General features: G+C 44.1%; 2 protein-coding genes across 3 annotated transcripts; one reads left to right on the plus strand and one right to left on the minus strand.

Annotated features, from left to right (window-relative positions):
• Positions 1-21749: 21749 nt before the first annotated feature.
• DRAXIN (dorsal inhibitory axon guidance protein) lies at positions 21750-89196 on the minus strand. Of its 2 annotated transcripts, none has more exons than XM_044278326.1 (7): positions 89175-89196; positions 50303-50725; positions 32649-32839; positions 29195-29303; positions 28180-28257; positions 26244-26333; positions 21750-23005 (listed from the first exon to the last, which is right to left on the minus strand). In XM_044278326.1, exons 2-7 carry the CDS (start codon positions 50706-50708, stop codon positions 22893-22895), a joined length of 987 nt encoding a protein of 328 aa, XP_044134261.1. In that variant the 5' UTR covers positions 50709-50725; positions 89175-89196; the 3' UTR covers positions 21750-22892. The 2 variants fall into 2 exon arrangements, with proteins under 2 accessions (XP_044134261.1, XP_044134258.1); XM_044278323.1 differs by lacking the exon at positions 89175-89196 and adding an exon at positions 70889-70996.
• A 62-nt stretch (positions 89197-89258) lies between these two features.
• On the plus strand, positions 89259-99734 carry MAD2L2 (mitotic arrest deficient 2 like 2). Its single transcript, XM_044282087.1, has 9 exons — positions 89259-89395; positions 89537-89584; positions 90976-91094; positions 93937-94008; positions 94126-94226; positions 95600-95694; positions 95861-95934; positions 98220-98312; positions 99409-99734. Exons 2-9 carry the CDS (start codon positions 89545-89547, stop codon positions 99448-99450), a joined length of 636 nt encoding a protein of 211 aa, XP_044138022.1. The 5' UTR covers positions 89259-89395; positions 89537-89544; the 3' UTR covers positions 99451-99734.
• Positions 99735-109596: the final 9862 nt, after the last annotated feature.

Consider the following 109596-nt stretch of genomic DNA (forward strand, 5'->3'; position numbering starts at 1 on the left):
TCACAAAGTACAAAAAAGTGTTAAAGGGGATACAATCTCCCTTTTTTTTTCCAAACAAAAAGTCTCTACAAACATGGACCTTTTTATCACTAATGGCCAACAAACAAAGTTCCTGGTCCTTGAAGGCACCTGTAAGCTTCACAGTGCCGTCCTCCTGATATGAGATGCTGGCATGTACTTTTGCAAGCAAGTCTGTACCCAGGAGGTAACAAGGGGCGTTATCGCTGACAGCCAACGGCAAGCACTTCTCGGTGAAGGGCAAATCTAATACGGAAGGGTTTTGTTAAAAAAGGGGAGTGTACTACTTTCCCATCCACTTCTACCCGAAGACTGGTGTCTTTGGAGATTAAGTCAGGGGAGGACATGTTTGCTGTGCACAACTGTCTTGGCTGCTCCAGTATCAATCAAAAAAGGTACTACTTCTGTATCACCCAGAGTGAGGGTTATCATTGGGGCCAGACTTGAAGCTGCTAAAATGTTTAAAAGCACAACCGATACTGGATTGTCTGTTTCTTAATCTTGGTCTAACTTTTTCCCCCTTACCTGTCTTTGTGTCGTCCTCATGACAAAAACATGGGTGTCTGTGGGGACATACTGTGACCGGGCATGGTCATCACAGAATGCAATCCTCCTGTGGACGAGGAGTACCACACACAGCACAACTCTCTCTCTCTTCTGGGTTCTGGGTCCCGCAGACTCTGCAGGTCCATCTCCCAGGACCATTATAGGGTGGCAAACTTACTTTTTCCTCTCTTCAATGAGCCGTTTGGCATCAGGGCTGGGGCAATGCTGAGGAACACTACCGGTGGTTGGCACCACTGAACCACCAATGCTGTTTGATGTTACTCTACATTTTGGTTTACATAAGTACCCAGCTTTCGCTAATGTTGAATTTAATAGACTGAAACAAAGGACTTCTCATCTTTCATGGGGGTGTCTTGTAACTAGGGGATGGGCACAAGGGCTGTCGTTGTCTGTGACGTCCACCCTGTCCTTCTCCCTCCCCTCTAAGTCCACCCCATCCAGTCAGACGGTGTGATCCTCCCTCTTTCAGTCAGTCTATTTTCAGATGTTCATGAGGACAGATCTGATGTCAGCAGAATATTTAACATATAACACATAACTACAAACATCGAAACGAACAGATCCGACAATACAGACACGAACACAAGAATGGCGCAAAAGAAACATTTCATTGACTTCAATTTAAAAAAATGTAGAGCTCAATCAACACTTTTGGCACCAATAAAAACACTGAATCTTCAAGAAAAATAAAATAAAAATCCCCAATGCGCATATTATATAAAAACAAATATCGTACTCCATACACATTTACATTTTCATTTGTGCATTTCTTGCTGCAGCCATCATCCATTCATTTTCACAAACAGCTCATAACCACGCCCTTATGTGAAGTATGAATTGCACACACAGCTCTGCTAAGCATCCATCAGAGTTTACACATATTCAGCTCAACTACAACTCAAAGCCAAACCCTCTCACATTCCACTGAATCATTTATGGCTTCCATCCCAGCCACACAGTTTTCTTTGTTTCATCATAAAACTTGCAGCACAAACAAACACAGCTTTCCTGGAAACAGATATACACACCACCCCCAGAATAGCTGATGATCTCTGTTGTTGTTCTGCCTTGTTTTCCGCCTTCTGGTCTTCACTCTGTGATTAATCAAAATCTTCTAACAAGACAGCATACAAGTTACAATCATACAATAATTTTTGTTAAATCCAAATTATCTTATATGCCATGTGGTCTTAATTGGTTTTGCACATATATTACATTTTTTGTTAAAAGCTGGAGGTCAGCTGCTTGGGAAAGAAGAAAAAAAATTATTAAGCAATCTTCGCCTTTCTTCGTCTTGCAAAAGGTTATTAAACACATTACATTACTTACTCTGTGCAGCATATTCCCTCCCCCATTCCAAGTCATTTTTTTTTTCTTTTCATTGCCTGCATCTTTTATCTAAGGAAAGTTTGCCTAGCATACTATGTGCTTCTCTGTTAAATCTGGGGGATGAAAATTAGCCCCCCTCCTCCGTGACTCTTATCTCTCAAGGAGCCATCCAACTTTCCTTAGACTTCGAGATTTTGTTTGTCTGCAGACACTACAGATTGGGGGAGGGCACTTATCAATGGGGGGCTGTGAAACCTTTTGTTTATTAAGCGCCATTTTTGGGTGGTGGCTTATCTTGTCCCACAGTACACACGTATATCTTTTTTCCTTCATCACTCAATTTCCCCATTATCTCTGTAACATTCTTTTCCACATTTTAACTTTCAATTCTCCATTAATATCACATCCTGTAATCTTCATCAACTTCTTATAGTTTTTCACATATCTATTTCCCTCTTTCCTGGCTACTAGCTGGGGGGCTGTATAAATGTATATTCTCCTCCTTCATGAGACTGGCCCATTTCAACAGCAATGTTTCAGGCTGACACACACAAAACAGAGGAGTGAACAGGTTAACTCTTTCCTCCACAGACAAAGGATTTACCCTCCCTCTGATTGGCTCAAATCTGACTATCAATCACGTCCGACTAGTCAGCCAGGGACTTCCCCCGCACCTCAGGTCAGGCGGACCAATCGTCCACCCCTGATCAGGCCAGCCGGAATTTTGTCCCACACCTCGGCACTACAATGCCCTATAGTCCAAACCAGGAGGTCACTTTTCCCCTTCCTTTGCCTGTGGTCTTAACCGTCCGTGCTCAATTCACTGTCACGGCCATGGTTATGGTCGTGACTCCTGAACCGCATGCGGTTGTCAGCGGTCTTTGGTTTGGTTGTCAATCACAGGTGAGGGCTGTGGTATTTGCCTCACCTGTGGTTGCCGCTGGCAACAGTATGTATGTGGCAGCATAGCAGTCTGAGCTGTGTCATCGCAGCTTGCTATATTGTGCATGCGGTTGTGTGTGTTATTGTGTGCACTTCCCCTTTAAGTGGTGTTTTCCCTTCCCTGGTGGTGGAAGGATTAACTCCCTTTCTGTTTGTGTGTGAGACACTGGGTGTGTCTGTGTGGGTGTGGACACTTAGGCCTATAAAGCCTCTGTGTTTGGCATGTCTCAGTGGGTTGCTTCAGCCATGCTTAGCTCAAGCAGCCTCCTGTGAACTCAATCTGCCAGTGGGGCCACCCTTGTGGTCATAATTTAACTGTGACTCTTAAGTTTATGTTAATGTCCATTTGATGTTTTCCTTTGGTATGTTATGCTCCTATGGATCTGGGTTCCTGTGTGTTTGTGTGTGTGCTGTGTCCATTTGTGTTTGGGTGTGGACACTTGCTGTCTTGCACGGGATCCAGTCTGAGTGTCTGTGGCAGGTAGGCGTGGAAGTGCTTTTCAGCCTCCTGCCATATCCATAGGCTGTTTATGTTCCTTTCCCTGCAGCTTGGCCAGTGAGACCCCTGTTCCTCTGTGTCCAGAAGGAACAGGCCGTCTTACCCTGCTCCTTGTTCCAGGGCAATCCTGAGGGCTAGTAGGGACCCCAAGGCATCCGGTGTATGAGTCCTCTCACCTTCAGGGTTGACTCATATGGATAGGAGTCAGGGTCAGTTTCGGGACGCGATAGGAGGTGACCTGCTTCCTAATACTGTCGTCCTGGTCAAGCAGCGCGTAACATCTTCTGGCATCGCACGGCTGAGGGTTTTCCCCATCCTCAGCCGTGACATTCACTCCTCAGATAATCACATGTACACATAAACACACCAGAGTGATCAATTAAGACTATGGGTCTATAGGCCTCAGACTTTCAGCATTCCAGCCGACTACTACAAGGGCTTCACTATACAGCAGACTAAACCAAATGACGTGACGAACTGAATAGCAGAAAGGCAGGTAAGATAAATGGGTTTTCTTACCTTTTCTACTAAAACCGCGGTCATCTCCTTTCTGCTGTTCGTCAGGTTCTGTGGGCCCCTATGTGTTGACTGTTGATGCTCCCTTCATATGGGGCCCTACGTTTGGCGCCAACTGTTGAAGATGCTTTAATTAAAGCATTTAAGATACACTCTAGTGCTCCAAATCAAGGTACCCTCAAGGGGTAAATATCCACGCGTGGAAAGACACACGCTGACACAAAGCTGGTCAATGCAATCACTATGTTTATTACAATAAGTAAGGCAGTTATACACCTTCAGGGAGGCGGTCCTTCCTGAGGCACATGCCATGATTTATAGGAAAAGGAGATAAGATAACACTTGGCTTCTGCGCAGTATGCACTAGCTCATAAACTTTGGAATGTAAACATCTATGGGTCTGCACCATGTTGTAATGACGGTCTTCCTAACCTCAATACTACATACATCATATGTGACACTTCAAGGAGGTGCTTTCCTATACGTAGTGAGTATACATGTGTATTATCAAGTTCAATAATTGGCTTAACCATTCTTTCACAGTGTATACATCTATAACCAGAGGAGAAGTCAGCCCAGCTGTGTGCACCCCCGCCCTCTCCTCAGTGTTGACTGAACTAAGGGAGGAGGAGAGGCTCCTTGAGACAAAGGAAGAAATAGTTTGTAACAGCTTCAGAAAAGTTAACTAGTTACAGTCCTAGAGATACCAAATATAGAATAAAATTCACACATCTCTATCACCTCCACACCGCAAAAAAATAGAACATGTTCAAATTGAATGGGTCTCGATCGGTCCCGGCCGCCGCACGGACGTTGCCCTTGCATTGGGGAACGCAAATTGCGGTCCCTAAAGTACGGAACGGCAGCACAACGGTTGTGTGCATGAGGCCTTAAAGGGACATGTCTCCTTTAAATGTGCAGAATCCTATTAGGCTGTCCTATTTATGATATTAGTGACCTTGTACATGGTCACGGTTTACCAGCTACGATGAAAGACAAACCCTGTAGTATTTGCAGAAAATTCTATAGAATGATGAATACAATGGTTAATACAATGGCCGCTTTAGAGGACTTTAATAATCTGGATTTGATTTCCCTTCCTTGGACTAAAAAATGAAATTGTCCTGAGAGCACAGAATCAGCGAAGCGCAAAATGAGCAAATCCCGCTGAAAATCATCTGCTCACATCATAATCCCAGTGCCCAGGGGTCTTCAGTCTGACACGTGTGTCTGACCTTAGTCTATACATTAGGAAGCTGCACATTATCAGCCCCTGGAAGGTAAAGATGAGCAAATCGACGTCGGATGAAACATCCAAAGTCGATTCACATTAAACTTCATTTGAATACTTGGTTAGAATGTATTGGTTCCTATGAGCCAAAGTTATTAGGTATCACTTGGAATCTAACCTGAGTTCGGAAAATGTTTTTTTTTACAGTAGAAATCAATTTATGAAGTTATTACCCTAAGTCTCGCGAGACTTCACAAAGTTATAACTTCGGCTCATAGGAGCCAATACATTCTAATACTGTACTGAGCGCTCACTCCGTATAGTATTCAAGCGAATCCGAAATCTATTTGCTCATCCATACTGGAAGGTGTCATGAAAAATTGGCACCACTTATCTGTATTAGGGCTCATGCACACAAACGTATTTTCTTTCTGTGTCCGTTCCGTTTTTTGGGGCAGAGCCATTGAAGTGAATGGATTCTCATACGGTCCGCATTCGTGTGCATTCCGTTTCCGTATGTCAGTATTTCCATTCCACAAAAAAAAATAGAACATGTCCTAGAACAGACAAATATAGGAGTGTTCTATTAGGGGCCAGCTGTTCCGTTCCCTAAAACACAGAATGCACACAGTCGTCATCTGTATTTTTTGCGTGAGAAATGCAGCATGTTCTATATTCTGCGTTTTTCACGCAGCCCTGGCCCCAAAGAAGTGAATGGGGCTTCAGTTAAAAAAAGGCATTGCATCCACATGTAATCCGGATGCAGTCCGGGTGCAATGCATTTTTCACTGAACTTGCTTGTGAAATGGTGCGAGTTTTACTGAACGCATCCGGAGCCAATCCATATCTTTCGTGTGAAAGATGCCTAAGGTTCCTTTTACACGAGCGAGTATTCCGTGCGGGTGCAATGCGTGATGCAAACGCATTGCGCCCGCACTGAATCCGGACCCATTCATTTCAATGGGTCTGTGTACATGAGCGTTGTTTTTCACGCATCACTTGTGCGTTGCGTGAAAATCGCTGCATGTTCTACATTCTGCGTTTTTCACGCAACGCTGGACCCATAGGAGTGAATGGGGCTGCGTGGAAATCGCATAGCATCCGCAAGAAAGTGCAGATGCGATGCGTTTTTCACGGATGGTTGCTAAGAGATGTTGTTTGTAACCTTCAGTTTTTTATCACGCACATGAAAAATGCATCAATGCGCATTTCACCCGCGCGATAAAAACTGAACAACTGAACTCAATCACAGGCAAAACTTAATGAACTTGCTTGCGAAATAGCGCATTTTTAACTTAACGCATCTGGAAAGTATCCGGACATAATCTGTATCGCTCGTCTGCAAGGGGCCAAAGTGTATTCTCCAATAATGGGAGAGGGGTCCACAGCTGGAAACACAAGGGCACTGCTGTGTAGTGCAACTAGCGGTAGGATCCCTGCTGTGGTTCCCTTAACATCCCTGCAATTTGTGACCAGAGTAGCTGCAATAACCTCATAACAAATTTAGTAGTACTTGGATATGTAGTTTTAGCATATCAAAAGGCATTTTTAAGACTTTTTTTTTTTTCAACAGGTTTTCCTGAAAAAATGCTATTGCCTTAACATTTGCTATGAAAAAAAGCCATGTAAACCCCATGCATTTGAACAGTTTTTTTTTTATCTGCTTTTTGCTTAAAAAAGACATAGATACAAACCATGCCACCAAATAAAAAAAATATAGTGTGCAAGAAAGGGTGGTCATAACCATGGAAACTTTTTTCTGCATAATAAAAGCTATTAGCGGAAGTGGCAAAACACCTTTTAAATATTATTTACATAGGATTGGTAGGATTGGACAAACCTATTTTAGGCCTCTTTCACACTTGCATTGTCCGGATCCGGCGTGTACTCCACTTGCCGGAATTACACGCCGGATCCGGAAAAACACAAGTGAAGTAAAAGCATTTGAAGACTGATCCGTCTTCAAAATGCGTTCAGTGTTACTATGGCAGCCAGGACGCTATTAAAGTCCTGGTTGCCATAGTAGGAGCAGGGGAGCGGTATACTTACAGTCCGTGCGGCTCCCGGGGCGCTCCAGAATGACGTCAGAGCGCCCCATGCGCATGGATGACGTGCGATCACGTGATCCATGCGCTTGGGGTGCCCTGACGTCACTCTGGAGCTCCGCGGGAGCCGCACGGACGGTAAGTATGCTGCTCCCCCGCTCCCCACTACACTTTACCATGGCTGCCAGGACTTTAGCGTCCCGGCAGCCATGGTAACCATTCAGAAAAAGCTAAACGCCGGATCCAGATCAATGCCTTTCAATGGGCATTAATTCCGGATCCGGCCTTGCGGCAAGTGTTCAGGATTTTTGGCCGGAGCAAAAAGCGCAGCATGCTGCAGTATTTTCTCCGGCCAAAAAACGTTCCGTTCCGGAACTGAAGACATCCTGATGCATCCTGAACGGATTTCTCTCCATTCAGAATGCATTAGGATAAAACTGATCAGGATTCTTCTGGCATAGAGCCCCAACTACGGAACTCTATGCTGGAAGAAAAGAACAACGCAAGTGTGAAAGAGCCCTTAGGGTACTTTCACACTTGCGTTTTTCTTTTCTGGCATAAAGTTCCGTCACAGGGGCTCTATACCGGAAAAGAACTGATCAGTTTTATCCCCATGCATTCTGAATGGAGAGTAATCCGTTCAGAATACCGGAATGCCGGATCCATCCTTCCGGTTTGCGCATGCGCAGACTGAAAAAAAGGTGAAAAAAATAAATGCCGGATTCGTTTTGCCGGACGACACCGGCATTTTTTAAGACTGATCAGGATCCTGATCAGTCTTACTAATGCCATCAGTTTGCATACGTTTTGCCTGATCCGGCAGGCGACGGAACTGCTTGCCGGATCTCTCTGCCGCAAGTGTGAAAGTACCCTTAGGCTGTGTTTACGTCTACGGCAGTAGATCCGGCAGGCTCTTCCAGCATTGCCGGATTCTATAGTTCACCGCCAGATCCCTACTGACTGTAATGAGGTCCGAAGGTGATGTCGTATGCAATGGCCTAAACACGCAGCATTTGTAACAGATCAGCTTGCCACAGATGTGAACACGACCTCACATTAATCCATCCAGACACTATTCACAACAATACATCTGTCTATAGCAGCTTGCTGACTGTTTCCAGGTTCTGGAATTCTGACCACAGAGGCAGTACTGTCGGTGATGGTTCACTGCTAAATATTTTTCACCAATAAATATACAAAACACAGCAGGGCACAGTTAACCTTTACTGCTGTGTACTCTGCATATGAGGAAGTCATCTGATGTCTTCACCCCCAGCCTAACACAACCCATGACTGATGGGAAGAAAGCTGCCTTTTGTTCATTAACTAACCACAATCACAACAAATGTGCATCACTGTGTCAGAGCCGTGTAACTGCTGTTAAAGGCACATAAGCTCTGCAGTCTGACTTGGAGGATGAGTGCCTTCTATTGTCTTCTGTTATCCGCCATTCATGGTGAGGATCGGCTGAGGGTAGTGTTCTTCAGTGAGGTCTAGAAAACCCCTGATCCCATGGTCTTTACTTCATGTCACACATCCCAGTGCTAACAACCTCTGGAAACAATAGGGGTCATTTATCAAAGACCGGCTTTTTATTCTGATCTTTGACAGTCCCTGCACTGCCGGAGGAAGCCCCTAATTTCTGACTAGGCGCAGGCATCATCATAAATAGGGCGCATCCTCCAGCAGTCCGTGGAGTGAAAACTAGGCAAGCCCCTACTGGAGTCATTTTCACTCCTCTTTTATACCTGTTTCTAGGTGTAAATGTTAGGCTCCTTTCACACCTGCGTTCAGGTGTCCGCTCGTGAGCTCCGTTTGAAGGGGCTCACAAGCGGCCCTGAACGCAGCCGTCTGGCCCTAATGCATTCTCAGTGGAGGCGGATCCACTGAGAATGCATCCGTCTGCCAGCGCTCAGCCTCCGCTCCGCTCAGTGAGCGGACACCTGAACGCTGCAAGCAGCGTTCGGGTGTCCGCCTGGCCGTGCGGAGGCGAGCGGATCCGTTCCGACTTATAATGGAAGTCAATGGGGACGGATCCGCTTGAAGATGACACCATATGGCTCAATCTTCAAGCGGATCTGTCCCCCATTGACTTTCAATGTAAAGTCTGAACGGATCCGCTCAGGCTACTTTCACACTTAGAAACTTTTCTAAGTTATAATGCAGACGGATCCGTTCTGAACGGAGCCACCGTCTGCATTAATATGAGCGGATCCGATCGAACGCTAGTGTGAAAGTAGCCTTAGTTAGGCCTCTTGCACACAAAAGTTTTTACCCGTTTACGTTCCGTTTTTTGGGTTCCGTATATGGACCTTATACAGAACCATTAATTTCGATGGATCCGCAAAAAAAACGGAAGGCACTCCGTATGCATTCCGTTTCCGTATTTTTGTTCTTCCGTTCCCTTCAAAGATAGAACATGTCCTATTATTGTCCGCATAACGGACGAGGATAGTACTGTTCTATCAGGGACCAGCTGTTCCGTTCCGCAAAAAAAAGGAATGCACACAGACGTCATCTGTATTTTTTGCAGACCCGTTTTTTTGCGGACCGCAAAATACTGAAAAAGCCATACGGTCGTGTGCAAGAGGCCTAAGTTTGCCAGGGCCGATGTCCTAGCCCAACCCCCACAACTCCCAAGGGTGTAGACAGCTTAAAAACGGCCATGCTACAAAATATTGTCACACTGATGTTTAAAAAGTCGCAAAAAGGGATGTTGCTACTTTTCTTTTTATAATTTGGAGCCACAGTTCATACAATCAGTGATTGGTCAGTGATTTTCATTCATGACTGTGATCCGAAACCAGGAATGGAAACTACACAGAGATAAGTTGTAATGGAAAATTTGATCCTGTTCTGGGTATTTGCAGTTGGTTTAGGCTCACTGATAGAAATCACTGATCAAACACTGACCAAACACTGTGTGAACTGGGCCTAAGTGTCGTCAGCCAGCTTTCCCAGTTTCCTAAGGGTGCATTCACACGACAATGCCATGTTTTGCAGTCTGCAAATTGTGGATCCGCAAAACACGGATACCAGCCACGTGCGTTCCATAGTTTCTGCATTACGCACAGGGCCGGCGCTATATAGAAAATGTCTATTCTTGTCTGCTATAGTGGATAAGAATAGGACATGCTCTATATTTTTTGCAGGGCCGCGGAATGGAACAACGGATGCGGACAACACGAGGTTTACTGTTCGCATATATTGTGGCCCCATTGAAATTAATGGGTCCGCACCCATTCCGCAAAATTGCAGAACGGATGCGGACCCATTAATGCGGTCGTGTGAATGAGCCCTAAATCTGCATCCATTGGGGAGAGAGATATAGGGGGAGATTTATCAAGACCGACACTTTCTGCTCTAGTTGTGATATCCCTAATTTATGACAAGGTGCACGCCTTGTCATATATTAAACACATCCTCCTGCAGTCCGTGTGTAACACCCCAGAGTTGTGTTACTACATGCCTCTACCCGCTACTATCTGTTAAGAGCCTGTATATTGTCATCTGATGTAATTTAGGCTAGTTTCACACTAGCGTTCGTCGGTCCGCTCGTGAGCTCCGTTTGAAGGGGCTCACGAGCGGACTCGAGCGCTTCCGTCCAGCCCTGATGCAGTCTGAATGGATGCGGATCCGCTCAGACTGCATCAGTCTGGCGGCGTTCAGCCTCCGCTCCGCTCAGCAGGCGGACACCTGAACGCTGCTTGCAGCGTTCGGGTGTCCGCCTGGCCGTGCGGAGGAGTGCGGATCCGTCCAGACTTACAATGTAAGTCAATGGGGACGGATCCGTTTGAAGATGCCACAATATGGCTCAATCTTCAAACGGATCCGTCCCCCATTGACTTTCAATGTAAAAGTCTGGACGGATCCGCTCAGGCTAATTTCACACTTAGCTTTTTTTTGCCAATATAATGCAGATGGATCCGTTCTGAACGGAGCCTCCGTCTGCATTATTATGATCGGATCCGTTCAGAACGGATCCGATTGAACGCTAGTGTGAAAGTAGCCTTATATTATGTCTTCACAAATGTGCATCTCATGTTAAATTCCATTGTTTCCTGTAATTTTCCAGGTTTACCAGCAGGTGACAGTCCAAGTTTAGTATATCTAAGCTGGAATGGACTATTCCAGCTTAGCTCCACCTCTGTGGAGGTGTGGACTGTTCCCACATCCTGCAGCAGGGGTGGAGAAGGAAGTTAGAGTCAGTGTAGCCCACCCCCTGCTAGGGGTATTGTGTGTGTGTGTGTGAGGAGATCCCCCTGCATAGGGAAGACAGCAAGGATCTTGTCTCGGCTGAGACCTGATCATATACCCAGGCTGAGCACCTGCAGCCTCAGCTGGATGAAAAGAAGCAGAGAACCACAGACAATCTCCAGAGTTCCAGGAAGAAAGCATCCCCTGAGAATCTATCTGTGAGATAAGTCCAGAGACCTAGGAGAAGCCATTCCTCCTCAGCTAGTCTGTCCCCACAAAGCAGAAGGTACAGTGTAGAAGATTAATTCCTGCCACAGCTATAGAGCTACCAAACAGACGTCCTATCCTGCAAGCTCCCCAGATATAAAGCAGAAGCATTTATTCCTGCCAATGATCGCCAAAACCTGCTGGGACCATAGACCAAAGCTGCATACGACTTGGATGAAAGTTATCTTCAGTAAAGAAATGTTTGAACTTCATCTAAAGGTCTGGACATCGTTTATTCTGCAAAATTCCTCTATTGCTCCTACTATTACTACATTCAAATTTATTGCAAGTGAGCCAGGAGTCCAGCCGTACCCAGGTAGGAGACACCGTTGACACAATTATCACCGCCCTTTAGAGAGATTATAGGCCATTACACTACTCTGGCATTCCTAATCTGGGACATGCGTTATAACACCTTGGAAGGGCCCTGTGATAGTATCCTGCGCACGCTGAAATTGGCATCACAAACAAATACAGAACTTTAAATACCCATATCCTGGCCCACTGCATAAGTGGCATCAGCGTTACACGTATCTTGGTCACTGCATCTTTTGGCGTCACTAGAACAGGATCAAATTGTGTGCCTAACAGGATCGAATTGTGTGTCTAACATTACTCCAAGGCCTAAGAATTGTGTTAAAAACCATGAAAATTGACTTAATTACTTTTGTTGCGGGACCAGAAAAGGCTGCAGTGTGCGCATCAGCACTCCAAGGGTTAATCCGCCATTTTTCCCTAATGGCACAACGTCTTCATGGCTCTCAAGAGTGCGAAAATGACTACACCCTCCTAGAAGCGGGAAAACTAAAGACTGTCCACCAAGAACTCTGTAATGTGAGCCAAGGGAGTAAAGACTCCTCCCCATGGGCTCCTCCCTCACTTCCTGCACTCATCCTGACTGAGCAGCCAAAGAAGATGGCCCTCCCACGACCCAAGTGGGGAGAAATGACTGTCAACGGGGAACCGGTCTTTGACAAGTACCCACTGGAGATCTGGGTTTCCCAATTGGTCCAGAGGAGCAGCCCCTCAATGCTTGCCACGATCCCGGAGGCAGTGGATCCCTCCGCGTCTGCCGAGCCAGCGACCCAGACATCCTCAAAGACGGCCGCCGATGTCAAGCCTGCTCCTGCGGAAACCACCGCCACTCAAGTCGTCCAGACATTGGAAGTGTCTGCACCGCCAAGTGCCCCATCGCCAACGACCGACGTCCCGGCCCAGGAACAAGCCGCGTCCTCTAAGGAGTCGAACGCAGTTTCGAAGACAGCCGCGACCGTCAACGATGATCTGGAGGAGGCATCGGAACAGGCCACCCGGCCGCAACATCAGGTAGAAGCAGTCCCGCTCCCTGAGGCCCCGGTCCAGCCCGTAGCTGCCCCTGCACCGCGCCCGGTGGTCCCCGACACTACTACTAGGCCCAGCGAGGCCCCGCTCCGCACGCCCCCTGGCGCAGCGGAGGCGGCCGGAGCTTCCACTCCGCTGCCCAGTCATACTGAACCCAGGCCCAGTCACCTCAATCCCGAGGTCCCATTTGAAATCACCTGTCACGCCCAGAGCCAGTGGGAGTACAGGACAGTGGTTGAGGAATGAGAGAAACAAGTCCTGGATGACCCCCAGCCCGGCGACGCTAAATTTGCCCGGCGCGAGGAGTGGGCTTCCTCCAAGATAATTACTCAGGAGCCGAGGTATTTGTGGGCCACCGCTCTGTCAAGCGCACTTACTTGCCTCAGGACCGGCACAATCTGTATGTGGGGGACCAGGTTAAATATACTTCTATGCGGTCATTTCAAGGCCCCTTTGCCGCAGGAGTGATCCTCCGGGCCTCATTTTTCTCTACCCCCAAATACTATCCTGAAGAAAAATGAGTCCCCCCCAAAGTAATAGTACTCCTCATAGTCCCACCAATAGTAATTCCCTTCTAGAATGCCCTCATTAGTAATACTGCCTCCTACAGTGCCCCCCAATAGTGATAGTGCTCCCCAAGAGTGCCCCCATTAGTAGTATACCTCTGGTATTAATAATGTCCTTACAGAGCCACTAGTAGAAATAAGGCACCCCTATTGTTATCCCAGTGGATAAATAAAGCTCTCAATATACCCCTCAGTAGTAATAAGGCCCCCCATAATGCTCTTAATAGAAAGAATGTGGATCTATATGTCCCTCTTATAGAGCTCCCAGTAGCAATAAGAACACTTAATGTCCCCTGAATTTAAAATGTCCCCACAGTGCTCCCAGTATTTATAATACCCCCCATTGTTATAATGCTCACGCTGAAGTGCCCCAGTATTTATATCGCCCCCTACTGTTATAATGCCCGCACAGTGCCCCCAGTATTTATATTGCCCCCTACTGTTATAATGCTCACCTTGAAGCGCCCCAGTATTCATAATGCCCCCTGCAGTGCCCACTGTAGTTATATTCCTCAGTTTACTGTCCTCAGAAATTATAATTCCTCAGCCCCTCCACCATACAGTCCCATGTAAATAATATTATTTCCCTCCTCCCCCATAGAGTCCCATGTAAATACCATCCCATCATCTCTCCAGCCCCCTCCAATATACAGTCCCATGTAAATAACATCCCTCTCTATCTACAGCCCCCTCCAAAATACAGTCCCACGTAAATAACATCACTCCCTCCCCAGCCACCTTCAACATACAGTCCCATGTAAATAACTTCACCCCTCAATATTCAGTCCTATGTAAATAGCATCACTCCACCCCACTGTCCCACGTAAATAACTTCAGCCCTAACATACAGTCCCAGTTAAATAACTACAACTCCCAACATTGCTCTGCCTCTCACACTGAGTAATCTACCCCTTCACTTACCTCTCCTCATGTAGCAGACCTCACCACAGCTTCTTCCCAGGACTTCTCTTCAGCCATCCTCTCCTGCACTGGTCACATGATGTTGAGATCATCGCAGGGCCTTTTCAGCTACTGCATTTAGAACTGATCACATGGACTGTGATGTCATCACAGGTCCTTCAGTTCTTGCAAGGCATTAGATTCAATTGCATTGTCATCCTGAGGATGGCAATACAGTTGGATCTATCTGGCAGGCAGTACATTCGGGGTTTGGGACAAAAGATCAGGGGCCCAGGCTCCGAATGTTTTAACCTAGCAACGCCCTTATCCAGAGGTAGTGGCAGAAAAACTTAACAAAGAGGTCATGCTAGGTAGGATGTCGGGGCCCGTTTTTGGAACCGCAGCTAGCGAATTTGCGGGTATCGCCACTGGAGATGGTCCCAAAAAAGGAGGTGAATAAGTTTTGACTTATTCATCACCTGTCTTATCCAAAGGGATCGTCGGTCAATGACGGTATTGACCCTGCGTGGTGGGTGATCAGTTGTGGCAGAATTAAAGGGTGCCATTTAGTTGTGCTTCTGAGCTGGCGGGCAACGGCTGGGGGCAAGATGGCTCACCCCGGTGGGGTAACTCAGTTATTTGAGGCTTCAAGGACCTCCCCCGTAAGTATTTGTCATTGTTATGATTATGTTGATGTTTTGCTAAGAAAGAGGTTTATGGATATATAATTTATGTTAATAAATGGCTGCTGTGGCCAATTTAATCCATCCTGGTGTCCGAGTTTTATTAAGGTTTGATGGGGTATAGAATATTGGGTTGGAGATTTATTGGAGCGAGGGGGTTAGACAAGGGGCAGGTAAGTATGAGAGGGGGCAAACGAAAAGTAACCAATACCCCCGTCATGTACTTCAATGGTGTCACTATGGGACATGCCACATACGGTATTGCGACTGCAACACGACAGTCACAGAAAAATGCAATGATGGATGGATTTTTTGAGACTGTTGCATCGCAGGCACAGCATGTCTCATAGCAATTGCATTGACATTCATTACATGAAATGTCACACAACTTTCCTGTGTAGTCGGGCCCTTATTCTTCAGTTTTTCTTCATGTTTATGAAAATGCATAAAACTGATGACATCAATAAGAAAAAATCTTCTCAGAAAACACAGAAAGCTTCATATCGCTTGTCTCAAAGAGGCCTAATAGGCAGAATTGCCATTGAGGAGTCTGAAAAGGTGAGGTCTCCACCAATGCATCTTGTAATGGTGGCTTCATTGGTTGACATGCAGATTCCGCAAGAACAAATATAACTAGGAAGGGTTGATTAGAATTTGAAGGGGGCACCCTATATTTAGTATGAGTGGGGTAATTTGATTTATTCCAGGTCTCACTATGTCATCTGTTATATATGATTTCCGCTGCGGCGCCTTCTTTACCAGCTCTTTGTGCTGTGACCCAGGATTCAGTGGTGTCACTATAACTAATTGTCTCCCAGAACGCATCCTGCACACACAGCTGACGGCGTCCCCTCATATGGTCGGGGTACTTTAGGTCTGTGAAGCACAGCAGATTCCCCCTGCCTCGGGTATCAGATCGTTCATATGTAGTGGAATTATCCCAACTCCTCTATCATCAGGTCACTTCTTTGAGACATGAAGTGCTGGACTCTTAGATTTGGAAGCTCAATGCCTAATACTAAGGGCTCATGCACACAAACGTGGTTTGGTTCTGCATTGCGGAACAGGTGTAACACTATTCACCTCAATGGGGCCGCAAAAGATGTGGACAGCACTCTGTGTGCTGCCCGCATCTGTTGCTCCGTTCCTGGGGCTGCAAAAAAAAAATATATAGAACATGTCCTATTCTTGTCCGTTTTTCAGGCAAGAATAGGCATTTCTATTATGGGTGGCCCGTTCCATTCCGCAAATTGCAGAAAGAATGCACACGGGCGGCATCTGTGTTTTGCGGATCTGCAATATGCGGCCCACAAAACACATCGCGGTCGTGTGCATGAGCCCTTAGTGAGCAATTTCTGCTGAGCTCAGCCACTAAGAATGCGTTCTGAGCTTTCTTAGGTTTATCTGTTTCAGGGAAAGCTGGGAAGAAGGGATGCAAATGAGCTTTCAGCAAGCTCTGCCTCTTATGCCACCAGATGTAAGGCGACTATCCTATAAGTCAATGTTCGACCCTTTAAATAGGCCTTGAGACATGAACAGAGGTGCATGTATGGCCTATAAGTCTCCTCATGCTGATTAAGGCACTCTCTGTAAGGAGAAGGGAGGGGAGAAGAGAGAGGGCAGCGCCAAATGTGTAGTACAGTATAGGATGCTGAAATAATGCAAAAAGTAGTGCGCTTACCAGAATGTGTTGTGAAGAGTCACAACATCTTTGACGAGCCTGGCTGGTAGATGGACCCGACCAGCAACCGGGGAGTGCCTTGCTGCAGCCTTCGTTCCAGGGCGCATTTAGCGATTAAATGCGGAAGCAAAGTAAGATAAACCAAAAAAGAGAAAAAACTGGAACTGCTTATAGCTATTGCCTTTGGGCGCTGCTCAGCTAGATGTATCACACAAATGGTGAGTTAAAAAGGTATTTATTAGTCTACGCGTTTTGAGGGAATTGGACCCTCTTCTTCAGGACAATCAGTAATACAATACAAAACAGTTTGAATTTATTTATACACTTATTTTTGGCGCCTTTCCGCAATTGTACGGGGCGTGGCTATGGGCGGAGTTAGTATAAGTAGACATAAATTAAAATGATCAAAATTCTATCGGTCTTTGGTAAAAACAGGATTGGGCACACTTAACCAAGGTGTCCGGTGATCACTGAGGAAGAAAATATACACCAGTAGTAATTATGAGCCGAAGACGGCGAAGAGCGGTCATATTCCAGGGCGGGTTACTATGTCCCGCCCACCTTTATGACGTGACGCTGGAGGGGTGGCTATGTTTCGTTCGGTAAATGGGGCGCTGGGAAGCGCTAGGCTGAACAAACTGGTAGGACACGCCCCCATCCGCCCCCTTCCCCTGACACGTAGGCTAGTGGGGCGGGCCACAGGGATGCTGTTTGGTCCTGTATGATAGTAAAGGAGGCGCTGAGAAGAGCTACGCTGTCCGGAGTGGTGAGGGAGATTATCTCACCTCCTGACATGTAAGTTAGTGGGACGGGCTAAAAGGATGCTTGCTGAGTACTATATGACGATGAAGAGATAGCTCAAACTCACCATTTGTGTGATACATCTAGCTGAGCAGCGCCCAAAGGCAATAGCTATAAGCAGTTCCAGTTTTTTCTCTTTTTTGGTTTATCTTACTCTCTGTAAGGAGGGATAGTACCCCCCAAATCCTAGGCCTCTCACCCAGTCAAGTCAGTACACTCTGTTCTCCACTGTTGAGGGGTAATCACCCCGAAGCAGCTGTCTGCGGATGAGGTGCTGGTTTATTTATTATCGGAGTCATGTCTTAAGGCCTTTTTAAAGAGCTGAACATTGACTTATAGGATAGCCGCCTTGCATCTGCTGGCATAAGAGGCAGAGCTTGCTAAAATCTCATTTGCATCCCTTTCTTTGTAGTATTCCAAAGGAGCATTTATAGTCTATAAGTCACCTCATGAAGGTGCTCTCCGCAAGGAGAGATAGTACCCCCCAAATGGGAAAGCTTGGTGACATCTAAAATAGCCAGCAGGGCCGGACGGGGACTGAAATTTAAGGGATTCTGCAGTTTGTTTAGGCTACTTTCACACTAGCGTTGTTTGAATCTGGCGTTCAATTCCGACACCGGAACTGCCCGCCGGATCCGGAAAAACGTGTGAAAACTGATTACATTTGAATCCTGATCAGGCTTTCGATCACAATGGAAAAATGCATTGGAAAAACGGATCCGCCATTTATGGACTTTACTTTTTTTCCCTATTTTTCGGGTTTAACATGCAAAAGCCGGATCCGTTTTGACTGAACACACGGCGCCGGATTCGGCGTTAATGCAAGTCAATGGGAAAAAGGCCGGATCCGGCGTTCAGTCAAAGTGTTCAGGATTTTTGGCCGGAGGTAAAAATACTGCATGATACGTTTTTCTGAAAAGACTGAACAGAAGACATCCTGATGCATCCTGAGGGAAGGACTCTCCATTCAGAATGCATAGGGATAAAACTCATCAGTTCTTTTCCGGATTTGAGCCCCTAGGACGGAACTCAGCGCCGGAAAAGAAAAACGCTAGTGTGAAAGTACCCTTAAACTGATGATCTATCCTCTGGATAGATCATCAGCATCTGACACCCGACATCCAGGACCCACGCCGATCAGCTGTTTCAGAGGCAGCTGCGCAGCTAGAATTTTTTTTTTTTCAATTGACCTTTATTAAATATATTGAGCTGTTCTGTCACAAATAGTTAATTGTTTGTCTTGCTGAATGACTGGTACTTTTACTTTCACTTTGTGGCATCTATTGACCCTTATCTCTAAACTACTAAGAGGTCATAAACACTTATTCAACTGGCCATCACTGATAATGAGTGCTTATAAGGTCAGAGAGCAGAGATAAGGAGTCCGTTTGCTCCTGGTCTGACAGAAAAGACAGAAAATCGAAAGGGTGCTACTAGTGCATGTCAGCTCTGTACAGAAAAAAAAACTATGCCATATTTTTAATAAAGACCAATTTAGAAATTATTTTTAGCTCAAAATTAGTACAATGCAGTAATTGCCCCCAAAGGTGTACATAGCCTTTAAAATAGACAAGCCTAATTGCTGTATGGTGAATGTGAAATAGGTTTGTGCGCTTTCCCTCCCCCAGACCATCTTCCTGCCCCTGCTCCAATGCTAATAGCATATTTGGATGGACATTACATTCAGTACTACCAAACGTACAGGAGTATACAGCACCACATACCTCATATATCCAGTGATGTCTCTTCAACTTATGCAAGTTCTCTTTCCTCATCTTCTCTAATTGTCCAGATTGCCATGACGACTTCTTTTAGCCTTGTCTAGTCTCTGCACAGTTTGCCACACATACATCTTAGATACCTCACGTTTCTATCATCCTGCCCCTCCTGGTACAATGTTATCCTGTATCTACCCCCAATACTGTGCCTGCTGTGTTCCCCAATGCCCCCATATACTATACTGGAGATATAACAGTAAAATACAGATAGTGCCCCCATACTAATAATGCTCCAACAAGGTTCACCAATTGTAGTTTTTTCAAAGAATGCCCTCATTACTATAGTGATAATGCTCCCCATTAGTGCCCCTGTTAGTAGGAGTGTCCTCCATATTGTGCCCAATAGTAATGCCCCCCACAGTATCCCCAGTAGTAATAATACCCCATAGTACTGTGTCCTACTGTGTGTGGGGGGGGGGGGGGGGGAGAGGGGGGGGAATCAGTAGGCATAACTACCCCCTGTGGGGGTACTAAGGGAGCATAAATATTGTGTGGGGGCATAATTACTGTGTGGGGGTACTAAGGGGACATAACTACTGTATGGGGGGAACTAAGGAGACATAATTATTATGTGGGAGCACGAAGCAGACTGTACAGGATTGGGTGTGTATAATAGGCATTGGGCAGAGTGACTTAGTGTAAAAAAATTAAGAAATTAGCTGTACTTACCTAGTGGATCCAGCTCTGATTCTCCTGGATGGGCTCTGTTTAACCTGCTGCATTAATTACGTCACGTCGACAACATGTGACTGTTGGCGTCAATCACTGGGCTCTTTGGTGCACCGCTGAGGCCAGTTATTGGCTGCAGTCATCACGTTATTGGTGTGACATCACCACAGCAACTGGGTAAAAAGAGCCTGGCCAAGAAAACCAGAGAGGATCTGAGTGGATCAGTACTGCTTTGTTCTTTGTTGCAGCCTATACCCCATTGTTGTCCACTTTCAGTACAAAAGGGCTGAGAGGTTATCTCAGAATGACAAACGAGGGACATGCTACTCTGATTTGTTATACAGGTTTCTAGGAAAGTTGGGTGACAAGCAATAGGCCTTAGGTAACAACCCTGTCAGTTGTTACCCAATGTTCCTAGTGTCTGGAAAGCAATTTTCAGTGATTCATCCCCCCACTCCTGTAACTGTTACATGCCATAATCAGGCAGATTCGTAAAGATGGGTGACAACTCCTGTAGTAGCCGTTGTGGTAGCCATAGAACCATGTGAATTTCACGTCACGCAAACAAAACTGACAACAGTCTAGTAAATGATTGTAGTTTATTTACATAGAAAAGTCACATCAAGAAGCTTTGGACCGCCACATTGACTCTTTATTTTGCAGCCCGGTCTACATTACCATCTGTGGGTTCCTATTGTTTCCATCTACATTTCTTACACAAATGTAACACACAGCGCAGACTTTTATTGGGGGGGGGGGGGGGGGGGCGTGTACGAATTATTCACTTTACAAAAATCTGAGCTCTAAGTCACAAAATATAAGGATCGCTCACACAAGCCCCTCGAGCAGGACGATATGTACACAAATGGGCCCTCATAGACAGCTCATTCCTGAAGGTTAGGGACGGATTATGGTTGGTGGAGGCCCCTATAACTACTCTGGGATCCATACCCCATCTGACCTCCTTGTCGTAAGCACATAAAAATTGGTTATATTATGGAGACATCAGTGGACACTTGTTTTCTGGAGTTTCAGACATGAGGGTGCTTCCAGACCTACAAAGTGAAACACAGAGCAGGGAGACAAAATTTGTCTAGCAGCCAACTGGTTGGATGAGGAGAACAGGCCTGGGAGGGACGATGGGTGGTGTTGGCCACCAGGTGCCCAAAATGACACTGGCCCCTGGACACTTGCCTCACATGTCTTCCCTGTAATCTAGGACTGAATTGACTATAGGTCCCGAGACCCTACAGCGGTGTGAATGTGTTCGAATTGCATTATTCCATTGATATTGGTTCCTTGTCACTTGGAGATCTCCACTGAAAATCAGCAAATTATTATCTTTAAAGGTCAGCAGAATTGTACCTATCGAACTGGCTGACCTGTTGCATGGGCGCTTGGCAGCTGAAGGCATCTGTGTTTGTCCTATGATCATATGTGCCCGCATTGCTGAGAAAAAAGATGTGTTAACATATGCAAATGAGCCTCTAGGAGCAACAGGGGCGTTGCCATTACACCTAGAGGCTCTGCTTTCTCTGTAACTGCCACGCTCTATGCACTTTGAATGACAGGGCCAAGCAGCATAAATGTGATCAACCTGGTTTTAACAATCAAAGTGGAGATGGCGCAACAGTTGCAGAGAAAACTGAGCCTCTAGGTGTAATGACAACACCCCCATTGCTCCTAGAGGCTCATTTGCATATATTTAAAAATATTTTTTCTCAGCAATGCGGATACCTTCAGCTGCCAAGAGCACATGTAACAGGTGAGACAGTTTCATAGGTGCAATCTGCTGACAGATGCCCTTTAAGTCATCGTCTTTATCCAGATGTTTCTTGGTGACGTGTTTCTGGTAAAGTTGGGTGACAACCAATATTGCTTCCATTAGAGGGTTTGCTATGTAGCTGTCCCAGTCTTTTACATCTGTCAACTTAGACAGGATATAGAACAGAGGATGTATCATGTAGGAAGACTAGCAGGTAAGCTGGGTAGCTGTAATGGCAGCCATATATGTTGTCACCAAATTGTTCTAGAACAGAATGGCAAATCATAGGCATCTGTCTCGCTGTATAACTGGACACAGTTGCTGTTCAGGACTTTAGGAAACCTGGATAACAAACCCTGTGGCTTTTATAGCCATCCAGGGTCCTGAACAAGTGGAGTCACAGTAACTTTGTTTTTCTCCTAGAAACATGAGAACAAATTAATAGTGATTTAACAGCTTCACAGGTCAGAAAAACATAACAAAATTGTATGTGACAGTGGGAGAAAAGGTACACTTTTTTTTCTCCTCTAGAAACAGTGACACTCATATCCACTGGTCATATCTGGTATTGCATCATTCAAGTCAATGGAACCGAGCTGCACTACCAAACACAGCCTATGTACAATAGTGATGCTGTTTCTGGAAGACATAAGAGGATCATTTTTATGGTGAATTTTTAAGTTCTTTGGGTGTAGTACCCATCAGATCCTGTAGTTGTCACTATATCTTGTTACTCTTTTGCTAGTAATTCTTAGTGATTACTGAAAGGCCTGTATACAGCATCAGAGCTATATGAAGGTTTCTTCATAAAACTGCAGCAAAATCATTGATTTTCACAGACCACATTGCATTTTCTCCGCCATTAAAGCAACTAGTTAGCACCTGATTGAGAATACCAAGTGCAGTCCCATTATAAATGTGCACAGAAATATTTGCAACAGAGGCGCTGTCATTTTTGTCCCAGTAACTCACATTTTAGTGTACAAATTTGTCCTTGTCATTACAAAGAATGACAGTAAAGGACAAGAGCTACAAATATTCATGGCCAGAGGCGTATGTCATTGTCTCCTCTACACTCCAGATCGCACATATACAATTCAGACAGAAATAAAGGATCCCTGATCTTTGTTAATGGACTCTGGATCAACACATCTTCCTTTCCTCCTGGTTACTCTCTGATTGCGATGGAATTTAGCATAGCAGCGGAGCCCTAGACAGGACAAAAGATATGGAAAGACGTCAGAACTCATACACAACCAGTTTACAGCTCCATACACGCTCCAAGTATAAAAACATAATATAGTAACTATTAACTGAATTATTACATGGTGCCCTTTGACGTTAATGGAAATGCCCCTGTGGTCTAAAGCAGTGGTTTTAAAGGAAGAGATGTTAGTGGCTAGAGCAGTGAAGGAAGTTACTTTTCACAAATACCGTAGGAGCCAGAAGAGAGCAGTGTGGAGATGCATGTCATAGAAATACACAGAAGATTCTGCATACAGCACACACAGAAAGTACAATTAGTATGAGACGGGAAAAGAGGTGTATGGATTAACCTACTATATCACTGCAATCCTGATTCGTTTGTTTGGGCAAAAATGCTTTCTGGTCATGGACGTACACTACTACAAAAACTTAGAGATATTTGGCTTTCGGGTGAAATTTTTGGAAACAGAAAAAAGATCACGCTACAGTGATAGTATATCATGACAGTAGGGCATTTAAGTAGAAGCATACGATGGTGACTTCCTAATCTCAAACAATTTACTGAAACAAAAGCCAACAACAGTGGTGGGTGTACCCCCACAATAACTTGTTATGCGGCCTTGAGCATCAATTACAGCTTGTCATCGACGTCTCATGCTGTTCACAAGTCGACTTATTGTCTGCTGAGACATGGCATCTCACTCTTCTTGAAGTGTGGACCTCAGGTCATTGAGGTTCTGGGGTACAGAGTTACGAACCTCTAAACAGCGACTCAGCTGATCTCATAGATTTTAAATGGGATTCAGGTCTGGAGAAAGTGCAGGCCACTCCATTTGAAGTACCCCAGTCTCCAGCAGCCATTCCGTAATGATGCAACCTCGATGAGCTGGCACATTGTCGTTCATGAAAAACTAGGCCTATGTTGTTCATACAGAGGCACAATGACTGGATTAATGATTTTATTCAAGTAGTATGGGCTTGTTACTGTACCATTCACAAAGTGTAGGGCAGTTCTGTATTCACTAGACACACCTGCCCACACTGTAAAACCACTATCGCCAAAGGCAAACAGTGGCTGATGTATAGCGCTCTCCTTGACGTCTCGAAAATAGTTGGCGGCCATCATTTCTGCTCAGCGTGAATAGACTTTCATCAGTGAACAGCACTGAGGCCCACTGGTCCCTCGTCCAGCGTAGATGCTCCCTGGCCCATGCAAGAGAATGACGCCTGTGGTAATGTACTCTTGCAGGTCGTCTAGCACGCAGACCACACTGATATAAATGGTTTTGAATGGTCTGACCTTACACTTGGGTGCCTGGAGTTGTGTGGCATTCATCATCTGGTTCCACAGGGCATTGTTCACCCTGAAGCGGTCATCAGTGTGGGATGTGGCCAAAGGAAGTCCACTTAGATACCTCTCTGTATCTCTGTTGCAACCTGCTGATGACACTCTGTGACACTCTAAGCTCAGTGGCCACTTCTGTTTAAGAACATCCTACTTGAAGCCTCGCAATGGCATTGTTGATTAATTGTTAGGTGTTGTCTTGGTCTCATGATGTCAAAGTGTGAGCAGCATAATGAGGAGGACTGTTTAAATACCAATTGTAATTGAACCAGGGAATGTATTGGGTGATTCATGGATATAACACCTGTTGTGAATTTTTCTGCTAAGCTCCTTGTTAGAGAACAGCAAGTTGTGCAAAATGTATTTAAACATTGAACAGTTGGACATGTGCATTCAAAAGTTTAGAGAAGGTCACATTAAGTTCACCTTTAAAGGTTAGTGTGTATTTTAGGTTCATCCTAAAATTTCACCCAGAAACCAAATATCCCAAACTTTTTGTGAGTAGTGTACATAAAGAAGAAGAAGGGGGGGGGGGGGGAGTTCTGAGGGCTGCTACCAGATTATGCTGTAGTTCTGTAGTCAGGGCCATATTTTCAACAAGGCACATGAGGGCATGTGCCTATGGCATCAGGAAGGAGGGTGGTCATATCCATGGAAACAAGCAGTGTATAATATGATGGAAAAATAAATACAGTCAGCAAAGAAAGCAATATGGACAATCACAATACATTAGTAAGTTCCTTGTATTAACTTTGTCTACGTGATAAATTGCTGAATTGAGACAACCAACCCCTTTAAATCCTCTGACTTGGTGCTGCAGTTAACACAAGTAAGTGATAAGGAGACATCAAAGTAGTCAGATGAGGAGAAAGGTGAGGCCAGTATAAGACCCATACATATATTGGCAACTAGCAGAGAGGATTCCTCTGCCTGTCACACTGCAAACCATTCCATAATCCACACAAACACCAAAGTAGTAAAGCTCCTCAGTATAAACCTGTATTGACTGCAAGGCCAATAACCTCATCACAAAACCACACAATCATGGTAAAACCAAGTGCTTTTACAACATGTTCAAAATCATTTTATGTAGCTAGTGTATACCCTCAGGTCAATAAGCAGCTTTAGCATTAGATGTGTCTAGGGCAGCAAAAACTCTAAATACAGCCCTGCCTGTAGTTCACAGGAAGTCAGCTACACAGGGGAGAGCGGCAATCAGATGCACAGGACTGGTATTCATACTGGTGTTCACATGACTCGGCTGCCCATAGTAAAATGATACAGAATGCACAGATGCAACTGAGCAGCGATGAAACAAATTACACGGCTAGAATATTGCTGATCAGTTAACATTATATGTCCAGAAAAAAAAATCCTGAAGTGCCCCTGGTTGTCTAAGACAGTCAACATTATATGCTCCACTGTTAGGCTGATCCTGGAATTCTTCTCCTTGGGGACCCCATAGTAAATGGAGGCTCTGGGCAGTTTGTCATCTGCTGGATTGGAAAAGAGCTGCTGTTTGTAAGACTTCTCCATTGTGGCCAAGTAAGGAAACCTGCCTCCATAAACGCCATGTGTGAAGAGGGTTGTCTACATTGAACACTGTATGTCCAATCAGTTGGTTACACAGAAGAGGAGGGCCATAGAGCATAGATCAAAATGGGTCTAGTTTGGTTCCCTATAGAAGCCTTGGGCCAATTCTGCATCCTGTTATTAGCTAATAATTCAGTTGCTCTATTAAGGGGAGTCCTGCATATAGCAAAGGATTGGGCTCCTTCTGCCCATAGAGGCCTCATGGGGTCCCTGTGCAACACGCTCTCATTACTCCTGTTTCCACAAGGTTGCACTGACTTTACTGGTGCATTCATTAAGTGTGTGACAGGCGAGCTCTACTGACCTTCAGTGCACATGCAGTCATCGTAACACTTGTTATTAAGCCCTCGGTTGTGCGGTTTGCAGAGATGTTCCCGTAAATCACAGCACGACCCTGGGAACAGAAGATTCACAACACAATAAATACTCAGCAATAAAAGTAGAACCTAAGGAAACACTGGCTAAGTGCTCTTGTGAAATCAAAGGAAATCAAAGGAGAAATACTGTTTCATCATATCAAAACAACAGAGACCTACCAGAAGAAAGGCATCTCTGGTGTGCACTGCAAATGTGAAAACCTTCCTTGTCTGGGACTTTGATATTGATGGGTCAGGATAGGTCATCAATATCAGACGTTAAATGGGGCTGAGCTGCATGACATAGTCGTGGTGTCACTGGCCTGCAGAAGGTGCAAGAAGGCCGCCGCGCTACAACAAGTGCTGCGATCACAAACAGCTGATGGGCAGGGGTCTTGGGTGTCGGACCCCTGCCAATCAGATGCTGATGACCTATCCAAAGGATAGATCATCAGTAAGAAAAAGTTAAATGACCCCTTTAAGTAAAACCATGTTATTTATATGGTATGGTATGTTAACTCATTGCTTTGTTATAATCTCCCTTTGTTATAATCTCCCGGGGTGGGCCAAGCTCCCTTGGTCTCTTGTCAGTCAGTGTAGAGTGTGGTGCTGGAGTTTCAGTGGAGTCCTGTGTGGAATACAGACAAGAGATTGGGGTCTGAAAGAAACTTCCTGCAACCCATCCACAGTGAGTCTACAGAAAGCAACTCTATTGAAGGTTAGGCAGCCATATTGGTTGGTTTGAGGACTATTGCCTATGAAGTTAATGTACGTATTTTATTTTGGCTTATGGACTTCACAGCATTTTGACTAGGTGTAAAAGCTTCAGGTCCCTAGTCATATAAGAAAGAGACACATTTGTAAAAGGTCTACACCCCAGATTGGGCACTGTAGAACCTTAATTTGGGAAAATATTGCACCATCAGGCTGGATTATCATGAAACATAGTGATATTTAAAGAATGCTTCTGGATGTGGCACGTGGAGTTGATTCTCTTTGCTTTGCCAAAAGTTTATTCAAACTATTAACAAGAACTTGCTTACATTTACCAGTGAATGTCTGTGGATACTGGAGAAATGTCCAGTAAAGTACTGGTTAATGGATCAAGTTAGCAGCTGCTGTGTACCTTTATCTGTCTCTGTGCACACCCACACCACTATCTTGGATCCCTGCCCTACAACTTATCACAACCCCAACACCATGGGCACCCCACCTTCGGGCAGGAGACCCCTCTTACTAAGGGTGTGCTCTGGGGAAAACGGTGTGCCCCCTCCTCATGGGGCACGGACCCTAGGGAAGTGCAGGAGCAGGGTTATTTCCACTGTTTGGACCACCACTCCCATCCTCGTGTCCTTCCCATGCCAGGCCTGACACTGCAGACCCAAATCACTGCCTTACATCAATATCTACGTATTGATGTGTGTATATTTTATTGATTTGGATGGTGATTTGAATCCACACATGGGGGATCATTTCCTACGATCAGCGTTTCACATGCCTGTCTTAGTATAAACCCACCTGGAGGAAAATCCAACCAATTTATTAAGAGGCACATTATTGCATCTTCTGCTGTCTGTGCACCAGAACCGGAAACATACCCCAGCCAGGGGCTGGAGAGGATTTTAGATATAATTTACGGCAGTTTTCTGGCATAAGTTATAGTAAATATACTAGTCTGTGGTTCCCCGCTCCTTTCCATTAAACACCACCAACTTTTTGTGTCGAGAGCATCAGAAAACACACCCCCCAAAAAAAATTCTGCAAAAAGTTTTTTTTTTTTACTTTTTAGGCTTAATACCTTGCGTAAAACGTTGATACATGACCCCCATAGTCTCCATGACAAAAGTTAATATACACGTCAAACAATATGACAGCTTCTCCTACCTGGCAGACAATCGAGATGATGATCACATGGCTCCGCTTCACCCAGTGAAGTCGTATTAAGGTTTTCTCGCTGTTTACCTGTCATAACAAGTAGATACCTTAGGAGTTATATGTATTTTTTTTATCTACATAAATGACGCCATTTTTTTTTTCTACAAGTGGCACACATGCGATTGTAAGTGTATTGCAAGTGCTACATATTGTTGTACACTTGCTAACAATCAATCAATGAGGAATAGGAGATAATGAAATAAAGGGCTGCAATCACATACAACGACTCAGATCGACGTTCCGTCAAGTACAAATATCTAAGGTTAGATTCACATTTGTAGCAGAGATTTAGTTAGGGGCCTAAGTCACAGATTCCGACAAAATAAAGGACAAAATACATCTGCAGGTAGCTGTAGTTCGGTCATGGCCCACCTGGAACATTTTAACCCTTTACAGAGTTGACATTAGGCATAACTCTGTGCCTTTAAGAGTATGTGGCATACCTGGTGAAGATTTAAACCTGTGTTAGGGTACTTCACACTAGCGTTTAAGTTTTCCGGTATTGAGTTCCGTCATAGGGGCTCAATACTGTAAAAAAAAAAAAAACGCTTCCGTTTTGTCCCCATTCATTGTCAATGGGGACAAAACTGAACTGAACAGAACGGAATGCTCCAAAATGCATTCTGTTCCGTTTAGTTGCGTTCCCAGACCGGAGAACAAACCGCAACATGTTGTAGTTTGTTTTCCTTCCTGGGATGCAGAGCAATACGGAGCCGGCATTACCCCCAATGCAAGTCAATAGGGACGGATCAGTTTTCTCTGCCACAATAGAAAATGGATTCGTCCCCCATTGACTTTCAATGGAGTTAATGACGGATCCGTCTTGGCAATGTTAAAGATATGGTAATGATAATACAACCGGATCCGTTCATAACGGAAGCGTTTTTGCTGGAACCTGCTGGATCCAGCAAAAACGCTAGTGTGAAAGTAGCCTTAGGCGTCTTCTATGTGCCCCTTTAATTACCTTTCTTTGGTGATGGCCATGTGTCAGGTTTCATATCTTCATAATCTGTCCAATCAAACATGGTCATGTCTAATGTAGGCATCACATCCCCTCCCTTTTTTCCATGGGACTGGAAAACATAACAGTAAGTCAGTATGAATAACATACATATGCTACTTACAGAATTAGACTCACACTTAAAGGGGAACTCCCACCCAGAGGTGTACTTCAGATCTTCCGGAAACGTTCTTTGGGGGAGATTTATTAAGACTGTCTATGAAAAACTGTTGATCCACTGGCAGCCAGGCCCCCTCCTGCTAAAGCCTACCCAATTTCTCTATTTTTTTAAAGCAATGAGAAAAATGTGGCATACAGCCATTAATAAATGTGCCCCTTTGGCCTATTGCACACGGCGGTTTTTTTTACCGTTTACTGGCCGTTTTTTTTTGCGTTCCGTATACGGTCCGTATACGGAACCATTCATTTCAATGGTTCCGCAAAAAAACGGAATGTACTCCGTATGCATTCCGTTTCCGTATTTCCGTTTTTCCGTTCCGTTTTAACATAGAACATGTCCTAATATTGCCCGCAAATCACAGTCCGTGGCTCCATTCAAGTCAATGGATCCGCAAAAAAAACGGAACACATACGGAAATGCATCCGTATGTCTTCCGTTTCCGTTCTTTCCTGAACCATCTATTGAAAATGTTATGGCCAACCCAATTTTATCTATGTAATTACTGTATACTGTATATGCCATACGGAAAAACGGAACGGAAAAACGGAACAGAAACGGAAACACAACGGAAACAAAAAACGGAACAGCGGATCCATGAAAAACGGACAGCAAAACACTGAAAAAGCCAAACGGTCGTGTGCAATAGGCCTTTGTGTTTGTTCCTCTAACAGAGGATGTCACACAAACAATATTCTACATTTTTAAAACCAGCACCTGGATCTGAATACTGTTGTAATGGCATTTAATAAAAAATATTAGTATAGCCAGTGAGTTATTCAATAAAATGTCTTTGCATAGCCCCGCCTGCTGTTTGTTTTCCCCTTGTTTCTCTGTCCACCACACTGGAGGTGGGCGCACATGCTCAGTTCCCTCTTTCAACTACCACCAGCGATATATACTGTTTGAAGCTGTGGCAGTTACAGAGAGAGCGCTATAGAAGAACGGGCACGTCCCTGAGAAAGGACACATCCCTTGAGAAGCTGACTTGAAATAAATCTAGCAGAGTAATTGGAGCAATGAATAGGGAGCTGTCTGGATCCATGTGAGGTACAGGCTGGTTCAAGCCTAGTCATGTACTATACGATGTCTCATTTTCATTTTTTGCATTGATCATGGGATAATTCCGTTAAGTAAAGCTCTATACTGCCTGTTATCTAGAAAAGGCTCTGCTCCCAGGGCCACACCTGTCTATGAGCTTGTATTGCACCTCAATCCCATTCAAGTGAATGAGAGTGAATTGCATACCAGACATAACCTATGGACAGTCACAGGAGTCATGGTGTATTTGGGGGGAAAAAATCCCTTTTACTAATCTTGGACAATCCCTGTACCTGTAAGGTACAGGGGTTGCCGAGTGCTTGTATTTGACTATTTTTGGCAGCCATAGAGAGTTGAATGGAGTGTCTGTGCACATGCATGTCCGTCACACCATTAAAATGGGGGAACACTGATCCCTATTCTGGTGATCAGTGGTGGCCCCAGTGATTTTACCCTGGCTAATCAAACACCTATCTTGTAGGTTAACCCCAAAGGGGTGATCCCTTTACTATTAGGGAAATGCAAATATTAATAGTAGTAATATCTCACACACATTGTCCCTCAACGTTCCCAAAATCCTGACTGACAGACCTAATCAGGTAGTGACATGGAGCAGCACAGCATAACGAGACAGCTTTAAAATTCAAGGGGCTGTACAGGATTAGACAAATATGGCTGCTCTCTTCCAAAGCAGAACCCCTCCTGTGCACAGGTTGTGTCAGAGTCAGACTGGGGTTCCTTGGGCCCACCAGAGGAAATTGTTCTCAGTGCCCAATTCCCATACTATCATCGATAATGTCTAATAGGGTCTATTTCTGTGAATCAAAACCTATCAGCAATTTATTGTCTCCAAAGGCAGCTTCTTTCTCTGGACCTTTGGGTCTCACTATGGTATCAGAGCATGGGCCCACCGGAGGATCCTCTGGTACTCTGGTGTGCCAGTCTGACGATGGGTTGTGTGTGGTATTGCAGCTCAGTTCCATTCACTTCTGTGAATGAAACACCATGGACAACCCATGGACATGTATGGCGCTGTTTTTGTAAGAAAGCAGCCATGGTTTTAATCCTGGACAAAAAGGAGCTGTGAGGGTGGCCATAGTAACTGTCACTCAGGTCCAAAAATTTTAACAATTTGACATAACAGCATATATATTTTGTGATATTCCTACCCTTAAAGGGGCTGTGCCATAAACTACTGTTCACTCTAAGGGTCCATTCACACGTCCGTTGAATGGGTCCGGATCCGTTCCGCAATTATGTGGAACGGGTGCGGACCCATTCATTTTCAATGGGGCCGGAAAAGATGCGGACAGCACACAGTGCACACAGCGTACTTCAGGGCCGCGGCTCCGGAAAAAAAATAGAGCATGTCCTATTCTTGTCGAATGATCTATTAAGTGTCGGCGATGTGCGGCATCAGTGTTTTGGGGTCCGCGACCGCAAAACACTACGGACGTCTGAATGGACCCTAAAGTGTATTTTCATCAATTACCCTAGCTCCCATTCCTCCCTAGATAGTTTTTTGTGTCAAATTTACCTCATTTGCAGTTTTCTCTTATCCCCCATGCTTGAATCCTACTTCCTGGTTTGTCAAGTGACTCCTGCCCCATCACGCCTTATGTGTTCTGACATAAGCAGGACACGTGACACTAACCACGCCCCTTTTTCCTACCAGTGACGCTTCCTACGTCCTACTTTACAAGGCTCCAATGCCGGACGCAATGGTAGGCTAATAACTTTAGAATAAGGCAGTTTTGACCAATGGTGGTATTTGGGGAAAGTGATTTAACAGCCATATCTGTTTGCTGGGATACATTGCTGCTATTCTCTTTTTCTACGGTTTAATAAGTTGTGCTGAATCGGAAGAGTATTACGTAGAGAGCGGAGCAGCAGCAGCTCCAGAGCGTTGTGAATGGAGCAGACAGATGGAATGATCAGAGGTTGCATGCTGCGTGTTGGGCTTCAGCCTCATCCGCCAAGAACAAAGGACTTTATGTTTTTTGAAAGACATCAGCCCCCATCCTGCTAACGCCTGGAGAAAACTTTTTCAATATTAATCTAGCAGCTTATCATCTCCTCTCAAGTATCATTAATTGGCCCAGGGCAGACCCGAGGAGGCACACGCTGTCTGACATGATAAAAATATATTTCCAGGCATGTTCTGTGATATGATGGCCACTGGGGTCTACTGACTTCTACCTTGGTGCGGCGTTGTGTCTCCACCGCTGCTGTGGGATGCTGCTCGTTAATATACATCGGCTTTGTGATGGTTAATGGTGGACCGGTGGCTGACACACCAGGTGATGTCTCAGCGTGAATGAGCTGGGTGGGATCTCGGAGGCTTAAATCTTCTTTCAAAAGACCACTGGGCTCGGCTTCAAAGCCTCTGCCTGCAAATACAGAAGGACGGAGGATTAGAAAGCAAATTGGCGCTTGTTAATATACCCGCGAAGAGAGTCCGGACCACTTTATATTATGTCTGTGTATTCTGGTGCCATCCACCTGAGGACAATAGAGCAGCATGATTTTGCAGATAGGAAGAAAATGCATGGAGAATAAAGTGAAGTCATTCTTTTAGGCAAGTGCATAGCTAGCAATCGCATAATGTAATGATATATCAGTATATAATACCTCTTCAGGGTTACAGGGAATTTGTGGTGTTAAAACATTTTCGCCTAGATTTACTAATCCTATAGATGGGGTAAGCTGAGACCTGCTGCCTAGACCTGCACCATTTATCACAGGGGCTCAGGATGGATGATGAATTTGCTGCAGGGATAGACACTTTTCTCTGACCGTATACCAACTATTGGTTGGCTTAAGTTTGAGACAGAATTTTACACCAGAATTATTGGGCAATTTTGGCGCTAAATGGCACATCTTTGGCCATGCCCACTTTTCTGATAAGAGAAAGGTGCAAAAGAATTCTCAAGAATTAGATGTGCCAAATTTGAGCCAATTTGCACCAAATTTTGGCGCAGTTTATGTCAGTGCCTAGATGCACTTGTAACATACCAAACCACAGGGGAAACACGTGAGGCTCACGTTGGACCGATGGGTGTAATAGTTCATGTACTCACGGTTAGCAGATGCCTCCCTGGTCTGATGTACAGTGGATGGGAAGACAGCACGAAATCCTCTGGGGAGCTCTCTGTTGCAGGGAACACCAGACAGATGTTGGTTCAGGTGCCCTTGATGGTAATTGGTGTTTAAGGTGCTTTGGTGGCTGGGCCCCAGGTTCGTGATGCCAGCACCGTAAGGTGCAAATGTTGAGTTTAGTAGCAGAAATGATGAGGAGTCAGTTGTTATAGAACAAGTCCAATGTTTACTTGAATCAATAGTCTTAAGGCAGATGTTACAGTCCATATGCCAAAGTGCATAAGTGATGACTCAGAAAAAGGTACAATTGTATTCCATTTATCAGTTTTAGGCAATTGTCTATTAAGAAGTTGTCTCTTTAGACACTTCACAGGAAAAGCTTCTTGTGATAGTCCTAAATTCAATCTATAGCACCCTGGTATTAAATATGCTGATATCTGTTCACTTTGAGCTATCCTATAAGGGCGATCTCCCTCGTGGCAGGCAAACACTTCTGCTTCATTATTTGCAGGATGCTCCACTAAAAAGGTTTAGGGTTTTCCACTATATCCAGGAAGGCTTCTAGTAAATAAGGACAATTCTGCGCACTAATTATCCATACGTGTCCTGGCACTTGGAAAGTTACTCTCAGGCACTGGTGCTGATGCGGTCCATAAGCTAGGTTCAGCTTTAACCCTCACTAGGCTCTCTGCATCTTTGTACATAAACTCACTGTCTGGTGCTTGGTTGCTGTGGTTGTCTTCTCCAGGCTTGATTAGGGCCCAGAGGAAAGGAAAATAGCTACATGGTGACTTTAGCCTGTTTCTCTCCTTCATGTCACACATTATGGCCGTATCACAGCCAGATCCCCCATAACAGTGTGCCATCCACAGGTCCCCCATAACAGTGTGTCCTCCACAGGTTCCCCATAACAGTGTGTCCTCCACAGATCCCCCATAACAGTGTATCCTCCACAGGTCCCCCATAACAGTGTATCCTCCACAGGTCCCCCATAACAGTGTGTCATCCACAGGTCCCCCATAACAGTGTGTCATCCACAGGTCCCCCATAACAGTGTGTCATCCACAGATCCCCCATAACAGTGTGTCATCCACAGGTCCCCCATAACAGTGTGTCATCCACAGATCCCCCATAACAGTGTGTCATCCACAGATCCCCCCATAACAGTGTGAAATCCACAGATCCCCCATAACAGTGTGTCCTCCACAGATCCACCATAACAGTGTGTCATTCACAGGTCCCCCATAACAGTGCGACATCCACAGATCCCCCATAAAAGTGTGTCATCCACAGATCCCCCATAACAGTGCATCATCCACAGATATCCCATAACAGTGCGTCATCCACAGATCCCCCCATAACTGTGCGGCATCCACAGATCCCCCCATAACTGTGCGGCATCCACAGATCCCCATAACAGTGTGCATGCACAGCATTATCTCCATTCACTGCTATGGAATTTTGAAAAATAAGAGCCAGTGATCAGCTATTATCAGAACACTCATAGCATAATGGAGGATGACCGTGCCTGCGCGTTGTGCTCTCCCTTCACTTCAGGGGCCCGGATGGGACAACCCCTTTTTTTCAGATTGTGGTGTTATAAACTGCACCATGGATAAACAGCATTTATAACGAACGGTCCATGTCCAGAATTCCCATTGAAAATGTGAAGGAATAAAAATCCACGCCAAAACTGCATCAAAAGTGTTTTATAAAATTAGTCAGAAAAAGAACATCCCCAAAAAATCTGATGCGGATTCTGCATTCGTTTTTTTTAAACACAGAAAATACTCTGTGTGAATATACCTAAAGAGGCTGCAGGATCAGCAGCTTACAGTGGAAAGGCTAAAGAGATACAATATGGCATTCTACACTCAGCTGCTGTGGTTGCAACCGCTGTCCGTGCCTACAAAGTTCTGTCAAACTGCTAGTCCAATATTTCAGGATTTGGGGCCCCACTTTCAATTTTGCCCAGGGTCACACTTTGTCTAAAACCGGCCCTGTGTGAGGGGCACATGTGTGCATAACTACTGTGAAGGGGGCACATGTGGGCATAACTACTGTAAAGGGGCAGAATGTGGACAAAATTACTGTAAGTGGCACAATGTGGGCATAACTACTGTGAAGGGGCACAATGTGGGCATAACTACTGTGAAGGGGCACAATGTGGGCATAACTACTGTGAAGGGGCACAATGTGGGCATAACTACTGTGAAGGGGCACAATGTGGACAAAATTACTGTAAGTGGCACAATGTCGGCATAACTACTGTGAAGGGGGAAAATGTGGGCATAACTACTGTGAAGGGGAACAATGTGGGCATAACTACTGTGAAGGGGGCACAAGGTGGACATTACTACTGTGATGGAGGCACAGTGTGGGCATTACTACTGTGTGCTGGCACAAAGGCGGAATAATTACTATGTTGGTGTATTAAAGGGGTTTTCTGGGATTTTAATATTAATGATCTATCCACAGGATAGGTAATCAAAATCCAATTGGCGAGGTTCCGACACCCGGCACCCAATCAGCTGGTTGAAGAGAAGGTCCAATCTGTGTGAGCGCAGCCTTCCCTTATTGTTTACCTGCTCGCAATGAAGTTATATCATCAATATTAAAATCCCGGAAAACCTCTTTAAAGGGACTAGGTCTATATAGTTTTGTTTTGGGAGGCGTTAGAATTGTGGCTCTGCTCGCCGCAGCACATGTTGTCCTTCTTTCTGTTTTTCAAAGTTTGGGGGGTGTGCCACAGCAATCAGCCAAAAGATCCCCGTAACCATGACAGCCTCGGAGCTGTCATAATAGAGCCAACCACTGTGCCCCCATAAATGAGCTAACAATAGTGCCCCCATAACAGAGCCAACCAAAGTGCTTTGATAATAAAGTCAGTCACAGTATCCCCATAACAGAGATAGCTGCAGTGCCTGGGACAATAATCAGGCAGATTTAATAAAAAATGATGACAGAAAAGTGGAAAAGGATGAAAGTGAACCAGAAGACCTCTTGTATTTTATAAACAGAATTATAAAGCGCCATCCTGCAACCTTAACCGGCATGTGATATCTGGCCTGCAGCATAGAATGTGCATGGGTGAGGATGAGGAACCTCCATGTACTCCTCCTGTACAGGCGTTAGTAATGCACGTCTCTACACACATACAGTATAGATACACTGTATAACAATGCCCTGTTAGTTTAACACAAATTGTAAACATTATTTTACTCCCCCCCCCCCCCCCCCCCCCTCCGCCTCCATCTCCCTTAGAACACCCCCCAGGAGGCACTCTGCCCTTTCCTTCCCAAGAAATACAGACCAATGGGACAATTAACCATAAGCTAAATGATCTATATGGATAAGGAGGAGGCAGCGCATAACAGTTAAACTCACGCGTTTCAACCCATGGTATATTTCTTTAATTATAACCCTATGTTGCACCGGTCTCTGGTGGTGTCTACACTGGGTTATCAGCAATTACAGCCTAGCTGTTAGGATGTGTGTAATTGCATTCATTTGTCTAAATTAAGGCTCCCCACTGACTGCTTGTGTTCATGAATTCACAGACTACGATCATCCCAGGAACTGAAAACACGTCTCGTAAGCAAACCCATCCAGACAGAAAAGATGTCTCCAGTGGTGACGATTAGCGCTCTGCTGCTGACTATTCCCATAATGATTTCCAAGTTCTTGTTAGAATCAAGTAAGCAAATCTTGGTTAATAAAGTCTTCTACGTGGCCGGCGCGCTCGCCAAAGTGCTGCGCATTAATCTAGTCGCTCCATTATTGCAATTAAGGGAAACAGAAGATAGATATTTTATTGCTCAATATTATTTGATGTTAGATCCTAAAAGTGGGCAGAGAGCTGTAGACTAATCCACAGTAAGGAGAGGTCTGGCAACAGGGATAATCTCACTCTAGGGGTCCATAAACCTCTCTTTGATGTCTTCGGCTGACATTAAAAACATCTACGGGAAATCTTTATCTATGGGATTAAATTCTTTGCAGCGGTGAAAATCATTCTTCCCAATCAAATTGAGAATGAGGGTCAACAATTGATCATGGTGATGGAGCACTGCATATCGGGCAGGTAAACTCATGGTGTCCATAGAGGACAATAGGAAGTGGAGCATTTTTGAAATTTGCAAGTAAAAAGCTCTAGTGATTTCTAATGTAGATTGTTTGCCTTCCAGGAATAGAAGTCACATAAAACACATCAATCGCTATCTACTGTCCTGACCATGGTACTGTATATGCATTCCTTCACATCCTCTTACGAGAGTCCGTAGTTATAGGCGATATAAAGGTAGCAGGGGCAACCAGAGCCCTGTTCCTAAAGGTCCCAACAGCTCTTCTGCCCCATAAGAAGCCACCAGAATTATACATGGCACAAGGTAGGTAGGTGTCCTGGTACAGTCTGCATTAGGGCCCAGGAGATTCAAGTTGTGTCTCTGCTTTTAGAGGTTTGTCAGCAGTTGGGATTAGTAGAGCATGTTCTAGTCTAGTAATCCAGCATATGCTCTACTGCACACTGGACCAGGGTTAGGGCAGATCAAACCGGGGAACTGCCAGGGTCCCAATTCTAAGGCGCTCCTAGGGGAAGGAACCCATGAGAGCAACTGAAGACCACCCAATATTAAGTAGCAGGGGGTGTTGTTATACTAATTGGAGCTCTTGACTCTCTCTACTGAACTCTTCTCCAACCGCTCCCCTGAGTGATGGGTCTAGCAGTCTTCTGATTGGACGAAACAGCCATCACTCACAGCCAGGGGGAGGGGCTGGAAAAATGTTCAGTACAGATAGCTGGGCACTGAACAAGATTGTATTTTTGTATTTTTTGGTCACTCAATCCACATGACTACATCCTCAGGTATGAAAAACTCACTGTGATGCTTTGTGTAGAGCTTGTGATCCTGCAGAATGGCAGATTATATTGGGACCTGTATTGGAATGGTGCCCTCAGTACTCACTAAACCAGGCTGCAGCTTTTCACTGTGAATGTTGGGTAAGAGAAGCAAAATACATTTCTATTGCCATCTCTGCCATTTCGAGCAAAGGCTGCTCCTTGAAGAAAATGTTCCGTATTTCAGCCTTTTTTACGTCCTATGATTTTATGTATTTAAATGTCACTGCTAGGTCCCAATCCCGAAATTAAAACGTTACTGTAACTGTGTGCTGTCATCTAATCAGAGGAGAGGAAGGCACAAGAGTGGGTGACATTTTGTGGGGTATTTGGAGAACAGTATAGAAAAATTATGGATAATACAATAAACAACAGTCGGAGTGTAAAGAATTTGAGGTAAGGATTTAATCCAAAATGAGAATTGTAAAAAGTAAATAACAGATGAAAAGAAGCTCCTCAAAAAAAAAAATGAATATATATTATATATATATATATACACACATATATATATATATATATACAGTACAGACCACAAGTTTGGACACACCTTCTCATTCAAAGAGTTTTCTTTTTTTTCATGACTATGAAAATTGTAGATTCACACTGAAGGCATCAAAACTATGAATTAACACATGTGGAATTATATACATAACAAAAAAGTGTGAAACAACTGAAAATATGTCATATTCTAGGTTCTTCAAAGTAGCCACCTTTTGCTTTGATTACTGCTTTGCACACTCTTGGCATTCTCTGAAATGGTCTTCCAACAGTCTTGAAGGAGTTCCCAGAGATGCTTAGCACTTGTTGGCCCTTTACCCTTCACTCTGCGGTCCAGCTCACCTCAAACCATCTCGATTGGGTTCAGGTCCAGTGACTGTAGAGGCCAGGTCATCTGGCGCAGCAACCCATCACTCTCCTTCATGGTCAAATAGCCCTTACACAGCCTGGAGGTGTGTTTGGGGTCATTGTCCTGTTGAAAAATAAATGATGGTCCAACTAAACGCAAACCGGATGGAATAGCATGCCGTTGCAAGATGCTGTGGTAGCCATGCTGGTTCAGTATGCCTTCAATTTTGAATAAATCCCCAACAGTATCACCAGCAAAGCACCCCAACACCATCACACCTCCTCCTCCATGCTTCACGGTGGGAACCAGGCATGTAGAGTCCATCCGTTCACCTTTTCTGCGTCGCACAAAAACACGGTGGTTGGAACCAAAGATCTCAAATTCAGACCAAAGCACAGATTTCCACTGGTCTAATGTCCATTCCTTGTGTTCTTTAGCCCAAACAAGTCTCTTCTGCTTGTTGCCTGTCCTTAGCAGTGGTTTCCTAGCAGATATTCTACCATGAAGACCTGATTCACACAGTCTCCTCTTAACAGTTGTTCTAGAGATGTGTCTGCTGCTAGAACTCTGTGTGGCATTGACCTGGTCTCTAATCTGAGCTGCTGTTAACCTGCGATTTCTAAGGCTGGTGACTCGGATGAACTTATCCTCCGCAGCAGAGGTGACTCTTGGTCTTCCTTTCCTGGGGCGGTCCGCATGTGAGCCAGTTTCTTTGTAGCACTTGATGGTTTTTGTGACTGCACTTGGGGACACTTTCAAAGTTTTCCCAATTTTTCGGACTGACTGACCTTCATTTCTTAAAGTAATGATGGGCACTCGTTTTTCTTTACTTAGCTGCTTTTTTCTTGCCATAATACAAATTCTAACAGTCTATTCAGTAGGACTATCAGCTGTGTATCCACCTGACTTCTCCACAACGCAACTGATGGTCCCAACCCCATTTATAAGGCAAGAAATCCCACTTATTAAACCTGACAGGGCACACCTGTGAAGTAAGAACCATTTCAGGTGACTACCTCTTGAAGCTCATCAAGAGAATGCCAAGAGTGTGCAAAGCAGTAATCAAAGCAAAAGGTGGCTACTTTGAAGAACCTATAATATGACATATTTTCAGTTGTTTCACACTTTTTTGTTATGTATATAATTCCACATGTGTTAATTCATAGTTTTGATGCCTTCAGTGTGAATCTACAATTTTCATAGTCATGAAAATAAAGAAAACTCTTTGAATGAGAAGGTGTGTCCAAACTTTTGGTCTGTGCTGTATTTATATACTGCTTTTAACCCGCTTAGAATGTGGTCTATTTTGGACTTTAGGAGTAGGACATTACGATTTTTTCATTTCTTCATCTCCGCATTGCAAAAGCCACAACTTCCTTCATCAATATAGTCGTAGCACCAGCACTGTGACACAGTTGAATACTTCCGTGTGGCACAGGATCCAATTGTTCCCTGCCATGCCATTCACCCTCATAGGCCTCAGTCTACTAGGCAAGAAGTCTATGAGGCAGTAGAATGGTGCAGGCAGTTGCAAAACAATGACAATTGCGTCACCTGTTCCATTCAGGCAGCGAGATGTCATCGCAACTACTCGCACCAAGACATAGCATTGACTTCATTGAAACTGCCTGAGCTGTCACTTAGGCAACTCGGGCTGCAGACCTCAAGAGGCATATAGCCTGCAATGCACAGCAGAGTGGAGTAGAAGTGAGGTTAGTATTTTGTTGTTTTCTTTTCCTTCTCACTTTGGGGCTTGATATTACTGGGGCACTCTGGGGTGGAAGGGCATTATAATTACTAGGGTGGACAGGGCCGTCTTTATCACGGGGCAAAAGGGACAGCTGCCCCGGGCCCAGTTGCTCCTGGGAGGCCCAAGGCAGCTGCCTCTTAAGCCCCGCTAGCCAGTGGAGGACCTTTCATGGGTCCATACTTTATTAACTTAGTAGCAGGACATGTAGGCCACACATGGGGGATGTCCCTGCACTTACTATTATTTCTGGGCGCCGCTCCGTTGCACCGCTGTGGCCCCCGTTACATTCTCCCGCACTGTATGCTAAGTAACAGCATCGGAACACCAGGGAAGAGACATCAGCTTTTGTCTGTGGGCGTTCCTTCTCCCTGGCTGTAGCGCTGTCCAATTGCAAGGGAGAAAAAAAAGCTCTCCTTCTCTCTGGCCCTTCGCCCAGGGAGAAAAGCTGATGTCTCCTCCCTGGTGTTCCGATGCTGTTACTTAGCATACAGCTTGGGAGAATGTAACGGGTGCCACAGAGGCGCAATGGAGCGGCGCCCAGAAATAATAGTAAGTGCAGGGACATCCCCCATGTATGCCCTACATGTCCTGCTACTTAAATAATAAAGTATGGACCCATGAATGCGGCACTATAGTGGGGCATTGTGCCCACAGGGGCGCTACTGGGGGCATTATAACTACTGGGGCATTAACAGGGGCATTATAATTATTGGGGGCACTATAGGCAGCATTATACTAGGGGTACTATAGGGGGCAGTATAACTTGTGGGAGGAAGGATAACACTGAGTCACCAGGAGGAGGAGGATGACAGAAAAGTGAGAAACCTAAGATGTGTGTGTGGCAAACTCTGTGGAGACAATATGTTTCTGAAAGAAGTGATCATGGCTGCCTGGTTGAATGGAGAAGATGAGGAAAGAGAATGTCTATATCAAAGGAGACGTCACTGGATGCAATAGGTATGTGCAACAACAGCGGTCCGCAAGGGGTCCTTTTAAGATGAGATAAGTGTTTTGTGACGCCAGTTGCAATGAAGCAACGGGACCGAGCCCCTTTAAAAAATGGTGTTGGTACCCAGGTGTAGGAATGGCCAAGTGATATAGGGTGGCCTATAATGTCCCTTTATGTTTTGTGCACGTGTCACGGTGCTTCTACCTGGATACGCTGGAACCCCAGGCGTTGGGTCTGAAGCAGACAAATAGGGTAAACAATTAAGGGATTTGAATAAATATTTGAGTCCAGACCTTGTGATGAAGTTCAATGGCAGCTTTACTTTGCACAAACGTTTCTCTAAACAGTTTACAGACTTTATCTTGGGTTATCAGCTCTGGGTCATCTGTAGTAGCATCCTTTTGGATTAGTAAGAAGAAGGATGTATGAGAAGACAAGTCAGACTTGAAAAAGAAGTGCAACACTACGAAACACATTGTTTTAACCAGGACCTCCGCCGCACATGTCCAGTCTTTAAACATGGCGCCCGCTCGCACGTGCAGCGGGCGCCATAGCCACCGGATTTCTGCTGTTTAACCACTTCCAGACCAGGCAATTTACCCCATTCCTGAATTTCAGAATTTAAAATTTTTTGATTTCTCTGCTTTTAAAACAGAAAGTGATACCACATAAAATATTAACTACTTAACATTCCCCATATGTCTACTTTATGTTGGCATCATTTTGCAAATGTCATTTTTTTTTTTTTTTTTAGGACCATAGAAGGCTTAGAATTTTAGAAGCAATTCTTAAAATTTTCAAAACCCACTTTTTAAGGACCAGTTCAGGTCTGAAGTCACTTTGTGGGGCTTATACAGTGGAAACCCCCCATAAATGACCCCATTGTAGAAACTTCATCCCTCAAGTTACTCAAAACTGATTTTAGGGACTTTGTTAACCCTTTAGGTGTTCCACAAGAATTAAAGGAAAATGGAGATCAAATTTGGGCAGATTTTCAATTTTAATCCATTTTTTTAACAGCCAAACAAAACTCAATATTTATTACCCTGATTCTGCAGTTTACAGAAACACCCCACATGTGTTCGTAAACTGATGTAACGGCACATGGCAGGGCGCAGAGGAAAAGGAGCACCATATGGTTTTTGGAAAGCAGATTTTGCTGAACTGGTTTTTAGATGCCATGTCCCATTTGAAACCCCCCTGATGGACCCTTACAATAGAAAATCCCAAAAAGTGACCCCATTTTGGAAACTAGGGGATAAGGTGCCAGTTTTATTGGTACTATTTTGGGGTACAATTTGTAATTGCTCTATATTAAGTTTTTTGTGAGACAGGGTAACCACAAAAGTTTTGGCACTGTTTTTATTTTTTATCTTTTACAACATTCATCTGACAGGTTAAGCATGTGCTATTTTTATATAACAGATTGTTACAGATGCAATGATATAAAAAATGTCTACTTTGTTTGTTTCAGTTTTACACAATAAAGTATTTTTGAAAAAAATTATGTGTTTGTGTCTCCATTTTCTAAACACCATATTTTTTTTATTTTTCCACTGATCGTCTTGTGCAGGGGCTCGTTTTTTTTTGCAGGAAGAGTTGACGTTTTTATTGGTCCATTTTTAGATCATTCATTATTACACTTTAAGGTGACCAAAATATTGGTTGTTTTAGCACAGTTTTTATTTATTTATTTATTTTTACAGCGTTCATCTGAGGGTTTAGGTCATGTGACATTTTTATAGAGCAGATCGTTACGGACGTGGCAATACCTAATATAAATACTTTTTCTTATTTATTAAAGTTTTACACAATATATAGCATTTTTGAAACAAAAAATAATTATGTTTTAGTGTCTCCACCGTCTGAGAGCCATAGCTTTTTTTATTTTTTGACCAATTGTCTTAGTTAGGGTCTCATTTTTTGCAGGATGAGGTGACAGTTTGATTTTTGGAGGGCATACGCCTTTTTGATCGCTTGATCTTGCACTTTATGTTATGTTAGGTGACAAAAACATTTTTTGTCACTGTTTTTATTTTATTATTTTTACGGTGTCCATCTGAGGGGTTAGGTCTGAAGGGTTAGGTCATGTGATATTTTTATAGAGAAGGTTGTTACGGACGTGGAAATACCTAATATGTTTTTATTTATTTCACTTTAACACAATAATAACAGTTTTGAAGCGAAAAAAATCATATTTTAGCACTGTCTGAGAGTCATAGATTTTTTATTTTTTGACTGATTGTCTTAGGTTGGATCTCAATTTTGGAGGGACGAGGTGATGGTTTGATTGGTACTATTTTGGAGGGCATACACCTTTTTGATCACTTGGTGTTGCAATTTTTGTGATAGGTGACAAAAATTGCTTTTTTTGGCACTGTTTTAATTTTCTTTTTTTTTTTGCAGTATTCACCAGAGGGGTTAGGTTATGTGATATTTTTATAGAGCTGGTTGTTACGGATGCGATACCTAATATGTATACTTTTTATTTATTTATTTCACTTTAACACAATAATAGCACTTTTGAAACAAAAAAAATGTGTTTTAATGTCTCCATGTTCGGAGGGCTATCGTTTTTTTATTTTCTGGGTGATTTTCTTATGTAGGGGCAAATTTTTTGCGGAATAAGGTGACTGTTTTATTGGTACCATCTTGTGGAACATACGCCTTTTTGATTACTTGGTGTTGCACTTTTTGTGATGTAAGGTGACAAAAATTGCTTTTTTGACACAGTTTTTATTAATTTTTTATGGTGTATATCGGACGTGGTGGATCATGTCATATATTTATAGAGCTGGCCATCACAGAATACCAAATATGTCTATTTTTTTAAATTACTTAATTACTTTACATGTGAAACCTTATTTTTTTTTTTTTTTTATAAAACAGAGCTTTACAGCCTCAGTGCAGGGCTGATCAAGGTCTGTGGAAGACCTGGCAGCTCCTGCACTCTCCCGGCCCCGGCGGTCACATGACCACCAGGCTGGGACAGGAAGCGGATAGCTGTGTATACTGGGATCTAGAAGGCAGGGACACCTGCACCTGGGAACTGTCCCTGCCTTCTCCCTGGGGTGCCCTGCTGTCACTGACAGTGGGCCCCCCGCTCAGCAGCTGCACATTGTTTTAACCAGGACCTCCGCCGCACATGTCCAGTCTTTAAACATGGCGCCCGCTCGCACGTGCAGCGGGCGCCATAGCCACCGGATTTCTGCTGTTTAACCACTTCCAGACCAGGCAATTTACCCCATTCCTGAATTTCAGAATTTAAAATTTTTTGATTTCTCTGCTTTTAAAACAGAAAGTGATACCACATAAAATATTAACTACTTAACATTCCCCATATGTCTACTTTATGTTGGCATCATTTTGCAAATGTCATTTTTTTTTTTTTTTTTAGGACCATAGAAGGCTTAGAATTTTAGAAGCAATTCTTAAAATTTTCAAAACCCACTTTTTAAGGACCAGTTCAGGTCTGAAGTCACTTTGTGGGGCTTATACAGTGGAAACCCCCCATAAATGACCCCATTGTAGAAACTTCATCCCTCAAGTTACTCAAAACTGATTTTAGGGACTTTGTTAACCCTTTAGGTGTTCCACAAGAATTAAAGGAAAATGGAGATCAAATTTGGGCAGATTTTCAATTTTAATCCATTTTTTTAACAGCCAAACAAAACTCAATATTTATTACCCTGATTCTGCAGTTTACAGAAACACCCCACATGTGTTCGTAAACTGATGTAACGGCACATGGCAGGGCGCAGAGGAAAAGGAGCACCATATGGTTTTTGGAAAGCAGATTTTGCTGAACTGGTTTTTAGATGCCATGTCCCATTTGAAACCCCCCTGATGGACCCTTACAATAGAAAATCCCAAAAAGTGACCCCATTTTGGAAACTAGGGGATAAGGTGCCAGTTTTATTGGTACTATTTTGGGGTACAATTTGTAATTGCTCTATATTAAGTTTTTTGTGAGACAGGGTAACCACAAAAGTTTTGGCACTGTTTTTATTTTTTATCTTTTACAACATTCATCTGACAGGTTAAGCATGTGCTATTTTTATATAACAGATTGTTACAGATGCAATGATATAAAAAATGTCTACTTTGTTTGTTTCAGTTTTACACAATAAAGTATTTTTGAAAAAAATTATGTGTTTGTGTCTCCATTTTCTAAACACCATATTTTTTTTATTTTTCCACTGATCGTCTTGTGCAGGGGCTCGTTTTTTTTTGCAGGAAGAGTTGACGTTTTTATTGGTCCATTTTTAGATCATTCATTATTACACTTTAAGGTGACCAAAATATTGGTTGTTTTAGCACAGTTTTTATTTATTTATTTATTTTTACAGCGTTCATCTGAGGGTTTAGGTCATGTGACATTTTTATAGAGCAGATCGTTACGGACGTGGCAATACCTAATATAAATACTTTTTCTTATTTATTAAAGTTTTACACAATATATAGCATTTTTGAAACAAAAAATAATTATGTTTTAGTGTCTCCACCGTCTGAGAGCCATAGCTTTTTTTATTTTTTGACCAATTGTCTTAGTTAGGGTCTCATTTTTTGCAGGATGAGGTGACAGTTTGATTTTTGGAGGGCATACGCCTTTTTGATCGCTTGATCTTGCACTTTATGTTATGTTAGGTGACAAAAACATTTTTTGTCACTGTTTTTATTTTATTATTTTTACGGTGTCCATCTGAGGGGTTAGGTCTGAAGGGTTAGGTCATGTGATATTTTTATAGAGAAGGTTGTTACGGACGTGGAAATACCTAATATGTCTTTATTTATTTCACTTTAACACAATAATAACAGTTTTGAAGCGAAAAAAATCATATTTTAGCACTGTCTGAGAGTCATAGATTTTTTATTTTTTGACTGATTGTCTTAGGTTGGATCTCAATTTTGGAGGGACGAGGTGATGGTTTGATTGGTACTATTTTGGAGGGCATACACCTTTTTGATCACTTGGTGTTGCAATTTTTGTGATAGGTGACAAAAATTGCTTTTTTTGGCACTGTTTTAATTTTCTTTTTTTTTTGCAGTATTCACCAGAGGGGTTAGGTTATGTGATATTTTTATAGAGCTGGTTGTTACGGATGCGATACCTAATATGTATACTTTTTATTTATTTATTTCACTTTAACACAATAATAGCACTTTTGAAACAAAAAAAATGTGTTTTAATGTCTCCATGTTCGGAGGGCTATCGTTTTTTTATTTTCTGGGTGATTTTCTTATGTAGGGGCAAATTTTTTGCGGAATAAGGTGACTGTTTTATTGGTACCATCTTGTGGAACATACGCCTTTTTGATTACTTGGTGTTGCACTTTTTGTGATGTAAGGTGACAAAAATTGCTTTTTTGACACAGTTTTTATTAATTTTTTATGGTGTATATCGGACGTGGTGGATCATGTCATATATTTATAGAGCTGGCCATCACAGAATACCAAATATGTCTATTTTTTTAAATTACTTAATTACTTTACATGTGAAACCTTATTTTTTTTATTTTTTTATAAAACAGAGCTTTACAGCCTCAGTGCAGGGCTGATCAAGGTCTGTGGAAGACCTGGCAGCTCCTGCACTCTCCCGGCCCCGGCGGTCACATGACCACCAGGCTGGGACAGGAAGCGGATAGCTGTGTATACTGGGATCTAGAAGGCAGGGACACCTGCACCTGGGAACTGTCCCTGCCTTCTCCCTGGGGTGCCCTGCTGTCACTGACAGTGGGCCCCCCGCTCAGCAGCTGCACGATTAATGTGCAGCTGCCATCTCAGAACGTCCATTTAGAGATAAATGACCAGTCCAAGGACGTTTATAGCCAGTGGGCGGTCGTGAAGCGGTTAAAATAGAAGACACACGCGGCACATGTATGCGGTCAGCCATAAAGCTGATCACCTACATTTCCCCCCTCAGATACCGTGATCAAATGCGACCATGGCATCTGAGCAGTCTGGAAGCAAGAGCTTCCACTCTGGTAATAGCGTTCCACGGCTGACTTTGGGGAACCTGTTACTATGCTCTAGTAGCCCAAAGCCTCAAACAGGCTTTGGAGTGTATTAGAGGAATATACCAATACAGGCCACTAGATGGCAGCATTGTATTGTTATATTGAAAATTAAGTGTTCAATGATGGCTATACAGCCATCAATGAACACCAAGGGCAATCTATTGATTGTCAGTTATTGTCACCCAGGGTGACTTAAAAAAAGTAAAAAAAAAAAGTTTTTACAAATATAAAATATATATATATATATATATATATATGTTCAAATTATCCCCCTTTACTTAAAAAAAAAATACTTAACAAAAAAATAAAAAATAAACATCATGGACATAGCCGTGTTCGAAAATTCCCATACAATTAAAATTTAACAAAACTAATGGCATACGGCAATGGCCCCAATAATTTTTTTTATAAAAAGTGATCAAAAAGTCAAACACGCTTCAAATTGATATCACTGAAAAGTACAGGTCGCACCGCTAAAAATTAAATCTCACACAGCTCTGTACACATAACTACAAAAAAGTAATAGAGGTCAAAATATTGTGATAATTTTTTTTTTTCTCAAGGGTTTTAATTTTTTTTCAGTATTAAAAGAAAAATTATACAAGTGTGGTATCGTTGTAACCATACTGACCTGGAGAATTAAGGTAACAGGTCAATTTTACTGCATAGTGTAAAAAAAAGAAAAAAACTTACGGTTTTTCCCAATTCCACCCCATTTGGAATATTTTTTCCGTTCCCCTCTACATTGTATGCAACCGTAAATAGCGCTATTAGAAAGTACAACTTGTACCACAAAAAATAAGCCCTCATAAGGCTATGTGAATGGAAAAATAAAAAAGTTAGGACTATAGGAATGTGGGAAGTGAAAAACGAAAACGCAAAAATGGAAAATCACAGGGTCCTCTAAGGGTTAAAGAGATACCAATAAATAAGGCTTATACCAATCCTGAAGCGGTCGTAGTTTCGTGTCCTGAGATGCTGCATGGAGCTTCGGTCCAACACTGAATCCTCCACTTACGTTACTATAATGCCTATTCAGCCTTGCCCAAGGCAGGAACTACTGTAGGGATAACTACAGATGACATATGCATTATACCAAGGCTGTGTTTGGAATATGGAGGGCTTATTCTCATTCTCATATTCTGCACAATCTTCCCAAATTGACCAATGGGTACAACTTGTCTCTCTCACTCTCACTATATTGGTATATCTGCAATATAGTACAGTCTCCAGTATGTTCTTTTTGTATGATGGGGAACCTGAAGTTTATTTGCTTCCCCCAAATGCAGAGAAGCCTATAGCCAGGGTGAAGGCATTTACTTTCTCTGGCAGATACACAGCAATCCTCCTTGTATGGCCGCTGAATTTTCTGCTCCTTTTAGTAACTCTTTCCCTTGAGGTTTGGCACATATTCTGTCCCTCTGCTGCTTTTGTAAGCCACAGGGCAGGAAGATTCCCTGTCATCTCTGCTCCTAGCTGCATACACACTCTATGTCTACATAAGGGAAGGGGTGGTGCCAGCCCATGCCTAGCAATAATAACCTGGGACTCACTCTCTCCATATACAGCCTGTGGGACATACAGTGCATGACATACAGTTTCAATTACACTTGCAGCGGGACACTGCAACAGTACATAATTTCCTTTTCTGTGGGACAGATTTCTTTTAGACATTTTTCATCAATCTAACACATTACGTTAGTAATAAAACAATGCCTGCTGCAGTCACCACTAGTGGGGCTAAGGGGTCAGCTGTATATTGTTTTAGTTAAAGGGGTTCTCTATATGCACTCTATGTACATTAGGAAGCTGAACAGGAAGATACAGCTAATGTGGTCGGGATCTCTTTGGAAGCGTCATGTGATCACACCGAGATAGTAGAATCGTTGATGGAATTGGGTTAGTTGAAAAAGTTAATTTCGGTACAGCCCTAGAGGACCCCTTAAAACGTATAAAACGGTATGCAAACCGGAACTAAGCTCCCCTAGTGGTGACTGCAGTCAGAATATTATATATATCTATATAAAGGATTTGGAGGTCTGTATTAGAAAACAATATTCTTTATATTAAAAATTATTCAACACAGGAATTTGGAACTCTTTAGAATGAAGAAAAACAAAATGGTGTTCAAGGGTGGACATTCCTTTTAATGTTCTCATGCCAGAAATATAAGCAGCCCTCATCAAGATCCATGTGATAAATATTCTTTAAGAGTATCTTTTAAAAATATATCACTTTCTGGCTTTTACTAGAGAATAAATTGCAAAAACAAGTAGTGTTGAAAAGGACAATACCTCTATGGTGCTTCATCTTGTGATTGCCCCTTCTTTGCTCCTTGTGCTTCCTTCCCTTGGTGTGAATTCCCGGTGGTTGGTTTTCTCTCTCATTATAAGGAAATTCAAAATTTTGAAACCCTTCTTGCTTCTTATTGCCCAGATGCCGGCCACCCCCTGACTCCCCCACATCCTCTCCGGCTATAAATGATGGCACCCCACCACGAGTCCTGTCTTTCTTGGCCACCCCTGACCTTTTGTGTGGTCTCTCAGGATGTTCTTGATGCCACACATCTTCATTATACTTGTTCTCTGAGATTCTCTTACGTTTTACTCTGGCCTCAAATGTGTTGGCGCACATCAAGAAATTCATCATTAAAAGCAACACAAGAAATAACTGGAGAAGTCTGCTGAAGGAAGATGGCATTTTACAAAGACTTGCACCTGTAGATATATCAAGAGATGAGAGTCATTATCAAGGACATTCCGACAAAGGAAGAACATCTGCTTTTTTAACAAATTGCAAATTATTTATGAGTTTTTTACAGAGACGCATAAAGAGACGGCGCTCAGGCAGTGTGGACGCATTACAAGACACAAGTAACTGATGATAGATAATATGGGATCATATTCTGATTTGTATAGAAAGCGAAATAATGCAGCCTGTAAACCTTTGAAATATTCTGAATTGGAGCAAATGTGAAAAATACACCTTAAAGTGTCTCTATAAATCTATATCTATAAATTAGTCCATATCTACAAAATGCCAAACAGTGAGTGGAAAGAGCTAATACTATAAAATCCCAGATCCTGAGTTTATAGGGTTATATACTGTAGCTGGCATCCAGCTGGAAGGGACATTTGGGTGGAGCTGACAAGACTCCTCCCCAATGTCTTTTTCAGCAGGATGCCAGGCACAATATACAGTTCTGCAGACTCTGGTTCTGGGAGCTCCATAGTGAGTTCTTTATTTAACCCTTTATAGGCAGAGTTAATTTTCTGCTTGTCTATAGGATACATATACCATAACATGTCTAAAGGCTCTTTTACATGGACTGACATATAATGCAATTGTTGGGAATGAACTAAACGTTCCAGATAATTGTCTGTTTGTCAGCAGAGATTTACATGAAGCAATCACCTCCTCTGTAAGGGGACAAGTGATCAATACACTGATTGCTTGTCCCCATAGAGAATGACTGTTCCTGGGTAGCAGATCTCTGTTTAGACAGCATAATCTTCTGCTGAATGACAGGATCAACTGATGAATCAGTGTCTGCTCGCTCAACGGGTGATCGCAGGCACCTTTTACACAGGCCAATTATTGGGAACGAGCATTTCTACAAACCATCACCCCCAATAATCAGCCTGATTATCAGTCCGTGTAAAAGGACCTTTAGTGTCTCATCCACTGTAATATAATAGATTTTAATTTAAACTTTTTTTATTAAAATAATCTCATTAAAACCCAGACCAGACAGATGACAACCCAGACCAGACAGATGACATGGCTGTGCTGCAGCAGCTACAGATCATGGTGATAATTTCCCATCAGACAGTAATAAGATCCTAGGCTTTGGCTCGATTCTCCAGACTTGTAATGAGCACTGTTATACAAGCGGGGTCATTTTTCTTCCTGCCACTTACAAGTTCACTACAAATCTGGAGCACTGTATTTATGTCAAGTCCAGGGACTGAGCTCTAATGAGGAAATCTCCTTGTTACATTCTATACCTTGCAACTAGCTGCTAGGCTATATATGTCTCTATAGACAGTAGAAAAATACAAAGTTAGTCAGCACATCCAATAAAACAAAGTAAATGCCCAGGTGCGCTTTGCTGTGGATGAAAATGCAAAAGTAAAACCAGAGGTCACCTTGACGTGGTGGATGGGAACAAATGATTTTAATCAAAATAAATTTGTTAAGTACCTTTTATTCATATATTCATTTAAACAGTGACTATAACATTAGAGAAATTTATGGGGCACATTTATTAAGACCAGCATTTTAGATACCGGTCTTAATAAAGCCCTAAGCTGGCAGTGGTTCCACTGAAGTTACGAAGAGGCGCCAAAATCTCCATAACTTTGACGCATCCAGCGCCAGTTCTAAATTTAAGACAGCATCCGAGCTTTCTTACATTTAGACCTTTTTCTACGCCTGAAACAGACTACTATAGGTGTATTTCAGCTTAATAAATGACCTCCTATATGTTTAGGGTTTGCAGAGTGCTGCTGTTGCATTGTGCTTGGGTTCTACTTTTAGGGTACTTCTACACAGCGATTTTGGGCTCAATAAATTATGCGCCCAAGTGGGTCAGGATTCAGTCCGGATGCTATGTGTTTACTACAGACATTGCATCTGGAAAGAAAACTTGCTTTTAGCCCTTAGGGTCCTTACTCACATGAATTTGGCACTGGCATTTTTTTTTTTACCAGTAGGAACCCCCACCAGAATAATCCGTTTTTTTGGAGTTTTATCTGGACTTTTTTTTGGACACGTGGGAGCAGATTTACTAAGAGTGTCGCACTTTCAACTGTCTAAGAATACTAATCTCAGTCTTAAAAGGGTTTTGCCATCACATACAATGGGGGCATATCACTAGGATATGCCCCCATTTTCTGATAGGTACGGGTTCCACCTCTGGGACCCGCACCTACAACGAGAACGTAGCGGGGAAATTAATAGAGGACGCACTGCGCATGCGCAGCCGCCCTCCATTTATTTCAATTGGGGCCACCGAAAATAGCCGAGCCAGCGGCTCGAAATGAATGGGAGGAGGGGGCGCGTGTGCGCGGTGCGCTCCCATTCACTTGCATGGGAGCAGCAGGGAGCAGCGCTTGGTGGTGGACAGACCCCGGGAAACCCGGGGTCCTCCAGCCACAGCTCTCTTCGCACTGTTCTATTTGTAGATGCGGGGCCAGGAGGACCTGCACCTATCAGACAATAGGGGCATATCTTAGCATTGTATGTGATGGGAATATCCCTTTAAAATTAGACGACTTTGCTATTTTGGCACATGGACCTTTATAAATTTCGGAGTATCATAAATCATACATTTATGCTACAAATCTGTATGTATGGCAAAAATGTGTCCATCCTTCAATAAAACTGTCTAGTCTAAGTTTACGCCACCTTGAAATTGGCATAGTTTTACTCCAAAAATGCACCAAAATTTTGCCCCAATTTTTGCACACAGAGGTGCATTTAGGCCACACCCCTTTCCCGTGAAGGCATGCTCCCTTGTTAGACAAGGTGTAAAATCTTAGAAAAGAGTGTAAAGCAGTTGTTAAATATGATGCAAGGTATGCTCGCCAGTTTTTTGGTGTAAAAAATCTGCCCCAGTATGTCTTACCACTTGTGTTTTTTCTTGAAGATTTTACCCTATATAGAGTGAGATGTCATAACACTTGGAAAAATGCCAACAGCTACAGCATTCTGCATTTTTTGAAAGAAGCAAGAAAGATAAAAAATGCCACCTAATGCTAGGAGCAAAATAAACACTTGTCTGTTCTGTATTTCATATTTCGCATAGAGCTTCTGCTAACATCTGGAGCTGGCATTTTTACAGAAAAAAAAGTGTTCCTGCGAAAAAAAAAAACCACAACTAAAAAACACGACACGTGAAAGCACATGTGGTGTAAATCTCAGCCAACCAATGGAGCGCCCCGATTTCAATGGGTGCTGTATAATTCTTCACATTCCCTGCAGAAACAATTGCTGAGAGATAGATTTTGGGGATGGTTTGAGCTGCACTGCCAGGCATCAGTATCCAGACCACAAAGCTGGAGGAAGAACACCATATAGCAGGGCGTAGCTAAAGGCTCATGGGCCCTGGTGCAAGGGTTCAGCTTGGGCCCCTCTTCCCTCAGTGCTTTGTGGCAATGGGCAGAGGGACACCTAGCTTTTCTGCGACCTGAGGCAAAAATTTAAACTGCACCCCCCTCCAATGCCAAATTCTCAACCTAGCCCCTTCCCTCCAGCCCTACTGTTTGGCCAGACACAAAAGTGAGTGGAATACAATAAAATCACCGCGTGTGTCAGTGAGAGTTCCCATTCTGGCCTCTGCTCCTCTGACAGGATCGCACAGCATTATACTGATTTATAATTCTGTGTAAGGCCTCACGCACACGACCGTTGTTTTGGTCCGCATCCGAGCCGCAGTTTTTGCGTCTTGGATACGGACCCATTCACTTCAATGGGGCGCAAAAGATGCAGACAGCACTCCGCGTGCTGTCCGCATCCATTGCTCCGTTCAGTGGTCCGCAAAAAAAATATAACCTGTCCTATTCTTGTCCATTTTGCGGATCGCAAAACACACAACGGTCGTGTGCATGAGGCCTAACCCTGTGAGTCCTGGAATCTGTTGTATTACACTGACATAATGCTGTGTGATTCTGTCAGAGGATTGGAGGAAAAGGACCTCTCACTGACGCACTGTGTGAGTTTATCGCATTCAGCTAGCTGGTGTGTGTCTGGCCTTAAAGACATACTTGGAAAGCATTACATACAGTACCATATACCCCTTACATCCAGTGTCGTCTCCTTTGATGTAGATGTTCTCTTTCCTTATCTTCTCCTTTCAGACCAGACCTCCATGATGATTTCTTTCAGCCATGTCTCATCTCTGCAGAGTTTGACAAAAAGACATCTTAGTTTTCTACTTTTCCATCATCCTCCTACCTTCTCAACGCCCACTGTGCTCCACAACACTATGAGACAGAAACAGTCCACCGGAAAAAATACTAGCTCCATACAGATTATTTGCACAAAGTGCCCTAAAAAATAACTACACCCAGTAATTAGTGTCACTGACAATAACAGTGTAAACATAATGTCACCCAAAATAATTGTCCCACCAATAGTAATACTTATCTATCAGAGTGCACTTAGTGTTAACAGTGTCCCAAAAGTATTAATGCCCCCATGGTGCCCACATTAGAAGTCATGTTCCCCATAGTTCCCCAGTAGTAAAAATTCTCCTTATAGTGTGCACCAGTACAAAAAAATACCCCCTTTATAATGTGCACCAGCGCAAAAAATACCCCATTCTACTGTGTGCCAGCACAAAAAATACCCCCTTATAATATGTGCCAGTGTAAAAAGTGCTTCCTTTTAATGCATGCCAGTGCAAAAAATGTTCCCTTAAAATGTGTGCCAGTACAATAAAATACTCCCTCTTAGTGGCCCTAGAAGATTCAATATCCCCATAGTGCCCCCCCAATAATGCATGCCAGTCCAAAAACATGCCCCCACCCCACTTGTGTGTGCCAGCCCCTATTCAGTGCTGCCAGTAGATGCCCCCATAGTGTTCTCCCCCCCCCAATATCCCCATAGTTCCCCCAGTAGATGCCCCCATAGTGCTATCTTCCCACAATGTCCACATAGTAACCCCAGGAGATGCCCCCATATTGTTCTCCCCCCACAATATCCCCATAGTGCCCCAAGTAGATGCACTCACAGTGCTCTCCCATCACAATGTCCCCATAGTGCCCCCAGTAGATGTCCCCATAGTACTCTCCCCACCCCCAATTTCACCCTAGTGCTCCCTGTAGATGCCCCCATAGTGCTCTATCCACACAATGTCCCCATAATGCCCCAGTAGATGCCCCCATATCATGGTGCAAAATAAAAAACAATAAGCACAGATGCTTACCTCTGCTGTCAGCGATGCGGTGCAGGCTTCTTTTCGCCTGTTTCCTGAGCCGTACACTGCCCGACTCAGGCGGTGTGATGATAATTACATCATCGTCTCCCCTGTGCCAGTCTCTGACTGGGCCTGGAGCCCATCAGAGGTAACGGCGGGGCAGGGAGACATCGCTCCCGTGCCCGTGCTGCAGTACCTAATTGTATTGCCGTCCTAAGGATGGCAATACGTAATTAGCAGTGCGCCACTGTCAAGGGGGGCCCCATGGGCCCCCCTGGCTTAGGGGCCCAGACACCATTGCGAACACTGCGACCCCTATAGTTACGCCAGTGCTTAGGGAACTACTGGGTATTGATGCTAATGAAAGGAGTAGTTCAGTGTACCACTGTGTACTAGACCAATGAATCTAACTAAGGTGTTCGGTCACCTACCCTCACCTCATGTTTAACACCGCCATCTTGAATTCAATTCAGAATACTTCCAAGCTTTGCAGACTGCACTACTGTACTACTATAATAAAGTCTTATTTCCAATAACCAGAAAGATTTCCTGCGACCTAACTGCTATATGCCGCATTGTTTTATAACAATGAATTTTCCCCGCTGTGCTCCCGTAGCTTCGTCTTTGCATTGGTATCGCCATCCAGACGGCAGAGCTGCATTCCTACAGAGCAAGCGGGCACCTTGTAATGGTGATAATGGGAGGAAAATTGAAAGACACGATGTCATCAAATGTGTTATCTAAAAATTATGCAAATTGGGAATGGGCCACCTGATTTGCATATTTGCACCAAATTAAGTTTTCTTCATCAGCTGGCACCGCTAGGAATAAATCCAAGGCTGGAGATGCACCCATCAGTGCCAGCTCATAGCCAAGGAAGGAAGGGGGTGGGGTGGGGGGCATACTGAGGCTTCTGATATAAACTGACCCAATTTTGGATAAGTGCAAGGAGATGGAGGATTACGAGGGTATCTGAAGTACAGTGTATCCTGGCATGAACAGAGCAGGGTACAATCTGCTGATATAAATTGTTCTCCAGATTCACATGCAAATTAGTGTAATTAATCAATGTGATGTTTCCTTTTCATTTCCTTCCCTCCAATTTATTCCTTCCCTGCTGCTCGACTTATTCGGATACAGCGCCTCCTTCCCTTGGGTGTTCTCCAACATGCTAAGATTTTTGCCAGGCTTGCACAGATGCTGCAGTCACCAGCCTTCCACCCAGCTGGCACCAACGCTGCATCCTAGCGCTGAGCCCCCCAATCTACAGCACCCGCCTGCCTAACGCACAAGTGCTAATCCATTAATTACCTCTGTGTTATATCACCTTACGTAAATGTTTAACACTGTTCTCAATATGGAATTCATTAGATCACATGTTTATGGTTAACAGGGGACAATCCAAATCCATCATCCTGCGATCCCGATCACCAGGCTGGAGATGGAGACTGTGAGAACTTTAAAGCTCCTTTCACACGGGCGAGTTTTCCGCGTGGGTACAATGCGTGAGGTGAACGCATTGCACCCGCGCTGAATCCGGACCCATTCACTTCAATGGGGCTGTTCAGATGAGCGGTGATTTTCACGCGTCACTTGTGCGTGAAAATCGCAGCATGTTCTATATTCAGCGTTTCTCACGCAACGCAGGCCCAATAGAAATGAATGGGACTGCGTGAAAATCGCAAGCATCCGCAAGCAAGCTTCTATCTTCCTTCAGCAGGACCTGCGCTGACATCACCGCGCTCACCACGTGATGAGCGCGATGACGTCATCAAAGGTCCTTTTGCAGGTCCTGAAAGAAGAAGCAAGAAGACGATGCCGGCTGCGCAATCAATTGTATAAGGTGAGTTCATTTATTTATTTTTTTAACCCCTCAATCCACATTTTAGCAAGTATTCTGTATTTAGAATGCTATTATTTCTGTTATTAGAATGGTACAGCCACATGGTCAGGTTTTTGGAAGCCAAAACCTGAAGTCAATTAAAAAAAAGAGAGGTCGTACCTGTTCTTTCTCTTCTTTTATGATAAACTCCTGATTTTGGCTCTCAAAACTGCATCTGGAAACCTGAACGTGTGGCTGTGCCTTAATGATAAACTGTTCGACGGTTTCCTTATAGAAGTTGTAATATATGGGGAAATTCAAATCTTCTACAGCACCACCACAGGAGAAATGAAGAATTACACCATGTCTATTAAAATCAGTAGTCAATCCATGTAATGCCAGATGTGCTGAGTGCTCCAAAGCAAGAGACACCAATGCTGGGGACAGGGTCCTGAACTACCCTCCACTGTTGCCTCATAATGTCCTAACAAGTTAATATTTTTAACCTGTAGTGTTGCAGCTGTTGTGATACTACAACTCCCATGATGCCTTGCCAGATGCAGACTATTAGGGCATGACAGGAGTTTCTCAATAGCTGGGGAGAAGCAGGCAAGAGACTACTGCCTGAACACATTTTTAAATGAATTTTCTAAACTAGATGCCCCCTTTAATAAGGACCTGTCACCACTCCTGACATGCCTGTTTTAATAGCTACGTGCATTCCCCATGTAATAACAGTTCTGGAGCCTCTATTCTTATGGCTCTATGTTGTGCCATTTCTTTATTATTTCTACTATAAGTTATGAATGAATTGCTAGCAGTCTGCAGTAAGGGTACAGAGGGGTGGTCACCAGTTGGGGGTGTGTACCTGCACAGTCTGACAATGGCAGCACTGATTGGATAGAGTCAGACCGTGCAGGTACACACCCTCAACTGGTTACCGCCCCTCTGTACCCTTACTGCAGACTGCTAGCAATTCATGTATAACTTCTACTAGAAATAATGGAGGAATGGAACAACATAGAGCCATAAGAATAGATGCTCCAGAATTGGTATTACACAGGGAATGCATGAAGCTATTAAAACAAATATGTCAGGAAATGTGAAAGTTCCTCTTTAAGGTTTGCTCCACGTTGGGTGTGGGGCCTTTATCCCCAGCTGTTAAGACTCTTCATTATATGGGATTCTTATGGTGTGCGGCTGTATATTTACAGCTGCAGGATTTTGGCCTCATTATCAGTTGTCATCCTGTCAGACATCGCAGAGACCAAAGTGTTTTCTGTATAAATCAGACCTCGGGGGTCTTGCCGTGTTTATCGTGTTATTACCAGGATGAGACTACTTCTACTCCCCATAAATTCAGAGACAAGAGGCTTGGCAAGACCAAGGACTTCACAGGGAGCTGGAATTAAACTCTCATTAAACATCAAAGATCTGTTCCCCTGCCTGTGCACACGCTGCGTCCGCTCTGCGGTGGTCGCATTGTCACTTTCTGGACCCGATATTAGAAGTAGGGGGTTCAGCAAGAAAACATTGGCGATAAAGAAGAAGAGACAGCTGGGGCAGTCAGACAAGTGCTCAGGCCCTTTGTTCTTCTCTCTTCCCATGCTCCGCAGAGGATTTTATGAGAAATCGACAAACTTGAGAGAATGACCCATGTACAGCGCTACAGGCTACAAAGCGCCAGGACTATTATTTGTTGTTGTTTTTTTCATGTTGTTCAGAACAGCGTAAAAGGACCAAATAATGGCCACCGACCCCTTTTCTAATATAGGTTTTTATCCAAGGGGATTTGGAAGGAAAAAAATAAAAAATGAAAGAAAAAAATAGTTTTGTGTTTAACTCTTTCATTAATTCGATTTATTGGTTACGAGACAGAATGAAAAATGGGAAAAAATTATAAATAAAATGCAATAACAATGGGAAAAAATAATAATAATGGAAAATAGTAAAATACAAAAAATGGCAAAAATAATAAATAATAACCAAAGTAAAGCAAAAAATAAATTCATTATTTATAATGGAAAAAGAAAACAATTCTATAAAAAATATTGTTACAAACTAAAACATCTAAATCCAATTTATTGTAATAAAAAAGTAGAATTGTAATACAAATAAGGAAAACAAATGTACACATAATAATAAGAATACAAATAATAAAAAAATAATTATATGATTGAAAAGAAACAAAATAAATCAAATAATTATATGATAAAAAAGAAACTAAATAAAACAAACATACAATATTCTTAGGTTATAAATCATATTTTTTAGAAATTAAAAACAAAATTGCTGGTGAAGGGTATGTATACATTTACAACACCCTGGTATATGGTACTTTGGCACACTAGGATATTGTTATACTCTTTGTACTGTATGAAGATTAGAGTCATGCATTTCAGTTCATATGCTTAGTGAGAATGACACAGGAGTAGCCATAGGGGGTGCAAAGGTAGCAGTTGGACCAGGCTGTCCTACTTGAGGGTGCCCAAAGTGGGAACCTGATGTTATAGGTAAGTCCTCCAATCATAAATGACCAGACATGTTCCTTTCCCAAACAATCAGAGGCGTTACTTGAATCAACTGGGCACCAGTAACTACCATGTGCCATTTCTAATACTGGTGTCACCTAACGTGGTACAGAGGCCTTAGGGCTGCCCTCTGTACGATTGGTACCTCTGCACCCCTACAACTATGCCTTTCAACAATACCTGCAGTGATTGCCAGCCTCAAATTCATGAAACAGAGAGATGTCATAGCCCGACCCCTATTAGATGTCTTGTCCTATACAATTAAAGGGTAACTCCACAGTAGCACATTTATAAAACTATAACTCTGCTTTACCAGTACAGGTATTTTTTGGATGTGCTATCAAAGCTGAGCTGGTGGGTATAATGACACCCACTAAATCAGCCCATAGGGTGGCATTTAGGAAGCCTGAAGAAATGACCCCATATGATCCCCTCTTCATGTTTCTATACAGTCATGTAGTCACTGCATTTTGTAGTTGATGCTAATCTGCTTCAAAAAGAGGCGTTTCTGGTCATTTTGGGGATGTTCTGAGGTGTATTTGAAAATATCTTAAAATAGTAAGTACGTCACTGCTGCAGGTGTAGCTGTATGAGTCAATAGTTGCAGTTGGGACTGAGCCCCAAATCTACAGGAGGTAACTAATATGTAGATGCGTATATGTAGCTGTGAGTGTAAAGGTATGGGAGGGTATAGTAATATGGAAGCATCATATGTGCATATGGTAAGTGGTGATATCATGTGTGGGCAGAATCTGAGTACATTATTTATGGGTTTAGGATGTGGCAACATTATGTGTATGCACAGTAAACAGGGGTAATATCTGAGTATAAGGTACATGAATGTACTATTTATATCTATAGTGTTTGGTCATATTTTTAATCTATACAATTATTTTTATTATTTAATTATTAATACATTTTTTATTTATTTAGGTATTATTTGTGTGTGCAGTATATGGAGGTTTATTATATATACATAGTTTATAGCGATATTATTTGTGTGTGCAGTATAGGGCAGTTTCATTTATATATGTAGTTTAGGGATCGACCGATAATCGGAGTCGATATTTTTGGCCGATATTCATGATTTTCAAAGTTATCGGTATCTAACCTTGACAATACCGGCGATAATGCGTCCAGTGCACTATCACAGAACATGAGCACACTGCTGTCAGCGCACTCATGTGCCCTCAGCAGCACAGGGGAGAAGGAGTCACTCTCTGCCTCTCCCCTGTGCCGCGCTGCCAATGAGGCGAGACGGGAGGAGGAGGGGCGGACGCACTGCGCCACCAATAAAAATTAACGTCTAATACAAATACAGGAGGCGGTGCCCAGCCTATATGACAGGAAGCTGCGATCAGCAGCAGTTAACCCCTCAGGTGCCGCACCTGAGAGGTAAACTGCTGCCGCTGATCGCAGCTCCCTGTCAGAGGCAGGGTGCCGGCTATGTGATTCTGCGCCGACACACCTGATTCCTGCATTAAACGGTAATTATCATTGGTGGCACAGTGCGCTCTCCCTAGTATTAAAAATATTGGTGGCGCAGTGCCCCCTCACCCCACTCCCCAGTATTAAAATCATTGGTGGCGCAGTGTGCCCCCCCCCCACCCCGTAGTATTAAAATCATTGGTGGTGCAGTGCGCCGAACTCAAAACCCCCCTCTAGTATTAAAATCAGTGGTGGCAGTGGCCACAGGGTCCCCTCCTCTTCATTGGTGGTACAGTGGCAGCTTCTGATTGGAGCCCCAGCAGTGTAATTTTGGAGCTCCGATTGGTTACCATGGCAGCCAGGATGCTACTGAAGTCCTGGCTGCCATGGTGAGCTCCCTGCTGCTGTGTGTACTATGCACAGGGCAGCAGGGAAAGTGTGAAGCCCTATTCACCCTGATAGATCTCTATTAGGGTGAATAGGACAAGGGATTAAAAGAGCCCAGGTTCTGGCCCCTAAGGGGAGAAATAGTTATTAAATAAAAAGTAAAGATTTTTTATTTTTTTTTTAAACCACCCCCTTTCCTTATTTTACATATAAAATATATAAACAATAAATAAATAAACATATCACACATCCCCATATCCAAAAAGTCCAAACTATTAAAATATTTTAAAAAAATCTCCTATGTGGTGAACGCCGTAAATGAATTTATTTATAACAAAATTTTAAAAAAATTAAAATGCACAGAATATCGGTATACTGTAAGTTATCGGCTATCGGCCTGAAAGTTCACAGGTTATCGGCACAAAAAAAATCAATATCGGTCGATCCCTAGTTTATAGGGGTATTATAGGGGTATTATTTGTCCTGTTGGCCCCCATCATTTCAAACTATGACAGATATATGAGACGCCATGTAATGGTTTCATAAATCCACAGCTGAAAAGAGATGCTACCATTAATACATGAACCCCGCTGCATCTCACAGCAGTCAACCTAGCGCCTGTTGCTATGAACAAAAATAGGTTTTCGGTGTTGCCATCTGTGATTTATGTGATTTTATTTAGTTCTTCTGGAGAACGTAACGCCACTCGCTGCTCATCCGGACCCCCCTCAATCCCCACCACCGCCGTGTGCTCTTTAATAATGCCCCTCCGATCGCTCTGACATTCTCCCTTTGCGTCTTGTTTATCAGAGATGCAAACATCGGCATTTTAATAATAAAGCTGATGGATGCCCCGCCACCGGCAGATGATTAATTACACTTCTAATTAAGGCTAAAGCGGAGATAGATCTCTTGATAACACAGGCTGCTGGACCAGATAATGCCGGCAGCCTGGGACCACACAATGGGACCTTAAAGTGTGACAAATGTGGAATGGCTGGCGGTCCGTCCATCTGTCTGCACACACTCGGGGATGAAGCCATCAGTATGCTCTGAGCTACGTTGTGGCACAGCCTCATAGGCAGCGGAGGAGCCACAGTCATGGTATTGGCAATCATCTGCTGTTGGTTTACTCCAATATCGGGGTCAGACCACTCATCTCCTGAAATACTCTGTGCTGATCCCAGTCTTTCTATTCCTACTTCTGACACTCCCCAGCTATGTTTTCAGTAATATTTCAGGAGCGGACAGGTCATCCCTCAAACCCCTTTTGGTGGTGCACAGGTAGCAGACCCCCTGGCCCTTGTGTCTCAAATACCCCTCTGTCACACACACAATAGCAGAGATTTCGCAATGGCATAAAATGATGCCTCTGCCTGACATCCTGTGCAATCCTAGAGGCCCCGCTCCTTCCACTTCTCACATGATGACCGTGCCAATTTCACATATTTATTTATTTGTATTTATTTTATGCACTTATATAGCGCTACTATATTCCGCAGCGCTTTACAGATATTAGCATCCAACTGTCCCCAATGGGGCTCACAATCTAAGGCCGAATGAACAAGGCCGTGGAACACGGGCTTGAGCGGTCCGTGGTATCCCGGCCTGGCATCCTGCTGACAGCAGGAGCGGATGCTATGACGCCGTACGCTTCATGCCGCCGCTGCACTACAGTAATACACTTGTATAAATGATACGAGTGTATTACTGTAGTGCAGCGGCGGCATGAAGCGCACGGCGTCATAGCATCCGCTCCTGCTGTCAGCAGGATGTCAGGCCGGGATACCACGGACCGCTCACGGCCGTGTTCCACGGCTGTGTGCATTCGGCCTAAGGTATATTGCCCAGTTCTCACTAACATAACAGGATCTCTCTCCTTAAACCCTCTGTGCTGCTGTAGAACTCATCTCCTTTTATCTCATCTTCTGTGAGGACCTGTAGCCTCTCCTGACATGTCTGTTCTACTATCTGCATTCCCCATACAATGACAATTCTGGAGCATCTATTCTTATGACTATATGTTGTGACATTCCTCTATTATTGCTTTTAGAAGTTTATGAATGAATTGCTAGCAATCTGCAATAAAGGTCCAACTGGGTATTACCAGTTGGGGTTATGTCCCCGCACAGTTTGACATTATCCAATCAGTGCTGACAGTACAGTGTCAGGCCCCCCTCCCTCCAACTGCTAATAATTCAGTCATAACTTCTAGCAGGAATAACAGAAGAATGGCTGTTGCTTTTTTTTTTATTATTTCTGTGCCGCTCTAATTGTATGTTTTTGCTGAGATATATGACAAAATGCTCCAGAATTATTGTTACATGGGGGGTGCAAGTAGTTACTAAAACAGACGCGCCAGCTAGGACTACAGACTATTCATCCATTTTACCTGCGCCGACAGTGTGCACTGTAACAAACCATCAGGACAGTAGAAAGATTTATGCGGCTCAGCACACAGAAGGCTGTTTCGCTGTAAGGCTACATGCACACGACCGTATGTGTTTTGTGGTCCGCAAATTGTGGATCCTCCAAAAAAAAAAAAAACAGATGCCGTTCCGTATGGCATCGTTTTTTTTTTGCGGATCCGTTCTTTTTGCGGATCCATTGTAATAATGCCTATCCTTGTACGCAAACTAGAAAAAAATTAGGACAATTTTTTTTGCGGAGCAACAGAACGGACAGCACGCGGTGAAATGAATGGGTCCACATCCTATCCACAAAAAAAAAAAACGGAACATACACGGAAACAAAATACGGTCGTGTGCATGAGGCCTAAGAGTTATAAAACTAAGAGAAGTTTGAAGACTTGGGTGTAAACAGGAATGCTCTCATTCCCTGGCAGTAAGCAGAGATCTTGAAAATGGAATAAAAATGCAACATATATAAGAAAGTCATTTACGGCTGTCATAGCGGCACACATGATTGTGGCAGTATATAGTATATATAAGCAGTACGCCATACACAGCTCCTTCTGGCTCCCTTATGTGACTCCTCTGCCCTCTACAACTTTGTATTAATAGAAACTCAAGAGAAATCACGGCACTGAAGCGGCAGTGACCCCGGTCCATCATGGACGCCTATCACACACATTAGTTATTTATAAAAGGTAGCCCGGAGCTGCGCTCCTATAATCTCTGGACATGGGGGGATATTGGAGGGGGGAGGGGAGATACAAGTGGCCTCAGCTTTTCAACCTCCACAGTTTTTTTTTCTTAGTGGTGCTTTCTGTAGTACTGTGCACTATAAACATTGGGAGCATGGATGAAAATTGGGGACTATATTTAATATGTATCTACACGGTATTAGGTAAAGAATGGCGCCAACAATCATCTGTACACCATTAACACAGTGGGGGAGATTTTTCAAACTGCTGCAAAGGAAAACTGGCTTAGTCACCCATAGCAACCAATCAGATTCCACCTTTCATTTTTCAGAGCTCCTTTGGAAAATGAAAGGTGGAATCTGATTGGCTGCTATGAGCAACCCAGGTTACTTTCACACTTGCGTTCGGAGCGGATCCGTCTGGTGCCTGCACAGACGGATCCGCTCTTATAATGCAAACGATGGGATCCGTTCAGAACGGATCCGTCTGCATTATCTTTCAGAAAAAATTCTAAGTCTGAAAGTTAGTCAGACGGATCCGTCCAGACTTTGCATTGAAAGTCAATGGGGGACGGATCCGTTTGAAATTGCACCATATTGTGTCAACGTCAAACGGATCCGTCCCCATTGACTTAGGCTACTTTCACACTTGCGTTCGGGGCTCCGCTTGTGAGTTCCGTTTGAAGGCTCTCACAAGCGGCCCCGAACTGATCCGTCCAGCCCTAATGCATTCTGAGTGGATATGGATCCGCTCAGAATGCATCAGTCTGGCACCGTTTGTCTTCCGCTCCGCTCAGCAGGCGGACACAGCGTTCAGGTGTCCGCCTGGCCGTGCGGAGGCAAACGGATCCGTCCAGACTTACAATGTAAGTCAATGGGGACGGATCCGTTTGAAGTTGACACAGTATGGCTCAATTTTCAAACGGATCTGTCCCCCATTGACTTTCAATGTAAAGTCAAAACGGATCCGTTTGCACTATCATGAAAAAATTATTATTTTTTTGTTCATGGTAATGCAAACGGATCCGTTCTGAACTCACAAGCGGAACCCCGAACGCAAGTGTGAAAGTAGCCTAAGCCAGTTTTTCTTTACACCAGTTTTGATAAATCTTCTCCAGTATCATCAAATCACATTCTGTCGTTGTGGTCAGGGTCGGACTGGACCAGAGTACCAGAGGATCCATCAGTAGGCCCAAGCTCTGATAATAATGGGCCCTAATAAAACTGGGCCACTAAGGTCCAAGGGACTTCAGTCCGACAATGCTTGCAGTAGACGCACAATTACAGCAAAACACATAAGTAACTGCACCATGTGAATGCAGCACTATTGACAATGTGACAATCACATTTTCCCTTAAAATGTTCCCTTGGGTCTGTTTTCTTAGAAAGCCAATTAATCTATTAAAATGGATTTGGGTTCTTGGACCAAAGAAACTGGAGAAAACTCCAGGACTTACAGACCCCATAGAGGTAGCCCTGGTCCGATCCCGACCCCCTCCGGTACTGTGCATAATAGTGTAATATCTAGTAACTGGATGCTTCAGCAGTATTCTAGAGATACAGGCACATCCAATATCACCCTCCAGAAAATCACGTGACATTTACATAATCAATATGTGGCTGTATACGGGGGAGGGGAGCAGGTCTATAGCCAGATCATCTGTGTAAGCCGCTCTCTAGTGACTTTGTGTGCGTGGCAGGGAGGGGGTCGGGTGTCAGATGTTGACGCTGACGCTGAGTTAAGCAATTTGCTGGATCCATAGAGGTATTGTCAGAAAGATGTTCCTTTGTTCCAACAGTATCTTCTTAAAGGGGAAATACACCCAAAATAGATGTTTTAGATAGCTGATAGGCCACACATCGCTATGATCTACCAGGCTACCTGTACACGTCTTGCAAAAATTCCGCATGAATTTCTGCGCAGATTTTTGGGTGTCTCTGCACCAAATCCACACTAAAATCCACATGTGTTACTTACGATTTTTGGTGCGTATTTAATGTGTTTTTTCTGTAGATCTCACTCTTGCACATAAGAACCGCACAAACAATCAACCTGCTCCAAACTTCAGAATCCGCGCGGCAGGTCAATTTCCGCACGAAACGAAAAAGCAAAGTGTACATGATATTTGTCTAATCTCCTACACTTTGCTGGTGCTGTATAACACTGCATTTTTTTTTTTTTTTTGCACGGAAATCTGAGAGGAAAACACACGTGTGTACAGGTAGCCTTAGGGTGCCTTCACCTGTGGCCGAAAAATATGTACTGGAATCCCAGTTTTTCACTGACGAAACTTGCACTGCTTAAAATTTTCTTGGGTGCCTGAGCCCATAGGCAATATTCACAATCCACCACAATCGGGGACACGGTTTCTGCCTCAGTTCTTCAATTTCAGTGCCACTGACTTGTATGCGATTTAGCACCACTGAATGGAGCTAAACCGCGAGCAGACTCCAACAGAGGGAGTCCTGTGGTCTGGAAACTCCCACTGAAAACGATGGGAGGTGGTATCAGTGTGGATGCTGAGCGGTTTTCGGTGCAGAATCCATGCTGATATCCGTGGCAGAATCTGCCATGTGAACATAGCCTACAACAGGCATGGCCAACCTGCGGCTCTCCAGCTGTTGTAAAACTACAACTCCCACCATGCCCTGCTGTAGGCTGATAGCTGTACACTGTCTGGACATGATGGGGGTTGTCATTTTGCAACAGCTGGAAAGCCTCAGGTTGGCCATTCCTGGCCTTAGAAGTTCATTCTTGGTTGGACGACCCCTTTAAACTGGAGGTTAACACATTCAAAAATTCTTAGGCATGTTGAGAGTGTGGAGGGTGGTAATTCCCACTTTAGACACCCCCTTCTTTATTAGGTAAAAAACTATGTGCAGCCCAAAGGCCATGCTTGGAGGACAAAAACTTTTGTGGGCATCATATCATTACCTTAAAGGGGTTGTCCAAGTTATTATTTTCTTAAAATCAGGGAAAATAATAATACTTTCAGAACCTCCTCCATTCCAGTGCTTGTGCACCAAGGTTTCCTGACATTGCAGCCATGATGTCATGTTTTGGCTGCCCCGGTGGTGTGCCCGTATAACACATGTGACTACTGCAGCCAATCACCTGTGATTGGCTGAAGGACTCACATATTATATTCTAGCACAACCCAAATGCAGTCATGAAAACAAAGCCCATCAGGGAGAAAGGTGCAGCAATGCAGGAACACAGGAGGCTTGGGATGGTAAGTATACGTTTTATTTTATTATTTTAATAGCTTCACCGTCTTTTAAAAATAATTAATTCAGACAACCCCTTTAAGCAATGTTGGCACAAGTACCAGCGCTGCAAACTGTTGTTGTTGCTAGGAAACCATCAGTAGGTATGTGTCCGCCTTTGAGTACCTGTGAATACCCTTTAGCATTGAGGGGAAAGAGGGAAAAGCTGATAAGCTTAAGGTTATTTTCCTCTTTTATATTGTTGCATTTGGCCAGATCTCTGACTATTTTTGGTTAGCAGATAAGCTGACTTGTGGGGGTCCTGCTGTCAGAACCCACCTTAATCAGCTATTATTATACACCATTTGAAGCCTTACATGATGACGCCTTACATGAATTTAATAGTCACAGTTGATAGTGCTTCTCTGGCTAAAAGAGGGGGAAGGGCGGACACTGTATTTGGGATACGATGAGGTCATAGTATTCAGTATATTGGGCAGACTAGATGGGCCAAATGGTCCTTATCAGCAGACACATTCTATGTCTATATTTCTATGTAATTCCCTAAAGTAAGAATCACAATGCCTGACTCCATGGGACCCATACTCTGGTTCTAGGACTTTGTCTTGGAGGTCATGATGGTCCCTGGCAGTGGAGTGGAACAAGATCAGTGACCAGAACAGATGACAGACCAAGGGCACACATAGACCCACACAAACCTACAGACAAACCTATGTGTATATAGATTGTTAGTGGATATAGCCATATCAGCTATTCCCAGCGCTAACAGGTGTATAAAATCCACCAGTGCAAAATACAGTCATGTATTCCTAATAGGCTCAGTGGCTTTCAACATGGCACCACTGCCACAAGATGCCTCCTTTCCAAAAAGTCAGTTTGTCTCATTTCAGTCCTGATAGAGTGCTCCTTGCCTGGTAGCAACAACAGCAGGTACTCTTCATTAGGAACATCATAAACTGGGGTCTCCATGGTTGAGAAGCTACACACAAGCCTAAGATCACCATGCATGATACCAAGCATTGGCCGGACTGGTGTGAAGCCGCCCCCATTAGACAGTAGAGCAGTGGAAAAACATTCCTCACCATCTCCTGTCTGATGGAAGAATCTGGATTAGATGTATGTCAGGAGAAGGCTTCCTTCCCTAATGGGTAGAGAAAACTGTAATGTTTGGTGGAGAGATAATGGTTGGGGCTGTTCTTCACTGGTTTGGTCGAGTGAAGGGAGGTCACGTACCCCAATCAATACTATAACTCTAGAGAATTGTAACCTGTGTGCTGACAATTTGAGGATGATCCTCTCCTGGATTGTGAGGTGACACTCTCCCATGTTTGGGGTGGATGAGGTTAACTTAACCCCATTAAACTGGGAAGACTAGAGGCTATTATAGAGGCTGTGGGTATGTCTGCGTGGGAGGGGGGTTATACTTACAAAATGTCTGATGCATTTTTCTAAAGATATTACAGAATAGATTTCTGTTTATCCAAAATCATTAGCAATCAGAAGTCCTTCACTGTTCAGTTCATCCCTTCTATGCCCCAATCCTATTACCTTCAATAATTATGTTATTTTAATCATTATTATTATTACTGGTTTTGCTTTTATTGCTCATATTCTTTAATACTGTTTTAATTTTTTTATAGATTTTTCTTCATTTATTATGTTACTATATACTTTTATTTGATCATTTTATATATATATTATGTTGTATATGTATTTTTACATCTGTATTTGTATAGATTTTGTATATTTTATGTTACATTTACTTCTTTTATATATCAAATCTTTCAAAAACTGCTCAGTATAAAATAAAAGTGTTTTTTTATGACATAAAATCAATTCTTTCTACCACACTATACAGTATGTTAACCTAATATAAACTCCGAGGCACAGACCAGACAGCCCCAGCCTAACATTAATATTAGAAACCTTCAGATGTAGAAGGGTTGAGCTTGTCATTTGGCACAACTCACAAAGGTAACCTAATGGTCTCTTTGGTTTTATAGATAAAGTCTACAACATTATTTTGACTATTTACAGTGTGCAAAATATATGGGTGGATAAAATAATTAACTCTGCTTCTATAAGAATTAGCCAAATCCTGCCAGCTTTCCCCATGTTAAACAAGAGTAATGATACTTAAGATTTCTAGGAGTCCCCCACCCCCCTTTATACAAAAGACAGAAGGATTGCAACAGAAGGAAAGAGAGATAAGATCATTACTACAACCTACCTGCCATCAATAATGTACTAGTGGAGTGAACTGAATGTTAAATGTCCAAAGAAGCTGAGGGTGTAGCACTTATGCCAGGCACTATGGGAAGAGGGGTGCTGGGAATTTAAAAGTGTAAGCACAAGATGTAACTGGGGAGTTCAGGAGGGAGATATGGTCAAATATCAAATAAAGACAAAGCAAGAGTAATGCAATATATACATGGGGGTGAAGGACTCATAGACTTACCAGACCCTGGAGCTCTGACTCTTCTTCTGTCTTCTCCTCCTTGTCTACCTGTCTTCAGCTCCACTAAAATCCTCTTCAGCATCAGCAGGGGAGATGAGGGTAGAGCTGTAGGAGGGGCAGGGAGGAGTGGAGGAGGAGGATAGAGAGGACATAGGGAGGGGGGTTATGGATCCTAAAATATCAGCTGTAGGTACCCAGATGGATGGGGAGGAGATGAGACTAGTGATAAGAGAGTTCAAAAGAGTTCATGACACCACACTGACTCTTGTAATAATGGGCACACAGGAGCTTGTCCCAAGAGCTCACACTCTGTATTATTTTTTAAAGAGAATTCATAGGGATACAGGTCCCCAGTGGTTTGTTGTGCATACAAGGCAGAAATGTATATAATAATGTATCAATGTATATAGATATGAGAGAGATACCTGTGCTCATCTCCACTGAGAATGAGAAAGGAGCTAACAAAGAATGTGCAGAGAAGACAAAAAGATGACAGGATCTGGAAGTTGTGACTGCCCCTCCATCCTCCGGCAAACCCTGAGCCCTGGGGTGGAAGGCTGGGGGTAAGCACATCTGTCTGGACATCTGGACAGTGACCTGTAATTCCCTAAGCCTGAATCTTGGTGGGGGTAATATCTCCCCCCAGGCTGAGCAGGACACAGGCAATTAAACCAGTTATTGAAGGTAGAGCTGATCAGTGACCTGATCTGTGCCCCAGCCCCATGCTAACTTTTAAATAGCAACATATATATATTCATGCCTCGTCATACATGGCATCTTCATTTGTGCCTTATCAGGAATGACATCTTTATGCTAAGCCTTACCAAGAACAATGTCTGGGCAGCTCAGTGGGTAGCACTAGTGCCTTGCAGCACTGGGGTCCTAGGTTTTAATTCTGACCAAGGACAACATCTGCATAGAATTTCTATGTTCTCCCTGTGTTTGCGTGGGTTTCCTCCCACACTCCAAAGACATACTGATAGGGACTTTAGGCTGTGAGCCCAATTGGGGACAGCTTGATGCTAATTTCTGTAAAGTGCTGAAGAACACAGTAGCGATATATAAATGCATAAAATAAATAAATGTCTTCATGCTCTGCTTTATGTGGAAAGCTTTGTGTTCTGGCTAATCCTATAATATAGCTTAGTGCTATCTCCAGACTCTTTGTTGTTGTTTTGTTATATTGATTATTACATCCGCACTTGTTACCTTGTGTGAGATGTCTATTGTGGTACTTGTGGTTCGCTGCGGGCATCCTCCACCGTATGCATTTTGCTGGGGATCGCCATTAGCAACGGGCCACAAGTGCAGGATTTGCTCCCCTGTATATATGCACGACTGCATGTGGGTTTGAGCACCTCCTGCTAATGCCACCTTGTCTTTTTTGGTTTGTAACTATCTCCAGACTCTGCCTTATCAGGAAACAATCTCCAGTCTCTGCCTTATCATTAAACCATCTTCATGCTCTGCCTTATCAGGAAACAATCACACTCTTCCTTCTTAGGAAACCATCTTCAGGCTCTGCCTTATCATTAAACCATCTTTAGGCTCTGCTTAATATCATTAAACCATCTTTAGGCTCTGCTTGATATCATTAAACCATCTTCAGGCTCTGCCTTATCAGGAAACCATCTTCAGGCTCTGCCTTATCAGGAAACCATCTTCAGGCTCTGACTTATGAGGAAACCATCTTCAGGGTCTGCCTGATCAGGAAACCATCTTCAGCATCTGCCTGATCAGGAAACCATCTTCAGGCTCTGCCTGATCAGGAAACCATCTTCAGGCTCCGTAATCTCCATGTTCAGCCTTAGGGCTCATGCACACGGCTGTTGCCCGGTCGTGGCCGTATTGCGGCCCGCAAACAGCAGGTCCACAATATGCGGGCACCAGCCGTGTGCTCCCCACATCACGGATGCAGACCCATTCACGGTAGCCCACGTAAGCACTACAGAGTGCTTCCAGGGGTGTTTCTGTCTGTGCCTCCGCACCGCAAAAAAATAGAACATGTTCTATTTTTGTGCAGTGTGGACGGATCACGGACCCATTCAAGTTGAATGGGTCTCCATTTGTCTCGGCCGCCGCACGGACGCTGCCCGTGCATTGGGGACCGCAAATTGGAATGGCTGCACAATGGCATGTGCATGAGGCCTTATTAGGAATTCCATCAAGAATTCCATCTTCATGCTCTGTCTTATCAGGAATGCCACTTCATGCTGGTCCTTATAATTAATGCCATCTTTATATTTATCCTATTCAAAATGTTTCAAATTCCAAGTTTGTTATAGCTTAGGTCACATATAACAAAATAACAATATTTTATTTCTAAAATTAGATTAGATTAGTGGTACACGAGTCCCTATCAGACTGGAACAGTTTAAATCGAGTCCAGGAGAAATGGGACTACTTAAAAGTGGCACTATTGAAGGCAACAGATAATTGCATTAGGCTTGTCAGTAAAAGCAAAAAAAGGAAGAGACCACTGTGGTACTCAGCAGAAGTGGCCAAAATCATCAAAAACAAAAAGATAGCATTTAGTAATTATAAAAAAACAACAACAAAAAAAACCCCAGGATGACAGGGAAATTTATAAGATTAGGCAGAGAGAGGCCAAGCAAGTTATAAGAACTTCTAAAGCACAGGCAGAAGAGAAATTAGCTCAGTCAGTGAAAAAAGGAAATTAAAACAAGGAATTATCAAGTTAAAAACAAAAGAAGGAAGGTATATGGAAGAAGATAAAGAACTAGCTGACTGCCTCAATGAATACTTCTGTTAAGTTTTTACAAAGGAAAATTAAGGAAAAGGACCTCAGTTAGGAAGGAAGACTAATGAATCTTTTGATGCATGTGTCTTTACAGAGGAAGAGGTTCTAAGTCAGCTGTCTAAAATTTATACAAATAAGTCACAGGGGCCTGATGGGATACACCCAAAGCTATTAAAAGAGCTCAGCGGTGAACTAGCAAAACCATTAACAGATTTATTTAATTAATCACTGGTAACAGGAGTCGTCCCAGAAGATTGGAAATTAGCAAATGTTGTGCCCATTCACAAGAAAGGTAGTAGGAATCGGGCAACTATAGGCCAGTAAGCCTGACATCAATAGTGGGGAAATTAATGGAAACCATAATTAAGGAGAGGATTGTGGAAAATCTAAAATCCCATGGATTGAAAGATGAAAAACAGCATGGGTTTAATTCAGGGAGATCATGTCAAACTAATCTTATAGATTTTTTTGATTGGGTGACTAAAATAGATGGCGGAGGTGCAGTAGACATCGCTTATCTAGACTTTGGTAAGGCTTTTAATACTGTCCCACATAGAAGGCTAATCAATAAAGTGCAGTCTTTGGGCTTGGACTCCCATATTGTTGAATGGATTAGGCAGTGGCTGAGGGACAGACAACAGAGGGTTGTAGTCAATGGAGTATATTCAGACCATGGTCTTGTTACCAGTGGGGTACCTCAGGGATCTGTTCTGGGACCCATATTGTTTAATATTTTTATCAGCGAAATTGCAGAAGGCCTCGATAGTAAGGTGTGTCTTTTTGCTGATGACACAAAGATTTGTAACAGGATTGATGTTCCTGGAGGGATACACCAAATGGAAAAGGACTTAGGAAAACTAGAGGAATGGTCCAAAATCTGGCAACTAAAATTTCATGTTGATAAGTGCAAGATAATGCACCTGGGGCGTAAAAACCCAAGAGCAGAATATAAAATCAGTGATACAGTCCTAACCTTAGTATCTGAGCAAAGGGATTTAGGGGTCATTATTTCAGAAGACTTAAAGGTAGGCAGACAATGTCATAGAGCAGCAGGAAATGCTAGCAGAATGCTTGGGTGTATAGGGAGAGGAATTACCAGTAGAAAGAGGGAGGTGCTCATGCCGCTCTACAGAGCACTAGTGAGACCTAATTTGGAGTATTGTGCTCAGTACTGGAGACCATATCTCCAGAAGGATATTGATACTTTGGAGAGAGTTCAAAGAAGAGCTACTAAACTGGTACATGGATTGCAGGATAAAACTTTCCAGGAAAGATTAAAGGACCTTAACATGTATAGCTTGGAAGAAAGACGAGACAGAGGGGATATGATAGAAACTTTTAAATACATAAAGGGAATCAACAAGGTAAAATAGGAGAGAATATTTAAAAGAAGAAAAACTGCTACAAGAGGACATCGTTTTAAATTAGAGGGGCAAAGGTTTAAAAGTAATATCAGGAAGTATTACTTTACTGAGAGAGTATTGGATGCATGGGATAGCCTTCCTGCAGAAGTGGTAGCTGCAAATACAGTGGAGGAGTTTAAGCATGCATGGGATAGGCATAAGGCCATCCTTCATATAAGATAGGGCCAGGGGCTATCCATAGTATTCAGTATATTGGGCAGACTCGATGGGCCAAATGTTATCTGCCGACACATTCTATGTTTTTATGTTAAAATTAAAATACAATCATCTACACATTTTGTATGCAACCTACATGATTAGTAGGTGATTGTATTTTAATTTTATGTTAAAATATAACAAACTTCGAATTTTAGCAAAGCGCTGATTCCCCCGAATTTTGGATGCATTGCTACCTGTGGACCACAACTGTAGCTTCGAGCTCCAAAATATAAAGTTCATGGTATCAGGAGAGATGATCGTTCTGCTTTTTATGTCCAAACTTTCTGTCAAAAAATTCTTGCAGCACCTTGGAATAAATCCTTTCATGGATGATTTTAGGCTAAAATTCTGTGTGTAGGATCTTATTACACCACATTATGTTCAATAACAGTGTATTATTTAACCACCTCAGGACCGCCGAACGCAGGATTGCGTCCTGGCGGCGGCCTGGTTATTCCTCTTGGACGCGCCGGCGCATCATCTCGCGATCGGACGGTAAACCAGTGGATCTACAGCCTGCCAGCGGCGATCATTCGCTGGCAGGCTGTAGATGCGATTTATTTAACCCTTGAAAGGTATATCAGACGCTGCTTTGTTAACAGCGTCTGATATACCTGCTACCTGGTCCTCTGGTGGTCCCTTTTGCTTGGACCGACCACCAGATGACACAGGCAGCTCTGTAATAAGTAGCACCAAACTACACTTCACCCCCCCCCCGTCACTTATTAACCCCTTATTAACCCCCTGATCACCCCCCTGTCATTGATCACCCCCCTGTAAGGCTCCATTCAGATGTCCGTATGTGTTTTGAGGATCCGCAAAACACGGACACCGCGGATCTGCAAAACACGGACACCGGCAATGTGCTTTCCGCATTTTGCGGATCCGCACATTGCCAGAACTACAGACGTGGACAAAATTGTTGGTACCCTTTGGTCAATGAAAGAAAAAGTCACAATGGTCACAGAAATAACTTTAATCTGACAAAAGTAATAATAAATTAAAATTCTATAAATGTTAACCAATGAAAGTCAGACATTGTTTTTCAACCATGCTTCAACAGAATTATGTAAAAAAATAAACTCATGAAACAGGCATGGACAAAAATGATGGTACCCCTAGAAAACACAGAACATAATGTGACCAAAGGGACATGTTAATTCAAGGTGTGTCCACTAATTAGCATCACAGGTGTCTACAACCTTGTAATCAGCCATTGGGCCTATATATATGGCTCCAGGTAATCACTGTGTTGTTTGGTGATATGGTGTGTACCACACTCGACATGGACCAGAGGAAGCAAAGGAAAGAGCTGTCTCAAGAGATCAGAAAGAAAATTATAGACAAGCATGTTAAAGGTAAAGGCTATAAGACCATCTCCAAGCAACTAGATGTTCCTGTGAGTACAGTTGCACATATTATTCATAAGTTTAAGATCCATGGGACTGTAGCCAACCTCCCTGGACGTGGCCGCAGGAGGAAAATTGATGACAAATCTAAGAGACGGATAATCCGAATGGTAACAAAAGAGCCTAGAAAGACTTCTAAAGAGATTCAAGGTGAACTTCATGCTCAAGGAACATCAGTGTCAGATCGCACCATCCGTCGTTGTTTGAGCCAAAGTGGACTACATGGGAGACGACCAAGGAGGACACCATTGTTGAAAACGAATCATAAAAAAGCAAGACTGGAATATGCCAAACTACATGTTGACAAGCCACAAAGCTTCTGGGAGAATGTCCTGTGGACAGATGAGACAAAAATCGAAGTTTTTGCCAAGGCACATCAGCTGTATGTTCACAGACGAAAAAATGAAGCATATCAAGAAAAGAACACTGTCCCTACTGTGAAACATGGAGGAGGCTCTGTTATGTTCTGGGGCTGCTTTGCTGCGTCTGGCACAGGGTGTCTTGAATCTGTGCAGGGTACAATGAAATCTCAAGACTATCAAGGAATTCTAGAGAGAAATGTACTAGCCAGTGTCAGAAAGCTTGGTCTCAGTCGCAGGTCATGGGTCTTGCAACAGGACAATGACCCAAAACACACCGCTAAAAACACCCAAGAATGGCTAAGAGGAAAAAATTGGACTATTCTAAAGTGGCCTTCTATGAGCCCTGACCTCAATCCTATTGAGCATCTTTGGAAGGACCTGAAACATGCAGTCTGGAAAAGGCACCCTTCAAACCGGACACAACTGGAGCAGTTTGCTCATGAGGAGTGGGCCAAAATACCTGCTGAGAGGTGCAGATGTCTCATTGACAGTTACAGGAAGCGTTTGATTGCAGTGATTGCCTCAAAAGGTTGCGCAACAAAATATTAAGTTAGGGGTACCATCATTTTTGTCCATGCCTGTTTCATGAGTTTATTTTTTTACATAATTCTGTTGAAGCATGGTTGAAAAACAATGTCTGACTTTCATTGGTTAACATTTATAGAATTTTAATTTATTATTACTTTTGTCAGATTAAAGTTATTTCTGTGACCATTGTGACTTTTTCTTTCATTGACCAAAGGGTACCAACAATTTTGTCCACGTCTGTATATAGAAAATGCCTTTTTGCGGACAAGAATAGGACATGTTCTATAGGCTCTACAATAAACGCGTTCTACAAAAGAACGCACTTGCGTTCAGTCCTTTCCACCTCAGTGACAGCGGCGCTATAAAGATCACTTTTGAGGGGCATGGTGAGGTCATAGAAGATTTTTTAGAATCCAAATGCGTAAAATTTTTTAGACATTTATATTCCAGACTTCTTCTCACGCTTTAGGGCCCCTAAAATGCCAGGGCAGTATAAATACCCCATAAGTGACCCCATTTTGGAAAGAAGACACCCCAAGGTATTCCGTGAGGGGCATGGCGAGTTCCTAGAATATTTATTTTTTTGGCACAAGTTAGAGGAAAATGTTTTTTTTTTTCCTCTTACAAAATCATTTTTCGCTAACTTGTGCAAAAAAAAAAAAATATCTTCTATGAACTCGCCATGCCCCTCACGGAATACCTTGGGGTGTCTTCTTTCCAAAATGGGGTTACATGTGGGGTATTTATACTGCCCTGGTATTTTAGGGGCCCTAAAGCATGAGAAGAAGTCTGGAATCCAAATGCCTAAAAATGCCCTCCTAAAAGGTACTCATTGGAATTTGGGCCCCTTTGCGCACCTAGGCTGCAAAAAAGTGTCCCACATGTGGTATCGCTGTACTCAGGAGAAGTAGGGCAATGTGTTTTGGGGTGTATTTTTACATATACCCATGCTGGGTGAGATAAATATCTCTGTAAAATGACAACTTTGTATAAAAAAATTGGAAAAGTTGTCTTTTACAGAGATATTTCTCTCACCCAGCATGGGTATATGTAAAAATACACCCCAAAACACATTGCCCAACTTCTCCTGAGTACGGCGATACCACATGTGTGACACCTTTTTGCAGCCTAGGTGCGTAAAGGGGCCGAAAGTCCAACGAGAACTTTTAGGCTTTACAGGGTTGCTCACAATTTAGCCCCGCCCAAAATGTCAGAACAGTAAACACACCCCATAAATGACCCCATTTCGGAAAGTAGACACCCCAAGGTATTCGCTGAGGGGCATATTGAGTCCATGAAAGATTGAACTTTTTGTCACAAGTTAGCGGAAAGGGAGACTTTGTGAGAAAAAACAAAAAAAATCAATTTCCGCTAACTTGTGCCAAAAAAAAATAAAAACTTCGATGAACTCGCCATGCCCCTCACAGAATACCTTGGGGTGTCTTCTTTCCAAAATAGGGTCACATGTGGGGTATTTATACTGCCCTGGCATTTTAGGGGCCCTAAAGCGTGAGAATCCAAATGCCCTCCTAAAAGATACTCATTGGAATTTGGGCCCCTTTGCGCACCTAGGCTGCAAAAAAGGGTCCCACATGTGGTAACCCAGCATGGGCATATGTAAAAATACACCCCAAAACACATTGCCCTACTTCTCCTGAGTACAGCGATACCATATGTGCAACACTTTTTTGCAGCCTAGGTGCGCAAAGGGGCCCAAATTCTAAAGAGCACCTTTAGGATTTCACAGGGCATTTTTTACGCATTTGGATTCCAAACTACTTCTCACGCTTTAGGTCCCCTAAAATGCCAGGGCAGTATAAATACCCCACAAGTGACCCCATTTTGGAAAGAAGATACCCCAAGGTATTTTGTGAGGGATATGGTGAGGGATTCATGTAAAATTCTATTTTTTGTCACAAGTTAGCGGAATATGAGAATTTGTAAGAAAAAAAAAAAAAAAAAAAAAAAATATTTTCCGCTAACTTGTGACAAAAAATAAAAACTTCCATGAACTCACTATGCCCATGAGCGAATACCTTAGGGTGTCTACTTTCCGAAATGGGGTCATTTGTGGGGTGTTGGTAGTGTCTGGGCATTGTAGAACCTCAGGAAACATGACAGGTGCTCAGAAAGTCAAAGTGCGTAAATTCACATTTTTGCACCATAGTTTGTAAACGCTATAACTTTTACCCAAACCAATAAATATACACTTATTGCATTTTTTTTTCATTTTTATATTCTCCGTGCATGTAAAGTCAATAACAAAACAACTCTGCAAATAATCATGATTAACTATGTTCATCTATGTTGGAGACTTCATTAGGGAGGTCTTCGTTGCAGATTCCGTTAAAAAAAAGCAGGATAAAATAGTGAAGCATGTTGCGCTGTTTTGTCTGGTAAAATGATAGACTCCCTGATGGAATCTGCACAGAACCCATTACAGTCCGTGAGGTCTCTCGGGTGCCGTTGGTTTCTGTCATATGACAGATCAGGGGCTGCCCAAAATATGACACAGATGTAAATGTACCGTTTGCTAGTCTTCATGTGTGCTGACCTCTAGTGGCCAAACAGCCTACACCGCAGTCTAATCCAAAGTGCTAAGGGTACTTTCACACTAGAGGTTTTCTTTTCAGGCATAGAGTTCCGTCCTAGGGGCTCAATACCGGAAAAGAACTGATCAGGCATATCCCCATGCATTCTGAATGGAGAGCAATCCGTTCAGGATGCATTAGGACAGTGATGGTGAACCTTTTAAAGGCAGAGTGCCCAAACTGCAACCCAAAACCCACTTATTTATTGCAAAGTGCCAACAAAGCAATTTAACCTGAATACTACAGTCCAATATAGCATATCCCCCTATGTACTTTATTATTTAGCTATAATAGCCTGCCTGTGCTGTTCATAGTGCGCCTGCGCTGATGAATGGCAGTAAAAGTCTAAGGCATATTGTACACCATAGACTTTTTCCAGAGTGCGGGTGCCCACAGAGAGGGCGTTGTTCCTGCTCCTAGAGACTCCGTTCTCCCACCTTTGTCGCCTCCCTCCAGGTCCTGATTGACAGGGCCAGGCAGTCCTCGCATCTGTCTGCCAGCCCTGTGCTCTGGTGAAATCTCGCATCGTTCAGTATTCGGCTCAGGCACGGTGAGGGAAAGATGCTCGCAGGCTGTCAGCTTCCTCACCACGCCTGCGCCAAATACTGAACTGCGCGAGATTTCACCAGAGCACAGATGCGAGCGCTGCCTGGCCCTGTCAATCAGGACTTGGAGGGAGGCAATAAAAGGTGGGAGAACGGAGCCTCTAGGAGCAGGAACAACGCCCCCCCCCCCTCCTAGAGGCGAATTAGCATATTATAAGAGTTCGATTTCTGGCGTAACGGGGGCATAGATAAAAGTAGGAATAGGCTAGTTAGGTTTAGCTGACATTAATAGGGTTAATTCTGGTGACAATGCCTGGGCCCCTTGTATGGATTATGCTTACCTGCTCCTCGGCACCCATGTCACTCTGGATCCCTTCATGGCTGCTGCTCAAGGAGGCTCATGAGATGCAGTGGCGGCCGTGCAGGGATCCGGAGCGACTCGGATTCCAGGGAGCAGGTAAGTTTAATCCATACAAGTGGCCCGGGCATTGGGAGGGATATTTTAGATATATTCCAGTAATGATCACTAGAGCTGTAATATGAATGCTAAATCTCTCCCCGTCCCCAACCATATGCCATTTAAAGGAATGGGACTGAACTGTAGTACCAGGCACAGCCATAACTGTATATATGGCGCTGTTTCCAGGTAAAGAATAAAAGGGTGGCATATCCTGCCAGTGTCTTAAATCTCCATATAGGAGCATCCCTCTCCTGCTCTGCGGGGGGTGGGGGAAGGGCTAGCCCAGGTCTTTGTGGGCCCCTGAAGGACAGTGACAAGGGCTTGATAGTGGATTATGAGCATCTCCTGAGCCATGAAAGCTTGGGGGTCTCCTGTCACTGATCTCTGGGGGTGTCAGACGTTCGGGGAAGTAACATGATTGGAAGAGACAGAATATAGATGAACTGATTTTCCTCGTCTCTTATTAGATAAATCTCGCCGGCCTCGTTAATTATTGATGCATTTATTACATGGATTGTTACAGCGCTCCTGCTCCGGTGATCCCGCGACGTGTGTCATTGAGGACAAGCTGATGGCGTGAACAGCCCCCAGTAATAGGACATTGGTCATAGATAAAGCTGGGATCTGATCTTTCTAAGGAGGGATGTCCAAGGCCGTGATCTGCTTGGAAAGCTGGGTGACCACCAGCATGGCCGCTTTTACAGAGGTCCTCACCCCGCTTTCCATGATAACCGATTGGCATATCCTCATGTAATGATACATCGCTCTGCCCTGACTGGAATAAATCTCTATGGAAATGGCCATATTGGTTGTCGCCCAGCTTTCCCAGAAACGGACATAACTAAGAAAAGGCTAATGAATTTTACAGAAGAAAATGACTCAAGCACCGGAGCCCATGGAGGGCTTTAGCTTGTACAGTATGAATTTTAAAGGGGTTGTCTACTTATCGGGGGAGGAGAGATGGTGATTCCCATGGAGGTCACAGGTGTGCCCCCCTTCCAGCTGATGACATTCAGATAGCAGTGATGGACGCTGGGTGTGGATAATGGGGCCTCGGGGGTTAACAATCAGGGTTTTCACGTAAAGCTGTTATTGCTGGACAGAGTAATGACCGACTGCGAGACAAACTGGGCATCTGTCTGCCTGTGGTTACCATAGCAACGGTACCGTTACCTTGTTAGGTGGGCGTGGGGGCACGGGCAACTGATACTTCATATCTAATTGTAGCAATATTTAGCAACTGATGTTTTCTGGGCGAGAAAAATACCTGCACAGCAGCACAGAGCGTTGCCCAGGGCTGTATCACACAGAATAGGCTTAGATACCCAGTATATTCTGGTTCTCCAAGAACATACCACACAGGATAGACTTAGATACACTAGACCTATAAGGCTGTATCACACAGGATAGGCTTAGATACCCAGTATATTCTGGTTCTCCAAGAACATACCACACAGGATAGGCTTAGATACACTAGACCTATAAGGCTGTATCACACAGGATAGGCTTAGATACCCAGTATATTCTGGTTCTCCAAGAACATACCACACAGGATAGGCTTAGATACACTAGACCTATAAGGCTGTATCACACAGGATAGGCTTAGATACCCAGTATATTCTGGTTCTCCAAGAACATACCACACAGGATAGGCTTAGATACACTAGACCTATAAGGCTGTATCGCACATGATAGGCTTAGATACACCATTTTAATTCTGTGAGACAGTATCACACAATACAATCTTAGGGCTCATGCACACGGCTGTGGACGCAAATTTAGGATCCGCGAAACACTAAAACCGGTCGCGTGCATTGCACATTTTGCAGAGTGGAACGTCCGGCTCATAAGGGTGGGTTCACACTAGCGTTATGGAGTCCGTTATGGCTTTCCGTTATAACAGGGTTATAACGGAACATAACGAAATCCATAAGAGGGAAGGGCGGATCCGTTTTGCTGACCATAGACTTGCATTATGACGGAATGCAAAACGGAAGCCTTTAAGAGGCATTCCGTTTGCTTTCCGTCCTACTAGAAGTCTATGGGAAAACATAACGGATTCGTCTGGGTCCCGTTATGCAAGACGACAGGACTTTGTTTTCCGTCTTGCATAACTGGAACCAGACGGATCCATTTTGATTCCCATAGACTTCTATTAGAACGGAGAGCAAACGGAATGCCGCTTAAAGGAGTCTGTTTTGCATTCCGTCATAATGCAAGCCTATGGGCAGCGGATCCGCCCTTCCGTCTTATGGTTTCCCTTATAGCGGAAAGCCATAACGGACTCCATAACGCTAGTGTGAACCCACCCTAAGGGTAAATGCACACGATCAGCATTGATGTGCGGAGAATCTGCACTGAAATCCATGAGGACAATCCACATCAATTGGTTTGGATTTGATGCAGATTTGGTGTGGATTTGACTCTTTCCATTGAACTAAATCTGCATGAAATCCGGTCGGGAAAAATAAAATAAATTGACATGCATCGCGTATTTGAGAATTTCAAATTTTTATAGGATACAATGTTCATGACTAGAGATGAGCGAACTTCTGTTTTAAGTTCGGCGTCTAAAGTTCGGCTTCCGGTTAGCGGAGAATCCCGATCTGGAACCGGATATGGATTCCGACTTCCGTTGTGGTCCGTGGTAGCGGAATCAATAATCGGCCATTATTGATTCCGCTACCACGGACCACAACGGAAGTCGGAATCCATATCCGGTTCCAGATCGGGATTCTCCGCTAACCGGAAGCCGAACTTTAGACGCCGAACTTAAAACAGAAGTTCGCTCATCTCTATTCATGACCAACGGTGCGGATTTTCTGCACGCAATCCTGATTATGTGCATTTAGCCTTCAGGATTTATGTGTGGAGAATCCGCAGGTGTTCGCAGAGAAATCGGGGACAATCCACATTAATTGGTGCGGATTTACATGTGGATTTGATGCAGATTTTACTCTCCCCATTGAAGTGAATGGAAAAAATCCGGTCAAGAAAAAAAAAAAATCGACATGCTGCGGAATTTAAAATCTGCACCGTAGGTCAAAATCCGAACTGAAAAAGTCTGCATTGTGTGCATAAGATTTTCAAATTCTCACAGGATACAATGTACATGACCTACGGTGCGGATTTTCCACACGCAAATCCTGATCGTGTGCATTTAGCCTAATAGAACAGTCCTCTCCTTGTCCGTAACACAGAATAGGTCATATTCTATTTTTTTTGCGGATGGCACGGAACAGACATACTGACACGTTGCGCTGTCCTCATCTTTTGCAGCTCCATTGAAGTGACATGTTAGTTTTCACACACTAAGGGCTCATGCACACAACCGTATGTATTTTGCGGTCCGCAAATCACGGATCCGCAAAAAATACAGAAGACATCCGTGTGCATTCTGTAGTTTGCGGAACAGAACAGCCGGCCCCTAATAGAACGGTACTTTCGTTGTCCGTAATGTGGACAATAATAGGACATGTTCTATTTTTTTGCGAAATGGACATACAGAAACGGAATGAACACGGAGTAACTTCAGTTTTTTTGCGGACACATACAGTCCACAAAAAAAAAAGGGGAACAGACACAGAAAGAAAATATAGAAGTAATGTAGAACAGAACACAAACAGCGGCACTCACCCGTGTGTAGTCAAAAAATCAGCAGCTTTATTAATCCGAAATTACATCAGGCAGGGGGCGGACAATTCAGAAGCACGCATTGAACAGCTGTCATTGACATCTTTGGTCAATGTGGATGACAATAATCTAACAAATATTCTTGCCGTGAAATTGACCCAATCTTATAGTGTGTTCTCAAGGTTCGGCAGCCACAGCTGACGGAAAGCCCAACCACAAGCCATGGCCAACGGCCTCACGTCTTTACCACAAAATGACATGGCCATGAACAGTATGTTGGAGAGGTTTTCAGGAGCATCAGATGCCTACACCTTCACAACACATCGCTGGGACATCTACAAATCCAGATATAGGGACAACGCTCGGCAGTTCAAAAGCAATGAAATCATTTATTGAGAATTCCAGAGTCACCAGAAAACAATGCAATGAAACAACATTTCAGGCAATTACACTGAACAAAAATATAAACGCAACACTTTCGGTTTTGCTCCCATTTTTCATGAGCTGAACTCAAAGATCTGAAACATTTTCTACATACACAAAAGACCCATTACTCTCAAATATTGTTCACAAATCTGCCAAAATCTGTGTTAGTGAGCACTTCTCCTTTGCCTAGATAATCCATCCCACCTCACAGGTGTGGCATCAAGGTGCTGATTAGACAGCATTAATATTGCACAGGTGTGCCTTAGGGCTCTTTCACACTTGCGTTCTTTTCTTCCAGCATAGAGTTCCGTCGTCGGGGCTCTATGCCGGAAGAATCCTGATCAGGATAATGCATTCTGAATGGAGAGAAATCCGTTCAGGATGCATCAGGATGTCTTCAGTTCCGAAACGGAACGTTTTTTGGCCGGAGAAAATACTGCAGCATGCTGCGCTTTTTGCTCCGGCCAAAAATCCTGAAGACTTGCCGCAAGGCCGGATCCGGAATTAATGCCCATTGAAAGGCATTGATCCGGATCCGGCCTTAAGCTAAACGTCGTTTCGGCGCATTGCCGGATCCGACGTTTAGCTTTTTCTGAATGGTTACCATGGCTGCCGGGACGCTAAAGTCCTGGCAGCCATGGTAAAGTGTAGTGGGGAGCAGTATACTTACCGTCCGTGCGGCTCCTGGGGCGCTCCAGAGTGACGTCAGGGTGCCCCACGCGCATGGATCACGTGATCGCATGGCATCCATGCTCATGGGGCGCTCTGACGTCATTCTGGAGCGCCCCGGGAGCCGCACGGACTGTAAGTATACCGCTCCCTGCTCCTACTACTTTAATAGCGTCCTGGGTGCCATAGTAACACTGAAAGCATTTTGAAGACGGATCCGTCTTCAAATGCTTTCAGTTCACTTGCGTTTTTCCGGATTCGGCGTGTAATTCCGGCAAGTGGAGTACATGCCGGATCAGGACAACGCAAGTGTGAAAAAGGCCTTAGACTGCTCACAATGAAAGGCCACTCTGAAATGTGCAGTTTGATCACACAGCACAATGCCACAGATGTCGCAGCATTTGAGGGAGCGTGCAATTGTCATGCTGACTGCAGGAATGTCTACCAGAGCTGTTGCCCTTGCAATGAATGTTCATTTCTCTACCATAAGCCGTCTCCAAAGGCGTTTCAGAGAATTTGGCAGTACATCCAACCGGGCTCACAACCGCAGACCACGTGTAACCACACCAGCCCAGGACCTCCACATCCAGCATGTTCACCTCCATGATAGTCTGAGACCAGCCACCCGGACAGCTGCAGCAACAATTGGTTTGCTTAACCAAAGAATTTCTGCACAAACTGTCAGAAACCGTCTCAGGGAAGCTCATCTGCATGCTCGTCGTCCTCATCGGGGTCTGGACCTGACTGCAGTTCGTCCTCGTAACCGACTTGAGTGGGCAAATGCTCACATTCGATGGCATCTGGTACATTGGAGAGGAGTTCTGTTCATGGATGAGCCCCATTTTTCACAGTTCAGGGCAGATGGCAGACAGCGTGTGTGGCGTCGTGTGGGTGAGCGGTTTGCTGACGTCAACATTGTGGATCGAGTGGCCCATGGTGGCGGTGGGGTTATGGTATGGGCAGGCGTATGTTATGGACAACGAACACAAGTGCATTTTATTGATGGCATTTTGAATGCACAGAGATCCCGTGACGAGATCCTGAGGCCCATTGTTGTGCCATTCATCCACGACCATCACCTCATGCTGCAGCATGATAATGCATGGCCCCATATTGTAAGGATCTGTACACAATTCCTGGAAGCTGAAAACATCCCAGTTCTTGCATGCCCAGCATACTCACCGGACATGTCACCCATTGAGCATGTTTGGGATGCTCTGGATCGGCGTATACGACAGTGTTCCAGTTCCTGCCAATATTCTCCAACTTCACACAGCTATTGAAGAGGAGTGGACCAACATTCCACAGGCCACAACCAACAACCTGACCAACTCTATGCGACGGAGATGTGTTGTACTGCGTGAGGCAAATGGTGGCCACACCAGATACTGACTGGTTTTCTGACCGCCCCCAGTAAGGCAAAACTGTGCACATTTCAGAGTAGCCTTTTATTGTGGATGTTCATGCGTGGATGTTCATGTGCAATGTTCATGCTGTCTAATCAGCACCTTGATATGTCACACCTGTGAGGTAGGATGGATTATCTCGGCAAAGGAGAAGTGCTCACTAACACAGTTTTAGACAGATTTGTGAACAATATTTGAGAGTAATGGGTCTTTTGTGTATGTAGACAATATTTCAGATCTTTGAGTTCAGCTCATGCAAAATGGGAGCAAAACCAAAAGTGTTGCGTTTATATTTTTGCTCAGTGTATGTGAGGGAGAATTGTGCAGGGACGTGTGATCGCCGTGATTCTGCATCAGGGGGAAGACATTTCAGGAAGTGACTTGTGGCATTGATTACATCATATTTAAGGATCACACTGGAATTCAGAGCGCTCTTTAGAACGACACATTTATTCACAAATGTTTGTAAAGGCAAATGCATGGCTAAGGGCTGGATTTTATACACCTGTGGCAATGGCAAACTACATGGATAGGGGCTGGATTTTATACACCTGTGGCAATGAGACTGAATGAGACTCCCGGTTACGTAACAGACACTGTACCAACAACTGGTTTGAATTTCGGCTAGTCCTGAGAGCGCTATCCTGGCAATCCCCTAGTTTTTACCACCTAACTCCTATACAAAGACCTGGCCTTCGCTGCAGGGGAGCCACCCGGCTGCTATCTCTTGGAATAGTCCCGGTGTAAATGTCAGCTGACACACAGGGGTCAAAGACACTGATGTGACGCACCAAGGGGGTCAGGCAATATTCGTAGTTCCTAAGCTCGCTCCTATCTAGATAATGGGGGCCCCCTGAAGTGAAAGAGAGCACACTGTGTAAACGTGACCACCTCTCCATTCACCACTAAGGGACTGCTCCTGCTCATCGGTCACTGGAGTCAATAGCTAATCCCCAGTGCTGACAACCGTGCTGAGGTCAGCGATTGGCCTATGAACGTGATGTCATCAGTTCAGGTCCAACGGGGATCAGAGTGGTGGAAATGATGCTGTGGCCTGATATTTTAAAGATGAATGCTTTTTTCCCCCATAAGACATGACAGAAAATAATTGAGAAGCACTGCTGTAGGGCAATGATTCCTTCATGAACTTAGGGTGGTCACTTTTGAACAGGAGCATGTTGTTCCTATCTGTGGGCTTTACATAAAGGTCATCAGCGACCTATGAACACAGGCGCATACCCACCCGGAGCAACAATGGGACACCACCCTCCAACGTACAGTCCCATGTAAATAACATTGCTCCCTCCAACGTACAGTCCCATGTAAATAACATTGCTCCCTCCAACGTACAGTCCCATGTTAATAACATCACTTCTTTCTTTTTGAACCCCTCCAGCATACAGTCCCATGTAAATAACATCTCTCATACGTCCTACTTACAGTCCCATGTAAATCACTGCCCTCCTTAATACGGCTACACAGCGACATGTGTCAGGCAACATTTTGTTGTACGACAATTTTTATAATGATAGTATATGGTGTGGCAGTGGGACATGCTGCAACACGACAGTAGCAAAAAATCCATCCATCAATGTTGTGCGACACATCCTCTTGTAGCCCTAGCCTTAACCCATCCAACATTCAGTCCCATGTAAATAACATCACTTCCATCCCTTTGAACCCCTCCAGCATACAGTGCCATGTAAATAATATCTCTCCTCTGTCCTACTTACAGTCCCATGTAAATCACTGCCTTCCCTTTAACCCATCAAACATACAGTCCCATGCAAATAACCTGGCTCCCTCCTGTAACATACAGTCCGTGTGAGAGCACCCACAGGCAGCACTGCCACAACCCGCTGCCCCTCACTAACGTGCTCCGATGTTCTGCGCTGTAGTCTGGGAGGCCCCGCCCATTATAGAACAAGTCTCCGCCTCTTCCGGTGACATCACACCTCCTGGGAGCAACTCCATTCTAGAATCTAGACACAACCGAAAATTAGAGTGGAGAGGAAGGAGGGGGTCGCGGGGGCAGACAAGCTGCGGGGAGCCGGGGGTATCACATTGCTATAGCCGTACAGACTATTACCACCAGGTCAGCTGTTCCCCGGCATTCCTATTCCCTGACCTCTTTATCACACTGATTATAAGATATGTCTGTGCATGTTTCCATCCACTGACAGCAAGCAGCTGTAGGGTGAAGCTCCTTACTGTAAGTCTCCTTCTTTCTTCACAGATGGGACAATGACCACCATCACTCGGCAGGATCTGAACTTCGGGCAGGGTAGGTCCAGTATGGGGGTCCATGTCACCTGTAGGCTGCTGTGTGCCATCAGATGGGGTATTAGGGTGGTCTTCTCCTAGAGGCTCCATGTGATGGCACACTGTGCCTGTAGGTGCGTCGTACATGACTGTGTGCATGCCTGAAAAAGGCTCCTTGTGAATGACAGTACAGCGGTTCTGCCTAACTGCGGAGTGCCGATACTGAGAGGGTGAGTTGGACCAAACCCTCAAGAGGCGCGCACCCATCTAGGTTGTGTGTGCCGTCCACGTATTTATTTTGCGCATTTATATAGTGGTGCTGTCCCCAGTGGAGCTCACAATCTAAGCTCCCTGTCTCTTGTTTTCTCCAGGGACCCCATGATCCGCGGTCCAGGCTCCGTGCACACAGCTTAGACATGTACACGTGTCTACTTTCACACTGACGTTTTGGGTCTCCCTTTGTGAGATCCGGTCAGGGCTCTCACCAGCGGTCCAAAACGGATCAGTTTGCATTCTATGAATGGATAAGGATCCGCTGAGAATGCATCCGTCTCCATTCCGCTTTGGAGGAGGACACCAAAACGCTGTCTGTCTGATGAAACTGATCCAAACGGGTCCCTCCTGGCACAAAATGTAAGTCAATGGGGACGCATCAGTTTTCACTGACACAATAGAAAACGGATCCGTCTCCCTCTGAATTTTAATGGAGTTCATGACGGATGCATGCGGTTGTATTATCTGAACGAATCCGTCCATGACGGATCCGCACAAAATGTGCGTGTGAAAGTAGCCTTTAATGGAACCGCCAAATGGATCAGCGCTCTTAAATATTACAAAGGGTAGACCCACCTGAGCATGCCCCAGACAGTTGTGGTGGCCCCTGAGAGCCAGGTATCCTCTCCTATGAGCCAGAATGTCTGAAAGACCCCGTGTGACCATGTTCAGTAGGGTGGGCGCTGGTGATTTCAGCTGATCTTCTGTGTGTATAGTCTATTGCCTGCCAGTCTGAAAGTCCGGGGCCAGAGTAGTGGAAGTAGATGGATTCTTTGGGCTACAGCTGACCTATCAGAATAGTGAGGGTCTTCCACCCACCATCCCTGTAGATTAGCTGTTTAGGGCTGCCGGAACTAACATTGTATGGAGCTGAAGGCCCTGCACTTGATGGAAGCAGTACCACAGCACGGCCATTACACTGTGTACTGAGCTGTCTGCCTCCAGCGCCATCCACCCTGAAACAGCTGATCAGTGAGGGTATGGATGGTGGACCCCCACCATTCTGATAGGTTATCAGTATCTGTAGTCCAGAGACCCTCTATAACTATACTGAGCTGCCATTCAGAACTCTATGAAAGCTGGGTGGTTGTTAATGTGCTGTCTAATAACCATGGTCCTGTTCATTGTTGCTCTCCTCAGTGGTGGCGGACATACTGTGCGAGTTCCTGGAGGTGGCCGTCCACCTGATCCTGTACGTCAGAGAAGTCTATCCCATTGGGATCTTCCAGAAGAGGAAGAAGTACAATGTCCCAGTGCAGGTAGCCGCTCCAGCAGGGTCATCAGTATTCTGCGCTACAGAGGGTGTTGTCACCTTGACCTTATGGCTGATGTAATTGTGCTCAGCCCCCCGTCCTTCCTTCCAGCATCTTATAGATGTATGATTGCTGGGGGTCCGACACCCGGGACTCCTGCAGGTGACGAGAATGAAGGTCATGATTCTCCTGTTAGAATTGAGCAGTGGTCATGCATGTGCACGGCTTCTCCATTAAAGGTGTTGTTTCATCCCAGCCATTGGTGGTACATCACTAGGATATGTCATCAGTGTCAGATGGGCGGGGGTCCCACCTCTGGTACCGGCATCTGTCTCCACACTGGGCCCTCCAAAGTGAAGCACCGCACACTGCGCATGTTCGTCCACCCTCCATTCACTTCTATAGGAGTTCCAAAATTGGTGGGTGCCAGCTCAGCTATTCCCGACAGTCCTATAGACGTGAATGGAGAAGTGGCTGTACATGCGCAGTGCACTCTTCATTCACCTCTATGGGATTTCTGAAAATATCTGAACGCTTGCTTGGCTGTTTTAGAAACTCCGTAGAAGGGAATGGAGAGCACACTGCAAATGCCCAATGTGCTCTCCTTCACTTTGGGGGCCACGAGGTAAGACCCACACCTATCAGACACTGGTGGCATATCCTAGTGATATGCCACCAAAGTCTCAGATGATGCAGCCCCATTAACTGTGTGTTGGACTGAAGTAGATAGCAGTGTCCAGCAACTGTGAATGAAGAGGTGGAGCACATGTGAGATTTAACCAGCAGTCCCATAGAAGTGACCGGAGTATTGGGCACTGGGTACTCATGAGCATAGGGCGTCCGAGCAGTCATCCATTCATTACTTATCCTGTGGCTAAGTGCCAAATGTTTGTGGATAAAACCTTGTAAGCCAGAATGGATTTAGATTTTTGCACATGTGTCTACCCTTACCTGACCACACTCCCATACTGATGACCCCTTTTTTTGGCAAAGAACCCAGTGGATAGGTTGCTTTCTCCACCTAGGGTAATATGTGCGCATTACCCAGACATAGGTGTATATAGTATGCAAAACATGATGAGAAGCAGGAGCAATGTTTTAAATCCAACAATTTAATCAGTCAATTCATGTAATAGCAGACCACCAGTGAGGCCCCCCCCCCCGTTCAATATAGTTATTAGAGGGGTTTTCCAAGACTTCTATACTCATTACCTATCCTCTGCACATGTCATCAGTATCTGATCAGTGGGGGTCCGACATGCCGATTAGCTGTGTGAGAGGGTACCGTTGCTCACAGTAGCGCCGCAGTCTCCTCGCAGCTTAACCTAGGCCATGTCATGTTCATTGGTCACGTGGCCTAGGCACAGCTCAGCCCCATTGAAGGGAATAAGGCTGAGCTCCGATACCAAGCGCAGCCACTATACTGTAGATCTCACTCTTGCACATAAGAACCGCACAATCAACCTTCTCCAAACGCCTGCTTGTTTAGCTGAAAGAGGGCTGCGGCCTTACTGCGATCCCAGGTGCCTTCTCAAACGGCTGATCGGTGGGGGAGGTTAGGTCATCAGTATAAAACCCCTTTAAAGGTTCCTACATAATTAAGGGGTTAAGCCTCATTCACACGTCAGTGTTTCACGGATGTGTGTATTCAGACATCAGTGTTTTTTTAGCACGGTCCGTGGGTCAGTGTTTTTAGCACGGATGCATGTTCTATTTTGTCTGTGTTCACGGATCCATCATATCCATTATAGTCTATGGGTCTGTGAAAACCACGGATGCATCCGTGTTTTACGGATCATTAAGAAGAGATGCTTTGAATTTTTTTTTTTCAGCTGTTCAGTGTCAGTGAAACACGGACAGCAAAAAACGGACAGCTCCACGGATGCATCACTGACCACCTGCTCACTGTTTTGGACACGGACGTGTGAATGAGGCTTTATCCAGCGTGTGGTTGAGATCCTCCAATGCCAATTTCAGTACTAGGATGCGGTGGAAAGATGTACTTTACTATTGAGACACAAGTGACATCATACATGATCAAGGATGCATGTGGCTTGTACACCAAAATGGTAACTGCTTTGGAACCCGAGGATCAGGTAGAATGAAGCTGATGACCAAATACATTTTATGTATTTTTTTTTTCCTCCCAAAGGAAAGTCGTAACATAACGTAGTCCATTTTCCTGCAGCAGAATCATTCCCTCAATGAGATGGTGATTACCTAAGGGTCCTTTTACACAGACCGATATGTCAGGCAATTTTGAGGAAAGAACTAGACGTTTCCAATAATTGCCCGATCGTCGGCAAAGATGAGGGCTGCATTTATTTAAAGCAATCACCTCCAATGTACAGGAAACAGCTGGGGGTCATTTAGTAAGACTGGCATTTTACATCTTTTGCGTCGGCTTTGCTAGCGGTAGATGCATCTAATATATGATGAGGTATGCGGCCTTGGCATAAAATATGTGCATCTTCAGCGGTCTGTGCACCCACCAGAAAAACTAGACCAGTCCGTTTCCAAGCATAAACGTTAGTAAACTTGTCGGGGCTGAAGTCCCAGGCCTTGATCCGAGCATGCCCCTGCCACACCTTCCTATGTGTTGAACGCTGTGCAAAAAGGGGGCCGTGCATCATTTTTACGCCAAAAACGGACGTAAAAATGTTCGTAAATGACCCCCTTTTTTCATGAGTAGCAGATCGTTTAAACTGTGTGATCTGCAGCACAGGAATGATGATTTTTGGTGCCAGCTTCTCCCCGATATAAGTCCATGTTAAAGGACCCTACGAGAAGAATGAAATTTACCCAGCTGGAATACTTTTTCTAACGTTGAGTTTATTTTTGTCTGTAGATGTCTTGTCACCCTGAACTCAACCGGTACATACAGGACACCCTGCACTGTGTGAAACCACTCATAGAGAAGGTGCGACGACTCTCATTGCTGGAGATTGCCTGTGGCTGCTGCTGCTGCTGAGCAGTTCTTCTTCCGTCCGGTCAGTCCATCCTTTGACCATAAGAATTTTTTTATTTTTTTTCACAGAATGATGTGGAGAAGGTGGTGGTTGTGATCCTGGATAAAGAGCACCACCCAGTGGAGAGATTTGTTTTTGAAATTGCACAACCACCTCTGTTATCTATCAGGTAATGGAAAAATCAGGATCACTCTCTGCAATATGACCTATTGATGGCAGTATCTGGAGTCCATGTAGTGGCCGTAACTCATGTTATAGCAAGTGGTCCACTGCCTTCTGTTGTACCATAATATTTTTCCCATCCAAGGAAAACTTATATATTACTTTATTATAAACATATTCCCAAATACCTTCATTAGTTTTAATGGCTTGTTTTGTCTAGGGAGCAATCATTAGGAGAAATAAAATGGCCGCCGTCCTATTAGTAAAAAAATCACAGAAATATGATAATAATGCACTTAGTAAAGTAGATGCAAGCTCTATATATGTACAAAGGCCTCACTCTGATATGATAAAATCTGAGACACTTAGCCAATATATTTTGATCAAAACACATCTGTGCCCACCTACCAAGCGCCATGGTGGTCTTAGGTCAGGCGGGTCCTACCGTAAACCTACCTATTAGTACACACAAAACCTCTCCTAATGACACAAGAGAACAAATAACTGAGGTAAAGAGCTGCTTCATCCTCCTCTCTACTCTACTTGTCAGGGATTATGATCCTGAATACCGTTTAATATGATCTTCAGCTGAATCTCTGCAAGATTGGAGTCCATGAGAAGACATGAAGTACAGAGAGGATGGACAGGGCAGACTGTGGTAATGGAGACTGCTTACAAGTGCTGCTGCTCATCAGCCATATCCCCACCTCCTCTCTACTTCATGTCTCCTCATCAGTTTAATAAGATCTTCAGCTGCATCTCTGTAGGAATAGAGTTCATGAGGAGACCTGAAGTACTGAGAGGAGGTGGGGATGTGGCTGATGAGCAGCAGCATTTGTATGCAGTCTCCATTACCACATCTCCATCCGCCTCTCTGTACTTCGTGTCTTCTCATGGACTCCATTCCTACTGAGATTCAGCAGAAGATCTTATCAGTTGTATTCAGATCATAATTCCTGACAATTAGAGCAGAGAGGAAGATGAGGCAGCGCTTGTGAAGTAACTTGTCCTGCTGTGTGATTAGGACAGGTATTGTGTCACTAATAGGACAGTGGCCATTTTATTTCCCATGATGGTTGCTCCCCAGACAAGGGGATATATATTTATAATAAAGTATTATTTACATATTTTCTGTAATTTTATTTTCTTCATTCCCAGAGAACCCCTTTTAAGTAGCAGTTCTGTGGTGTGACGTTCAACTACTGCACTTGCCATAGATGGCTTGTAGTCAGCTGTTGGCATTTCTGATGGTAGAGGGGAATCGCTTTTTGAGGAATACCTCACAGTATTTTTAGAAAATGGATTCCCTTCAGGCTCTGCCACGTAGTAATGGGCATTCATGCGCTGTCCTCGTTCTTCTATCTCTTCTATCTTTTCCAGCTCTGACTCGCTGCTGTCTCATGTGGAGCAGTTACTGCGGGCATTCATTCTCAAAATCAGTGTTTGCGATGCTGTCCTGGACAACAACCCTCCAGGTACACCTCCCATAACATCCACTGGGTGGCGGTAATAGGAAATGAAGAAACTGTTGTCTGGGTTAATGCAGCGTCACTGGGGCCACTTGGAGCCCTTTAGTAATTTTCTGGGGGTAACTGATGCCATTCTAATTCTGCACAGTGACCACTTTGTTACTTTTTGCAGGGTGCACATTTACTTTACTTGTACACACAAGAGAAGCAGCTGCAAGGAACATGGAGAAGATTCAGGTTATAAAGGTAAAGGTGCAATCAAGTATGGTGATGTCATAGTCCTTAGTCACACTGGCATTTTAAAGTACAGTAAGTCTTCTTTAATCTGGCACCTAATGCCCTTGAAATCCTCATAGTCTGGCATGCAACAAAATTAATCCTATATTGAACGAGGAGAAAATTGATATCTGTGTGACTCCCTGATCATGCCAGAGGCTTTGCTGCCAGAATGTGCAGGCTTCAGTATGATGGACACAGGCGCCACCTAGTGGAGGAAAAAATGAGCTGCAGCACTGCACAATTATTGCAAACTGTAAATGTGGCTTGATAAGTGAGGTGATACATGCCATGCTAGTAGTATGCCTTAAAGGGCTTCTCTCTGCAGTAAATGCCATTTATCATGCATAGAAAGTTAAAACAAGGCACTTACTAATGTATTGTGATTGTCCATATTGCCTCCTTTGCTAGCTGGATTCATTTTACACATTAGCCACGGTCACTATATGCAGAGATAGCGATTTATTTATTTATCTAATATGCAGAAATAGTGATTTATTTATTTAATAGACATTAGCTGGAGTGCGTGTCCGCTATTCATCACTAACTGCGGACAACTATCCCACTTGTAGGTCAAGGATACCCCCCTATCACCCCACATAAGATAATAAATAGTTACAAGGTTTCCTGGTTCGTTACTGGGACGTCACCACCTCTTATATGCCTGTTACCGTAGGTGAGAGGGCTGGATTTACATTAAATGACTAGTGGAACGCCCACAGGATGCCACGCTGGAACGCAAGCGCACTTGCGATCCAGCTGCCGCATCCTAGAGATTACAGAAACGGCCAAGATTGGCTTCTCCGCGGTGGAACGCACGGCCATCTTTAGGTCTTGGTGTGCGTTCCACCTACGGCTGGGATGAATCACTTATGCCAGGTTAAGCGTACGCTTCCCGGCATGTTCGATGGACCCCAATATGCCTGCCACTGGTGCCCCATAGGTATATGGATCAATTCTAAGTATACCTCTCCCACTTTTCTCTAATTTCCGGGGACTACTAGGTCACATGACCCATAACAGCACTGTGATTGGAGTAAAATAGCTAGGGACCGCCTTGTCTAGGGTTTAAATAGCTTTGGGATCAGTGCACAAATTGGAGCCTCATTTTAGTGCCCCCTGGAGCACCCCAAGCTGCAGACTGCTGGTCAGAGCGGATGTGTTTCAACAGATGAGTATACATTTATCTTCTATAATCTGCATCTGCATTATCGTTGTAAATTCTACATCTGCTTCTGCATTATCGTTGTGATCTCTATTTCTGACAGCTGAGTACCGCCGTGAGGGTGCTCCAGTGTTTTGGTTTGACTTTGATTTGATTTTGTTAAATCATTGTTGTGTGGACGCTGTGCATTGGCAGCGACTTACTGGATTGTCCAATTTTTTTGTCTCCTGACGAACCTTGCCATTTAAGGGGAAACGCGTCGAGACTAGGACTATAATTGAAATAACCAACATAAATTTATTGTATTACATTGAATGACCCAGGCATCCATATGGGTCAATTTTTTGTTGTAAGGGCGATTTAAGGACAGGTAGTTTAGCCACGGGGACAGAGTGCTCCTACCATCTGGGTGCATCTCTGGGCAGAGACTAGGCCAGGGATACCCTAGGGATATACTAGGGACCCATATGGTATTGCCCTTGGTCCACCACTGGTAACATCTATCCTTCTACCTGGTCCTTTTTTGGTTTCTTACTGTCTGTTTGTATGTATACCAGTCTCCATGTGAGGGACCTTCATGATTTTTTATTATATTGATATTAAAGGTTATGTTTTAGGTAGTTGGCTTCAGTGATAGTACCATCACATTATACACTGCTTTTATCCAGAGGTTATAACCACCCTGCAGTCCAGCAGCGGTGGTCATGCTTGCACACTATAGGAAAAGGCACCGGCCTCTCTGGTACCCAGTACCGCAGGAGTGTGCATTAAGCCAGCGCTTTTTCCTATAGTGTGCAAGCACAGCCACCGCTGTAACCATGGAAACGAGCAATGTATAATGTGATGGAAAATTGAATCCAGTAAAGGAAGCAATATGATCAATCACATTACATTAGTAAGTGCCTTGTATTAACTTTCTCTACATAATAAATGCCATTTGCTGAAATGAGACGCTTGTTTGCTGTAAATGCAGCGCTCTCCTCCACTGACGAGAAAGTGATTGTGAGAAGGGAACGCTTCCTTCCCGACAATCGTCTGCTCCATCGGGTCACGTGAAGGGGCCTTTAGTGACATTCTGCTTCTTTTGTAGGATTTCCCCTGGATCCTGGCTGATGAACAGGATGTACATATGCAAGAGCCACGTCTCATACCTCTCAAAACTATGACGTCTGATATATTAAAGGTCGGTAGCTCCCCGTACAGAGTACGTTTTCATGTAGGTTTCTTCCCACACTACAGACAGGTTAATTGACATTTATGAAATTGACCCTCGTATGAGATGGGGAAAATGGTGAACTTCTGCGTTTGTACCGACTGATGAAACAAAGATGAAAAAAATAAAATAAAAACATCAAAGAAATGCTATGGCATGGGTAGGCAACCTCCGGCACTCCAGTTGTTGTGAAACTACCACTCTCAGCATGCATACTTCCTCTGCTCTTCTCAGAACTGTCATAGCAATGAATGAAGCATGATGGGAATTGTAGTTTCACAACAGCTAGAGTGTGGAAGCTGCTGACCCATGTCCAAACCCCAAAGCACCTACAGTGGGCATGTGAGCATCAGAACTGGGCCATGGGGCAATGGAAGAAGGTGGCCTGCTCTGCCGAGTCCATGTCTCAAGAGGTCAGGGCTGTTTTGGTGGCACAAGGGAATATTAGGCAGGTGGCTGTGATGATGTGGCTGACTTGGTGTGTGTCCCATTTATTGACCTGATGGTGTTAAACATTAAAGGGATTCTGCACTTTGTTTAAACTGATGATCTATCTTCTGGATAGATCGTCAGCATCTGATCAGCAGAGGTCCGATCACCCGGGACCCCCCCTGATCAGCTGTTTGAGAAGGCAAACAGCTGATCGGCAGGGGTCCCGGGTGTCAGACCCCCGCCGATCAGATGCTGATCATCTATCCAGAGGTTAGATCATCAGTTTAAACAAAGTGCAGAACCCCTTTAAATTGGAGACAGAAACACTGGGGGAGACTTATCAAAACTGATGTAAAAGAAAACTGGCTTAGTTGCCCATAGCAACTAATCAGATTGACCCTTTCATTTTCCAAAGGAGCTGTAAAAGTTGGAATCTGGTTGCTATGGACAACTAAGCCAGTTCTACTTTACAGCAGTTTTGATAAATCTCCCCTATAGCTTTAGCCCTTTCACTGCTAGTATTTATTTTTACATTTTGCATCTCTGGTAGCCAGGACCGTGCACAAATCCAACCTGCACTTCTTGTAGTTGTGCTTCTCTTCTCAATAACCCCAAGTTTCTCTTTGTGTTATAGATGCAACTTTATGTAGAAGAGAGAGCCCACAAGAGCACTTGACACCCAGGTGGAGACCAGATTCGTCCCAGCTCGGTGGATTCTCCATTGTCACCAGGTGGTGGTGTCCGAGCCTCGTGCCTGCAGTATTCCAGCAACCTTTGCAGATCGGACGTTAAGGAGACCACCATCATGGAATCTGTGGTTGTGTCCAGATTTACCGTTGCAGGAAAAAAGTCTCCAGACAGATCTGTCTCCTCCATGGCCACTATTTATTGTACATAGGTTTCTTGGTACTTTGTATTGTAATGATACGCTGATGCTGATTAAATGAGAAAATTACTGAATATAAAAACGTGGCTATATCAGTAAGACATCAAGGTGTGGGCTCGCCTCCAGTTGCATTGCCTCGTGGCTGACGTCTGGATTTGATCAGTGTTGCTCCTTGTTCAAGCAAGGCCAACCTCATAATATTCATGGAGAATGCCATTTATGGCGTCCTGTATTCTGGCAATAAAATGCAGTTAACCTTTATATATGGTGTGTCCAAACCGCTCTGGGAAATTCTCTGTAATTGCTGGTTTTGGGTGCAATAGACTAATGCAGCGATTGAGCACGAAGTTGTCCGGAGGGAAGTGTTCCTGCCCCGATAACTGCCTGCTCGTCTGTGAAGGACAAGCAATGGCTACTGCTATCGCTCGTTTTCATACAGATGCATTGCTTCTGGGCGGAAAGATGACTGTTCATACAAGCACAATCTCCTGTCCAGATATGATTTAGGATTGTTGCGCTCATTCGTCAGGTGATCTGCGGTGCCTATAGATGGGCAGAGTATCATAAAAACTTTCATCCCCTTATAATTTGCCCAACATTCGGGCAGTGTAGACCCGTCTTAGTTCATCTATCATAAATGTGAATAGGGAACACTAGCAAGAACTGGAGGGGCTGAAACTGAATGGTCGAGGAGGACCACCTGGTCACCACCACAGTGCAGATTGACCTGGAGGCATCGGCTGCATTACATGTAATGGGAGTTTACCTATGGATATCCAGTCAGGGTTTTGGAGGTATTATTGCACCTTCTAGCTCATATGAGGGTGTCTTAGGCCTCTTACACACGGACGTTGCGGGAACATGCGCGATTTTTCCGCGCAATTGCAAAACATTGTAATGCGTTTTGCACGCGCGTGAGAAAAATCGGCATGTTTGGTACCCAAACTTCTTCAGAGAAGTTCGGGCTTGGGATCGGTGTTGTGTAGATTGTATTATTTTCCCTTATAACATGGTTATAAGGGAAAATAATAGCATTCTGAATACAGAATGCATAGTACATTAGCGCTGGAGGGGTTAAAATTTCATTTTTTTTTTTTACTCACCTTAATCCACTTGATCGCACAGCCGGCATCTCTTCTGTCTTCTTATTTGCTGTGTGCAGGAAAAGGACCTGTGGTGACGTCACTCCGGTCATCACATGATCCATCACCATAGTAAAAGATCATGTGACGGACCATGTGATGACCGGGTGACGTCACCACAGGTCCTGTTCCTGCACACAGCAAAAAAGAAGACAGAAGAGAAGCCGGGCTGCGCGATCAAGTGGATTAAGGGGAGTTTAATTTTTATTTTATTTTTTTAACCCCTCCAGCGCTATTGTACTATGCATTCTGTATTCAGAATGTAATTATTTTCCCTTATAACCATGTTATAAGGGAAAATAATAATGATCGGGTCTCCATCCCGATCGTCTCCTAGCAACCGTGCGTGAAAATCGCACCGCATCTGCACTTGCTTGTGGATGCTTGCGATTTTCACGTGGCCCCATTCACTTCTATGGGGCCTGCGTTGCGTGAAAAACACAGAATATAGAGCATGCTGCAATTTTCACGCAACGCACAAATGATGCGTGAAAATCACCGCTCATGTGCACAGCCCCATAGAAATGAATGGGTCAGGATTCAGTGCGGGTGCAATGCGTTCAACTCGCGCATTGCATCCGCGTGGAATACTCGCCCGTGTGAAAGGGGCCTTACATATGTACCTAAATGGGGCTCAAACGATTACTCGATTGAATCAAGTAACTCGACACCAAAAAATCCACGATACAAATTTTTGTCATGTGACCACGGAGCACGAGTGAAGCTCTTGCTATTACTTACTGCTCCGTGGTCACCCGCCGGCCCGTGCCACGCTGCACAGGATCCTGACACATCAGGACAAAGTGAGCGTGAACGCTCACTATGTCCTGGCACTGTGTGAGGACAGTGCAGCGCGCGGAGAAGATGGATGAGCTGTGGAGCGGTGCCCCTACAGAGAGGTAACAGGAAAGTTTTTTGTTATTAGAGTACTTGATTAATTGATAGAATACTCGATTACAAAAATAGACGATAGCTGCAGCCCTATACCTAAATTAGGGCCCTTTTACACCGGCCAAAGCATTACTGTATAAAGGTGCTGCTAGTCACCCAATGAATGAGCAAATGCTAGTTCGGCATGACTTCCGTTATTGTGTCGTGCCCTGTCTGCTCAGACCATGCATTATGCATAACACGGTGGGGGTCATTTACAAGTTTCACCAAACCAGTTTTAGGCTATTTTCACACTAGCGTTAAATCAATCCACCAGGCTGTTTCAGCAGAAGAATTGCCTGCTGGGGTTCTCCGGATCCGGCATAGTCAGATAGTGCTGCGTTCCTGCCAGACCCCATAGACTATAATTTATGGCGGTATTCAGACGGACAGATATTGCTGCGTGCAAGTTTTTGTACAGCCAAATTCCAGCATGAATCATTGGGAGAGGCTAGGTCCCTGCTGGTTCCCAATATAGTCAATCTGCCCGGCAGTGAATGGCGCTATCTTGCTATGCCGAGAAAGCCTGCCGGATTGCTTTAACGCTAGTTTGAAACTAGCCTTAGGTTTAAAAGAAAATATAAAAAAGTTGAAAGACTGACTTTAATGCCCGTGTGACAATATTTTATCACATGGGTGTTTTATCGCTGGAAATGGTAGGGGCCAGAACATCGGCCCTGACAAATTTACGTACAATTATGTCTGGAAACGGGAGTAAAAACTGCTGCAGCAGTTTTTCCTCCAGGCGCACAGGCTTCTGGTGGTGCACCTAATTAATGATGCGGCCTGAGCTATGCTCATTTTAACACATTTCTGTATGGAGTATTCCTTTAAACCAGGCATCCTCAAACTGCGGCCCTCCAGCTGTTGCAAAACTACAACTCCCAGCATGCCTGAACAGCCTACAGGTATCAGCCTACAGCAGGGCATTGTGGGAGTTGTAGTTTTACAACAGCTGGAGGGCCGCAGTTTGAGGATGCCTGCTTTAAACCATAGTGTTCTCAAATCCATTTGAGGAGGTAGACATTACATTTGTTTTGGACATCATTCCCCTTCTCCATAGTAATTGCCTCTGGGTCCAACTTTTTCAAAAAGTTTTTGATCCATGTAATGTAATTGCATAAGCAGCTTATACTGACAGCTGCAGTCCCTGCAGGGGGGGGGGGAATATTATCACGTGGAGAAGTGGGCACATTTAAGGAGGGGGTGTGGCCTAATGCAGAAGTATGGAGGGCACAAAAAAATAGAACATTTCCCAAAATGCGGAACGCACACGGCTGGTATCAGTGTTTTGCGGATTGCAAAACGGAACGATCGTGTGCATTAGCCCTGAGTCTGCGGAAATCCTAAAACACCGTGCACACATGCAGTTTTGTATATTGGCATTTTTCTTTACTTGCAGTGCCTTGGGTCCATGGTGGTTTTTGAAAATTGTGGTGTGCTGCCGCATTATTGGCTCATTTTCTGGTATTTTGTGGCATAGCCATCCACAGTTTGTTTTTTTCGCTTGCTTAAACTAGGGTGATTTTACAGTGGTACTCCAGGCTTTTTATTAAAACTCGTCTTCTAACCAGTGATTAATAGTTACCTGTCCATCACTTCTCTGGTGCTGCTCTTACATAGGCTGTGGGCTCTTCTGTACTCGCACTATAATGTGGTAAGGTCCCTTGACATAAAATAGTAAATCTTCCCCTTTGGTTCAAAAAGCCATGATATGACTGCAGATTAGAATCATCATCCCGGTATTTGACACTTCTTTCTCCAGTCCTTTGGCTACTTTCCTTGATGTATCTCACTCGCTGACTGTTCATGTTCTACAAGGTCCGGGGGTCAAAAATATCTTTCTGCTCCGGAGCAGAACAGGGTGAGAGGTCAGTGCACTAACCTATGCCCCGAGAAAATCTCCTGGCGTACACTATAATGTTTCCATAGACCACCCTCTATCCACAAGATGTCCAATTGCCCTACCTGTGGCTAGTACTGTATGTCAGCATACCTTTATTTCAGGAGCAGCGGAGCCAACGGAAAAAAAGAAAACAAAAGTTTATTGTGCATTATAACGTGTTATTACAATGGGTCCCTGTGAGCAACGGATCTTACTGCTTCGCATCCATCAATAACCCCTGCTGGACCTAAGCTTAAAAATCCTACAGAAGGCGCAAACACAGTGTATATAGAGCTTAGGCTGTGCTCCCCCTAGTGGGGATGTGGTCAAACAAAAGGAGCTGGTGTCAAAAATGTTTCTCCTGCTTCCTGCAACCTTAAAGGGTTTCTATCATCAGAAATTCTGTTATGTAGCAGACTGACATTAGCGATGTGCTAATGTGAGCACTACATAACAGTGTTCTTTATAATTGTGTCCCTGCCGCCGTTCTCCTAAAAACACACTTTTAAAATATGCTAATGAGCCTCTAGGTGCTATGAGGGCATTGATTCAGCACCTAGAGGCTCGGTCTAACCATTTATCCCGCCCCGCTCCTCTTGAGTGACATCCGAGTTATCTGGATCGCTGAAGAAATCCCGAGCCTGCATCGTCCCGTTCTGTATTCGACGCAGGCGTAGTGAGGAAGCCGACGACAGGAGCGCGTCCTTCACTTACTGCGCCTGCTCCTGGTGCCGGCTTTCTCACTGCGCCTGCGCTAAATACAGAACGGGACGGAGCAGGCTCGGGATTTCTTCAGCGATCCAGATAACTCGGACGTCACTCAAGAGGAGCGGGGCGGGATAAATGGTTAGACCGAGCCTCTAGGTGCTGAATCAATGCCCTCATAGCACCTAGAGGCTCATTAGCATATTTTTTAAGTGTGTTTTTAGGAGAATGGCGGCAGGGACACAATTATAAAGAACACTTATGTACTGCTGACATTAGCACATCGCTAATGTCAGTCAGCTACATAACAGAATTTCTGATGATAGAAACCCTTTAACATTAGCCCATTACCTACGCATCAGAGCTTGCATACAAAACCACGGAGGGGCGTGAAGAGGGCGTAAAATAATTAATATTTAATTAATACTTTATTTGCAGGAGTATTGGTATAAGAACAGTATATGTATCCAGATGTTAACATTTGAACTGTCTTAGGTCTGTATTAGGCCCCTTTCACACGGGCGAGTATTCCGCGCGGATGCGATGCGTGAGTTGAACGCATTGCACCCGCACTGAATCCCGACCCATTCATTTCTATGGTGCTGTTCACATGAGCGGTGATTTTCACGCATCACTTGTGCGCTGCGTGAGAATCGCAGCATGCTCTATTTTGTGCATTTTTCACGTAACGCAGGCCCCATAGAAATGAATAGGGTTGCGTGAAAATCGCAAGCAAGTGCGGTGCGATTTTCACGCACGGTTGCTAGGAGACGATCGGGATGGAGACCCTATCATTATTATTTTCCCATATAACATGGTTATAAGGGAAAATAATAGCATGCTGAATACAGAATGCATAGTAAAATAGGTTATAAGGGAAAATAATAGCATTCTGAATACAGAATGCATAGTAAAATAGCGCTGGAGGGGTTAAAAAAATAATAATTTAATTCACCTTAATCCACTTGATCGCGCAGTCGGCATCTCTTCTGTCTTCTTTCTTTGCTGTGTAGGAAAAGGACCTGTGGTGACGTCACTCCGGTCATCACATGGTCCGTCACATGATCTTTTACCATGGTGATGGATCATGTGATGACCGGAGTGACATCACCACAGGTCCTGTTCCTGCACACAGCAAAGAAAGAAGACAGAAGAGATGCTGGCTGCGCGAGCAAGTGGATTAAGGAGAGTTAAATTTATTTTATTTTTTTAACCCCTCCAGCGCTATTTTACTTTGCATTCTGCATTAAGAATGCTATTATTTTCCCTTATAACCATGTTATAAGGGAAAATAATGCAATCTACAGAACACCGATCCCAAGCCCGAACTTCTGTGAAGAAGTTTGGGTTTGGGTACCAAACATGCCGATTTTTCTCACGCACGTGCAAAACGCATTACAATGTTTTGCACTCGCGCGGAAAAATCGTGCATGTTCCTGCAATGCACCCGCACCTTTTCTCGCAACACCTGTCTGAAAGAGGCCTAACACTGGTTGAGCATTAGTAGGAACACTCATTAGCGATGATCTGCCTGTGTAAGGCTAGGGCTACACTGCAACATTTTGTAGCGCGATTGATTGATTTTAACTATTGAACTACAGCTGCAGTCCAAATGAATGTATTCAGTTCAATGCAATCTTGTTAACTGCAGCTGTAGTTCAATAGTTAAAATCAATTAGTCGCCCTACAAAATGTCGCAGTGTAGCCCTAGCTTAATACTGCTGCCGATTGCATAGAAGATGCGCTTGCTCGTTCATCAGGTAGTCATAAAAATCATAGTTTGCTGACAGCAGATTGTGCTGTATGTGAGGAAAATGGATTATTATTTACTGGCAGCCCTGATTGTCATTTGATTCACCTTTTGGCATGTACATCAGTATACATGCAAAATAAGTTCCCACCCACCAGCCATCTGATGCCCATGGTCTTTGTTTGATGGGGGCGATGTCAGGGAAGGGAGGTACCATGTTTGGACTCTATTTATAGCCGGAACCCAGGTGGATCAATTGGGCCCGGAACCATCTTCCTGAGACATTCTGGTCTGGGGCTATGAGCCCTAAGGTGTTTTATGGATCATTTGCTCCCAGCACCAGAGAAGGAGGGGTGGACCCTACCCATTGGCGGGGAGGGGAGTGGCTGGCTACAGGTCATAAGCCCATGCAAGCCAGGGGACGGTGTCTTTTCTGAAGGGGTCACATCGTGCCAATGTGTTTGGAGAGACCAGGAACCAGCTGACCTCACTGCCCCCACGTGACTGAGGCTAAGGCCTATTCCACCATCATAGAACTTTCAACTACCCGGTAACTGACTTTTACTCTGCTTAACCCTGTTGTACCCATATAACCTGTATCTGGAACCTCAGACCACTGTATATATTCTCTGTGTATATTGTGTTATATCTAGTGTGCCCTTACGGCGATTAAATAAATAATTTAATCTTGTGCTGTCTTGTATCTCGATCACGAATCCCCACGTCCATGTTTTGGCCTAGTTATAAGCTACCGCGGGTTGGTTTCTCACCCTATATAATCCTGTTAGCGGACCGGGCTTATATCAAACGAGAGCTGGTGGCAGATACCCGGGCTGAGACAGCGCTGTTTTCACTGTGGCAGTGAAAAGGCTTTCTCAGCTTGTTGCCTCTCTGTGCCCGTGTGGACAAAGCGGGTTTATGTTTTAACTGTACCAAGCTGACCTTACCTGCTCCTCTGGAGGGCGTAGCGTCACGTTTTTTGGTAACCCGTGACCATACCGCTCTCGTGAGCTCAACGGAGGCAACGTCAAGCGGGCATGAGGTGTGGTATTCGTCACACTGTCTAATCATGGTCTGCTGCTGGCACGTAATGATTCTGTATGGGGACGAGCGACTGCATTAGTGATCCCTCCTCCCCATACTGTGGAGGAGAGCTCCGCATGTAATAGCAGCAGCGAGCAGGCAATTTTCGTGAACTCTTCCTTCCCGACAATTGTAAGGCTCATTTACAGTGTAATACAGCCTTTTAAACAGAGGTAGTAAGCATGTGAACATTGATGTGGATGGTGATCTAAGGCAGCATGATGTCCCTATGACAACACCGAATTGTGAGAGTCTGGGTGTCTCACAGAAGTCCTATATAATACTATAAAGAGAAGTAATTCTATGATTGCTTACACTAAACACTTTTATAGTTAACCTCTGGGAGTTCACCAGGAGTAGACGCTCCCAAACTTAATGAGCCCTTGAAATGTGAATTAGCGCACTCCTCCACCCTAACAATAAAACTTCCCTGTACTCAAGGATCTTCATCTTCTCTTGCGGATCCGTTGTAACAATGCGTGTCCTTGTCCGCAAAACAGACAAGAATAGGACATGTTCTATTATTTTATTTTTTTTGCAGAAACGGACACGGAATGCACACACAGTCATTTCCAAGCAAACCAGGCCCAAACCATGATCCTACCACCGTGTTTCACAGATAGGATAAGGTTTTTATGCTGGAGTGTAGTGTTTTCCTTTCTCCAAACAACCCTTCTCATTTAAACAAAACATTGTTCCAATAGCCTTCTGGCTTATCCAGGTAATCTTTAGTAAGCTGCAGACGAGCAGCAATATTCTTTTTGGAGAGCAGTAGCTTTCTCCTTGCACTTCTCCAATGCACACCACTGTTGTTCAGTGTTCTACTTATGGTGGACTCATGAACATTAAAAAGAACCTTTCACCACTCCTGACATGCCTGTTTTAATAGCTGCATGCATTCCCCATGTAATAATTCTTGAGTATCTATTCTTAAGGCTCTATGTTGTGCCATTTCTTTATTATTTCTACTAGAAGTTATGAATGCATTGCTATTAGCCTTCAGTAAGCGTACAGAGGGGAGGTAACTAGTTGGGGGTGTGTGGGCCTGTGATCGGTAATGTCATGAACCAGCAGGTATGAAGCCACTGTGCCACGTGTCCTATCTCCTCCAAGGGCATTGTCTAAGTGAACCCCTCGATCTTCACAGTACCCCTGATGGTGGGGATAGACTTTCCTGAGGGGAACACCAGGTCGCTACCTCTTGAGGATAGGCACACAAGGCAGCTGGTCCAGGCGGACCAGGAGGTACCTGAGAAAGGTACCAGAGGTACAGGTGTCAGCAGGCTGAGTCGTTACCAGGAGCAACAGTGCAGGACCAAAAGATGAGGCAGAAACAAAGTCAGACAGGCAATAGGTCAGGGCAGGCGGCACAGGTACAGGCAATCCGGATCGGCAACAGGAGAGTCAAGGCAAGCAGGATAAAACAGGTAGCAGTCTAGAAACACAAGAAGATATCAGGAACCTTAGCAGCACACAAGGACCTTGATACTGAGGCATCTGTGAAGGGGGCTGTGCCACTTATATACATGCAGGAGGGCTAGGATTGGTTGGCGAGGTCACATGATCCAACCTATAAAACACAGGAAGTGACGCGTGCCGGCCCGTAAGGAACTGCTGCAGGAGACAAGCAGCAAGCATGCTGTGGCCAGGGCTGAAAGGAAACAATGGCAGCAGATCACCTCTGAACATGGTGCCCGGGACTGCGGCGGTAAGCAGGGGAACAGCAGCGCACAGCAGCTGCTGTTACAGGTAAGAGTGATTGTTTATCTGTAGTGCACCGTTTTCCTGTACTCCATCGTGGTCACATGACATTTTCAGCTGTGTTAGTTCCCGATGACATCACTGCTACATCTGAGGCGTGGTAAGACATGTAAAGCACTGCTCTGTAGACACTGCTCTGATCAATGACTTTGCCTCTGAGGTTGGTATTCTGCTCATTCTTCTGGACCTTGCGCTCTAGACATGATGTCAGCAATAATGTTGTGTCTTCTGGTGGGTTTTTTCCAACAGGGCTTCAAGCAGGCTGGGATCCGTGAGTTCAAGCTGGGAGGGGAAGGAGAGACAGAGACCTGAGGCTACAGACACTCCATGCGAGTCTTGCTCTGGGATGTAAAAACAGGGTGCAGGGCACAGTTCACAAGTATGACGGAGGAGTCAAAATGCTCTCAGTACTCAGTACTTCATCATCTGACTATGATATAACCCAGTGAGGTTAAATGCTGGTGTTTCTTATGTAACCAGAAAAGCCCCTAGGCTGCGCCGCTTTGAGCCTTCTTTGTCTTCTTCACTACGAGGTATCAATGTCAATCTCCGGCGTACATTACTCCTGGAGAGGCCACGCTCAGCAGCAGGGACCTTAATTGTCATTACATACTCTTCAAGGCGTTGTGTGCTAAGCACATCCTCCTCTGGTGAGTACCCCCTTGTCTTTTGGGGCACAC

Source organism: Bufo gargarizans, chromosome 2, assembly GCF_014858855.1.
Source record: "Bufo gargarizans isolate SCDJY-AF-19 chromosome 2, ASM1485885v1, whole genome shotgun sequence".
In the NCBI taxonomy this organism is placed as follows: Eukaryota; Metazoa; Chordata; class Amphibia; order Anura; family Bufonidae; genus Bufo; species Bufo gargarizans.

Coding starts and splice junctions, on each gene's coding strand:
- MAD2L2 (XM_044282087.1), top strand. CDS start 89,545: ATGACCACCATCACTCGGCAGGATCTGAACTTCGGGCAGG. Junction 91,095..93,936: donor AGTACAATGTCCCAGTGCAG/GTAGCCGCTCCA, acceptor TTTTGTCTGTAG/ATGTCTTGTCACCCTGAACT. Junction 94,009..94,125: donor TGAAACCACTCATAGAGAAG/GTGCGACGACTC, acceptor TTTTTTTCACAG/AATGATGTGGAGAAGGTGGT.
- DRAXIN (XM_044278323.1), bottom strand. CDS start 70,970: ATGCTGAAGAGGATTTTAGTGGAGCTGAAGACAGGTAGACAAGGAGGA. Junction 28,258..29,194: donor ATGGCCATCACCAAAGAAAG/GTAATTAAAGGG, acceptor TTGTTATGACAG/GTAAACAGCGAGAAAACCTT. Junction 23,006..26,243: donor TGACTGCATGTGCACTGAAG/GTCAGTAGAGCT, acceptor TGTCCTGTCTAG/GGCTCCGCTGCTATGCTAAA.